The sequence below is a fragment of the Phaenicophaeus curvirostris genome, chromosome 2 (assembly GCF_032191515.1).
Source record: "Phaenicophaeus curvirostris isolate KB17595 chromosome 2, BPBGC_Pcur_1.0, whole genome shotgun sequence".
NCBI classification, from domain to species: domain Eukaryota; kingdom Metazoa; phylum Chordata; class Aves; order Cuculiformes; family Cuculidae; genus Phaenicophaeus; species Phaenicophaeus curvirostris.
Genome location: NC_091393.1, coordinates 113,794,520 through 113,938,698, shown reverse-complemented (window position 1 = coordinate 113,938,698; position 144,179 = coordinate 113,794,520). Strand labels below are relative to the sequence as shown.

At 37.2% G+C, this 144,179-nt stretch overlaps 1 protein-coding gene across 2 annotated transcripts; it reads left to right on the top strand.

Annotated features, from left to right (window-relative positions):
• The first annotated feature begins 46,592 nt into the window (after positions 1-46,592).
• Positions 46,593-129,868, top strand: LRATD1 (LRAT domain containing 1). 2 transcript variants are annotated; one of them, XM_069850480.1, is made up of 2 exons: positions 46,593-46,598; positions 128,398-129,868. In XM_069850480.1, exon 2 carries the CDS (start codon positions 128,435-128,437, stop codon positions 129,287-129,289), a length of 855 nt encoding a protein of 284 aa, XP_069706581.1. In that variant the 5' UTR covers positions 46,593-46,598; positions 128,398-128,434; the 3' UTR covers positions 129,290-129,868. The 2 variants fall into 2 exon arrangements, with proteins under 2 accessions (XP_069706581.1, XP_069706582.1); XM_069850481.1 differs by lacking the exon at positions 46,593-46,598 and adding an exon at positions 127,845-127,960.
• The last annotated feature ends 14,311 nt before the right edge of the window (positions 129,869-144,179 follow it).

Here is a 144,179-nt window from a genome sequence, read left to right as displayed (position 1 = left end):
ACTACTGTTGTTCAGCAGCTGACAGCATTATAAAGAAAATAAGGGAAATAGGAGAAGAAAGAAAAAAATGTATTTATTAGAGGCAATTATGCTCCCAGGTATATCATGTGATTGCCACAGTTTATTTGTCTTGCTCTAGTTACTAACCTTCTGTCAAATTAGTCGCCTCACGTATGACTTTGAGTAGTCAAATACACAGCGTTTCATGGATGCAAAATGCTGCCTTATTGGATGCAGTAATATAATTAACAATGATTTTGCAAAACTATAAACAATTCTACAAAGTAGTAGTTGTAAAGTAAAGTTCCTACTATTCATTTTTCCTTATCTTGAAAGTCTGTAACACCTAAGCATACTGCATAATGCTTAGCTTATCCTTTAAGGGGGCTCTAGGAGACCGGGAATGCCATAGTTGACGAACATGTATCTGAATACATATCCAAAAAAAATTTGAATTACTGTTTAATTCATAGGGGAAGAAGATGAATTTTTCAAATAAGAGTAGATTTGAAGGAAATTTTTCATTTTTTCTGTTGAATTTTAGAGTTTGATATAGTCATGTAGGAATCTTCTAAGTTGTAAATATACCTAAATAAATTCATATTTTTTAATGCACAAAACTTTCCTAAACTGAATCAAAATATATCATAAGAGGCAGATTTTCCACTCAAATGGAAATATTGTTACTCATTGTTTTTAATTTGGAACAAGTACTCATAGAGGAGAAAGAAGTAGCATACGATAAGTATAATCAGAAAGGGAAATCTTAATCCAAAATCAGATCAGATTGCTCCTGATAACTGACGATGTATATTCAGAATTTCAGTACCACCTAACTTGTGTAACTTGTTTGTGCCTAGATTGCAACTGATGAAGAACTGACAAATCTGTTCTTCAAATTCATCTCTTCCCATATAATCAAAGATAAAAACTTTTTTATTACGGTAAATATGAATATTATGCTGAGAGCTGTCAGTCCAGATGTAATCAAAGACAATTATGTCTATTGCTAAAACAGGCATCCAAACAAGGAGGGATTTTCAAAGTGTAAAACTATTGATTTCTGACTGTAATATGTTTGATCAATACCATTCCTCCCTTTCGCGGCAAGGAGAAGATGTTTGCCTCCTAAGTTGCTTCCAGTACGGATGCTGTCAGCTGAGGGAAGACTGAAAGACTGAGGAGACGCATATCATTTCACAGTGGTAACAGGTACTTTGGGTTGCCCTCTTAGGTTTTGCAAATAAGCAACAACATAAACCAATGTGATTAGAGATTAGATCCTCAAACTCTGGGAGGGCAGAAATAAAATAACACATAAACACATATACCCACTTCTTTCTCCTCTTTTTTTTTTTTCTGGGTTGGATAGTTCTGAAACAATGGGAAGAACTGGGAAGTGCACAGGCAAGGTTAGAAAACTAAAATACTTTTCTATATGTCTGTGATTATTTGGTACACAACTGGAGTTAATGGGCTGCTTTTCATGCTCATTTTGCAGTATTAGTGCAATGTAGCAGCTGTGAAATGCGAAGTGGTCTGAGACTGCATCTGCCAATCTGCAGTGGGCCAAGAGACAAGCATTGTCAAAGCTAACTGCGGCATTGGAGAGCAGTGACCCAGATACATGAGGGCTTTTGCTTATAATACAGAAAGATATGGCATGTTATAAAGTATTATGCTTTCTTAAGAATTACAATTTGAGACATAAGACTATACTGACTTTGGATGATGATGATGAAAACTGAAAGGAAAGGTTAGCCAAACAGGTGAAAGAGGGAAGTAAGGCAGAACAAAATGGAAGTCAGTAGACACGTCCAGAATCAGTTCTTTGCCTCATAACTCCCTGTCCTCCCCTTTTCCAGCCAAACAACAGAATCCAAATTCCTAGATCTGATTAATGGACCTGAAAAGAGGGATAACCCATCTGGAGAGACAGCACTTCAAGAGTGCCAGAAAAAAATCCTGATATTAGCTTGAGCAGCCTGAAGAGCCACTCAACCCAACCAACGACAGCTGGGATAAAGCAGGTCACTAGCTCTGCAGTGCTGTGTGCTGCATGACGCCTCATAGAACTATACCACAACCTTTAAAGAAAGAGCAGGAGATAATCCATCAAAAGAGCAGGAGAACGAGAAATATTTCTTGCCTCTGGAGACTCTTAATGCTGGAAAAGCAATTTGGCTTGTTATGCTGGACAGCAAAACACCAGCTCAATGCTAACAACCAGGGACATAGACACACCTGCAGAGCTGGGCCTGGGAGGGAGGTTGGACCATATGACCACCAGACATGCTTTCCAACCTATACATGATTTGATAACAAAAGTGTATGGGCAGATGCTAAGGCTGTCCAAACTGAAAGCAATCCAAAAGGAAGTGGTGCTGCTCTTTTGTGAGTCAGAATTACTATGCACAAAGCAATGGAATTTTCTGGAGTAAAGGTTAAAGGATGATCAAAGTCAATTCTATTTGTGGAGGGAAATTAGATAAAATTATGAAAAAATCAGTTCTATTTGGACATCTAATGAAGATGCTATCAAAAATTAATAGTAGAGAAGTAAACACAACCTGAAGGATGATGGCTCATTAAGGAAAGAGAATAATCGCATGTTGAGGTAGAAGATACTGAAGAACAGTGATGACCACCACATCTTTGAGACACACGGGTGGCTCAGAAACAGTGTGGTAATAATTTTGTCCTGTGCTCATATTTTTAAGACTGATCAACTTCGGAGGATATAGAAATCACACTTTTAAATTGACAGCTAATTTAAAAAAAAAACAACAAAAAAACAGAAAAAGAAAAAAGTAGTTCTCCAACAGCTACTGGAAGAACTCACAGTGTGAAAGCAGGCCAGATGGAAAGCCATGATAACCCATGGATGAACTAGCTCCAGACATACAATGTGTAGCCTTCTAGATAAAGAACTGAAGTGGTAGCAAGCAGCTGGAGGTGTATGGTTTCTATGCAAAGCATAGACTTACTGATCAGTTATTCCCCAAGGCTGATGAACAGAAAGAAGATACAGAGAGACCACAGATGGAGAAGCAGATTGTTTGGGGTTGACAAAAGACATTATACTCTTGCAAAATATAGATAATCTGCATGCAGATGGGCAAGGCCCTGGAGAAAAAGTATGTTAAACTACACCTTTGATGGAGTTCACAGTTCATTAATCTGTGACTTGGTTGCTTCTTAGTTGAGATCATGAGAGGAAAACATATGAGCAGAAGCTCACTGTGTTGGGGGATATGGAGTACTGTTATTGCAGAAATGCTACAAATTTAGATTGAAGACACTGTGGCTAGCAAGAGACAGACAGAGACTTTTAGGGAAAACAGATTCTAAAAAAGGAGAGCCTTTATCAAGAAAGTAACAATAACTTTGAAAATCAGTACTTTGGTTAATAACAATTAGTGTAAGACACGTGTTTATTGTTTCAGAATTAATAAATTCATATAAGAAAATTTACCAAGAAAATTGATTACAAAAATGGAATTAGTCCCACAGATCTGAATGAAACTCAGTAGATTACTTTACCGCTATTTGTCATTATTAAGATTGTTAAGATGAGCCATTTTCACCTCATTTTACATTCCATGTATTAAACTTCACTTGCATTAAAATAAACCTTAAAAGCTGAAATTTTACCTGGACCAGATTTTTTAGATTTTGATCTGGATATGTTTTTAAAAGATGGCCTAAATGGGTTTCTAATACATAAAAATATGCATTGGTATTCCAGGTTTCCAAGAGCCTAATAAAACAACTTTTACTCTTAAAAGGTCTGAATAGGAGACTGAGTTTGACCATATTGAAAAATAACATTTTCCAAGTAAAAATATTATTTTATAGGTTCTTTGAAATCATTAGAGAAGCCAGAAGTGTTCTACACTGGTCAGCAAAAAAAAAAGAGAAAAACTTTCATTTGTAAGGAGCTAGAAAAAGTAGTTCAGATATTTCCCAAACCCTAAAACAAAGATATGTGCCCTAAAATAAAGAAATAAAGATGTATCGTTAAAACTCATCCGGTTTCTTTGGACTTTTTTTTTTTCAGAGCAACGTTGCAACATATGAAGTTTGAGTCAATGAGCTATCTATATGCCTTTTTAAAATGTTAATAGTCTTCCGACCTTTGAAATTTTTCCATTGTTTCAAGATTTAATAAAAATGAGCATTAGTAGGCCAGAAAACTCCACAGTTAGCTTCTTTAGTAATACTGTTTGCAATTCAGCCAAACCTGTCAATTTAAAAAATGGTTGTACTTAGTAGATGTTGTTTAACATCTTCCACTGCTACGAATGGTCTTGAAAGTGTTTCATCATGCTTGTGTGTTACAATCAATCATCCTGTTATTTCTTAAATACAAAAAAAATTCTCATTGAACATTTCTGGCTCTTCTACTTTATTTGTAGCAATCTACTTCTACTGTTTACTAATAAACTGATAATAAAAATATCAATAATCAAGAATTCTTCTTATTGTCCTTACCTCCGATAGTCATGGATTTCCCTCTTTGTTTACTTATCGTCTATTATCAACATATTAAACTCCTTAACTTTAAATCTTGAACACATCTTCTTCTCTTCCATCACATAATGCTATGATTTCTTATTGCTGCTTTTGCATAATGAAATTTTCCAAATGTCATCCTCTCTCTCAATGATAGAATTTTAGCTGTTAAGACATTCAGTAAGCTCTTCTGAAAGAACCAAAAATTCTAATTGATAGTTGTTCTTTCTTCTTTGGCCGAATCATCTCAAGCCTTAGGAAATTTTCCATTTACAAGCAGTAAGCATATATTGACCGTTGATTAGGATGTTTCTTTGTTTGCCCATTTTAAACACAAGCAGGTCGGGATCACTGGTTCCTATGCAACATTGAACTGACCTGTCAAGCCATTGACCTCTCACAATGAGATCCTAAGGAGATGTCTGGTGGCAGAACTAACTTAGGCATACATCAGCTCCCAATCAGTCCAGAATATTCAGTGTTAAATCAAACCTGTAACTAATTTACCTTTCTCTGTATGTATGTGTACTTTCTGGGAAGAGGAAAGTAATGGATTGCAACAGGGAAGTTAATTCTTTGCATTTTTATCTTTTATTTTTCCCCTCAAAAAAATGTGAATCATATTCTATAGTGAGTGGTTATGAAATTTTATTATTAATATTTACACATGTAATCCTACAAACACATCTGCTCTGATAACAAAGTCAAAAGTTCCAGCTTTTACTGTAATAAAATATGATACTTCATAAAGTCATAGTGCTGATGATTTGAAGTATATAGTCTTGAGATAACTCCATCATGGGCTGCCTGATAGCTCCTGACAGACTGTTAGGGTTATTAAAATGTATTCAGATTAGAATGCATTAAAGATTACATAATGTTACATCAAATGGGTATTTCATATATATATTTAGTATAGGTAGATGTGGTGCATACCTCCAAAAATTTCCTAGCACCGTGAGCAAATGATGCAATCTCTCTGCATTTAATTTCCTCCAGGGCAATGATTTCCTTTGTTGTACTTTGAATTGTCTATTTAGACGGAAGCCTCTTCAGGGCAGAGTCTGACTCCTGTGTACATGAAGTCTCAAGCATAATTGACCCTGATTTCCTGTCCCTCTAGGCTCTGCGATACCACCAATAATTAACTGATTTGCTAGATTTACAACAGAGGTGCTTTCAGGGTACATAACATGGATGCTGTTTTAACCAGTTTTGTACTGAAGTCATGATTAGAACAGCTTTCTTCTTTCCAGGTCCCTCCTGTGTGCCAACATTTGGGATAGTTACATGCCAAGTTTTCAGCAAAACTAGGATCTGTTTGTTAGAATAGACTAATTGCAGGGATACAATGTATCAGAAGAGTTCTGATCTAGGTCTTATTTTACAAAAAAGCCCACAGCATTTCTTAAGGCTTTTTAAGGGGAGCTCTTACATTTTACTTATATCAGTAAATCATTGCCAAGTATTTGTGTACACGTGCTGTCTTTTAAATTCCACTTAATTACTAGGATATCCAATATAATGTTTATATTTGAAGTCCAAGGGATTATTCTATTTTCCAGTCTATTAGTCATTGTTCTCCTTTAGTATAGGATATGCAGACTTTTCAGAAATGAATCTGGACCCTGATTTATGACTTTAGAATAATAGAATCATGGAATCATAGAATAATCAGGTTGGAAGAGACCCATTGGATCATTGACTCCAACCATTCCTATCAAACACTAAACCATGTCCCTTAGCACCTCGTCCACCCATGCCTTAAACACCTCCAGGGAAGGTGATAACCACCTCCCTGGGCAGCCTGTTCCAGTGCCCAATGACCCTTTCTGTGAAAAATTTTTTCCTGATGTTCAGCTTGAACCTCCTCTGGTGGAGCTTGAGGCCATTTCCTCTCGTCCTCTCCCCTGTCACTTGGGAGAAGAGGCCAGCTTCCTCCTCTTGCAGATCTGAGAACAGTTCTCAAAAGAAGTGCTATCTTTCAACAGTGTAATGATGTACTCCCTTGTCCTACACATATGTCTTCTTAACTTAGGTTCTGAACCCTAATAGAGTCCTACTTTGTTACTCTGTTGGGCATATATTCCGCCAGACATAATAAATAACTTAAATTGTGAATAAAGTTCAGAATATGAAAAAAATGTTCTTGATGATATTTACTTATGTCTATGAATATATGCATTAACAGCAACAGAACTGTTTGACAGAGGAAGGCCTGATCAGCATATGGAATTGTTCAACTGTTCACTCAGAAGAACTAGACTGCAAGTTGGTGAGGCCAAAAATTTTTAACTGTTGAACCGCAAATAACTAAAAAAATATTAATTTTTTTCAGGTCATCTGGCTATATCACTTTGTCCACCTGTAAAGTTCCAGAAAAGATTTTTGGCCAGATTATGTCTTTAACAGACAATGAATTCTGACAAGCTTTGCTGTAAAGTCCAGTCAGAGATAATACAGAACTGTAAAAACCATTTCAGACACCTGATTGACAGAACCTTTTGTGGTGCTGCTGATTTCAGAGGGTGAAAGGAAAGATACTATGTGGATGATACCGTCTGTCTCTGCTTCTTCCTGCTGAATATTATTAAAGGAGACATAAAGATTTCTTTTAATATTAGTTTCCCAGTTAAGTAATTGTTGTAATTTCCTTTAGGCAATGATAAGAACAAGAGAGAGTAGATGAGTTCAGGGAACAATCTCACTTTTAAAATATGGCCATCCCTATTGATAGACTGCCGTTGCAGTACAGATGGAGAAATAAACAGTCTGAAATATTTTACAGGAGACTATCCATCCATGTGGCTTGTACAATTTCAAGTATATTATTGTAAATAGTCACCTTATCGCAAGCTTAATTACTTCGACGGAAATCATTTCTGTTTTGTGCTTTTCAAGAGGCATACTACTCCTTACTCCTGCAACATCTGCACACACAACAATGTATTTAGAAAGTGCTCATGCATTTTGAGCAAGGCTTGATTAAAGCTGCTGGAACAATAGATGCCTCTATATAAAAATTCAGTCTAAATTCTAGCTTATAAAGTCCTCCTGTGTCAGTATAATAGCTGTCAGTACAGAGAATGCCACAGTTGGGGGTGAATCATCAGCAGCCTGCGGCATGTGTACAGGCCTTCCAATTGCTCAAAGAGACAAGACAAAACACTAAAGAAAAAACCAAAAACAAATAAAAAACCCAGGATGTTACAAGGGAAGATAATGTGACATTCATACTTTACAAATGAGGTCTTGCTTAAGGATCTTAAAAATGATAAATACCATCCTGACAGAAATCCTTGAGGTAATGCAGTATGTTTTTACAAACAGACTAACAACAAAATGAGAACCAAGGAGAACCTCCATACTTTATTGGAGGCAGGGGGGAACATTGCCGCCAAGGATGAGGAAAAGGCTGAGGTACTTAATGCCTTCTTTGTGTCAGTCTCTAATGTTCAGACCAGTTATCTGCAGGGTATCCAGCCCCTTGAGCTGGAAGACAGGGACAGAGAGCAGAATAACCCTCCCATAATCCAGGTGGAAGCAGTTAATGACCTGCTATACCACCTGGACACTCAAGTCTATGGAGCCAGATGGGATCTACCCAAGAGTTGAGGGAGGCGGTGGGGAGCTGGCCAAGCCACTCTCCATCATTTATCAGCAGTCCTGGCTAACAGTCCTGGCTAACTCAGATGCCTGGAGGCTTACCAATGTGACACCCATCTACAAGAAGGGCTGGAAGGAGGAACCAGGGAACAACAGACCTGTCAGCCTGACCTTGGTACCAGGAAAGACAATGGAGTGGTTCATCTTGAATAAACTCACCAGACATGTGCAGGATGGCCAAGGTATCAGGCCTAGCCAGCATGTGCTCATGAAAGTTAGGTCATGCTTGATCAACCTGATCTCCTTTTACGACCAGGTGACCCACCTAGCGGATGAAGGAAAGGCTGTGGATGTTATTTACCTGGACTTTAGTAAACCCTCTGACACTGTCACCCATAGCATTCTCCTAGAGAAGCTGTTGGCTCATAGCTTAGACAGATGTACTCTTTGCTGGGTAAAAAACTGCCTGGATGGCTGAACTGTGGTGAACAGAAGTAAATCCAGTTGGCAGCCAGTCACAAGTGGTTTTCCTCAGGACTCAGTTATTGGGCCAGTCTTGTTTAATACTTTTATCAATGATCTAGATGAAGAGACTGAGTGCTCCTTCAGTAAGTCCACAGATGACACAAAATTGGGTAGAAATGTCAATCAACTTGAGGGCAGGAAGGCTTTACAGAAGGATCTAGACAGACTGGATCAATGGGTAGAAGTAAATTGTGTGACATTTAACAAGGTCAAGTGCCAGGACCAGAATTTCAATCACAACAACCTCATGCAAAGCTACAGGCTTGGGGGAAAATGGCTGGAAAGTTGACCAGGGGAAAAAGACCTGGGGGATGCTGTTGACAGCCTTTTGAACATCAACTAGCAGTGTGCCCAGGTGGCCAAGAAGGTCAGTAACACCCTGGATTGTAATATAAATGATGTGAACTGCAGGACTAGGGAAGTGATCATGTCTCTACTCTTGGCACTGGTGAGGCCACACTTCAAATTCTCTTCCCAGTTTTGGGCTCCTCAGTACAATCAAGACATTGAGGTGCTGGAGTGTGTCCATTGAGGTGCTGGGGGTTGTCCAGAGAAAGGCAACAAAACTGATGAAGGGGCTGGAGAGCAAGTCTAATGAGGAGTGGCTGAGGGAGCTGAGGTTGTTTAGTCTGCAGAAGAGGAGGCTGAGGGGAGACCGTATTGCACTTTATGACCACCTGAATGGAGATTGTAGTGAGTGTTTGCCTCCTCTCCTAGGTAACTAATGATCTCTCCGGACCTCTAAAAATCTGAGTTTTAAGAAGCAGACATCTGTGAAAGTTTAGAAGGTGTGGAAGGGTTGAAAAAGCAGCATGTTATACTTCTAAGAAGATTACAAAATCTTTATGTGAGATGCGGCACAAACATGTCACTCCCATTCAATGCACCTAGCCTCACAACAGTACATGTGAGGTTAGTATGGGAGTGTATGTTTCTTGATACAGTCTGGCTTAAAGTAATTTATCAAAAGACCAATACAGAACAGTACAAGCAAAGTGCTTTATACTCTCCTGCTGTCCTTTCGTTTGGTGCCAGGATACTACTCTGAGCACTACACACTGGCAAATTGTGTACCTTATCCAGAGACCAATTAGGTCATTAAAAGCTTTAGCATTGGCCTCAGACACCTCTGGACACTCATTGTAAATGCAGATGGGGTCTAGACCTTTTTGATTAATAGACTTGACACGTATGCATACCTTCCAGGAATATTTCAGATCAGTAGACAAGATTCTCCCTTTCTTTATTTATTTTTGACCATATTTCTAGATGCAGCCCTGCACTCTTTCCCTCTATGTACTGCACAGTTTAATTTTGTCTAGTTATGAAGTTCCTTATTAACATCCAGATCTGCACTCAACTAACTGGTGCATTTTATTAGCTATGTTTTTTCAGAGTTACTCAGTAGGAGAATAATAATATAAGATTTAATGCTCTTAATAGTCAAATTCAGTCACAGCTTTTCTTGGGACAATTTTGTCCTCTTTACCCCCCCCCCCCCATTATTTTCTGCCTTATACCTCTTTGCACTCTCACTGACCAAATGATCTTATTTTAGACTCCTACCAGCTGTGGGGATTTCAATAAGCAATTTTGTCTAAGTGCTTTCTCCCATGGCTCCTACACCTTTCCCATAAAGCTTTCAATCTCTCACATTGAAACATTTTTTGAAATCATTTTGGCTAACAAAAGCACAAATTACAAATCAGACCTCATTTAGAAAATGTGCTTGGTGTGGGAGATTCAGGTATTCAGAAGTAACTCTGTACAAGTTGCTACTCCATCCTTACTTGGAAATAACTGCCTGTATAAATTCACAACTGAACTAGGACTTGTGTATATTCAAAATAACTCTCTGCAGTAGAGGACTATGTAAAAGTAGTGTCTCTGTCCAGTGTAAAACTGCTCATCTCCACTGATTGCAGTGTAGCTATGACAACATAGAGTGGCAGAGAAATTAATTCATGGGACGGATTTCCACTCTGGGTTTTGGAATGGTTGTGATGGCAGTATGGTGGTTTTGACCATACTATGCATGAAGACATACATAGACTTGAAGAAATATGAAACCAAATTGCATTGTAAATCTCTTAGAATATTACTAGGAAAAGGCAAAAGCATGCCTTTAAAATATACTGACATTATTACTCACTTTCAACTACAGGAATCTATGTACCTGAAGAATTTTCATTTGCATAATTTCCTTACCATCAGAAATTCCAGTAATGGAACAAGTGTTACGAAGAAAGTTCAATCAAAACATATTGCTTTCAAATATATCATGCTTTCAAATATAGGTATACTTTATGTGGAATTTTAATGTTTGCAAGCACAATTATTTGAAAAATGGTGTATATTTGGAAATTCAGTCCATAAAACGTGGAACCTGCACCTTTTTTTAACATTATAGTTTTTCCACTAAATTTCTCCTTCCTATGCTGCTCTTTCTGCAGTCATCTGCACTATTGAAAAGGCAGCTAATGCAACTCATAGGAATAAGGACATTCTCCATCACATTCTTAACTGATGTTCAGAATCTTCTTCCAATACTGAGGAGGAACGGCCTGGTGTAAATTATTAACTGACTGATGTGAATGACACTGGGATCATTTTTTAAAATTACTATATTATTTTATATTATTTTGTGCAAACTGTAAAGCTGCAACTCTGATGAAAAGCAGAGCAGTAGAACCCAAAGGAATCTCGTTTTATATGTTTAGGTCCTGATCTTCCCAAATGTATATTTCCTCTGAAATAGACACAAGTTATAACATTGGTTGGCTTCATTCATAGTTTTCAAATTGCTTTGAAATTGGGTTTTTTTCTTGAAACTATTTGAACCTAGAAATATTCAAGCTTGTACTTCTACAGATGCAGATTTACTAGAGGTAGGGGAGGAAGAGATGCACAGGACAGGGGAATTTACCTACCCTACCAATACCAGCTTGTTCAAATTATGTTGCCATGTTTCCATGCATTGAATTTCAATCCATAGTATTCTGAAGGCTGTTATTAGTTGGCCACTGGACAGGCAAACAAATCAAAAGAGTTCATGCTATTACACGCTCACATGATCTGCTGAATCAGGAACTTCAGCAACAAACTAAGCAAAATAAGCTTGTGGAAATGTGGGAAGCCAGAAATCAATGAACCTTGTGCATGGGGCATAAATGTTTTTGTAGTTAATGTAGTTGTGCCTAGCAATAAAGCTCTAGGCTGTGGTATTTTTTTATTCTGCCATCATGTGTTGCCACCTGTCAGATGTTGCCACGTTTATCCTAACCAGCCAGATACTTCCAAAGCTGGTGAATGCAGACCTACTTTTCAAGGCAAGAGCTGTTTCCTTTTCCAGATGCACTGACAACATTTAGAAACCTCAGAGGATGCAGAAAGATTTTTTTGGATGTTACTGCTCTTTGAAGGGCACAACACAGACTGTTTCCTCAAGTATGCTTAAGAGGTTAGTGTCAAGTCAGAAACTGAGTGCAGTTGCACTGTTTTTATGTACTGATGCATTTACAGTCTTAATTTCACATAACTTATCTTTGAATCTAGGAAGGCAGTCTTTATGGTGAAAAGCTGTGTTTGTGGGTATCGTTGTTTGTCTTACTGTGAGTTTTCTTCCATTTGCTGTCTTCCACTCTTCATCAATGAAGGAAAAGCAGAAAACCCAACAACTTGCAAACAGAGAAAGGGACAGTTACATTCAAATATGTGCAGTCCAATATTTGCAGACACTGATTTGCCTTCTGAGAAAACCTTGTGACAGCTATGAAGCAAAACTCCTAGTCACCATTCATTTTTCATCCCCTTTCTGACTTGTGTTTTGTGAGAAGAAAGAAGAGAAATGGGAAGTCTTGTGCAAGATTCTGTAATGTGCTGAATTCCAATGAGGTGGCATTTATGTCCAGCCTCAGGCACTTTTCTAAAATGTTGCCTTCAAACAGTAAACCCCTCACATATTCTTGCTTATTTGTGGACTGGAATCCTGGAATATCCAGAAAGATCTCTTGCTTGTTATGCTAGACAAGGATTTTTATTTTTTTTTTTCAGGAGCCTTGAAAATTCTAAAACCTTATAAAATTTTACTACAAAATAACAACAAAGTAAGAACAACGTCCACAGGGAAGCAGAGCACTGCCCGTGCTGGAGGTGCTTACACAGCACACTCTTAGTGCTTTGCAGTTGCTGGTAATTCCACATCCTTCCAGGCTCTTTCAGAAGCAGAAAGCGGATTCTTATTTTCATGTAGAGATCTCTTGGAAGTTTTCAGCCCTGACACTGTAGGAATGCGTTCCAGACTTGGCAGAAGCAGCCGAGCACTGATGAGACCGCACCTTGAATCCTGGGGTCAGTTCTGGGCCCCTCACCACAAGAAGGATGTTGAGGCTCTGGAGCGAGTCCAGAGAAGAGCAACAAAGCTGGGGAAGGGGCTGGAGAAGAAGAGGAGCGGCTGAGAGAGCTGGAGGTGTTTAGCCTGGAGAAGAGCAGGCTGAGGGGAGACCTCATTGCTCTCTGCAACTACCTGAAAGGAGGTTGTGGAGAGGAGGGAGCTGGGCTCTTCTCCCAAGGGACAGGGGACAGGACGAGAGGGAATGGCCTCAAGCTCCACCAGGGGAGGTTCAGGCTGAACATTAGGAAAAAGTTTTTCCCAGAAAGGGTCATTGGGCAGTGGCAGAGGCTGCCCAGGGAGGTGGTTGAGTCACCTTCCCTGGAGGGGTTTAAGGGACGGGTGGACGAGGCGCTGAGGGACATGGGTTAGTGATTGATGGGAATAGTTGGACTCGATGATCCGGTGTGTCTCTTCCAACGTGGTGATTCTATGATTCTATGATAGGTCCAGTGTTCGGCATTCAAATAATTGGTTATTTTCCTTTCTGTGGCTTAAATTTTGTAGCCCAAGCCCAGTTTATTCTATTTAAATGCAGAGCAAGTTTTATGCACTGTTTAAGGCTTGTGCTGTCTGGACCAACATTTCTTGCTAAGAGTATCTTAAATACGAAACTTGTGGCTGTGCTGGGCCAAAGTACTCCCAGCCTTAGCGATTAAGCTAAACCACTGCAATTCACTAGGTCAGAAAGAACATGGCATTATCTGCCATTTACTGCCTAGGCCATTGAAAGCCTTCACATGCAGTCATTGCTGCCAGGATTAGCTTTTTTATTTTACCAGTTGGTTAGATAGGGTGGAATAGAGATGCAATGTGAGGACCAGGGGCCACAGTTCTGATTACTGCATATTGGAGCCTCTTTCAGGGCAGCACAGATACCTATTTGCAGCCTCATACTTTATGCATGTGTATTCATCTTTCTTTTAAAAGTTTTCCTGACAAGTTAAGGAGTACCTTGATTTTGTTCTAGCAAAACATTAAGCATTTCTTTCTTTTCTGACATGGAAATAGAGCTAGAGATGTCTCCACAGTGCTTCTCACATACTCAGATACTACACATGGGCCTAGTGATTTGCAGAACAGAAATCTCAGCAGAGAATTATTTGTATTGAACAATCATGGGTTTGATGGATCGTTCTATGTGCCCATTGACTTGAGAAAAAGATGTACTTTGTTATGTTCTGTCACACAGTACAAAAGTGCAAAGTTGTTGAACTGAATTTTTAACCATGCATCCTTGCTTGATTTGGTTTGCATTGCACATGAGCTATAGTTTGAATGCAACCCAGCAGAATTTACCACTAAAACTGCTCAACTATTTACCTGTACCTTAGTGACAAAAGAAAATGCTTGTCTTACATTCTAGCACTATGCTCCAGTACTTCTGGTGCAGTCATTGTAATCTGCACCACTCACTCGTATCTTAAGTCGGCAAACTCATAGCAAGCCAGTTCAGAAGAACAGGACAAGCTGAAGACTTTGTTGTTTATCCCTGAAGCTACTATGGATTTCAGGAGAGTTTGCTGACATCTGTGAAACCAGAGGGAGTCTTTTCCAACTTCAGCTGACCCAGTGCCCTAATAGCACATAATAGCCATCTGTAGTATCCATACTGAAATATGCCTTTTAGGGAGAAAATTACAACTGCAAAATTGCTCACAATTTACAGACCTTTAAGTGAAACACCAACTCACACAAGGCTGAATTTCACTCTTTGGAGCATTTCTGTCTTTCAACATGTACAGAGCATTATCAGATACAATGCTCAGTGTCTTTTACTGGAACAGTGTCTTTTCCTTGAGGAAGCTCATTTATTACTTTGGCTGAACCTGCTCTAATTTTTATAAAATTTTATTTACTTAATGTGAACCAATAAAGAGAACCACAGCTTAGATGATATTAAATGGTGGGAATCATAAAGGAATTAATTCTAACAAAATGCTTTAATGAAAGGTAAAACATTCCTCTTAGAGACCATGCCTGAGCTGTTCATCTCAGGGAGCGTATTGTGGAATGATATACGTTCTTCACACTTGCAACAGAAAAGCAGTTTTCTGAACTTCCTCTGAAGCTTGAAAAAACATTATTTATGTTCAAGAAAGGTAAAAATTGAAGCATTATGAAAGTATGATCTCTTTAACTGTGACTAAATGGCTGGTTCCATTTGCTGTCAAATTCATAAGAAGTCATGAGTCAGACCCACCCATCTGGCTTGCATCGCTTTCATGACATAAAACATCTGCAAAACTGGCTTAACTGGTACTATTCCATGAATTATTGTTGGTTGATTCAACCAGTGCTACCAAAGGTCACTCTAGGGAAAAAGAGAACTATTTTCCCCCAACACTGATTAGTAAAAGAAGTATTTAAGTTGTTTAGCCCTTTATATTTTTTTTTTAAAGTACCTCCTTCTGTTTCTGCAACTTGCCTTACAGAGGCACTTATAAAAAAGAAAATAACATACACTTCTGATGAATTCCAGTACCAAGCTGCATTCATGTTGTCCTAATCGGCATAACAATGCTATCATTACATTTGATTGTTAATTATTTTCTTCTCTTATATTTAAGACTATTCTCCTTTCTTTGCATCTGATTAAAAGAAGAATATCTTTTATTATATTGTATTCTCCCTTTAAAGACTTCCATGAGGAGAATGGCAATATTATCATAATTTAAATGAATTGTTCAAGCTGAGCTGTCTTCTTCCGGATTTTTGAGTGGAGCTGTGTAGAGATAGTTGCTTTAATTGAACTAATGAATTCAGCCTTCAGTACCCCATGCAGATAGTCTTTTACTTTAGCAGCTATATTAAAGATTTTCTATTAAAAATCACATTAAATTGGGAAATTTATTTGTCTGCATCTTCTGAAATGTCCATATTGATTTCTCCAATTATGTGTCTGATTTTTTATTATGCTTTCTAACACATTCAGGAGCATGCACAAAGCATTGGAAATCATAAGGTTTTCTACTCTCTGGTTAGAAAAGTAACTATTATTTGCACTAAATTTTATTGAGATTTTTGTCTTCTTTGCATGTTCTCTACTGGTACTGCATTGAACACCACTTTGCTGGTAAGGTTCACAGAATAGCCAAGGCTGAGAACAGATTCAGCTGCTATTAAAGCTGACATGATTTGGACTGTGGCTGAGATGAGCTTTTTCTTTTAGAGTTTGATATAACTAATTTTTAGTCAGCCTTTCCCTTAAGGTTCAATCCAATTATGAAGACCATCAGAAGACAGACATTGTCTTCCACTGAGTTGTATTGGGCCTTCAAGGACACATTAAGCATGGTTACAACATGAGCAACAGCAGTAGTATTTTTTTTCTTAGAAGAAATAGAGGACTTCAAACGTCAGGAGTGCCAACTAAGACTGACATTCAATACTACCATATGAACCAAAAATAACAAAAAGCATTTTATAAAAATTGTGGCAAATCAGATTTTTATCCTTTTTTTCTTTTGTTAAAAAGAAGCTAATTTAATCAATACTCTTGTTTTCCACAGGAAACCTGGCTCCCTTTGTAATCTGAAATATTATTCCCTGTGAATAAAGTTGGAATCTCCTTGTATAGTTTTTTTTTCTGATAAACTACTTATATAGTTATCCACAACATTTATATTTAAAAATAAGTTCATTTATTGAAGGAAAGGAACAGCACAAATCTTTTGAAGCACTAAACCTGTGAGTTTGTAACTTTTTTTTAATGTTGGTAGTAAATGCCCTTTAATTTAGAGGAAAGTGAATTCATTACAGTATAACATATCTAGCTCACAAAATGCTACACAGGGATTTTATTTTATTTTATTTTTTACTTTATTCTGTATTCTGTGCTGCCTGAGGCTACAAATAATGTAAAAATTATAATTTTTCCAGGAACAATAAAACAAACAGCAGGAACCACAAGGCAACAGAAAATCCTTAAATTAAGGATCATCCAGGTTTAATGAAAGAAATTTTTTTTCTTTCTTTTTCAGGTTTGTGGAGTTAGCAAATTTCTGCTGTGATGTATGGGAATTAACTGCACCAAAATTACTGTAATTCAAATTCTAAAAATAGCATTATAGAAATGCCTTGTTGCACTCTTTCAGTGTTGTGTAGAATTACATCCCTCCTCTGCAGGGCTACCTGATTCTCACTATGCATGTCTTGTATACTGGGTTAAGTATCTGAAGAAGGTATTCTAAACTTGTTCACACAGAAAACATTTTTTTTAATTCAATGTGTCTCACAATATAATTTGGATATTTTATTCTAAAATGTATTTGTAGAAGAACCGTGAAATTAAAAAAAAAAAAATGAACAAAATTAAAGCTCTAAGTAAACACTTAGAAATTAAAAAGGAAAAGCAAAAATTAAATTATTCATTATTATTATAGCATTCATTACATGTTCCTGAAATATTTTTCATCAGTCTTACGGAATAAGGTTTTCTCACTTTGTGATAAGTGGACTTAACGTTTAACTACTTTTATTGATAGTATTCTTTTTTGTCCCATTCCTCCTATGTGCCCCCAGATCTGTTTGTTTCACTTTAAGCTGTGAATTTATTTCCATAAGACCTCATAAGATGAACAGAGTATTATTTCCATTAAACTAACTAATGTTTGTTGCCTTTGATTGGTTAAATTCAAGAGTATCTAGAATTTCTAAGTGTCTAGTATAAGAAATGCAAGATCTGATTTTGCAGTGTTTACATTGCATTTTATACATTCAAAGCACAAACTCTATTGACTGCATTTGCACTTCTATAAATCAGACCCTACAGGCTCAAGTTAGACACTTAGAAAATGAGAAATGTGTAGCTGGTACTCTCCTCTGAAAATCAGAATCAGTGACTTAACTACAATCAGAAAATTATATTCCCATGCAAGTACTCTGCTATCTGGGTCACCAAGTAACTGCTTTAACAAGAAGAATCTTCTTCCTTCTGATGCAGTCTGTCAAAGGTGGAAAAAACAGATCCACTCTGTGGATCATATCAAGCAATATAGAATAACTAGTGGCACTTGTGAATTGTCATTGCTTGTGAAACTCAGTACACCAGATGGGTGGGAAACACTTGCTTAATGGGTTTCACAGTATTTGCTTGCAGGGGAAGACATTCTCTGTGCTAAAGATGGGCAAAGCCATTAAACAGAAATCTAAGGGGGATTCTGTACAAATCAAATAATTTAAAATTTGAGCAGTTTTTCATGGGTACTTACAGAGTTTTCATCACTTCAATTTCTCTATCAAAACAAGTCTTGTTTAAAAGGAAGAATCAACCTTGTTTTGCATGTTAGTAAAATGGTGCATTTGTTTCATGACCGTATTCTTTGAAAAAGACAAACTGCTTAGGCTATCTATTTGGGGAGGAGGTAGCTTTGTTGGTTTTAATAAACTGAGATACCGTACACTGAAAATGTCAATCAGATTTTTTTTTTTTGTTAAACTATAAACAACTGCAAATATCTAGAGTCCTAAGTTTTTGTTGCACCAAAATGACAAGGTAGTGTTAATATGCCCCTGCCATGTTATAAAGTTGGGTGACCCTCTGCATTAAATTAGGAGGGATAATTGATGGTGCACAGCTTTCAGACCCCACAGTAGGCAGTTTTCAGCTCATTTTTGAAGTTATTAGGGATAGCTTGAATTCAGCTACAGGTGGCAGCTTATAAAGTTTCTGCTTCTGACATTTCTAGTGTTTTCCTGGCTAGTATATATGGAGTGGAGAAAGGAACTTCAAAGGTAAACTCGTTCTTTCCTAAAAGTTATAAGAAGCTGTAGGAGCAAACCTAGGGCAGTGGAATGAGGCCAGATGCATACTGATTTTAGTTTAGTTTAGAATTTCCTGCCAGTCTAGGTACCCAGTGAAAGGAACCAAATCTCAGTATGGGATCTTATCCTGCATTCTTTGTCAAGTTTAGGGGAAACAGTACTTCTGACAGAGCCCTTCATATTTTAATTAATAATAGAATGTGACAGCTTACCTGAGAGATTTCAAGTCTGAAAATAAGAAATGACAGAGATTCAGCTACTGAAAACATCTGGGAAATAATTTGCTGCAAACTTAAAACATCAGGTGTCTCCCAGCTTTTGTTTAGTTAAGTACCATCAGGAAATATAAACAGCATTACCATTTTATCTTTCATTTCTTCAGCTTTATTCCACTTCATGCACTGCACAAACAAGTATTCTGCATTTTATATGCATTTTGTCAGCATACAATGGTGTCCGAGAGTCTAAAAAGACAATGCTCTTCTAGGACAGAAATCAAATAAGATGTTATGGTTAGTTTCAATCCATTGCCATTTCATTGTCCAACTAACGTCATCTTATCTGAAGGAAAACACCAAAAACAGTCAATATCAAACTGTAGTTTTCTGGGCTAGAGATGGTTTTTGTTACGTAGTTTCTTAAAATACCAGGATCCTTAGCTTGATTTAATCATTCTGGTGTGGTCTGGTATAAACATTTCATAACAATCACCACTACACACTGACATGAAATCTGGTGGAATACTCCTTCTCCTGTGGCTTCTGAGAAGAATCAGGAAGTAACTCTTCAGGTCTGAAAACAGAATAAATAGAAATACTGCAGGAGAGCTGTGATAAAATTATTGCAATGGTCTTTCATAAAATAGATGTCCTTACTTGCCAATGTCTTCACAATTAGACAATTAGATTTTTAATTTTAAAAGATATCTCCTTTTCAATATTGTTGAAGCAGTTAAGATCATCATCTCTGCTAAATAGTTTGACTCTAATTGGATGCAGAACAAAAATCTTTGTCAATTCTGCTCACATTTATATTAAATTTCTTTTCTGGTTTTGAATGTGCTTTCAGGTATAAATCAGAATATTAATGATTTTTACAGCCTTGCATAGTCTGAGATTTGAGGTTCTAAGAGGTCATAGTCATTATTTTTGCTATCAAAAACTAAGCTGGAAGGTTTGAACTAGTGTGCATTGAATACATTTGTATATATAGCTTTAATATATTAAAATTATATTTTGAATTATATTAAATTATATTAATCATGTGTCAAGTATGGCTATATGTATGTATAGTGTCTCTGTGCCATTCAAACAGTAGCCACAATAACAAAGACAAGCAAATGTAACAATACTGGAAAAAAAACAAAGCCAGTTTTTCATATAGCACTTCTCACTAGGGACAGCAGTATAAAGTGTTGTTTCAAGAGCTGTTATCCTGCCATAAACTCTCTCCATTTAGATGCTTTGTTGGTGTAGTCACTGTGGCAATCCATTCCTCACCTACACAGACTTTCTTAGCTCTGGAATCTGACAATATGGGTAAATTATGTGTTAATAAGTCATTAGATTCACTTATCCTCATCTTGGCTCTTAATATTCAGAGGCTCTTAATATTGAGAGCTCTCAATATAATAAGATATAATAATAAGATATAATATAATAATAAGATATAATAATAAGAGCTCTTGGCTCTTAATATTCAGGCTCTTAATATGCCAGAAACCTAGCCAAGCTCATAAATCGAGCTTTAAACTAGATGCGAAGGGGGAGGGGGTTGAGCCCAGGCTAGACAGGAATGAGCCTGGATGTGGGGAATTGGTGATTGGGAGAGGGTGCGCGGGCGAGGACCACCAGTACCTCACCGCACAAAAAGTGGGGGAGAACACACCTCGGGGTGTTAAGGGAGATGCAGGCACTCTGGTGTCAACTACTCCAGTTACCAGGCAGTTGGGAACGAACCCTGTTCCCTCTAGGAGGGCTGAAGGCTCGGCAGCTCAGCTGAAGTGCATTTACACCAATGCACGCAGCATGGGAAATAAGAAGGAAGAGCTGGAAGCTGTCGTAGGGCAAGGGGCCTATGATGTCGTTGCCATCACGGAAACGTGGTGGGACGACTCATATAACTGGAGTACGGCTATGGTGGGGTATAAGCTTTTCAGACGGGACAGGAAGGGTAGGAGAGGAGGTGGGGTAGCCCTCTTTGTAAGGGAGGACTTGGACATCACTGAGATGGATTGTGGAGATGAGGAGGTTGAGTGCCTGTGGGTCAAAATCAGAGGAGCCCACCAGAAGGTAGATTTTGTGATGGGAGTCTGTTACAGACCACCCAACCAAGGAGAAGCAGCTGATGAGCTCTTCTATAAACAGCTGCGGTCAATCTCTAGATCGATGCCTCTCGTTCTGGTGGGAGACTTCAATCTGCCTGATATCTGCTGGGTGTACAACACAGCAGAAAGGAAGCAGTCTAGGAGGTTCCTGGAGTGCGTGGGAGATAACTTCCTTGCACAGTTGGTGAATGAACCAACCAGGGAAGGTGCCCTCCTGGACCTCCTGTTGGTGAACAGAGAAGGCCTTGTAGGGGATGTGGCGGTAGGTGGACGCCTAGGACTAAGCGACCATGAGATTATAAAATTTTCTGTTCTAGGTGAAGTGAAGAGGGTGGTTAGCAAGACCGTAACATTAAATTTCCAGAGGGCAGACTTTGATCTCTTCAGCAGGCTGGTTGGTGAAGTCTCATGGGAGACAGTACTCAAGGGCAAGGGAGCCCAGGAGGGCTGGGAGCTCTTCAAAGGGGTGGTCCTAGCAGCTCAGGAGAAAGCCATCCCTGTGGTCCGGAAAAAAAGCCGGCAGGGGAGAAAGCCAGCTTGGTTGAATAGAGAGATCTTGAGGGACATCAAGAAGAAAAGAAATGTTTATGGCCTCTGGAAGAAGGGACAGGCCTCTTGGGTGGACTACAGGAGGGAAGTGAGATTGTGTAGGGAAAAAATCAGAAGGGCTAAGGCTCAGCTAGAAATTGGATTGGCCAAGTCAGTGAAAGATAACAAAAAATCTTTCTACAAATATATAAATAATAAAAGGCGGACTAGGGAGACCGTACAGTCCCTATTGGACACAGAAGGAACAACAGTAACAGGGGATGAGGAAAAGGCTGAGGTACTTAATGCCTTCTTTGCCTCAGTCTTTAGTCGTAAGGAGGGTCGTTCCGTCTGTGTACAAACCCAGGAGCTAGAGGAGCATAATGAGGCTCCCGTGATCCAAGAGGAGGTGGTCAGAGCCTTGCTAGCCCGACTGGACAGTCACAAGTCTATGGGGCCGGACGGGATTCACCCTAGGGTACTGAAGGAGCTGGCGGATGTGCTGGCCAAACCCCTTTCCATCATCTTCCAACAGTCCTGGAAGACTGGGGAAGTCCCACTGGACTGGAGGCTGGCTGATGTTGTGCCCATCTACAAAAAGGGCCGCAGGGAGGACCCAGGAAACTACAGGCCTGTCAGTCTGACCTCAGTGCCAGGGAAAGTCATGGAACAGGTGATCTTGAGTGCTATCATGAAGCACATGCAAGAGAACCGGGTGATCAGGCCCAGTCAACATGGGTTCACAAAAGGCAGGTCTTGCCAGACTAACCTGATCGCCTTCTATGACAAAGTGACCCGGCTACTGGATGAGGGAAAGGCTGTGGATGTGGTCTTCCTGGACTTCAGCAAAGCCTTTGACACAGTTTCTCACAGCGTTCTGCTTGAGAAACTGTCAGCCTCTGGGCTGGACAGGCACACACTCTCCTGGGTGGAAAACTGGTTGGATGGCCGGGCCCAGAGAGTGGTGGTAAATGGTGTGAAATCCAGCTGGAGGCCAGTGACAAGTGGGGTTCCCCAGGGCTCAGTGCTGGGTCCAGCCCTGTTCAATGTCTTCATCAATGATCTGGATGAAGGCATCGAGTGCACCCTGAGCAAGTTTGCGGACGACACTAAGCTGGGTGGAAGTGTCGATCTGCTGGAGGGTCGGGAGGCTCTGCAAAGGGATCTGAACAGGCTGGACCGCTGGGCAGAGTCCAACGGCATGAGGTTTAACAAGGCCAAATGCCGGGTCCTGCACTTGGGGCACAACAACCCTATGCAGTGCTACAGACTGGGAGAAGTCTGTCTAGAAAGCTGCCTGGAGGAGAGGGACCTGGGGGTGTTGGTTGACAGCGACTGACCATGAGCCAGCAGTGTGCCCAGGTGGCCAAGAAGGCCAATGGCATCTTGGCTTGTATCAGAAACGGCGTGACCAGCAGGTCCAGGGAGGTTATCCTCCCTCTGTACTCGGCACTGGTGAGACCGCTCCTCGAATCCTGTGTTCAGTTCTGGGCCCCTCACCACAAGAAGGATGTTGAGGCTCTGGAGCGAGTCCAGAGAAGAGCAACAAAGCTGGTGAAAGGGCTGGAGAACAGGCCTTATGAGGAGCGGCTGAGAGAGCTGGGGTTGTTTAGCCTGGAGAAGAGGAGGCTGAGGGGTGACCTCATTGCTCTCTACAACTACCTGAAAGGACGTTGTAGAGAGGAGGGTGCTGGCCTCTTCTCCCAAGTGACAGGGGACAGGACAAGAGGGAATGGCTTCAAGCTCCGCCAGGGGAGGTTTAGGCTAGACGTCAGGAAAAAATTCTTTACAGAAAGGGTCATTGGGCACTGGAACAGGCTGCCCAGGGAGGTGGTTGAGTCACCTTCCCTGGAGGCGTTTAAGGCACGGGTGGACGAGGTGCTGAGGGATATGGTTTAGTGTTTGGTAGGAACGGTTGGACTCGGTGATCCGGTGGGTCTCTTCCAACCTGGTTATTCTGTGATTCTGTGATTCTGTGATTCAATGGTGAGGGCTCCTAGAGACAGCCCCATGACGTAAGGATTCACTTGCATTGTCAGACTTTGAATGATGCACTACAGCTCAGGTGTTCAGTGGTTTGTTTCTTTTATTTTTCACTATGACCCCAATATTGCTCTGTTCTGAGTCATAATTAGCCTATTAAGATCTTTGGATTATACATTTTAGGATTTTACCAACAGCTACGCATGGCAACATTTCTTAAAATTTGTTGCAGTGCATTTCTAGAATTGACAGCTTCCTTTGAACAATATATAACAATACTGCTACTTAATATAAAGTTGCTTGAGCAAACAAGCAAGTACCCTGTTAATGGAGCACATGCACTGCCATCAGAAGTGGAATGGAGTGTGCTTTAGTTCAGATAGAATTTTGTGTAATGCTGACTGGCCCATACTTTTGCACAGATAACAGTGGAAAGACTACTCTACTATTTTGGCAAAGGGCTATATTAAACTAATTAGAAATGTTCAATCACACAAAGGCACAAAAATGTAGCTGTAAACAGCTATTTAAATATTCATTTCTACCCCTAGAAAAAGGCAAATAAAAACATCTGATTTTGTAAAAGTCTTCATATATAGGGACAAAGGTTGAGCATAAAATTATTAATTAGTCATCCATGATTACTTCTCCATATCCTTAAAGTTAACCTCAGCATGGAATTCATACTCAATATTTTGCTATAGGCTGAGTTTAACTTTGTGAATTGCATGTAACATAACCAATACTTACATTATAAATTTATCCTCATTTTAAATACTGTAAAAGTTATTTTTCCTTCTGCATAATACTGACTTTGATATACAAAAATGGCTATCCATAAATTGATTGTCTTAACTTAAATTATTTCTTACAGGTGTTGAAATAATGCTGTCAAGTTTTCCTTTTCCTTTTTTCAGCTTCTCTTTTGTGATGCAGACTGAACTGAGAAACTGGAAAACAAAGTGCTTTTCTAATCCTTTTCTATTATTTGCTAATAATAATTTTTCTGGTGATACTGAAAAAATAATATAGAATACCATGTTATTTGATACTGAATGTCATTAGGTAGAATTGACTAGCAGCTGTCAGATTTATCTCTTTTTGTACTTATAATCACACAGTGTAATTCAGTTGCTAGAGCTAAAAAACTCAGCTAGCAATAATCTTGCTTTTGATTTAATACTTCTATGAGTATGTTCTCAGCATTTTATGCAACACAGTATTAATTCATTCTGAACCATATGCCTGTTTTACCCACTTCTTTCTTTTCCTTCCAGGGTATTTATTCTTTCTGTAACGACTTAAAAATAAAAGATGATATGTTTCACCATTTGTCTTTCTTGAATAATCCCAAAACAGTTTGAACCCATGTTTTAGCTTATCTGTCTCTTAACTCTCAATTCAAATTTGGCCTCAGGCTTCACGCAGCTCACATAACTGTAGGAACAATGGCCATAGGATGCAAACAGTTTTTAATGATATTGCTCCTAGTCCTGGTACCATCATGGGCACCATCCTTGGACTGCAGTAATGCAAATGTTATTGTTCAATGCTACATTTTTCATAGGTTGTAAAAGGAGTAAAATGAATATCATTTTTTTGGACATCATTTTACTGCTATATGCCACAAACCAGAAGACAGACAGATCTTGTTTGTTTGCATTTTTTTTCTTGTATGCATTATAGTTATTTCCTCTCGGTGCTGGCTTTACCTACTTGACCACTGCAGGGGACTGAGAAGCTTTTTACAGAATGAAGTTTTATTATTATTATTATTTTCTTCATCATCATCACCAACTGTGGTCCACAGATGTTAGATAACTCTTTTGTCAAAACCTGTGCTATTAGAGGGGTCTTTCTTTCCTATAACTATAGGCATTGATTTTCATTTGGATTGACCAGGTTTAGAAAAGATTAGGCATGTTTCCAGTTTGTGCATAGCAACAACATTTCAGAATTTGTTAAAATTGCTTACTGACATTGTCCTTTGCACTTCTGATCCAGTTACTTGTTGAATTAAAAGTACAGGATTACACGCCTTTAAATCACAGTACACATTAAATTGTTGTGGGTATTTTAAGAATGGTTTCTTTTGAATTAAGTACTTTCTTCCAAGTGGATTCTCTCCTTCCATGGAGACCTTTAAGTTACCTCTAAGACTAACAGACTTTCCTGCAGACTTTTGTTTATGGCACTTTCCCTGGGCCATTGCAGAAATATTCCTAAGAAGGAGCAAGCTACAAACTCACTGGTAGCCTCAGCAATGTCACAGCACAGGGATGAGTACAGGAACTGGGCTGTATATAAGCCTTTACTATGATTTTGGCTTAGGTCAGCCAGCACTTTAGCTAATAGTTCCATACAGTTGTTACAAGTTCAGACAAGTCAGGTAATTTTTCCAGCTTGTGATTTAAATGAACTTACTTTCAGAGACTTAAATACCTTTTGAATTAGCCATAACTCCAGGCACCTTTCAGTTTACCAGTACAGATATAGCCCTTCTTTATCAGAAACACAAATGCCTGGAAGATAATTTCTTCAACTCTTTCAGGCACAGGAAGTGGGTACAGATTTACTTGAAATTTACTAATATCAGCAGGTCATCATATAATGACTCTAAAATGACTCCACTCCATCAACTGTCCTCTGAAAACACAGCTGTCAATTTTCTGCTCTGATGTCCATGTTTGTCATGTTTGTTTTTAAGAAGGCCGAGTCATTCTGTTACATTACAGATAAGCCTGAACTCCCTACTCCCTGAGTGGCTCTGCTCAGGGTCTAAGGGCATCCACTCTGTTGTACATTGCGAATTGCAGTATGGACCAGAACACATCCTCCTCTGCCTGATTGATTAAACCAGCAAAGGAACTTGGTATAATCACAGGAAAGAACTTTAGCTTGAAGAATATTATAAAGGACAATTACAGGTGTACGTAGATGTACTGAAATCAATATTTTTAGTAAACGATCTAAAAAGATTTAAGCAACTAAAAAATTCTAGATTCCATTTTTTCCCCCTCTCTCTGCTCTCCATAGTGAATTCACAATGTCAATGTTCAGTATAAAAATAGAGGAATGATTAGTGCTGCTAGCAATGAGCATAATGAGAACAAGGTATTGAACACAGCAGAGAGTGTACAGCACCTTAGCTAACCCAGCCATAAAACAGGGCTCTGATTACTGTAGCAACTATTTGAAGAAAGAAGTTTCCCTGCTGAATTTCTCTTTTGGCTTGAAACATAATACTAACCTTGCACATTCAGCAGAATTTGCCTTTCAAAGCCACAGCCATGCTTTCTGCTTCCAGAAAATAATGTACTGAAGTGTTTTCATGGCCTTGGCAATCAATTAGAAGAACTCATTCTCACGGAATATACATATTCATATATAAAAGATACCAAGCTACTCCTTTCCTGCTTCTGTAGAAGGTTGTTTCAGCAGTTACACTGGGCTTCAGATACCATGACAGGTTGCTCTTTCATGTTTTTCAGTGGATCTACTTTTTTATGTACTTCACTTTCTTGTGGTGCCCAAGCAGAATGCCATTGTAAAAGAGTACTTCCTCAAATAAAGAACTTTGATCACTAAATTTTACAGAGAATCTCACACCACAGAACTTCAGTGTAATGAAAACCACTTTACTGCAGACACTGGAGGTAATATTCATAGCCAGAGATGGACAGCAAATTAGGCCTGCTGTGTTACATGCATTGTCCTGCTAGTGTGAGGCATATTAACTGAATTCAGCTCCACAGTCAATAGATTTCTTTCCTCCTCTTAAATGTATAACTCACTGGTGGGCAAAAAGAGACAGCAGGCTGTAGAAGGACAAATGGAGAAAGAATCTAATAATTATACATAATAAATTTTGAATGCTTGTTATCTATCTTCATGTGATCATTTTGAATTTTAAAACTCCACAGCAAATTTTGCAGTTTTATAGAACACAAAAAAGATTACAATTGGGTTATATTTAAAAGATACACATATTGATTGTGATGCTCAAAAAAATTTAAATAGTTACGTCTATTTAAAAATAATTGCCACTAAACAACTAAAAAACTAAACAACTGCATTAAAATAACATTAAAGCAGCAAAACCTTCCACTACATAGCAGTACATTGTTTGATTTTCATAATTAGCTTTGACTAGAAATAACTATTTTCCTATTCAATTACATTTACCATCAAATGAAATTACATCTCAGGAGTTTCCAACAGAATGCCTGAATCGTGTATTTTCAAAATAAAGAATTTTAGGTGTTTATAACCTTTGTTCGTTTTGAGTAATATTTCATGGCAGAGGAAAACTCACATTCCTTATATCAAAATGACAGTCTGCCTTGTATTTCAAAAGTTCTGTCCTTTCACCAAGAATAGAGGTATCGTGGCTTCTCATTTCTGCTACCAGTTTCAAGTTAGCTGTTTTTAATGGCAGTGTTTTAATGGCACTAAGGGCTCTTCAGTTGCTAAGACCATAGGCAGGAATAGTGTCACGTTGTAATGTTGCTATCCGTTTCCCATGCAACTGTTCTCCTAAATCAGGTTTCCTCTTTCCCAAGTGAGTTTTTTGCCCTTCTGTCAATATGTTTCCTGTTGCAAGACCCATAGTCTACTCTCCTTCACAGACGAGAATGAGTAACTGACAAAAACTTTAACATTATTTAAAATTATTTTCAGTCACTGCATATATTTAGTTGATTTTCAATGAACAAATAAATACAGATAACTTTCAAGCCTGGCCAATTGTACTATAAAACTATATTTTAAAGCACTATAATTTATATAACATAATCACAATGCTATAAGTTCACCTTAAAATAATATCCTGATATAGGCATACCTTTAAAAGGAAAATATTTTCCATCTATCAGATTCTATAGAGATGTTTAAAGACAGATAAAAAAAAGCAAGCACTCTGTGTTTCTAATTGCTTTCATATGTGTTATTTTATGGCATTTACTTATTTAAGCACTGAAAAATCCCTTCACCAATTTGTTAACAGGATGGATGGTCATTTCAGAAAGAAGCAGGGAGAAGACAAAGCATGAGTCTATTTGGATCTGCCAGTTTACTGTAAAGACTGAACAAAACTTAATTGTCTTTCAACAGAAATAGTATAATATCACTGATCGGTGAGGTAAATGTCACTAAATTAAGTATATTGTTAATCAGTGAACTTGAGATATTAAGTATAAAGCTGCAATTTCCTGTTTAGTTATAGAGTCTTTAAAAATGTTGGCTTATCCAGAATACATGGTCATTGGCATGGTCACTTTTGTTTGTGAAAAGTTTTGAGCTTTCCTTTATGGAAGTTAATATGTTGCACCTCCACATGCAGTGGGAACCTTGTGGTGTTCTGTGTACAAACGGAGGAGGGAGAATCACCTTGGTGATTTAAGATGCATTAAAATACAGGGTATTTTCTAGTATCATTTTCATCTTCGCTTCATCTGTTGCGAAATGTAGACACTTCTATCTGAGTTCTCACATTAATATAAACCTACTTCATAAATATACTTGAAATACAGATCCATTAAAGCAATATATTACTTCAGCTCTCATGGTGTGATCCATAAATAGTATGGAATTTCAGTGTATAAAACACAAGATTACATGAAGACTATTAATATTGACATTAAATCTTACTCTTCATTTGTTTGAGTTTTCCTAAGGTATGATTTTGAAGTTCTTGTTGTTGCTGATAGTCTGATGATTTAACTGCAATTGTGAAGACAAATATACTTTTAAGCTACAAACCTTGTTTCCAGCTTGGAATGGCAGTGTTATTTTCCTTCCAAAGCCCAGGTGTGGTTGCATATCTTCAGTTCTGTTGAGGTACTAGAGAAAATCATACTGAATGAAAATACACAAATGTGCTCAGTCCACCTTCAGAAGTGACTGTAGTGGGAAAATCAAGCAGATGAGGCACTGAGGTATTTTGGACATAGCACTAATAGTAATTATGCGACTGAGCCAATTATTTTATCAGCTCAATGTGAGCAATTTTCTCTCATCTTGATGTCACATTACTCCATGACAGGAAAACTCAGCTCAGCTGAAATCCCATCTGTGTTCAGAGCATTATGCACTTCCTCTAGGTTGGTTACTTCCAGCTGAGTGTGATGAATGGCTTCAAAGTATGCAGAAATTAAGAAAGTTAGGTAAGTCTTAAACCTGGAAATAAGTGTCTTTTTCGTTGCATCCAGGTTACGCAGATTTCTATTTAAAGAAGGTGTTGATTTTCTAAGATGAAACTAAAAAATATTCAATTTCCCTTCTTATTTAAAATCAGTCAGACAACCTATGCAACAGAGCATTTTAAATCATCCAGCTGTGATCTAAATCCTAGCATTTCTCAAGTGCAATGAAAAAAAAATAATTTACACTACTGTTTATGATTTAAACAACATGCATTGAAAAAGGAAGTCTTATCCCCCTTACTTCCTATTCCATTTATCAGTGAGAAACTGGAATAGAGGAAATATGCCTATACGAAGAACAGGAATCCAGCTTTATCAGCATGTCTACACAGATAAATTAGTCTAGAAAGAGTACCACACAAATGTCAATAAATTGCTTGTGGGCACTTGAACTAGCAACCCTGTGCTGTATGCATGTCCTAGCAAATTAAGCAGTGCAAAGGACTAGCCACTGTCAGAACAATCTTTAACTGTTTCTGTCTCAGATCAAATCTCCCAAACATTTCATGGGCAGTGAGCCAGGCTATAATGGTTAGCTTCAGAGACAGAAAATGTACTTTGGCACTGTGGGGTTTTTTTACTATTATAGTATATTTTCAGAATTTGCAGAAGCCTGTTTAATAATATAATGAGTATCCATGAGAAAGGAGTCTTTTCTGCTTCTGGGAGTACTTCTTTAACCATAAAACTGGTCAAGCCTCATTTCTTCACCGCAGCCATTCTCTGCTGCCAAAAAAAAAAAAAAAAAAAAAAAAAAAGAGAGTTCTGATTGCATACCTGCAATCACAGATATTGCTGTAGTTGCAAATTCTTTTCTGTTGGTTATAAAATCTGCCTTTTTAGAAGTTCTTTGAAGAAATTTGTATTATTGAAAATGACCTTACCTGCAGCAGCAGCGTCAGAGCTTGACACTGGATGTGTCAAAATAGATCAGAAAGTCAGAACTCAATTCACTTAACTATAGGCAAATTCATTTCAACCACTTTGACATCATGAGTAGGTCTAGAAGTTCATCTGCTATTGAAAGCTTTTCAACCTGTGCATTTTGATGCTTTATACATGCAGTCAGACTTGCTAGAGAATTAAGTGACTTTTACCTTCTTTGTAAAGGGGACACAGAAGGCCACATCATCAAGGGCTGACAAATGACACAACAGTTACTGAAAGTCCCAATAGTTATCCTTCTATTCCAACTTATGTGAATCCTGGCTAAAGAAGTTGCAAATTCAAGCATTTCATCTCTACCTCAGGGCTTGTCCTTGATAATTCTTAGATCTATGAAAGCTCCTATGGCACCTTTCTCTCTGGTTTCGTTCCAGCATTTACTTGTGACTACCCTGCTTTGGTAATAGCTCCTGTTAAAAGTGATTGGAGATGTAAAGGAAGGATATACTTTTTATCACAAAGAAAGGATAGAAAAGGTAGTTACACGTCACAGTAGAAATGTACATAAAGCTGTAGGAATAATAAGTGAAAAAGCACATTCAAAGACTTTTTTTACCCATTTAGAATTGAAATTAAAGTAAATTGATAGGAACAGATTTAAAACTGATGACAAGACGTCTGTTTTTCACAGTGGAAAATCTGTTTAACTGGTAGAACTCATTGCCATAATACGATACTGAGTCCAAAGCCTTAGTAAGCTTTAAAACAACTAAACATTTACATGGATAGTCGGAATGCCCACTGTTATATTAGATAGAAAATAATGATTTTGTTCAGAATGGGAATAAATCTTCATGATATATACAGAAACGCAACATTATATAACAAGTATTAAGAAACAAATCCCATACAGACCAGTTATTTTAGAAGAAATGTATTTATAACCGGGATTTTGGTGTGCTGGTGCATTTAAAAAAAAAAATAAGATAAAAAACCCTATTATCCTAAAAAACCCTCTATGTATATCTGCAATGAGTCAAACTTGGAAAATAATTGAGTGATAGGTTAAATGAAAAGAAAAAGTAGTGTGTGTCAAAAAGAACATCTAGTTTTATCTGCAATAATGTTTAAAATTAAATGGATTGTTTGAGAATATTTAATATAAAATAATACCATTGAAAAGATTACAAGCATCAAATTTTAAAAATCTGTCTCTGAGATTGACTGCTGAGGATGCCTCTAGGGCAGGTTGTTGGTTTTCTTCCTGAGACCCAAGGCTGCCTATTGACTTGTGTGTTCCCCAGCAGAACACAGGATCTCCAGGAGTGATGCATATACAGGACAATCCAGGATACAGTGAGTTGAGGAACAAGTGATGGGATCAATTCTGACTACCTGCAGAAACTACCAAGCAGAGCAGGCTGTTAAACATGACAGCTGCTGGGTAGTACACCTATGCAGATGTTTTTGCAGGAAGAGTTGGGATGAGGTATTTTAATAAATTTTTAATACTTCTTTCTTTCCATGTGGATTATCCAATTATTTTTTTTTAGCCTTTCCCAGTTAAATAATTCTTCTGTGTATAGAATAATTAAATACAGAATCACAGAATCACAGAATAACCAGGTTGGAAGAGACCCACCGGATCATCGAGTCCAACCGTTCCTATCAAACACTAAACCATATCCCTCAGCACCTCGTCCACCCATGCCTTAAACACCTCCAGGGAAGGTGACTCAACCACCTCCCTGGGCAGCCTCTGCCAGTGCCCAATGACCCTTTCTGTAAAGATTTTTTTCCTAACGCCTAGCCTAAACCTCCCCTGGCAGAGCTTGAGGCCATTCCCTCTTGTCCTGTCCCCTGTCACTTGGAAGAAGAGGCCAGCACCCTCCTCTCTACAACCTCCTTTCAGGTAGTTGTAGAGAGCAATGAGGTCACCCCTCAGCCTCCTCTTCTCCAGGCTAAACAACCCCAGCTCTCTTAGCTCATAAGGCCTGTTCTCCAGCCCTTTCACCAGCTTTGTTGCTCTTCTCTGGACTCTCTCCAGAGCCTCAACATCCTTCTTGTGGTGAGGGGCCCAGAACTGAACACAGTATTCGAGGAGTGGTCTTACCAGTTCAGGCCAGAGGCAAATAAATTATTGGAAGCTTGATGCTTCTCAAGATAAGCATATTTTGTTGTAAAATCTCAATTAGGAAAAGTAAATTCTACTGCTAAAACTTTCACCAATACCATTCATACTTATTTCGCTGTCTTCTCTACCAATAATATTTTATTCATGTCAGGCATGAATCAAAACACATTTGCAGAGGTAAAATGCAGAAAAAAAATGTATTGCTCTAAAAGTCTCCAGAGATGAACACTTTCCCAAGTCACATGCCAGTAACCCAGGAATTCATGTTCTAGGCCATGTTTCATGTCATTGCCAATTAAACACCTTATTATACCTTAAAAGTCCCTGTTCATCTGTGTCATTTATAGAACTTAATTATATTTAATTCAGAGCATAGAAAGTAATGTCTGATTTACAGATATCTATGGCATCATTATGTGGCAGTGAAGCTACACATTCCCTTTGTAGTCTTTAATGTTTGTTGTTCTCACTGCTAAGTAACCATCAATTATTCCAGAATTAGTCTAGTTTCATTTTATCAAGGTATCTTCAGCCTCTACCTTTAATTATTCACAGCTTTGCATTGGAAGACTGAGATGTATTCCACTATTTTAATACAACTAGAGTATCTTTCTTGTGTGTGTAGGTCATGGAACAATAAACAAACTTCAGTCAGTTCAGCTGATAGAATTTTTAGAGGTGATACTCTGCCTGACTGTAGTCTGACTGGTCACCTCTCACAACTGTCCATCAGCACAAAGGTATTTCCTGAGTCCTTCTGCGCTTGCTCTGGAAGATCATAGTACAAGATCAGGACCAGGCTTTACACCATTGAATGAAATAATTGCCCTTACAAACCCAGAGTTCAGTAAGGAATAGCATCACGCTGTTGCTACAGATTATGGACTAAAAGCAACCTCCTCTGCCTTTACTGAAAATGTACAATAACTTCTCCGGATGTTCATATATTTTTGTACAAATCTTTTTTTAATTGTTTTTTTTTTCCCCCTTTCTCTTTCATCATCATAGAAGTTGTGTGATTCAAGAAAAGGGTATCAATTAAACTCTCTTTAGGAGCATAAAGCTGCAAAAAACCAAGCTTGCTCTTCTGCCATCTCTCTGAACCTTCTCAAGTTTGACATTCACATTTAATCATAGCCATCAAATTAATTAAATGCTATTGTGTTGCTTCTTATTGTGTTTTTTAAGTTATTTTTAAAATAACAGGCAAAGCAGATTCTGCATTGTTTGCTCTAGCATTTTTAGAGAAACTATACTGAATTTGAAAGTATGAGAAATATATGTCAATCTCTTTATTAGATTGTTCCTCAAGAAGCAGCTCAATTTTCTTTAAAAAGGTGAACAAACCCAGCTCATTAGCATTTTTATGAAATTACAAGGAAAGGTCTAAGAACCCAATTGTATTCTGATGTAAAATAATAATAGCCAAGAAGCAAAAACAGTGTTAGAAGGAGAATTAGAGCAGATTCAAAAACTCTGAGGTTGCATTGAGAAGGATCTCCACATCATTGTGTGTGATGAGACAAACATCTTTTTAATGTTTATCTATCTGCTTTATAATTGTTTTTTATACTTAGAGTCAGAATAATTTTAAAAAAACAAAACAAACAATAAACAACCCCACCCCTAGACACAGTCATTAAGTAGCTCACTTTTGAAAAGAAGTGCTTGCAGTACATTTTTTTTAATCAAAAATACTTCAGATAGATGTCAGTTCAGCCATTCACATATCTATAGTTCAAATCATGTATTCAGGAAATTGCATTGCAAGAAATGCTTAATTTTTTTCTATTTAAAGATAAACAACAGTGTGCATGAGGTTTGTTGACTTTTAAGGGTAGTTTAGTTTCAAATGAAACAAAACATTATACGTCATTCTGAGCTTTTCTTTTTTAAAATATTTTTGCAGATTTTTTTCCAAACAGAAAAAATGAGGAAAGTTCTAGGTGTGCATGACCACTTCAAAAATTAGAAATTATTTCTTTTGGTAAAATTATAAGTTCTGCCCACTGGTTAAAAATTCCTCAGGGATGTTCAGAAGCAAGCAACATTTTCCTTAGCTTTTACAAATCGTGCCTCATCTGCTCATAGTTCTAGCCTGTGTTGGCTCATTTTCACATTTCCAAACACTTTTCTTTCTTCTGACTTAACTTTGATTTGATAGTAGCTTCAGGTAACCCAAAGAAACATTTGTTTTAGAAAACAGACATTGTAAAATATTTGTTCAGACACAATACTTAGCCCTCAGGGTTCACAGAGAGTTGAAGACAATGCAAGAAATGCAGACAACATTAGTAAATCACTTTTGACATATCATAGAAACATTAAAATATATATTAACATTTACTATATAGATCTATTCTAAATGATATGACTGACCTGATATAATTTAGGCCTGCCTTTATTCTTATTAAAGGAAACAAAAACTTTGTAATCAGCTCTTTTCCAAGTGGTATTTTAGAAAACCTCTTTTAAAAATGAAACTCTAAAGCTTTATGCCAACTGACATGTCTTAGCTGACACAAAGATATATGTGGCACTGAGAGAGCAGAGCTACTTGAATAGTTGGCTTCAGATTCAAAACTTTCTTTTTCCTTCTGCACTGAATCGTGTTGCTCTGTCTCTAAATGGCAACTGCTAGAGAACACTGGCAGATTGGGCAGTCAGAAATTCAGATTTATTTCAGACCGTTTCTTTTAACAGTGGCATTTGTTTAGAAATAATTCCTCTCAATTTTTTAAAAATATTTTAAGTAGAGACTGCCAGTTTTCATATTCAAAGAAATCTGATCTGTGTGAAAATTTATATACTGATATCAAGAAACATGCGTTCACGAACTTACGTGTTCTGCAGTAATTTTAAACATAGCTAAATAAACAATCTGGACATGACTGACTCAGATTCCTCCAGAAAAAAAATAATTTGCAAGATTTAGTTTGTTCAGAATTCATATGTACAGAAGAATACTTATAATAAAAATAGGAAGAATAATGGTCACTCTTTCAGGGTAACAAAAGTAAAATCCAGAGAATGAAATAAAAAGAAGAAAAAAATAGCTACTGAAGGTGTGTAATGAAATGTTACAAACAGGGGATTACAATAAAAAGCTAATGGAAATAAATCTAGGAGGAATCAATTGTCCTTTCCAATCATATTCAGCCTTAATAACAGAGTTTTAAAAGGCTCATATCTTTCTGCCAGTTTCAGGAAAGACTGCTTCTGATCGATAGCATTTATTTTGAAGAAGAAAGTTAAGCAAGGGAGAGCCACTGGTGACTGGAGAGACTCTTTTTCTCAAAAAGTGATTGAATAATGATATAATTCTGTGCAGCACAGAGAGGCAATATACCAGATAATCATCAGTTCTGTTCATCACTCATAAAGCTTGCCTTTGCAATTATTTACTGTTTTGTTCATTTTATTATTTAATACCTTAAAGAACATAGGTTACTTCCACCTCTTTGGAAGGGCAAATTTCCTTGATTTTTTAGTAACTGAGATTTCCTACAGAATTTGCTTAATAGAAGAAATATTCTGTAGTACGTGAGATATGGAGACAGGATCTTGGATGTAGTACAATCCAGAGTATATTCCCTACTGTGAGAAGCCTTTTTGTCTTGAATCCAGGCAACAGACTGAGCCCCTGCAGGTCCTGTTTTTATTCTTGGCTTTCAGAAGTGTCCTTACACTGCTTCAGGTTCTGCTGCTCCAGTTCTTCAGATCTCTGTTTACACGGAAAATCCTCTGCCTTTAAAACAGTTTTTCTTTATTTCTTTTTGAAAAGGCTCTCCTTTAAAATATTCATTATAATTATTTATTTTTAGGATCATACTTCAAAACCTTTGTAGTCTAAACAGAGAAACAATTTTACGAGCTACATTTGCTACTCTCCAGTCAGTTCCCATGGATTTCAGTTTAGTTTTCTTTTTTCGTCATCCAATATTTTCTTTTGCTTCTCTTCCCAGCAGAAAATTGCACCATTCCCCATTATTAGCTCACTGAATTCACAGCTGTGACTATAAATAAGAGGGCTGGGAGCATTCCCTTGGAGAGGTGACAGTTCCATGCCATAGAAAGCCCTTACCTCCATAACAAGGTGGCCATACTCAGGCTGTTTACTAAAAGCGATTGCTGGCCTAGGAGACTGGGAGAGTGCTACGCGAGACTGGGACAAAATGAGGTAAGGGACCTTCGTGAGTGATCTAGTTCTGGGACCCGGGCCTCGACACTGTTCAACTTAGAGCTGCCTATTCATATCAGAATAGTGGTAGGGTTTAGAATTTGAGATTGGGCTTTTGTTTGGGGGTTTCGTTTTGGATGTGGATAGGTTTTCTGGTTTTAATACTACTTTGTTTCTCTTATCAGTCTTAATGTTTTTAGGAAAGGTGTAAGATCCAGGCTCTCTAGCGAGTCTTCCAAGTGATTCAGGGAGGCACATCTCAAAATGAAGCTTATAAATGCCTTAATTTAGAATGGTTTATGTGTCTGGGACTAGGACTCCCTCGGTGATTTTCTATGATGGATTGCCTAATACCTGGGCATTGTCATGTATATATAGGATTTTACATTGTCTACAGACTGCAAAATGGGCAGTTGCAAGCCCATGTGCTGCGTCCAGGGCTAGCGAACCACAGCCCAGCTTAGACTCAAGATGACCTGGCAGACACTGATTTGAAGCTCATATCCCCTTTTTTTTAAAAACTGCATGAGTCTGAGATGATAATGCTAATACTGATATAGGTATCCTGATTTGGAGCTGCCTCACATCCTGAGTACCTGAAAGCCACAGGAGCTCAGATTTACCTGCACTTGTTCATGTTGTCACATATTTTCAAGCAGTTAGCCCCAGAATGCTCCCAGCCAGCAGCTGGCTCCAAGAGGTGTGAGTTAATGGCATGTGCACCCAAAACAATGCTTGGAAGCAGTCAGTGCTTTGGATTGAAAACCTGCAAAATTCTGATACGCAACAGTGGCCATAAAAAATATGCTATAATGCTAAACACAAAGCTATGGCTGAACTAACTCCCACTTACAAGAACATCACCTGTTTGAGTACACCTCACTATATGCCTGACTCACACAGGTGTAAAGTACGTGTTCAAAGTTCTTCTGCTGGTAGATGCCTATTCTTTCTAAGTCTTCTTTTAGTATAAGGACAGTTTTGCTGCCTCTGTCTGTACAGTACTTCTATATTTGCAGCATGATGGTTTGATTACTGTTAAATGGTGGTTTAGTAAAGAACACATTTTAGAGATTGGGAGAGAAAACAAAAAATAAAGGAAAAAATTATTCTAAAAGCATTTGATTGTGCTAAAATGTGCAGTGAGAAGCAGATTGTGTGACTCACAGAGGAGAGTGACATGGGACAAAATAGCGGTCTGATCAGTCAGGTGTTTTTTTTAAAAAGTATTTGGAGAAGGAATGAGAAAACAGTATCCAAAAAACCTAGTAAAGAATCTTTCAATGTTGAGACTGAAGAGGTTGAAAGTGTGGACAAGTGTTTCTTTTTTTCTGACACTGCTATTCATTACAAGTAACATAACCATTTGGTATGTGTGCCAGGTGCAACACACAGAAAGCATTTTCTTTTAAAACATAAGGCAAATTCAAATAAAGCTAAACTAAAATATGTGGATGAGTGGATATTCAAAAATGTCCCATTATTTTGAAGGCAGTTGCATGCAAATGCACTGGAACTATCTTATTTTAAAATATCTAACCATTTTCATTGATTTCACTTCTCAGTAAACCAACTTTCATATCTTTATGCATTATTTATCTTTCAAACTTCAGAGTAGTCTAAATGTGTACCTTTAACACTCTCATTGACCCGTTCAATCTGGATAAGTGGATGACCAGATGCATAAAATACTGGTCAGATGTTGGGGCTTCAAAAGTAGTGTTTAATGGAGTCATATACTGTCTGAAGGCTGGTAACTTGTGGGGAAACAAAGAAGCGTATCCTGGACTTGACCTGCTTAAGCAATGCTTTAGTGCAGCTATAATGGCTTTGCAGGTGACATCAAGTTAGAGGAATGACTTGATGCACTGGAGAGTGGGGCTGCCTTACTGAGGGACCTACGCAGGATAGAAAAATGGGCTGATAGGAACTTCATAAAACTCAGCAAGGACAGATATGAAGTCCTTCACCTGGGCAAGAAGCAGCCTTTGCAAAACACAGGCTAGGGGCTGACTGGTTGGGGAGAAACTAGTAAAAACCTTTTATAACAAGCTTTGCAAAAGCCACCAGTGCAACCTGGCAAGCAAGAAGATTATCAGCATCCTATGCTGTATGAGGAATAGCACCATCAGGAGAGTGAAGGAATCTAAATTTATCCTGAAAAAGAATTAAATCCAAGCACAGAAACTATTAGCATAATACTGGATTTTCATATTGAGTAGAGCTCTCATTAATCTCCAGGCCTAAATATTATTTTTAAAATTTTCCAGACATAATCATTGTTTAAAATGATGTGTCTGGGTTTATGCTCTTGAAGACATCTCGAGCTGTATCAAATACACTTTGTTACACAAGGTAGAAAGACTGAAGGATATGGGAATGTCAGTGACAGCTAGACTGAGTAAATGGATCTGGCATATTTTTCCACCTATGCTTCTATTTTGAAAGCAGTGTATTGGGAATCTATGTTACTTGAAGGGGCACAGGAGTCTGAAGAACACTGTCATGTAAATTATCTGAATCTCAGAAAGTATTTCAAAAGAGATTCAGCATTTGAACATGATTCACTGTGATAAGTTTGGAAGAGACACCTGATTCATAAAGCACGTGGCTCTTCAGAGAAATCTATAAAAAAATATTTCTTTCCCTTAAGACTGAAGAAAGAAGCTTTAATATGAGGGACCTGTATTCTTTCTTAAGGCAACACGACTGCCTGCCACTCTCTATATTACTGTGAACGCCAAGTCAAGAGTATTTACCTATGTGCATGACACTGCAACTTATTGCTTAGGTGATCTAGTGATGTGTTTATATTCCGTCTTTGTCTCATTTAATAGGCACAAGAACATTTAGTAATTATTGTTTTTTAAAGATTAGTAACTGATGGATGATGATGATATTTTAGTAAATTGCTTCTTCACAGTAGACCAATGATGTTGATTTTTTTTTTTATTATTTCTTGGCAATATAGGGCTTCTTTATGCTAGAAACGTGGACTGCATTAGCTGTTCTGAAAAGACTGTGTAGCTGCCCTAGTATGGGTATGGATGCAGTTATATTTATCAGAAGATGATTAATGCAGGCACAGCTTTTTCCATAAAGGATACACTATTTATAAGCCATTTCTGTATCAGTGGAACTGTACCCATGCTACTTTTGCATCAAAATTATTCTTGTTAATGCTGGGGTTCCTTCCTTCCTTCCTTCCTTCCTTCCTTCCTTCCTTCCTTCCTTCCTTCCTTCCTTCCTTCCTTCCCTCCCTCCCTCCCTCCCTCCCTCCCTCCCTCCTGCCCTCCTTCCTGCCCTCCTTCCTGCCCTCCTTCCTTCCTTTCTCTTCTTTCTCACTAGGAGTCCCCTGCTTATCATCTCTTTTCATGGTACTTACTCACCCCTCCCACTGCTTTTCCCCAAGTTTCTTAATAATTACTGTTTCCTGGTAATCTGTCACTCCTACATCCTCATCAATGTTTCTTTGTATACAATGATACCAACACAGCCATACTTCCTTTATCCATCAGACATATTATGCATTTTGACTTTCAAATTATTACATTCATTTAAAAATCTGTCACTTCTGCGAATATTTGAAGACATAGCGTCGTGAAAACTTCTCAACACTGAAATTATTCCTTCCTGCTTTTCTGCATAGGTTTCTGAGATTTTATTCTCTGTGGCCAAATCTTTATAGACAGTACCTGAAATACTACCAATTCCCTAACCATATATGGGATGCACTCAACCTGCATTCCCATTTTAAAAAGTTTAAATAAGGAAAGCAGCTCCACTTCACAGCTGTAGCCAACTCAGGGTCCTCTTATACTCGTAATCAAGTTCACCGCATTATCCTGAACTTCTAATTTTCTTCTAGCCACTGTGACCGGCCAAACTGCAGTAAATTAAATATATCATTAGATTATTCTTTCTAAAGTACCCTTTTTTTTTTTTTTTTTTACAGATCTTTTACAGCTAACTTTCTTTTATTGTCTTTGCAGAGATCTTTCAGGTGAAATGGTAGGATAAACACATTTCTGGACATATCACAAGCAAGTATGTATTGGGTTTGCATGGCAAGGTTTGGGCTGGGGAGGGGTGGGTGTACAGGAGAAACTTGTGTGAGAAGATGCCAGAAGTTTCTCCTATGTCTGACAGAGCCAGTGCCAGCTGGCTCCAAGACAGACCGGCTGCTGGCTAAGGCTGAGCCCATCAGCAATGGTGATAGCACCTTTGTGATAACATACATTAAAAGGTGAAACTCAAAACCTACCTGTGCAACTGCAGACAAAGAAAGGAGTGAGAATAGGTGAGAGGAACAACTCTGCAGACAAGCTCAGAAAATAATGAGAGGGAGCTGCTACTCCAGGTGTTGGAGCAGAGACTACTGTGCCATGTGCGCTCGCAGCCCAGAAGGCCAATCATATCCTGGGCTGCATCAAAAGAAGTACGGCCAGCAGGACAAGGGAGGTGATTCTGCCCTTCTATTCCTGTCTTGTGAGATCTCATCTGGAGTATTGTGTCCAGTTCTGGAATACTGAACATAAGAAGGATATGGAGCTGTTGGAACGGGTCTAGACAAGGGCTACGAGGATGATCAGAGGGCTGGAGCACCTCCCATACAAGGACAGGCTGAGAGAGTTGGGGTTGTTCAGCCTGAAGAAGAGAAGTTCAAGGAGAACTCTTAGTGACCTTCCAGTACCTGACAGGGGCTACAGGAAAGCCAGGGAGGGACTGTTTACAAAGGCTTGTAGTGACAGGACTAGGGGCAATGGGTATAAACTGGAGAGGGGTAGAGTTAGACTAGACATTAGGAAGCTCTGCACCGTGAGAGTGATGAGGCATTGGCACAGGTTGCCCAAGGAAACTGTGGCTGCCCCATCCCTGGAGGTGTTCAAGGCCAGGTTGGATGGGGCCTTGGCTAACCTGATCTGGTGGGATGCTCCTGCCCATGGCAGGGGCGTTAGAACTAGATGATCTTTAAGGTCCTTTCCAACCCAAAGTATTCTATTATTCTGTGATTCTGTGACTCTATGAGTCTGTGATTCTGTGAGTCTATGGGTCTATGATTCAGCTAAGGTCAAACCACCACAAAAGTGATTAATTTTCAACTGGTATTTTGAAAGTGGCCATCTTGCTTTAGAGGGTAAGAGCATCTAGTATTATGGGCATGACCAGACTGCATGCTGTCTTCAAACTCAAAGAAATAACCCAGAAACTGCTCGATGTATCTACATCACTATGTCGGACAGAACTTCAAGTTATCACAAGGGAGAACAAGATATTTTTCTCCCATCTTCATTATAGTAAAGAAGACCCATGAAGAATAATGCTTCTGATTGGTGGTTTCCTCATGTTCTGTCATCTCTGGTGCATATGCCATTCACATTAATGTGGACTATGTGCATGCAGTGAGTACATCTTTATTCTTGATTCTTATTTTAATCTCGTGCTCAACTCCTTTTGTTTCTTTTTTTTTCACAAAATAATATTTTTTAAAGAATATTTTGGTTTTAAATCCCTAATCTATAAAACACACAGTTAATTGCAAAATTATTTTTTTTTTTACATTTTCAGTAGTACCGATAGCTCTGTACCTGTTTCACTAGGGTTTTGATTTGTTTCCAAAGAAGTTTCTAATCTTTCTTTTTCTTAGTGCAAAAATGTACTAATTTGCTTAAAAATATTTTCTGTTATGGCCTCCAAAAAGCAAGAGCTCTAAAATATAAGCTTGGGTTAACAATAATGTTTAAATTCCCATAATTTCTTCTTCCATGAAGACCTAGTCATATTACTATTCAAGCAAGATAAAATTTCATTAGAATGGTATGATAGAATGAGGTTTCTGTATATATAATTTTATTCAGTACTGACATGTGTATGTGTATGTGTGGTGCAAGTGCACACATAACAGCCTGCACACAGATATACACATGCAATGCATGGAGACAGATCAAATTCCCTCCTTTGAAGCAGCAAAGAGTTTTTGATATCCTGATTAAATCTGTCTAAGGACCTAAATATATCTGTGGAAGCATCTTGTTCAGAAATTGCTAATAAACCAAAGTCTGTGCTGGCTGAAGTTGGAAAACACCCCTAATTCCAAACTCAAAATGTTACCCCAGTGTAAACTAGCAGGGACTGTGCCCCACATTCACATTTCAAGGTGATTTCTATTTGACATTCCTGTCTTGCCAGGTAATATTTCAGGTCCAACTCATTTAGTCAGGTCTTTCGTAAGAACTATCAATACATTATGTTGCCCTAGACACGTTTTATATTAACGAGCAATATGCTTTTCTTATTTTAATGCAGCACGTAGGCACTCTTCTCCTACACCCATGAGTAAGTAACGCCTGTTACATTCAGTAGAAGTTTTTTATCTTCTGGAAGTGGAAAATAAGATCCTCTTTATCTGTTTCAGCCCTCATAACCAAGTTCAAAGTTGTTATTGGTAGCAAAGGTGAATAAGGGATGTGTCAGAGGACACAAAGGACTTGCACTTTCCTAACTTGGAACATAGAAATTACCACAGAAGTAAAATTCATTAGTGCCACCTGTTTGTGAGACTGTAAAACTACAGAAAATCCCTGCAGAACTGCAGCAAATTAATAAGAAAATACATTGTGTCTACCTCTGCCTACTCAGGAGAAGGAGAGTAAGACACACAGGACAGCTCTCAACAACTCAATGGAATTTCCTTCAGTTCACTGTTTATATAGTTCCAATGTCTGAATATGTTGTTGAAAATACAACATACAGGTATAAAATATACACAGATTAAGTGGAAATCTTTTCACATAGAAAATTCAAGGATTTCCAAGAGAAGTTATATACTAAAAAATGAATTAGAAAATGTTTGAAAAGAAATAAAATTTCCTATACTTAATCAGTTATCCAATACTATATTAGATTAGGAAGGAAAAGGCAAAAAAAAAAAAAAGAAAAACTCTTGAAATGTTTTTAATGCCCTTCCCTCACCCCACTATTGAAGCAGTGTATTATGCTGATACTGATGGATGTTTTCCATTTCGTTGGTTCAAGTAAAACAGTCTGGAGAGGTTTGTGTTTAAGTCACCTTCATTTCATTCTGAAATTAGACACCATATTCTTCAGATCTTTATAGAGAGAGTGTTGAATGACGGGGTGGTTTATTGTTAATACACATTAAATTTATGTTGTCATATGGCTTTAAACTTCAGAGGGACATCAGTAGCCTGAGGTATAGGAGCTAGAAGTATACTTGTTATATAACTCTTTGTATCTAAGACAATTTTCTAAACATGTTTGCCTGGCAGTAAAAAGACACAGATTTTCAGAAAACAGATAAATGAAGGATAGATTATCAAAATATTGTTAATGATCAGTTAATTTCTTTGCTGCCATTGACTTCTTTATAAGAATGACAGTTTAATTAAAAAACCTGTACAGGCATGTGTTATACAAGTCACTCTTCTGGCTCACAATATGCATGCATTGGCACAAGCAATGAATAAATAAATAACTATGTAAAATGAGATAATGTTTTTGGAGAAAAAAAAAGACAACAGAAAAAAGTTAACCATCACTTCAAGCATCTTTCCTTTCAGTCAAATGTTTCTTGCAACACATATCTTGAACAAAGTAGCAGAGATTTTCACTCCACATGAAAAATTGTTTACAGTTTGCATGTTGTTTCTAAGACAATGAAAATGTGATGTACAGGCAAAATGAAACAGATTTTTAAAAAAATTTAAGAACTTTGAAAATCTTTTTTGTCAGAAGTTGCCCTAAATCTACTGTAATAATATTAAATTGATACTGAATAAACTCAGTGGTATTTTAAAAGTATTCGAAATTGAGACATGTAAACAAAGCAAATAAAATTAATTCCCACTATTTAAGATACACCAATTTGTTTTGATTTTCTGTGATAAATATTGTGCTAACTATAAACTTGAACAAACAGATCTCAATAGAGAAATTAAAAATCAATCGTGCTTCATTTGTTCAGGTATCTGTAAATGCATTGAATCTCTCAAACGTGCTCTTATTTAGTCATTTTGCTGTCTTTATACATATATTTGGCTCAGGGTTTTTTTTATTTGTCATATTTATTTTTTATTTATAAGTCATGTTCTTTAGTTTAGTTGGCTGCAATCGTCTTATTTTAGCTTCCTGACTGGTTGAACATTATATCTGTTCTAAGGCTCAAAATGCTGACTGAGAAACAGGGTAAGGCCTTTTTAACGGAGTCTATGAACTTTTAAAACTCATTTTCTTTTTTTTAATAACCTTGTAACTAAGCTCAGCCAGATGACTGTCTGAGGAAAGTAAATAGAAAATGGTGGTAAATGTAACAGAATAGATTAATTTTAAAAATCCTATGATGATCCAAAAAATGTTCCTTAAACTTAATATTCATCAGTTCAACACACAATGAGACAGCAAACATGATGGTCCCATGAGACTGTCTAGAAGCAGAATGTTGCAGGTGGCTCTGTGTATGCTAGAAATAAAGCCAAAGTATTTGAAAAGATTAATCACAGCAGTATACTCTAAAACTTATCTAGGATGTGAGTTGCTGGAGATGACAAGTCAAAGTTAGAAGTTAGAAAATAAGTAAAATTATTTAGTTTCTCTTATGTGTAATCTTTTTTTTTAACGAGACCACTGACTTATTCAGTGTGCAGGTTTGAGGATGCTCATTTAGGAACAGCTGTTCAAGATTTTGTTTCTTTTCATCACTATCTTTGTGGTTCCATGTTTTCTTATAGATACTAATCAAGCCCTCTTTTGAAGACAAGATGTTTATCCATGGCTTTAAAAAATTTCCTAGTTGTTAAGGTCATTTACCACCGCTAAATCTCATCAGAAATGACTCGTAATTCTCTCATCCACTATCTTCAGCACCCATTAAAAAACAGCTAATAATTCATACCTTCTAACATGGATTTGGTTATATAATTTATGTCTTAGCATGATTTCAACCCCTAATGAGATGTACTCAGTAGGAATGCTAGATTTTTTGTTTTTCTGTTTTCCTGGCTTTAGCTGATTGGCTGTGTTACAAAAACTTGTTGACAGGGTTATTCTTTTTTAGAAACCATAGTATTTTATGTTTTTTTCTCAGATAAAAGGTAATCACAAGGAAGTTGCTGAAAAGTTATCGTGCCTAAGACAACACTTTAAGCAACACATTGAAGTGTCCAAAAAAAATACAGTCCACATCAAGATATGGATTGCAGCATTATACCCAAATGACCAAACTCTTAACCTACTATCAGTGGTAAAGAAATAACAACAATGTGTACCTGTGGTTACCATTTTAGTTAAGAATCCAACGCCTGGTATGGGATAAGAATTTGTCTGTTCCAGCACAGAAGCGAGGCTGCTTATGTACAAGATCCTTTTGAATTCTCTCATAATAATCTTCTTTCTTAGAATTTTTTTCACTCATAGAGTATAATCCTATTAGAAATTTCAAAGATCATTAGAATAAGCTCACTACTACCTCTTAGTATTTTGTCACAGTAATGAACAGAGAGCCTGAAAACAAGAGAAATCAAGCAACAGGCGAATACGTTGTTTAAGTTGTTTCCAAATGTGATGTGATTCAATTAGATATCATGATTCAAGCTGATCCATTCCTGAATTGCCTCTAAAGACTAAAATGTACAGTGTGGCTGTGGCATACCTCCATCTGAATTAGCACTAATCTACCACTCCAAACTGAAATAATCATTGCCTTCAGTATTTTCCAGTTATTTGTATGTCTTGCACAACTTTAGTTGCATTTTTTCATAAAGAATAAAAAGCTGCATAACTCTGATGTTCCAATGATTTCCTACATCTGATGTAAATTCAGAAAAAGTATTATATTTTCATTTTTGAGACTTAATATGCACGGATATTTTTTTTTTTAATTTGCTTATTTAGGTAACTTTACGTACAGCTGCAGTCTGACAATCTACCCGTTTTCCTTGCAACTCTATTTGAAAGTGGCAGTTGTTTATTGATTTTTTTTTTGTACTTTTAAGACACTATTCAACTTCAGACAAGAATGCAATTGGCTTTCATAGTTTCTTTCTAAGTTGATTAAATAGTGGTTAGAGTTCTGGTCTGCTCTGGGAACCCCTGAGAATAAAAGTGCCATATAACTGTCAGTTATTGTTTTTGTCAAATTAATTGATACAGTATTTGTCTTGTACTTAAAACTGAATATTTTTTTATTTTATTACTCTACCCTAGGAAACAAAGCATAGCATGGACCAAAAGCAATATAATCGAGTCAATTAAATGTATTACTTTAAGACTCAGAAGTGCTATAATCAGACTGTAGATATAAAGAAAAAGTCACAGAAGGGGCCATTATACAGTTATGCTTCCTGCTACATCTATTACAGAGAAGTTCAAGATTTGCTGAAACAAACTAAATACATACTTTCTTTGCAAGAGTAAAGCTCTTCCACAGCCAAACCCACAATTCTTTTGAGAACTGGAATGTTTTGCAGAAACCAGAAATCCCCTGTAGAGGAAAGATTTCTTTGTCCCATATTGCTTGTCTTTTTATCTGTATATTTTGCTAAACGCACAGCCAAAGTTTCAGACTGAACACTAAGAATACTAAGGTACAGCAGGATGATATCACAGTGACTGTGAACTCTGTGATGTATCTGTTGTATGAATATGCCACTATAATCTTTAACTTCAGGCAAACCTGTAAGAAAATGATAGCAGTACATATACTGTTATTTTGTAAGCAGATTTTTGTGATTCATTGCAGTCTGGTATGTTCTGCTAAGCGTTTTCTCAATAAATAGTTGGTCACCACAGAAGCTGTTTAGGTGACACATGATATAAAAATCGACCTATCTATCTCTTACCTGTTAGACATTCCCAAACAACTCACCTATTCTACAAACTTCAAAGAAAGCAGCTGTCTAATCTGTGATTTAATCTACTGCCAATCTTACAGAAAAATCTTCGCAATGTCACACACTAAAGAAGAAGCTTCAAAGAAATGTTAATTGCCAGGAACTGCAAAAGAGGATTTTTCTTCCTGTGTCTTGAAAAATAGTTTTAAAAATAAGTAAGGTTTTTTCTTTGAATACAGTCAGGATTCCAGTATCTAAACACAAAGCTTCTGCATTCAGCTGTAGGAATAGTGCAGAAATATGTAGCAAACCCACTACCCAAGCGTAGGAGAAGTCTGCTATGTTCTTCTCAGAGGTGACTAGAAAAAGAGTACGATGTAAAATGACATTTTGGGCACCAAAGTAGTCTGGGATATTGGAAAGAAGGACACTGCAACAAACACAGTAGAAGGGTTAGTTAGAGTAGTTGCATTCTGCTTTATTGAACCATAGAGCTTCAAGATGACCTTAGTTATCTTAAAGAAAAACATTATAAAAATTATGTGGATATTGGAGGCACAGCGCTTCTTTAAAGCTGCTGAGGATGGTCACAATTTTAAAAAGTCCCATGCAGATATGGAACAAAGTTTTCATTTGGCTGCTAGTTGCCTCCAGACAAAATTTTTCACATGATTCTTGCTACAGGCCTTCAGTCACAGCACAGTAGAAGTTGAAAAACATTTGACTTCTATATTTGTTAATACAAATAATCTGGGGAATTCAGCTGGATTTAAAAAACATTGGGTGACAAATGCAAAATCTGCCTGGTTCTGTTAGGATCCCCTTTTCCAATTTGGAATCCAAATGACAAACACTAACCAAAAGGTCATCTCTTAGTTTACAGTAACCATGAAAGAAAGCATATTTGATTGAAGCATAGTACATTTTTTGCTGCTCGCAAGAAATTTGAAATAGATGATCCTTTGTGTCAACTGGGAATGCATATAGGCTGTAATCAAGAGGATTGTATCACAGAATACTTGAAAAGTCTGAAATACAGAACAAAAATGTAGTGTAGCTGGTTATGAAGTTTCTATTATGCCTAGGAACAAACATGATTTGAATTGCTACTTGAGCAGGACTCTGAGAGAGCATGTAGCAGCGGCAAAAGCACATCTAAATCACTTCAAGGTAAGTCTTTCATTCGGTGAGAGGTTTGCACAAGTGAGAATTGCCAACTCAGTCTCTTCAAGACAGTGAGCTTAGTTATAAGTTGCTTTTGGCCTAGATGTAGGAAAATGTAGAGCATATTTAGAATGAAGGACAGTATGGAACATATCTGTGATAAGAAGTTGAGACCTGAGGCACAGAATAAGTTTATCTGATGTCCTAAGTGAAATGCTGCCCAGCACAACCGGGTTTTACGTGAAGTTCACTGAAATTGTCAAGAAGTTCATCCCTAAGCTAGAGTTCAGATTTTACCAGTGATGTTTCTTTCTCATTTGCAATAAAAATCAGGGGCCATTATTTTTTTCAGGATGAGAAAAGCACCATTTCCTTTCTACCTCAGGTTGGAAGGATCCTCTTCAAACTGACTAGAAAAAAAAGATAATTGTTTCCATGACTTATGATAGGGAATTGTGAAAATATCAGAAAATATGTAACTGATTTTACTTTTTGCTGCTAGTGCATAAGAAGAGCTATTTAGGAAGAAATAAAAAAATAAAACAGTTATACACTGAATTACATTTTGTGACTCCGTGTTGAAGTTCCTGTGACATTAACTGGACAAAAAAATCTATCATTCCATAATAACAGTTATGTTAACACTCAAACTACCTCTGTAGTGTGACTTCACATTTTGATCCTGCACTCATTGTAAGAAAAATGAAAAATTTTGTTGATGAAAAAAATGTGCACAGCATTTTTATCACTAAAACTTATCAAAACATTATTTGAATTTGTGACTCCTTTTCCAGCATGTTGGAAGTAAATACTGCATCTCCCTCTACAGAGCAAATATTTTTGGAGTTTAATCTCTCTGATCTTTTGAAATCTTGCGTAAAGGGGTTTGGAATTTGGAGCTAATACTGAACTTATTGAAGATTCTCTCTAGAAAGCTCACGCTGTTCATGCTAAAAAGTTGAAGCTTTGACATTCCAAAGGTATTTCCACAAAGCAGTAATATTTCTGAATTAAAGATAAGCATGAAATATATGATCCTTTTTACAATGCTGACCAAATCTGCACAAAGCTACATGTTATCAGAGAGGAAAAAAGGATTTGGAGAACTTAACAGTTAGCTGTCTTTTTGGGGTTTGTTTTTTTTTTTATATATATGTAACTATGAAGACCACTACTTTAAGCAACACTATAGTTCTTTTTCAGTTATTAAGTCTTCAGAGCCCATAGAAGTTTGGAGCTAACAAAACTCATTTAAAAAAAAAGAAACACCACACTGCTTTTGTGTAGATAATGGAGTAAGTATTTGAAATGCAAACAGATTTACACTGAAGCCCTTCATGCATTTCCAATATGAAAATAGTGAGTAAAGAGAACTGTTTGAAGAATATAATTGCAGTTAGAGCAGCCTGCACGGCTCTCATTGACATTCCTGTCTACATCTACATCTTTGATGCAGCCTTAGTATAGTATGTATGTATGCAGGCTGACTTCAGTAGGCTGCCCATTTCTCTCTGCATATCTTCAAGGCATCTTTAATCTTTGACCTCAGAGACAGACAGTTGGTCAAGACAGGATCTTGGCTGAATTTTTATTTTATGAAACAGACTAAAACATGTCAGGGTGCAGCACAGGCTGGTAGCTCCCTGGGGCCAGGAGCAGCAGGGGCTCCCCGGAGATGTCAGGGCAGATTTTGGCAGCCAAGACCTATCTGACTTCCCCAGACAGTTGCAGAACAGCTGGGAGGCAGCTGGAGGCAACCGCAGCCCTAAGAATTGGGTACCTCCCGGGGGGATGGAGACAGACCAAGGCCAGGCAAGTTGTCACCCCTGTGGTTAGTAAATAATACTTTATCATATCAGAGATATCTAGCAAATATCTTTAGACAGGTTACAAGCAGAGCCGAGAGCTGACAGCGTATCTTGAATACTCTTTTTCAGATTGATACAGACATAGCCATGGTATTCACCGGTTCTGCTGATATCCAACTGTGCCTTCAATGGCATTAGTCATTCAATGCCTTTCTGTCAATTTACATTGGTTTAAGGAAGTATGTGGGCAAAGAGAAGAGAGGAAATTGAGAGTATTTTAAAACTGTGCATGAAAGAATTGGAAAAAATGAATGCCTCTAAAACTGCTGATCGCAAACTCTTAGATTAAAACCCAAAGTATCTCATGTTATCATGGTGGTACCTTCTCTCCTAAAGAGTGCAGTCCCCACAATTATCATGTCAAAGGTGTTCAGGAAAGGGCTAGACATTTTCTATCTTCACATTTGTAACTTGGAATAAGGGGGGGATGCCTGATAATGGTAACTTAAACAAAGTTGAAACCTATGAAATCAAAATGTGAATGCATGGACAGTTTCCATGGGTATTGGTCAGAATCAGCTTAGAAGATACATAAATGTATACTATCAACGGTTTGGGTTGACAGCAGCTTCCGTGGAATAAGGGTACTTTGCAAACTGCTGGTTAAATGCAATGAGCAGTAGTATCCTTAAATACATGAATTATTCTCTTCCAGAAGATTGTAGGTTCTCTTTGAGAGCCTGAGCACCAGTGTTGGCAAAAACTAATTTAAACTGGACTATTTTTTTGTCATGCCAAGTGTCACAAGTCATGGAGTTTGGGGTTTCTCAGGCAGAGGCCCTAGGTTTAAGAGCGATTAGAGCCTCTAGGTAAGGAATACAGTGATTCATTTAAGGGTGGGCAAGAATATGTTGTGTTTTCAGATATGGAATAATCGAAAAGCAATTAATATTAGAGGAATGCTTCCCTTTCCGTCGCTCAAAGAGGAAATGAAGCCTATTTACCAGTCAAAGTCAGTAGCGGATATCATCATAAATAAATAAGTTTATAGCCAAAGGAAAAACTTAAACTAAGAACTGCCTGACAGCATTTAAACTCATGTTTTCCTTCAAGTTGCAATGGGGGACATTCAGATTAGACATCAAGAAAAATTTTTTCACCAGAAGGATTATTGGACACTGGAACTGGCTCCCCAGGGAGGTGGTTGAGTCACCATCCCTGAAGGTATTTAAAAGAAGGGCAGATGAGATCTTCAAGGATATGGTTTAGTAGTGGACAGGTACGGTTGGACTGATGATCTCAAAGATCTTTTCCAACCAAATGATTCTGTGATTCTCGCATCATAGTCATAATCTTTAGTTATATTATTATACTCAGCTTGTTTCTTGTGACTGAGAACTTTTATATTTATTTATGACTGGTAATCAGTCTTAATCTTATTATTATACATATTCTGAAGAAAATCTACATTAAAAATAAAAACTTGTCACAAAACACTTATAAAATAGCAGTTCCAGGTTTTGTTCCCATATATCTTGTGGACTTTGCTGCTTATTTCTTGTTGGATTGTTTTTTTGTTGTTTTGTGGGGTTTTTTTCCAGAACACTTCTTACAAACTGAAATCAGAAATTTCCTGTCAGATCGATTTAGTATCAAACTATCCTGAAAGTCTCACCCTTTCCTCTCCAACAGGAGCAAAGGAATTTTTAAATCTGATTATAAAGTTTGAATTCAATTTCCTTTGATACTATCTAAGAATCATGACCACAGAACATCAGAGGGCTGGAACACCTCCCATATGAGGACAGGCTAAGAGAGTTTGATTTTGTTAAGCCTGGAGCAGAGACAGCTTTGGGAAAACTTCATAGCAGCATTCCATTACCTAAGGAGAGGCGTCCAAGAAAGATGGAGAGCCACTTTTTACAAGAGTATATAGTAATAGGACAAAGGGAAATGGCTTTAAATGGAAAGAGGGTAGATTTAGATTAGGCATTTCAAGGTATTTTGTGCAAGGCCAACATAAATTGCATGAGATTGCATGGGTTTAGCCTATGTAGAGAAATACATACTTTCATCTACAAATTCAAGTACCCTTAAGATGATTGTAGAATAATTGAATTGACTTCCACAGGTGCTCCGATCTGCCCATTGCTAGTAAGGAAGCCAAGAGTATATAACTTGAAAATAGATGTCCAACTTGTAGATGATTAAAATTAGATGAGATGAAAATCACCTCTAGAACCAGCAAGAAACATGAGAACATTCCTAAAGAAAGCCGAGATTGTTATATAAGTTTTTTAAAAATAAGTTAGTGCCATGTAAACTTTTCAATGGGCCTCACTTTCCATTTTTAATCGGTCTTTTGTTGGGCTGAACTCCAACTCATCTGTTTCTAGACCATAAATTGATCCCCTTGCAACATTTGATTAACTCCGTAGACAAAATAATTACTCTGAATCTTGCATTACTATCTCAGGTGTTGAGTGTGTAGACAGTGGAAGTGGTTGATCGTTAGTATAAATTGGTCAGCGTATTTACAGGACTGGGCACAGGATCCTACTTAACAGTAAATAGAATAGCAGGCATAAAAGTATATATTTTTCACTTCATGTCTTTGCTATTCTATGCATTTCCTGAAAATATTTAAGTTGTGCCAGGGGTGATTTAGATTACACATCAGGAAAAATTTCTTCACTGAAAGTGTTATCAGGCACTGGAACAACCTGCCCAAGGAGGTGGTTGAGGCACCATCCATGGAGGTATTTAAAAGATGGGTGGATTAATTGATTAGGGTCATGATTTAGTGGTGGACAGGTACAATTGGGCTTGATGATCTCAAAGGTCTTTTCCAATCTAGCAATTCTGTGATTCTATGGTTCTAAGAAAATGGTCTGTCACACAGTAAAATTTATAGTAATGAGCCATTTTGCAACTACGTAGAACTCAATATATCAATAACTTTATTTTTTGGTCTACACTAAGTACAATTCAGTTGTGAAAAGAATCTTCATTCACTTGTGACATATCTGATAGGAGACAGCATTGGCATCCCATAGTATGTATAATAATGAGTAACTGATCTGCTCAGTCTCCAGAATAACCTCATTTGACACTTCTAAAATATTAGATGAAAGTCAGTATGGAAGCCTTTGAGGTCAGCTAGCACAGACCTCAGCAGAAAAAAAACTCCACTAGGATTTCCCATTATAATCCTCTCTGATATTCCCTCACACACAGCTCTTTAAAAATATCTTTGATGAAAGTGAATTTCATATATTAACTACTTCCTTGGTTTGCTCATACTATTGCCTGAAGGGCTCTATCTTAATTTTTCATTCAAGTCACTTTATAAATCTCCAAAGATATTAATGGTGGAAGATGAAGCACTAACAGCATTACTCTTTAAAGCTATTTCCTAAAATATAATCTAAATATTCCTGTACAGTGTCTTCAGTTTCTAGGGTTTTTATTCTGAAATGTCTCTATGTAGTAGGCCTTATTGTGCTCAATTTATATTCCTTAGAATTAATAGTCTATGTTGATGGTAGAAGAGACACTATAGTAAATAAAATTTTAACAACCCCTGTAACCCTCATGCTTTACCTCTGAGGTATTTGTACATAGTCTTCACTTCAAGCAGCAGCATAGTATATTAACTTGTTTCAATCTCTTCTCACATGTCACAGCCTCTAATCCTCCTCTATGGATTAATATTCTAAAGTTTATAAAATGTTCTTTCTGTATTGAGCGTATTCAAGAAGATTTAACGTTCAGTAACAAGAGCATGCTTCAGTTTACTAGCACCTACAGTTGTTCATCTGTTCATTTTCATTTAAATTCACTGAAGAAAGACAGTAACATTTTGTTGGAGCAACACAGTAGGAGGTCTTACCTGCCTGCCACAAGTGTCCATGATCCTTTTCTGCACTTCCTGTACAAAGAGTTCTCTTATAGGACAGAGGTACAAAATTAGGCAATCATTCTCCCTGGCATCCACCCACTTGGTTTTTAAATAAGATTAATCTAAATTCAGTCTTGTGCACTGAGATTTTTTTTTCTCCTCAAAATTATTATCTTTGCCCCAAAATGCATAAAAAGCACTTGCAAATGTGTTCCACATATCTACAAACTTTTTTCCCCCTTTTTCTAGTTTCTTGAATACACTTAGGAGGCCAAAACTTGATTTCTGGCACTATTACGTGCCTGTCCAAAACTAATGCTAATAACAAGAAAGGCATGATAATCCCTACAAAATCTGTCCTTCTGTTTACAGTATTACTGTGAGGCTAGAGTTGTTTAGAATTTGGCAGATACCAAAGGTAATACTGCACTTGAAAAGAACTGAGGGACACAAATAATCCCCAGAGATACTGAGAAAATAGTCTTAAAAAATAAAGTAGTGAAAGGAAGAAATCACAAGCAACTCTCCTCCATGAGGCAACTCTCAAGCAATTGCAAGGTTGTTTAAATTATGCGATCTGCTGACATCACTGTTCAAAATAATACAGCTGTAGTTTTAAGGCTAACCTACATAGTGCTTTGACACCCTGCCAGCTATGAAATTTGCCAGCACTTGCTTGCATCAGTGCTCAGTAACTTCTGATGCCTCAGAAGAGTGTAGGATAGTACTGAGTTCTAACATTATCTCTATAATCATAGTCTTCTCTATAAGCAAACTATCTTTCAGATGCCTAGACACTATAATTTCAATTTATCTATATATTTTCCAGCACAAAGGAATAGAAAGGTTTAAAGGACTTTGTAGATTTCACTTACTAAAATTCGTATGTCAACTAAGAAACTGAATCTTGCTTGGGAAGTATATTTAGTATTTTAATAGAAACTTTGGATGCAGTCAACACCAGAATTAGATTATGAGTCTGTAAAACAGCTGACAAGACAAATTTAGTTTGCTAATGACTCTCAAAATATGTACAGTTTCTTTTTGTACCCATATCACAGCCTTTTTCTTGACTAATTCCTAGTTTAGTTGCCAGTTCCCAGAGTAGCAGGAGAGTATGATTACTTTACAACAGGAATAAGGCATGTAACTGGTCATTGTTAAAAATTAATATTAAGGGTAATTGATGCCATTCTTTATGATAGTGCATGTGTTTGAGTATGACGATTTGTGTGGAATGTGGTAAGAAACCTTCACAACGAGGTAGAAAATAACTAGTGAAATGAAAGCTTTATTCTGAACAAACAAGTTTCTTTTTTTCATGGCTAGTTTGTAAGCACAAAATACTATATATAATCCTACTCCTAAAAGTCACTAGAAAGTGTCACAAATTTTCACAGAATCACAGGATGGTTGGGGTCAGAAGAGACCTCTGGAGGTCATCTAATCCAATGCTCCTGTTAAAGAAAGTTCACCTGGAGCAGGTTGCACAGGAATGCATCCAGTTGGTTTTCGAATATTTCCAGTGAAGGAGATTCCATAACACTTCTTGGTAGACTATTCCAGTGCTCTGAATTTCTTACGCTATTCTGTTTAGTAACTTACCTCTCACTTCAAAGACGAATGCTAGTGGTTCAGAACTGGTGCTCCTCTTACATTATTTGTTTTTACCACATTCATTTAACCATAGATTAATACAGGCTATGTTCTTGGGTTTTTTTCATCAGTCTTGGCATTCCATTTAAATGTATTTTCAACTCTGTTATTCACTGAATTTAGCAGTATAACATCAAGAAAGTATTAAGTCAGTATGAAACTCTGGTTTTCCTAATGCTCTCATTTGCTTCCTATATCTGTAACCACATGCTTTGATTGCTGACTTGATGGATCTCTTCCTTTCCCTATACCCTTCTGTACTATACTGTATATGATAGACTGACATCTTTCTGTTCATTGATTAGCTCCCACTCACACATTCTTCCTCTTTTGTGTATTCTTAGTGGATCACTTTACACTTCTGCCTTCATTGTAATATTGTCTACTCTGAATTTACCTATTTATTCCTTAACATCTCATGGGACCTGGGCCGTTTGTAGTCTAGCATAGTGGAACTGGATATGCAGTTCAATGAAAGTATTATAAACACCACATCACCTACACTTATTGTCTAAAGTTTACCTCATAATGCTTTATGGATTTCAACTCACAGCCTCTCATCCTACACAGTCTCAGTACAGCTACAGAAGTTTTTTCATTTCTAGTCATTTATCTTCTTAAAGGTTTGGTAGAGAGAAGAATAATCAAGAAGCATCTGATCATCCAACCTTCCTGTCTTTCCCAGATTAATCCTGCCCTGTTGTTATCTGCTTTTGCAGAGGGAAAGAGAAAAGGTTATCTTCAAAAGTAAACTGCTCACTGCCTAAAACTTCTTCCTCCAACTACATAACAGATTTTACTGGTCTTTTTTACTGGTGGAGAAGGAAAATTTAAGAAATACATTAGCGTTGAGATTTTGCTTTTCTTTTTGTATTACTGCACATCCATGGCCTACTTCTTGGTGCCTAACTTCTGATTCAGTATACTTATGTCTAGTAATTCAGTATAATCACAATATTCCCAAGAATCTGTACTCTATAGCTCTTTCTTTTACTCATAAATGAATCCAAATCTGTCTCCGCTCATGTTTTTCCATGACTTAAAGCAGAAAATTAGAAATGTTACTACCTGCATCTTGATACATATCTGCTTCTTTTTTTCTTTAAATGCTCCTTTATCATAATATTAAACTCTCCCAGGAACAGTGTCTGATTTTGTGACTTTGAAACATTTCAGGTGTTTTATATATTACCGGTGTTTTGGGATGTATTGAGGAGTTTATGTGGGTTTGGGGGCTTTTCACCCCTTTTTTCTATAACTTGATATCTTGGAGCTTTTAATTTGTCTTAACTTTGTCCAACAAGCTTCAGCATCCAGTGCTGCATTCCTTATACATATCTATATGATTATATATGTGCTATACATTTGGTATAGATGGCAAGCTAGTTCTTTTCAAGCTTCCCTTTTGTATCCATACGAAATATGTAATATTAATGTTTGTGTCACAAAATATAATGTTTCTGTAATACCTATAGAACCATACTTTCTTCTCATAGAAATATTTCTAATGTTCTTTATAGCTGTGGTCCTAGCAGCACTTATATATATTTGTTTTCAGATTTGAAGTATATCTTTACGTTTTAAAATTTACACCAAAACCTAAAATTATTTATTAGCCAAAGCTGTGACTGTATGTCACAAAACATGGTTTTGTAGACCAAGAATCACAAATTACATAAGCTGGAACCATGGACTGAATTTCTTTCTTGGGCATTAATTACTTTTAGTGATCTGTAGTTAGAAAGAAACCTTTTCTACAAGTTCCTAATATCCAGGTTTTAATCAACAGGAAAATTGTATAGGGTGTATGTTCACCTCACACTTTGCTCTGGTTATGGTAGCGCCTAGAGTTCAGTAGTATTTAATGGGATGAGTTTGGGCATGTTTACATCTCAGAAATGGCACACTCTTCTGTAGAAAAAACTACATTGTCTCCAGCACCTAAGGCTTTTAATAAGGACATAAAAGGAAAAAATTCACTTCTTTTTACAAGTAGAATATACAGCTACACTATTCTTTTTGAGAAATCGGATGGAAAGCAAATTGTTTTTCTAATCTCCATTATTTTATTCTTTTTTTTTAATGAAAACTATGTTTTGTGAAATACTGTCCATGCAGATATGCCCAAATAGACCTAATATCAGTTCTCTCCTGCTTTGGGCTGCCCTTATTCATCCTAGACAAAATGTAACTACATGAACCTTTTGGGCTAGGTTAATGGAATTGGTACATTTCTATACTATTTATCTTAAATAATGGAGCATTTACTAGAGAAAATGTTGAGTCTTTAAGATTAAGAGGGTTACAAATTTAGCTTATGACTAAATCCTGTAACAACAGAAGAAACAGTCATAGTCAGCTGTGACTGTGAAGGTTATCTTGATTTAGATTTTTCATCTGGAAAGAAATTATTTTGCATATAGAAGCACTAATTATACAGTTTTTGTAGATGTGATGTCTTCTTCATATATGTGAAAGTTTGAAACAGCTAGTACAAAAAAAGAATGTGGAAATAGAAGGCATTTAAAACAACTTAATACATGCTTATTACAAATTACTGAAAACTATTTATAAAATGAAAGTATCCTAAAATACATGTTTTCTCTTTGATAATACTTGTATCTCTTCTACAGAAATGACCAAACAGGATCATTGACAAGAATGGTCTGGATGTAGCCGTGAATGTTTATGGTTAGGGCAATATTTTAAATTAAACCTAATGAGAAGCCTGTGAAATATGCCTTCACTCTCTCCACCTAGGAAGAAACATCTCCTCTACCCGGGCTGGAAGGTAAAACATGATGTGTATTCCTTATAGTTCACATCAAACACAGGCACAGCTGAAGCTGGACTAAACTTGTCTTGTCATTGCCAGTAAAGGAGGAATTTCATGGTGATGCTCTTCAGATTCTTATTCTCCCTGGCTCTTAGAGAAAGCTCAGATCCCCACTTCTATTGCAGTTCTTCAAAGAAAGCCTCTAAGATAATTCCCTTCTAACACTATCATTTAGATTGAAGGATAGAGATGAAGGTTTTTTTTCCTAAGGTAAGATTTAAAATAATGAAACCCGTCAATCTGGGAAAAAAAAATGTTTGGGTTTTGTTTTTTGTTTTTTGTTGTTTGTTTTTTCAAATAATATTTTTAAGATTGCTACTGGGAAGAATCTGTTTTAAGGGGCTATTTTTTTTTTCCCATGAGCACGTGTTTAGCTGGCAATTTCTGTTGTCTCTTCCAGGCTGTGTAAGTAATTTCAGTTAATCCTAATTATGAAGTAAACTTACACCTTTAAAGGCTTGTAGACTCAGGTTTGCTCCTCATAAACTCAAAGTCAATGTCATTTCCGTGATGAGCTAAAACAGATAAGAAAGCACATATGGAGACAATGAAAGTGTTCATGTTTAGGTAGCATGAAGGTAATTAATCCAAGACGCTGTACAAGCTTTGAAAATTGTTATTCAGGGAAATAAAAGCCCTTAAAGATCATGTGCTGGTATGGTATATGAGACAAAATTAATCTGGATTACAGAACTGCAAGACTTGCAAGAGAATATAGTTCTCTATCAGAAAGCTAGACAAACAAAAATGAATACTCAATTTAATTCTTCAAATCTTAAAATTCTTCTTTAATCATCAGAAAATCATGAGCCACGATTTTCTGTGGCTATCTTAACCTTATTGCATGCTATTGAAAATATTTTTAGAAAAATTGAATAAGAATACTGGATTAATGAACGTACTTTAACATCTTATTTTTCAGAAGAGACTAATAAACAGCTGGATAATCTACATGTGTATTCTCTAGTCACTTTTACAAATTGCCTTTGAAATGATTTATAGCTGGTACATCCTTGTACAGAAGTTCTCACTAAATTGCCTTTGAGTCAAACTGTTATGTCAACTTTGTCTTGTTTTTTTAGTGAGAATATCCACACATTGCAAGATGAAATATAATGAGGAGGAATTCCAGTGTGAGATTTAGTGTGCATCACAATATCCAAACTTTTCCTTGGCATTCAGGAAAGGACTGGAAGATCTCCTCAGATATATATTTATACCCTTTGTAAGTTCACACATATACAAAAAGCACATGTAATTTATACCTACAGTGTTTCAGAAAGATTTTGTATTGTTTTTTGTCTGATAGATAAAATGCAGGCTAATTAAAATTGATGTTTGATCCAAAGCTATTCACTGTAGAAAATCAAAACAGAATCATTGAATATGGGGTTGATAAAAGATTTGGGATGGATAGTATTATTTATTTGTATGACTCAGTGAGAATATTTTGTAACTACTATAGCTCATTTGATTATAGCATTTGTTTGAAGTGTTTTATATATCTATCAATATTGATAGCAATATACAACCTTCTCCACACATACAAATGTGTGTTTATAAATATATAATTTGCATTTATATAAAGTACTCTAACTCTTTAAACAGGAAAATATCTCATTAGTTTAGTTATTTTTAGAACAAAAGTCCTAGCTATTGGAAAGAAATGTCATGTAGAACAGTACAGAAAGCATATTTAAACGCATTAATTTTACAGAAAAGAATGTACATAGGGAAATAAGAGCAGATACCCCCAATCAGACAAATTTATATAGCCTGGAGCATATTTTTGGCATTGGCCAGTATCAGAAGAGAGCAAATATACCCCAACTACCCAATTTCTGATAAATTCCAGTTTAAGTAGAGAATAACATTTTTTGCTCTCTTATTAAATTAATAGCCCTTGAGAACTTCAGCACCACTATTTGGCTCAATCACTTTTTAAAATTCAATTACACTTTTGGCAACTACAGCATTCCAACAATGACTTTGACTATAAAAATATTTAACTTGCAAAAAAGTATTTTTTTTTTGTATTTTAAATCAAAGTCTTTACTTGCTGATGTTCTTGCAAAACCATCTAATCTTTACATGGGTTACTAGCTGTGGAAACAGTAAAGGGACTGGGGACTGATGCAGGTACCCCAGCTTATTTCATTTGATAGCTTAGTTCAGGTATAAAGTCAGAATTAAAGTCAACTAGGGCTACATCTTCGTAAAGACATTTACTGAACTCTTCCTACCTCTTCCTTCTGATGATAAAACCATGTAATTATGATTGGTTTCCACAACCCCTGTAAGTAAGGTATGTAGCAGTCTTAAACTCTGTAGCAAGAAAACAATGAATATCTTAGTTATAAGGGAAAAATATCATGTAAAAATCTGCAGGAACTGAAAAATACAGACTAGGGAAGATGAGAACTCTTTTCACTGAGGTCCACAGGAAGAGGGTAGGCAGACACCTAAGAGGCATTTTTTTGGCACACCTATGTCAGAGCACAGAGATTGCCTCAGTAACCTCATAAGCTCCCTTTCAATTCCATGCATTAATGTCTCTTAATAAACTCAAGTTGTTCTATTTCATGCTTTTTAAAAATCAAGAGTCAAGGACTTTTTATACTGCACTTTTATATTTCAGGAACCCAGTGAGGTGCCTACAGAAATGCAATAGTATTTTGTATTAAAATAATAGAGGTTATCAATAACATTTTTAACAATTGCATTATAAAACCCCTGATGTGTGTTCACTTAGAACTGAATAAACAATACTGATCTCAGATATCTCAGCACAAGACTAGAATTAATATTTAGTACAAAATTAAATGAGGGAAACTGTAAATAAATATGCAGTTTCCAAGTTGTTGCTTTACAGCTACAAAATTGGTGCGTCCTTGCACTTCCATCCTGAATCATATCTTTGAAAGCGAAGATTAATCAGAAAGTGTTGCTCAGTCAGGTTGCACAAGATAAGCATGGCATATATGTATAACAGAAATGCATAAATGAAAAGTATTTGTAAAACATGACATTTCTTTTCAAGTTTTATTCTATTCCATTAATACTTTTGTTGTCCTCCTTTCAGAATCAAATATGAGCAATGGTAAACCACTGGTCACATATATGCTCATAACCAAATTTAAACTATCAGGCAGTATTATTTAATTTCCTCTGCTTTAGCTAACACTCTGCACTTCCTAATAGTTATACAATGGTCATACAGACTTACTGCAAATGCCTCACTGTATTCGTTTGCTGTTCCGTAACTGTTTACCTTGTGCTGTTCCTCCTACTTAAACTGAATAAAGGGTGACATCCTTGGTTCACGAAAGCATCTTTACATATGCTTAGCTTTAAATAAATGGTCAGGCTATTTGTTGTTTTACATTCATTTTTTTTGGCATGATGATTACATAGCCATGTATATGAACCTGAGTGCTCAGACATTTCTGTTTTTAAAAATACACTGGCCCTTGCCAGTTTCTGAGTTAAGAAAATGGCAGGATTTCGTGAATGTATTTCACAAATATGCATCCTCAATTGTCAGTCTTCTACAATCTAAACAGTTCTGTGATTCTTTGATTCTACTCTATGTAGAAAGCAGGAGGCCACAATAGACCAGTTTCTCTTTATTGAGAAGTCATACTTTTGCATCCTCAGTAAGAAATTTTACATGAGGGCAGTTGCTAATGCTCATGCTACAGCTTTCCATAATGCATTGGTTAAAAATTGCCCAACTCTAGCCTTTACCCAGCTCAGGTGAAAGTGAGTAAGAGCCTTCTGGGTGGATTACTTCTGCAGGCATCCAAAGAAAAGAAGGTGAAAAAGACTGCCAATCATATGCTTTTTATACAGACTATATTTTGTGTAATTCATATACTTTTAAACACTAAGGCCTCTCAACTGTTACTATGGTCCTCGAGACTGGCAGTATTATAAAATCTTCTAAAAGTGTTTAACGGATGCAGTCCTTAAATCTGATCAGAAGCTTAAATCGTCTTTGGCAGAGTAAAATTTTCAAAACTGTTAATTTGATTAAAATTATATGAAACATGCAAGTAAAATATACTGTTTAGTTACAAAAGAAAATACCCAATTGACTCTAAGCTATGGTTATGCATGTCAAAAAAAACCCCCCATTTTGAAATTCAAATAGCATTTGTTAAATTAGCACATTAGTAACAGAGAAAACCATTTTCTATATGAAAAAAAGAAGTTAAGTATTGAAAATCACACTAACCTTTAAACAACTAACTGAAAGTACATATTTTAAAATCTTAATTGCAGGGTGGATAACCGACTAAGAAGTAGAAATGTGTTGTAACAGACAAATAAACATAAAAATGAAAGTAAACTAGGGAGGGGAACCCCCCCATCTCTGTATAATAAGTAAGTTTAAAGTTAAATTTATTTGCCTATTTCTGGAATCATAGCTGTTATAAACAGTTCACTGATGAGGCCTAAGTACTGTTGGTCTAAAGGCCACACAGTTCCATTCTGCCTCTAATATTAAACTGTTATTGACATCGCAAATAGCAGGCAAGACAGGATGAAAACTGGCCCTTTTTTCTCTTGCCTCCACACCTGTTTAGTCTTAAAATGGATTTCAAGTACATAGTGGTTTTAAAATCCCTTGAGTCACTTAAGTCACTTGTGAAAGAAAAAAATAAAAGGGAAATCCATACAAATGTTCAACTTGTAGCCTGAAGATTTAAGCATATGCACCTATGTCCCAGCCTTGTGAACTATAGCTGAAGTCATCAATCCCTAATCAATACCACTTCACATGCATAACAGCATAATAGAAAGACTGAGTACAGTGAACATAAGTCTTTTTTTCTCTCTCTCTCCATTTTTTTGTTTGTATGTTTGCTTTGTTTACCCTAGTAGAAAATGTAACTTTTGCTCTGCTGGAAATGTTTTTACTTCTCATTGTAAGGAAGAGGGCTTCCTATCTCATATATTAAAACATAATTCTTAGAAGAAAAGAAAAAAAAAGCACTGAAAAAAACTCATGCTTTCTAGCTTTCGTTGTTCTCTTCAGACCATAGTCTCTTTGTGCCTCTGATTGTTCTTGTGGGACATTGGAGATTTCTTTGATCCCAATGGCCTAATGTTTTACCTTGCGTAGAGCTGCATTTTGGGAAAAAGTCCTTCAGTGCAAATGCCCGCTGGACTGGAAGATGCCTGTTTTCCTTTTACATCAGCTTTGAGAGCCCATGCTATAGAGGAGGGGCTCCTGAAGTATGTGAAGGGTTAAAAAACCTGAGTAACAGCACATAGTAAGGGGATCCAGGCATCCAAAATGGCCTAAGGAATGGACAGTACAATAAAATGGGTGCAGTAAAAATGCTGGCTTTAACTTATTAGTCATTCTTAATGTAATACAGCCACTCTCTTCTTTCCAAACTGAGTCATTCCAGGGGACTGCTCTCCCTTATTTCTTCTTCTCCTCCTCCTCCCCTCTTCTGCCACAGTCAGCTTCATGGAAGCTCTGAGTCCACAAACAACGCAGACATAAAGATCATACAAGAAAAAACAGTCTAAATACGTATCCTCTGATGTAAGTACATAATATTCCACTTATTTCAGAAGAGTAATAGGGAGTACTGGTGCAATCCCTTCCTAACCTCACTGTGTAGAAACCACACCAACTGATACCACCAAGCCAGCAGGTCAATTCAAACTGTAACTAGCTGAACTGTATCATAAACTAAAGCTCAGTGGGATCAATACAAGGACTCTCAGGGCCACTATATATATGTGAGTGTATATATATATCTATGGAATGCAGGACCTCCCTAAAGGCATCTACCAAAATTATGAAACACTGCACCAGAGAACAGCAGAGAAAAACTGGTTGTTAATGAACATTTTTCAGTCTTAGTCAAGGCATAAGGTTTTTCTGGTATCCCATTCTCTAGTCTGCCTCATAGCCTGACTTGCCTGGGCACAAAAAATAAATTAATATTTATTTCTTTCTTTAGTTTAAGCTAATGTAACATATATAGTTAATGATAAATGCAGCAAGATTGTAATAGTATACAAAATGAAGACAAACCAGAACATTAACTAATGTAACTAAACCCTCTAAATAAGTGCTGAATCTAAGAACAACAAAGGAGCCATCTTCTATATTCAGTTTGTGCAAGCTTCACCTTCCCATCTCCTGTGAAGAAAATTAATCCCTGTAAATAATGTCATCCAGGTATATTTAGAAGCAAAAGTTAAGGGTGAAAATAAATGTCTACACCATCAGAATAATGTTGTATTACAGGAAAGCTAAGTATTATATGTCTAGATTGGAAGCTGTTAAGACTATAGAATGTTTTTTAACCTAGAAATTTTATATTCATAAAATACATATTTTAACCTTCATGGTTTAACTGCAAAGCAGAGGTAAGGCTTCAGTTGGTTTAACTGCATTTGTACAGCTTAACATATTAAGATTCTAAACCATGATATTTAAACATTTAAATGTAATTAAAATGCTGTAACATATTCATTTCTATGTACTGCCTACTTTATGTTTCTTGGAACACCACAAAATGCTACAGCTTTGCAGCCAAAGCAGATGGGTTCAAAATTCCTTTGTTTCATTAGAGAAGAACAAGTAATTGAGTAAATATCTTGGATTCGCTTTGCCATTAACTTGACAGAATACATCTATCTCCTGCACCCTTATTTCAATGTAAGCATGTGGACACGTTTATATACTAATTTGTCTCTTCTGTCTGTATTCACAGTTTGTTAGATTTAAACTTTCAGGGAAGTTAATGACTGCCAACAATGTGTAGAAGTGGGGACTATTTAGTCCTTCTAAAATTAAGAGGAGATTTCCTTTTCCCAAAATAATCACCTAAATGGTCAATTTTGGCTTTGTCTCCATTAAGGTTTAGGGAGAACAACTCTTAAAAAATATTTTTAAATGGTGTTTTGCATTATAACGTTGTTCGTCGATATAAAAAGAAATAATATTTTGCATCTGAAGAACAACAGGAATCCCAAAATATCTATTACAGTGTGGCCCAGGACTGTTTCAGCAGTACTATAGCTATAGGTCTACAGCTATATGACCTAAAAGTCTGAATTATTCCATCATTATAATTTATTCCATCATTAAGATCATTAAAAACTTTACCATTTTAACAAGCTTTCATTTTTAAATGGAATAACCTGTGGTGGGTTAGATACATACAACAAGTAACAGAGATCCTGTGATCTAGTTTTAGTGACTGTTATAGCCCAAGCCAGGCTAATCCCTATATCTCTTGAATACCTAAAATATCAACTCTACGCAGTGGGCTTCTGGGTTACCAGTATAGTAAACAGTCACAGGCTATAAACATACTAGTGTAATGAAACATTTTGGCCTGGACCTATTGCTTTCTAAATAAATTTCCAGGCACAGTTCAGAAGTCAGAAGAAACATGCTGGATGCAGGTTAAGATAATTTCATAGTATGGATGTATGAAAATTCTGCCAGCTGGACTCAGAACTGGAGAAAATCGCTGGCACTACTCAGTTTCATATAAATATAGCTGTGAAGAAATATTAATAGTCCTTTTTTCCCCTGCACTTTTCGGAACTGAGAGAAGAAAAGAAAATATTTAAAGTGTATTCCTGGTACTTTGGTACCTCGATTTTAAGGTCAATTCTCGGGTAATGTCTGAAAATGCTGAGAACTGAATTGGTATCAATTGCAGGCAATCAGAAATGAACCTTCTTCAAAAATATACCCAGTATGATATGAGATGACAAAGGGGACATTTCTCTGAAAAGAATTTAACTATTATCCTATGACATGCATGTTGCATCTTTGTTATAGGGGCTGTTGGGGCAATTATTTTGTGGTACTACATCAAAAAACATAGACTGCTTAGTTGGTCTCTCCTGGTGTCCTTTCCAGTTTTTGTAATACTTCGAGACTTCTAAAATTCTAAAACCATTCTCCTCACATAGGCTTATTTAAGCAACATAATTTTATTGTACAGAAATTAATGGTGGACTTGAAGAAATAGATAGGGGTTTTTCTTAATCTTCCTCCTTCCCCCCGCCTCCCAGTTCCCAGATAGTTTTTTATCAGCTGTGCAGCAGCATAGCAATGTAGCTTCCACTGGGGAAAAAAACAGCATATAATCATGAGTGATTACTAGAGGGACCTGACACTTTACATCTCATAGTATTTTACTTCTGTAAAGATACCATGCCCAGTCCATAGCCAAAGCCACAAATCTGTTTTGACCCCTCATTGAGGTTAATTAGATGCTCTGAGAGAAAAAGAACTGGAAAAAAATGAAACTTTGTGATAGAACATGACAAGGACAGGTTTGCTGTCCCTATTTTAAGACCGAGGAACAGAGTAAAGGACATGCCAGTCTTTGACAAAACAAGAGAAATAGAGGAATATGTGGTTAAGTAAGATAAAGTGTAACAGCCAAACCACTTGATGTGCAAATCAACACCTTGGGCTACTTAAAACTGCTTTTGCTTTTTGTTTTCAGTTATGCTATCAGCAGTATATAGAGAAATCCTTGGAATGACTCTGTGGGACGCCACCAACCATTTAGGCTGGTAGTAAACTGTGCACAGTGTTTTCAGTCAATATGCTTCCACACAGGAGCAACTGCCCATTGTGGGAGGCAGAGAACTGTTGTCTGGCTCTGTGGACTAACCTCAGTTTTGGGTTCCCCAGAGCATAAATAATACACAATCACAGTAAAATGCTTACACAGAAATCTTGCTCCACTTGATTCTTCTGCAGGGGAGAAGATTTCACAGCATTATTTGAAATGGAGAAGATTAGAAATAGCCACATAACAAAAGCCTTTTTCTTCCCAAATCTTTAATCATAATAACTGGCAGATTAGTGACATTTAACCTTGAATGTGTTATTTTCCTAATACTGATCTGAATCAGGGCTTTTTTCCCCTTCTGTTACCATGTCCTATTAAACTCTTATTATGTAAACTAATGACTTCAAAAGAAAAGAAAGTAATGACTTTTTGAAAGACATCTTTCAAAATGGTTTCACTCCCACTGAATTCAGAAAACGTTTTTATCCCAGAAGATCTGAACAGTGCTGTAGGCTGACGCAATTTGTTTTAAAGTCACTAAGTATCCAAAACAGTTTCCTGACAAGAAGGATATGATTTACCCTCCCCTCTTCCTTCACTCTGTATGTACAATAGAGCCCTTTTCCCTTCACCCTTGATCCAGTCTTTTGAGAGAATTTTTAATTATTTAATTTTTAATTTTTTTTCCTGCTGTCTGACACCTCCCTTTTTGCTCTCCTCACACAACATACAATGCCAATACTGACAAGCCAGCACTGTTTAAATTATTCACACTTCAGCGTACGTGAGATGCAGTGCAACAATCAGCCAAACAATCATTCCATTCATTGGTCTCTTCTGAACTTACTGCTGAAAAATTGCAAGAAGAGGAAAAATTAGAATCCTGTGTTGCTAATCAGTCTGAGCAAAATAAGTTCCATGTAAGCAAGCAAACAGACAAAAAAAGCTTTAGCAAGAACTAGAATTAATGTATCAACATATAAATAAACTATGTGGAACTGTGGAATGCTTATTTTGACATGTTTTGCACAGTTGATACTATAGCATAGGGTCACATGGAAATCTCAAAAATCTCTTATTTATTTTTTTAACAAATTGCAACACTGTCATAGCAAGATCCTTTAATTGACTTCTATTTTACATGTCAGAGGTAAAAATAAGCTAACAGAGACTGTAAATGAGGCCAGGAAACATTTCCCTCTACTAAAACAGGTTGTCTGACATAAAGCATGACATTGAAAGTCAAGTTTATGAATGACAACATTTAGTATTATGGGTCAATATAACAAACGGGATATTTTGTGATACCAAAAAGAAGCACAGATTTTACAGTTGAAATTTGTAGAAATCACAAGCATCATTAAAATTCATCTTCCTCTAAGATGAAATCCTTTTACTTTTTATTTTTGTTTGAGCAAATGGAGAGAAACTTCTATAGGACATATAGTAGCACTGACAGGCCAGAGGAGGATAGCAGAGTAACATTTCTTCAGAAGAAAATGGTTTGGAAAAAACCAATTTATTCAAAAAAGAGCTTTCTCTTTTGGCTCTGATCCATATGACTGATTCCGATCCAGTGATCGTCAGCTCATAGTAATAGGAATTGTGTAGCTTATGGTGTGTAGTTATGCCAGTATATAAGCCAAGTCCTGGGCACAGGCTCAAGCACGACTTTCTGCAGTTGTCTGTGCTACTGCAGTACATGCAGATATTCCATTACGGTTTATGTTGTGCTGATTAGGATTCTATATCATATATACTCCTCTTATAATGTCCCAGAAGTCTTTGCATCCTGAGGCACTCTCATTTACTCTCAGACACAATTTCTACCTTTGCTTATAGAAAAACTGTCCTGAGCTATGCTGCAACAGTATTCTCAATTTTTCTGACATTCTGAACTCATCAGACAGAGAAGCAGCAGGCAGTGTAGACTACAGCCACTCCAACAGAGACCATGAGTGTTCTTATCTCCTGAAGACAAATGTACAAAGCTGTATGCAAAAATAAGAATTGATAATGGACAGCAGTGGCTGTAACACAGAAATATTTGCAATATTGCTACTTCAGAAATCCCTGGTTCACTGGGCTCATAGCTTATCAGCTGAAGGTAATTAGAATGTAAGCCAAGGGCAACACTCCAACTTATTTCAGGAGGCAACAAAACCTAAATCTAGTGAATATGGGGGACAACATGGCGAAGCTAATGAGCTGACATCCATACACCTACAGATGAATAAAGATGGGTGCTCACTCAGCCTTCTGTAGTTATTTAGGGGTACGGTGAAAGGAGTGATTTGTAACAAGTTATACAAGTCATTTGGTTACTTAGGTGATGAAGGTAGCTGATAGAACTAAGAGACGTTACTAGAATGGTCAAACAATGGCACTGAATAGTAAAAACAGTGCTTAAAACTGAATTAAACTATCATTTTAGCCATTAAGAAATGTTTTCTTTATGGAATTTATGTTTTTCAAATAAACAAAATTCAAGTTCATTGTCAAAAATTGAACTGTAAAGATATTTTTCAATTAGAAATTGTCAGAATGAATGTTTAGGTTCTGGTATTTTTCTCTGGGTTATTGCATTATTTTCTTTTCTTACATATCAGAATACAATGAATGCAACTCCAGGTAACAGATGGTTTTAGTCAAATGGAACCTGTGCTGGGGGGTTAAAGAAATCTTGCTGTTGAAATTTTTTGCTCAAACCTTTCTATAATATAAAAGACTGTAAATGAAGGCAAGCAATTTTGCCTGACAGCCCAGGCAACACAAAAGAAAAAAAAACAAAGTCACAAAACAGTAGGCAGATCTCTTAACTGAATAAACTATTTATTGCAATGCTAGGACCTATAGTCACCCTAATCTTGTACAAAGAAGCTCTATTTTGTGATTTCAGGAAGTGTACCTGAAAAGTGATGTCTGGCAGGCAAGATTTGCACAGGGAATCCTCTAGAATATTCAGTTGCTCAGTGCAACCTTTTGGTAGTTTAATAAGTCTGTGTATGTGCTATTACCACTTTTCATTATTAGTTTTCTATATTTCATATCACATAATTGCAGAATCACAAAACGGTAGGAGTTGGAAGGGACCTCTGGATATTATCTAGTCCAACACCTCTGCTAAAGCAAGTTCACCTGCAGCAGGTTGCACGGGAATGTGTCCAGGTGGGTTTTGAATATCTCCAGAGAAGAAGAGTTTGCAACCTCCCTGGGCAGCCTGTTACAGTTCTCCATCACCCTCACAGTAAAGAAGTTCTTTCAAACATTCAGGTGGAACTTCCTGTGTCCCAGTTTGTGCCTGTTGCCCCTAGTCCTGTCACTGGGCACAGTTGAAAAGAGTGACCCCATACTCTTGAGACTCGCCCTTTAGATATTTGTAAGCACTGATAAGATCTCCTCTCACCCTTCTCTTCTCCAGGCTAAACAGACCCACGTCTCTCAGCCTCTCCTTATAAGAGAGGTGCTCCAGTCCCCTAATCATCTTTGTGGTCCTCCACTGGACTGTCTCCTGTATTTTTCTCATCTTGTTTTACCCCTTTTTCATAGCAGAAACAGAGATTTCCTCTCTTTCTCCCTTTTCTCTCCCATTTCTCCCCAATTATAGCATTGTTTCAAAAAATCCATTGGCAAGACAAACTCTGTTAATGGCTTTAGGGTTATCACTTGAAGCTAAAGATGTCGCAGCTAATCATAGACAGTTATATGGGTCTAAATCCCTCAGTCATTTCTAAAGGTAGTCTTTTACAAAAGATGTACAGTTTTAGTAGCTCCTTTCTGTGCTTCAGGATTACAAGGAATTGACAGCTGCTGATTGCCCTACCTACCACTTCAAAGAGTAAAATGCTACACTGAGCACCTGGTAGGATTCTTCTTTAAGCACCACAAATTCTTATATCCTACGGAGTACTCAGCCCAGACAGACAGCAAAGGATATTGTACTGTTAACAATTCACTTCTCTCCTTTCTAACTCTACATTAGATCACTGTCAGGCGTCCTTGACAGCCTTTTAGAAGTAGAAGAGATCAAACCCACATAAGTGTATACAAAGTATTTTAAAGTACCAAGCTATTCAAAAATTATCATGCAACATTGTCAGAAAATAGTTACTCAGTTGGAGTGAAATTATACTGCTTTAAAGAACTTTCATTCACTACTCAATTATTTCTGGAATCAAAAGGGAAGGATAGGTGATGAGGAGGTTATTTTCAAGCAGTTTGACCTGCTGTCTTTAAGAGAGACAAAGGCATTTGCTATGTGACTGGCTTTTATGTGAATAAAGCAAAATTTGGAAATGTTCCTATTCAAGAGTAGACTCCATACTAAATTGTATACTAGCTGGAATGCTAGCAGGCTAATCTGAGTACTGCCCCAGTTTTCCCTGAAGACTACATATCAAGCACCAGACACAGGCCTGAATAGTCTTTTATGTAGGGACACAAGACGCATGAATCACATTTTCCAGAGCCTGAGAGCAAAAGCTAAGCTGCAATGGTGACACAGTCAAAGGGTTTTGTGTTTTCCCAGTAGATGTAAGCACTTCTGACTGAAAGCACCATTTGGCAACAGAAGGAAATACTTCTGTTCCATATGTTTGCAGTTAACAAATATGTCACTGGAGTCTCTCGCTTGGCCACAGATCAGTTCTCCCAGGAAATTCTCTCATGAGAACAAAGCTTACTTCAAAGGAACCAGGTCAGGTATTGGAAGGAACCTGGCCTTGGCAATATGGGGTTTCTCTTAGCTTGGAAAATCTCTGCTGCAAAGAGCAAAGTTAGTGTATTTAAACTTATCTCTATACTACTGTATGGAAACCATGTTACTTCCAGCTGTGCTAGATGTCAGCAGTAGTTATTCTAAGATGGCTCTGATGTATTTCCCTGGACCTAACTCTTTCCATTTCAGAGGAAATAGGTGCTATAAACTATCTGTTGTGACAGTCTGATATTGATTTAAATTCTTTTTGATACTAGTTTAAATTCTGCTTTTAGGCACCCACGAATGTTACTATGTTGAGGTGCTCTGGGTTTATAAAAGCAAATCCATGTTTCTATGAAACTTTTGTAAATGCAACAGATTGTTGTAAAATTATCATTTATTATTTATTGGTTATGTTACCATCCACATTGTTGCAGGCTCTTTCCAAGCTGCTCCTGTCTGAACAGTATTATTCCTTTATAACAAAACCAGGGGCAGTGAGGTCAATGGTGCTCACCAAAGTATTCAGCTAAAAATGAAGTTTCTTGTCTAAATAACGATGTAAGTTATCTCTTTCTAAACTTTGCATATCAAGAACTTAAAAGATTATTGAGACCATATTAGACTGAGCTCGAGACTTCATTTCCCCCTACTCACCTTAGACAACACCTTAGCTCTCCACCCATCTATTCTATACATCATCTTAAGAATTATCCTCAGGGATAACTGGACTAGGATTTTCTGTTTCCCATATGGAAAACAGAGGCAATATATGAGATTTTTCTCCTCTTGGATACTGAAAGTTAATAGTGCTCACTCTCCCTCATGCACACACCTCAAACATATGCAAATGTTCACTATTTTCCTATATATTTATCTGGTAATTTATGATTGGATCCGGCTCAATTTGAATTTATGTTTACAGATGTGGTTACTAAAAGCTATAAGTCTACTTCAAAGGTAACAACTTTTATGCAGTTATAAAGTGCTTCATAACAATTTGATTTGATTTCTATAACTACTTATAAAACAGTCCTTATTATTATGTGATTAATAATGGCAAAAATAATTTAAACAATGTAAACATCTTTTTCCTCAAAACATGCCCTTGATAACTATTTTTCTTTTTTTTTACATTAGAAACTGGTATCCTTCATTGCATTTCTATGTATACACTTATATGTATATTTTTGTGTGGTCACACATGTGTCTGGCAGAAAAATGCGACCCAGACAAGGTCAACTTTCATTCTAACTGCAACATGACATCTCAAAAACACTAACTATTTGATATTCATGAGAAAATTCTATCTTTGTATCATTTGTGGGATACATTCTACTTGTGATGGAAGGTATTGTGTTATTCCTTGTAAAGCTTCTGTATATTGTGTTCAGCTTTTGTGAGTTTATCTATCTGTATTGACTTATTCCCGGTCACTACCAAGAACTCTAATAAAAAAAAAAAAATCCTGATAGATTAACACAAATAATTCACAATTCCCAGAGTAAAATCTCAAACGCTGTAGGCACCTGAAGAAACAGCAAGAATGAAGTAGCTGAAAAAGTGCTGTCATATCAAAGGAAAACATCAGAGATAACATTGTGCCCAGACAGATCAACTTTCAATATTCAGAATGTATTAAATTGTGCAATATCTCACATCATTTGTAATTTGGTGAAAAAGCCCACTATTCAGTTTCAGAGAACATATCAGAATTTGTCTTGTGTTTTACAGAAACCTTATAAGAAAATACATTTATGCGTAGCACATATTTCTCTATTGATTAATTTGATAAGCAGTAGAACTGTCACATGGTGTTACTCTTGTATATCAGATTTTAGATCTTCACCTCTTTTTACAATGAAGAAGCTTAAATTGAAGCAATTAGTAGTAACTATCATGAGAAACCACTTAATTGTACTCTTTCCTTCCCAAAACACAAAAAGATGTAATTTTTTAACAATATAATTTATAGACAAAAAGAACAATAAAAGAACAGTATTCAAACCCATGAAACTATGAAAAATAAAAATTAGGGAACTTACTTTGAACCTCTAGGTGTAACAATGAGCACATTAAAGAATGTAGCTAGACCCTTGCCGTGCCTAGATTGTGATTTTTAGTTATGTCACAGTTTAAGCCATACTTTTAATAATCTTGTACTACATGGCTGACTGAAGCATTTATTTGATTTTGGGGGTGGATATTTTTTGATTATTCTGCAATGGCACTGGGTAGAGCAAACTCAAAAGGAATTTTATTATATTAACAGAAAATTAAAATAATTATTCCATCCAGAATTGAAAAATAAATTAATAACTGAAAGAAAAATGGACAAAACATAAACAGCAGAAAAATCATCGTTGAATTTATACCACTAAGCAATTACAAACTTCTTTTAAGAGTTAGATCTCATCAACTAAAATCTTCTCATATTACTGCATATTCAAGTGAAATTTACTGTACATTTGTTTTTCCTTATCTGCTTAACTGTTACAAATAAGCAATATTGTGCTGTAGAAGAATTCCCTTTGATTTCAGTTGGCTTACGTACAAACAAATACCTGTTCATACTAGCACATGTGGTTAAAATGTGAAAGAAATATTGGACATGCATAGAACTTCCACTTGGCTTTTCTGTTTCTGACAATGTGTTTCCATATTGTACTTCTGTCTCTAGTAGCCACAATAGGTGCCTTTCTTTCAGCCAGTTGTCACCTTCTATGGACCCATTCATGTAAGATAATGTCCTCTTTTTTGGTCATCATTAGCCCCCTCCCTAGCAATCTGGATACATTCAAACTATGTACTTCGCCTATGCTAAACCCCTGGGTTACTATGTCTGGGAAACAACTTGGAGTGTTAGCCTGCCAAAGTGAAAAACAGTCCAGAGAGTATTGCAACAATCAAACAGGGAGCATAAGCAACTAAGTTCTAGTGCCTACATTGAAGGAATGGTACCTTAATTCTGCTCTGGATGTGATCTGCAAATAATACTGTTGTAGCCAACAGGGCTAATGACGCTGTTATGATGTAATTATCTGTTGAGCAAGCAAAGAAAGGAAATCAAACTACAGTACAGAGGAAGTAAAGGAGTGAGAAGGGATGGGAGATGTCCCTTATGGAAAGGGCAAATGTTTATTCTGCTAAGCCATCACTGTTGCTTATTTGCTTTCTCCTCTCCCAGTTGGACGTAAGGGAAGAAAAATTCAACCTGTACATGAAGAGTATTCAGTAATAGCTGAGTCAAGGTTAAAAGACTGTAGTGAGAGGGTAGTGTTTTTCTGGGGGGACATGAAGCAGAAGAGCATTTTTGGGAACTGAAGCAAAACAGGAGGTGCTAAGAGGGGAAAGCAATGAAGATGGGACAGACTTTGGAACCAAGGAGCTAAAATCGGTATTTGAGACCAGGATGCCTAAGGGGGCATTGAGACACAGTCAGAAGTCTTGTTTAAGAGAAAAGAGGAAAATGAAGAGTTCAGGATTGTGAGGAAAGATGTTAGTGTACCTATGAGTTCTTCAAATAATTTATGGTATAAAAGAGCTCTGTCACTGACTGGAATGTTTTCTTGTTAGGAGCTCAGATCTGCAGAGTAAATAAAGGAACTCCAGATGCTTTCCTACAAGTAATACTATACATAAATAGACTGACTAGCCTCAATCTCCACACTTTGAACACAGATGAGTGAAGGTTCAGCTAGGAGGCTAGATGATACATTGAGGACAGTTAAATATTTTCGTAATTCTGATCCTCCTTTTCTGCTTTGGGGGATTTGGAGCTGATTTTTAAAACAAAATAATACAAACACATTATATTTTATGTCCAGGAGAAAAACAATAAATAGGATTATTTTCATTACTGGTGAATGTTAGTATATAAAAAAGGGGGAATAGTGAAACAGCCAAATCATTTTGAAATGCTTGGCTGAAAAAGTTATTTTCAAACTGGATATACAAGAAGCCAATCCCTAATCTCCTGACAAGCTCTCTCCTGACATGGGCAAGAATATTCTTTCATCAATATAGAAAGCTTCCACTGAAATATTTGACAGAAAGATCTGGATCCAAACAGTAAAGGAAATTTATAATGTATAACTTGAATTAAAGGGGCTCCCACATGTCCTCATATGCAGTCAAATAAAGGCTAATGAGTTTGTACACTCAAATGAAGGCGCTTTTACAATTAGTTCCCAAGCCAGATGTGATCAAATCATACAGCTTTTTCGATACAACTAACTCCATCTGCAATCCAATCCAGGATAGTGCATACCAGTTCTGGTTCCAAAGTAAATGTGTTATAAGTGCAGGAATATGCCTACAGGCTACTAAGCCACTTGAGAGGCAGAACGCATTAACACCCTGCACAGTCACATCTTATCAGTGCATGTGAATATATCTAAATGGTATCAGCATTGGAGTTCTCTTATGTCCCAGTGTTTTGGGACACAGGGGAACTGACCTATGACTATCAGCACTTACCAGCCTAAACAAACTACATAGGATTTATCTCACCTAACTTGGGTGTGTAAAAATTTATTTTAGTCAGTGGAGAGAAATAGGTAATTCCCAAGGATGATTCAACAAACATATTTAGGAGACCAAGGTAATTAGTTTGAATTGTGACAGCTAATACTTAGATGCCTAAATTAGATTTAGCTGTGTACATAACTGCAAGTATTTTTTAAACCTAAATTAGTTTCTTGCCCTTATAATGGCTATACTCACACCTGAAAAGTCAGTGCTAGTTCTTCCTGAAAGAATATCTCTCAACGTTGTAAAGAATAAATTGGAGGGGAGAATGAAGGAGAGCTCTAGAAGCATCCCATAGTACATGATATTATTTTCTAGAGTAGTTCTTTTCAGGGTGAAAATGTGACTCAGGTCAGATAGTGTTTAGACTCTTTAAAGAATACTGCCAATATACCATGGTGTCAATTCTGATGATTTTTACGAAGCATATTCTTTGAGAACTGCACCTAATATCCTGGGAAATGAAGTAAGGCTGGAAAATCATTTTATTTCTCCATCAGATTGAAAGAACTTTCTGTTAGGAACAGCCAAAGCTATCTTTAAACTGGTGACTTACTGGCAAAATTACAGAGAAAGGATGTTGTGCAAATGGAAGAGCTGCAAATAAAGAATTCTATGTGGAAAAGCTGCAAATCAGTGGATCTCTGAAAACCTGAAGCCAGGAATCTCTTGCTCCTATAAAGCTGTCTATTTGCTTTTCAGGTGCCCTCAAAACTTCATGTTTAAACCAGCTACAAGAGGATTCCCCAGGGTAGAATAAGGACAGACATTACTGAAAATACACATTAACCTACGGTGTTTGATCCCATCTGTTTAAGAGAAAATGTGCTTCTGGTTTTACATCCTTCACAGGCAAACATTGGCTTTGATTCCCCATCTCTCTTGTATAAATAGTGTGTTCAAGTAATAGTTATAAATGTAACTATATATACCAACGACATGTATTAGGTAGAGAAATGTCAATGACTGCTGCTTGTAATGAAAAAAGTAAAATTGTGTACCAACTCATTGTGACAAGCAATATCACAAATTGCACTTCTTGAAAAAAAGATTTACTGAAGAAACTTTTTAGGGCTGTGCATGGTAGATTAGACATGCAGTTCCCCTTAACATTAACAGAAATTACATGCTTAAGCTACCACAAATGCTGTAGAGAATCCTTTCTGTGTAATAAAGCAAAACCTATTAATTTCCACCAGAAAATAAAGCTTCAGTCAAAGGAGTAGATGTTGAATATATTCCTGTGTTGTCAACAGTCACAGATTGTGAGCACCAAAACAGTCACAGCCAAACAGAAAGGAAAAATGAGCTTTTTCAAGCATGACTGTAACACCTTTATCCTGCAGTTTACTATCATTTACAATTTAGTTAATGATGTAACTCAATTTCCAGCCTTCAAATAATATCTGAGTCCTCATCAGGCTTTTTCAGTTCTTCAGATATAGATATGTGAGTAAATAGTAGAAATTAATAATATACAGGAGCTAGATTATAAAGCCTTCTTTATTAATAACCAGCTTCTCAAATGAAGGTTGATGATTGAACTATCCTAAAAAATGCAGTGCAACTAGAAATCATGTATTAAAGCAGTAGTGCATACGATGCTTATCTTACATTTCCCTTTTCAAATGGATTTTGTATTGACTTTCATCACAGAGAACTCTCAGGACATAACAAAATTCTGAAGTATATCTATCTAGGTGCAGATACCTTCGGTTTGCAGTGACTGGGGAGGGAGCACATTTTTGTTGAGATGAGAACAAAAGGGATTTGTTTGGTTTATTTTTCTTTTCATACTGGAGAAAAAACTCCATCACAGACTTTAATTGTGACATTTCCCACCACTATAATAACTATGCACTTAATAATCTGCTAAAAACTTCTTACTTCAGCAGCACTTTTATCGCTATTTTTTGTTGAGGAGAATCTGAGCTAAAACTGCTTTCTTTGGGAAACATAGGAAGTCTGTCAGAAATACCCATGAGCATGGATCAAGGTCTCCCACTTCAGCCTGGTGGCCTTTAGTCATTTTAGTTTCTCCCCCAGCAGTTTTCCAGATTTATGATCTTAGAAACCTTTATTAATCCTTCCGCTTAAAAATTACACAATATTTTTCAGGTACCCTTGCTGTGTGGTGTCATTATTTAGTTGTTAGCTGTTCTTTTGTCCTATAAATCAACTATACAAAGTACAGTATAGAAGGTGCAGTCCGTCAATTCTCACCCCAGGTGAATAAACACTTTTAAAATCTGAGGAAAAGAACAATTAGAAGGCAAAGATTGCAGTGCCATGCAAAACACTGTTTCTTCTATGCTTCAGCTGTTACTTTTCTTTATTTGATAATTAGTTTATACCAATTGTATGGTTACAATGCTGACATAACTAGAGTGAGAAATACTGTAGACTTGAGGATTTCTAGTTGCTTCTAATCTCTTCCTTTCTGCTTTTAAACCTAGTCAGGTTCATACCATTAATAAAAGGGTCACCTGAGTTGTTCTGATATATTATCTTCTGGATTTATAAGCAAAATGAGAAAAAAGTTAGGATTGTTCAGTCTTTGCCTCTGACATACGCAAACCAAAGTAGTGATCTCAATGAATATAATCTTCACATTGTATAGTATGACAACAGCGACAACAGAAAATACCTTAGAAGGTAGACAATGTTATTTAACAGTAACTAATTAATGAAAGATTTTTTTTTCACTCGATATTTTTTGTGGTTTTCTAGTAATTCAGGCAGTGGTCTCTCCTAATCTGGAAATGTGTCTGTGCAAAATACAATCTAAAGGCACAATAAGCATAATAAATTTACCATAAAAGATAGCTAACTCCTGATTCAGTGATGATATATATTAGCAGCAACTACTTCAACACCTTCCAGTCAAGTATCCTATCATCCAGCCTCGATGCTTCTAAGTTCATACTGTCACAACATGACAGAGTAAACCTGAGCAACAGGAATAAACCTTTATTTATAACTGTCTGGGCATCATTCTTCTGCCCTGTCCCCTTTATTCTGTTTAAATGTGGCAGGAGAAAAAACTGTGGGCATTTTAGGAAATGATATGTTCCATTTTATCTCCATTCCTAGTAAAATTCCCATTACACAGGTCTAAGCCATTTGTTGGTCATGCCTTGAATAGCTCAGTTCAATTAAATTATATTTTTTCACATTTTTTCAAATCTGCGTTAAAGATCTTGTTACTCCAAGATGATAAATTGCCATTGTTTAGATAGCATAACCTCAGCAACTCAGCTCCAGTCACACTATGTCTAACAATAAAGCTCTGGACTCCCCATATAACTCAAAAACCTGCCGATTTCACACTTGATTTTTCACCTGCTCTACTCTAGATTTCACGCTTCTTGTTCATCTTTATACTTTTTGCAGAATAATTTTGGATCAAACTGTTAATAATCACAGTATTAAAAAAGTCTCTTGATGTGAACAGCATGATCCTCAAATCAGATTCTAATGTTTTTGAGTTGGCCTTCCCCTAGTTCAGTGATTTCCAGTTTTTTCCATGTTATAGCTTAGAGAAGTTTGAAAATGGTCTTGTTTAGCTGTAAAGAAAGGAACTTTGTTTCTGACATCACACTGTACCCACCAAGGGACACAGAACATGCCTGAAAATACATGTTCTAGAATTTCTTTTTATGTTGAAAAGTTTAGAGCACTGCACTAGGCCTCCTTGTTGCCTCCTCTTCAGCCTCCTCTGTCAGTAAACCTGGTAGAGAATATCTCAGATAACGAAAAGAAAAAGAGTTGTTTTCCAGTTAAAAGTACATTTACACTGTCGATGAACATAGTTCCATGGCTTCTTCTCAGAAACTTATTCACTTAATTGTTTATCCACTCTCAGACTCTCTTCTAGAGTCAACAAATTAGTCCTTCCTGAGATAAAACAAAGGTGAATTTCAGAAGATGATTTATGCCAGAGTCATTCCCAATTAGTAATTTTATTACCTTTTTCCTATTACTATTTCAGTGACTTTTTCATCTTCAAATGGGCAGGCATGCCTTTGAGCCCCACTAGAGCATGCATCAGCTGATCTTAGTTTCAAAATATAAAAACAGCTTTCACAAAATTTCAAGTATTTTGAAACGAAGAAAATACATAATTGTTTCTCACACACCAACATATGGCCTAAAAGAGACTTTGACCTTCAATGTTAAGATGATTGTCTCCACCAGTGAGGGAAGTTCAGTGGATGCTGTTTATTTTGACTGCAGCCGTGCTTTTGACACAGCCACAGCATCCATGAGCATATTTTTGACTACAGTATATCCTTGTAGTCAAACTGAAGGGAGCTGGGCTAGAGGGGAATGACGAAATGGAATGAAAACTGGCTGATCACAAGGCATGAAGTATTGTGGTCTTCAGGAAGAAGTCTACCAGCGGGATTCCTTAAAGGCAAGGCTATGCCCAGTGTTGTTCAGTGGCTTCACAAATTACCTAGTTTGCAGAGGACATAAAACTGATGTAAGTGATAAACACACTGGTGTATAGGGTCCCATTTAGAGACTTTGACAGACTGAAAAAATGGATGGTCAATGACCTCATGAAGCTCAGCAAGGGAACATGCAGAGTCCTGCACCTGAATAAACCCATGAAACAGTAGAGACTGATGATCAGCAGGCCAAAAAGCTGGCTCAGTGTTGCAGAAAAGGACCTGAGAGTGTTGCTAAAGAAGATGAACTAGAACCAACAGTGTGTTCTTGCAGCAAAGGTGGCAAATTGCATATAGGACCATGTTAGCACATGTGCAACCAGCAGACTGAGGTTGATTCTTCCCTCTGATTCACATTTGTGGGACAGCATTTGGATCCTGTGTCCAGTTATATCCCAATACAATAAAGAAAAATCACAGAACTGGGTCCAGGAGAAGGCCACCAAGATTGTCAGGGAATTCAAGCACATGATGTACAAGGAGAAGACAAGAGAAGTAGTTTTGCTCAGCCTTAAGAAGAAATAGCTGAGGGGAGATAATATACCTGTTGGAAGGTTTAGGCTGAAAATTAGGGAAAAAAAATTCACAGAAAAGGTCATTGGGCACTGGAACAGGATGCCCAGGGAAGGGGTTGAGTCACCGTCCCTGGAGGTGTTTAAGGCACAGGTGGACGAGGTGCTAAGGGGCATGGTTTAGTGATTGATAGGAATGGTTGGACTTGATGATCCGGTGGGTCTCTTCCAACCTGTTGATTCTATGATTCTATGATTCTACGATTCTATGATTCTAATGGGAAGATGCTTAAAAGATGGAGCTAGGCTTTTCTTGGAGGAGGATAGAGAAAGAATGAGTAGCATCAGTCAAAAGAGCAACAAGAGAAATACTAATTATTAATTAGGATTTATTTTTAACCACAAGGATGGAGTAACACTGCAACAGATTGTCCAGGGAGGCTGTGAACTCTTCACTCTTTGGTACTATTGAAAGTCAAGTGGGCAAGCCCTGTGTAATCTAATCTCAGCTGGCATTACTTTGAGGAGGGATAAGAACAACAGATCTCCAGAGGTGACTTCCTGCCTAAACTATTCTATGAATCTAAATGCTACAAATGATCCAGACAAAGTGATCCACTTCACCAGGCAATCAGCTTTAGCAGTATATATGTAAAGTACTCTGGAACAGATCTGGCATGCATGAATTAATCCTGAAGGTGAAAACACCTTCCAGAAAAAAAGTAGTCTAAGACTCTACGCAGGATTTGGATTACAAGAAGACAATTTGGTTAACAGGGAGACAAGACAGTCTGTGGAGTTGATGAGGGAAGGAGTGATGGAGATCACACAAACACAACTGAGTTGACAAGGGAAAAAGTGTGGGAACTGCTGGGCCTTTGTAGTTATCAGGGAAGCTGACATGAGGAGGAAACTGGAGCTTTTTAAAGTCAATAATTTAGCTTGTATTTTCTTCCAGAGTAAATATGCAAAACTCCTTTGCAAAATATCCTTATTAAAGTCATGATTCAAACTCACACTATAAAGGCTTGTAGAGGAGAGAAAATAATGTTTAAGACAGAATGATGATAATAGTTATGTACTGGAATTAAGCTATGTTTCTAATTCTTTGTATACTTATAGAGATGTTTGGAAGATTTAAATATTTATTTCAGAAAACAGAAACATGACCCAAATAGGTCCCTTAGGTGCTTCCAATTTAGATTTCATGCAATCTAAAAATATAGTCATGAATGGTTCAATGAATACAGTCAGACATCCAGGGTCTCTGAAAGGTACATGAAGAAAGTGACATTCTATAAACACCACAAAATAGTCCACTGGCATACAGATTACATAAATTAGGTGTTTATGCTAGATAAACACAGGAGATCCACAGCAGGAGTTCCCTTCTGATCACATGGCATGACTCATTAGTTGAAAAATAGTAAAGGAAAGAACTCCTAAGGGAGATGGTGGCCACTTATAAAAGCATTGCAGAAGAGTATGATATTTTTTCAGGAAGAAGATAGCTTGGATTGTTGTCTAGTTTTTATCTAACATTACCCCTAATGGGATTTGCAACTGCTCAAGCAGGAGTCTTCAGGATTGCTTTTTTCAAAAGAAATGCCAGAATTCCATTATAATTAAGTTAAATAAAGTTAGAGATACATTTTATATTATGCCTTATTTTTACTATTGTATTTTAAGAAATTTTTAATTGGCAGTAGAAGGAATTGCTGTGATTATTGTACTGTCCTTTATGACACACAGAATTTCAGCTACTAATACTTATATCAATAATTCCTGAACTATGTCATCTCCTTAGAGAAAGAAAAAAAAGCAACATTTAAAATTTCTCAGCACACGCTTAGCATGAAACATTCCCACTGTAACATACAGATTTGGGTTTCCCAATTTGTATTTTCAGATATTATACATTCTTGAACTTTGATAGAGTTTGTTGGCTGGGGAATTGGGTCTAAGATTATTCTTCATTAGTAAAAATTTTATTAATGTACTTCATCTTTTAACACATATATTTGAAGTCACAGGAATGTACTGGGAATGGTTGTGCCTTTGCATTCTTTCCCACTCTGCAGCTTTGGGATTATACTAGCGAATTCCAGGTCACCGTAACTTAGCTGTCTACTGTTAAAATGTTAGAGTGTCTCCTCATAAGTTTTTGGCCTGAGCCACCTAGCATTCTTCCAGACAAGTCCTTAGAATAATTTGAAATTTATCGTGGGTCAGGGACATTTTCCAATTTGTGTGACTACAAGCAAGCACATATATTGAATGCTACCATCCTATATTCTTGACCTCAAGAGTGTTTAGTAGCATTTATTCAACAATTGCCTAATAGACAGAAAATTAGTACCTCAAAATGTATCCTTTGTCAATGTTTTACCACCATGCCCTCAGTTTGGTCAGCAGTGGAATGTGGGACAGCTGCAGTGCCAGTTTCCTCCCAAACAGGGAGAGGGGAAATGAAAATGAGAGAGAATTGTGGCTTGAAAACTAAAAATAAAACAGCTTTAATGAAACAATAATAATAAAAAGTAAAACAATAGTATTAATACCAAAATAATAAAATGTGTACAAATATACCAAATCAAAGTCCTTGATGACTATACTTCACTACTGACAATGCAGGGCAGGCATGGGGAAAGTTCTGGACTGGGCTCAGCGTCAGAGGGGAGCTGAATTCAGGAATGCACAGATCGGGATCAGGAGCGGATGGATGGGGTCCTCACTGAACACCAACCATCAAAGAAGAAGTCTTTACCCTCATTATCCATCACCTTTATACTGAATATGACATACATGGAATGGAATAATCTGTTGGTCATTTTGGGGTCTCCTGTCCTGTTTGCTCCTCCCTGCAGGTGTGACTCTTCACCCTTTTGACTTACAGCATTTCACCAACTCAAGGATGACCTTGGTTTCTATAGGAATACACATAAGCTATGGCCTTTCTGCATACCAGTGCCCTGTTACTTTGGTGATAACTATGAATAATAAATGTTATTGCTTCTAGAAACAGTAACTGTCAGAAAAATATGATTTAAGTTTCAGAAAATTAAGTTACTTAGAAAAGGCTTCACTGAAAAATTAGAAAATTGGTTCCCTGAACTCAAACCAGAACATCCCTGTATGTAGTCAGCTGGTTGGAATAAAAAAAACTAGCAACAAATAGAAATCATGTCACAAAGCAAAATTAATCAAACAAAAACCCCTCCAAAGTTTTTATAGATAGTTTATAATAGTTGTCTTCCTTGTCTAAACAATGATGATGAGCTAAATTGCAGACCTACCCCCACATAAATGCATGATGTATGGATTAACAAGGTGGCATAGGATAAAGTCAGAATTACACCATCTGCATTGTCACAGTTAAAAAGACTGACTTACTGTTTTGTCTCCATGAAAACCCTGGACTTAAGTAGCCCCTCATGCATCAGCTGTATTATATTTTAAGCTGCTGAATTGCCAGCCTTGCAAATGACACATATTTCAAATAAATTATTGCCACGGGCTCTTGATAGTGCATCTAGGAGTTCAAGAGGCCCTCAGACTCTTTTTAGGCTTCACTTAAATAGCACCAAGATCAAACCTCCCATGGCTACATGGCACAATCTAGCTGGTGTGAATTTTGTGTACTAGTCACTCAATAAATATGTTGGATCTGCAATTAACCTGTGACTAGTTTCAGTTCAGGAAGCAAAGCCTTCTGTAGTATCCAAGGTCTTCATATTACTATAACTCGGACATGAAAGTTTGAGAAAGCAGAGAATTGCTTTTAATCAGTAAGCTTTCAAAAGATTTTGAATGCATGACAACAATGTCTGACCCCAAATGTACTGAAAGGGTTAGAGTATGACAAATGTTAAAACTTTTTATATATTCAAATGCTTAATTCACAAATGAGCCATATTGATTGAGAGCGCTTCTTTAATGACAATGCCAGGCAGTGGGGTAGAGGTGACATGTAAATTGTCTTTTCTTCACTTGATCTGAAAATGGATTTTGCTATTATGAGGCATTCTTTTTGTTCAATAGTCAGTTCACAGCTGAATGCATTAAGAACTGAGTTATCGCAGAATAATGGTGACATCAACAAGTTTCACCTTTATAAGATTGTACATTTAAGCTTTTTCCTGAATAAATGGTATTGATTTTATATATTTCACAAATGGTCCAACTTTGAAAGATTTATATAGTCAGTAGTTTTAAGATGCAGGTTAACTGAAAGCTCGTTGCTGTCAAAATTACAAGATATGACCTTTGCTTTCAGAGACCGCAACTTTTGAGTGCTTAATGTAAGGTAAGTCAGGTATCTGACTGGTAGAATTTAATTTCATTTTCTGGAAATTGGTTTGGTTTGGTTTAATGCAAGGTTGAGGACTATACTATTTCATTTCTTGTACACAGTTAATTTTCATGTTAGAAACAAAATTACAGATCAATTAACTCATAATCATAAGTTCTAAGTGCGAGCAAATACTGCCTCTAATAGGTAGAACACCACTTATTAATACTTAAGTTTCTCTCTTTGCCTATATTTGGAAGATATTCTTAGTGAAAGACCTAACTTGCTGTAATGACAGCCTGCTGGCAAAATGGTTTGCACCTCTTCTCAAAATGTACTAAAAATACTGAATCATGTACTGCATAAGCCATGTGAAAACTTAGATACCTTTCTCTTCGGTTACTTTACAGGGCCAAAAATTTCATTTGTAATATCTGATCAAAATCTAAAAACTAAGGTAATATTTTTGTGTGAGTTAAATAAAATTCAAAACAAATTAAAGGAAAAGAATGTTGCCTTGTCAGATGTTGCCCCTTTCTGAAGACCTAAGATGTATCAACAAAGAGAATTTTGAATTATCTTTAAACTTGCCATATTTTGCCTACTCTTACAGTTACAGAGTTAGGTCACTGGTAATTATATCATGTTAATCTCAATACATGTTAGTTTTACTATGTGTAAATTAAGCACTAATTTTGTCACATCTTTGCAGGGGGCAACTGTGTTTTTGGGAAACATATCACAGCATCAATTTAGAAAACATGACCAGTTTCACAATTTGTTACAATCTAATTCTCCTAAGTGATGAATTAGTCCACACAGTGATGAACACTAAGTGTAATAAACTTCCCAGACATTTAGCCCTGTGCCATCACTAAGATTCTAAGGTCAAATGGAATAACAAAGTAACTGGGCTTTTCTCTACTCACTTAATTTCATAATGAATAAAAAGACAAAACCTTACATATATATTACACTAATCCTGTATCGTTTGTACCAAAGAGAAAACAAGAGACCCAGGTATCTGATGTCACGTTGCCTAAGTCTTTCCTGGCAAAGTGTATTCTCATCCATGCCAGACTGAAGTGATCAGACACTGAAACAGGCTGCCCAGGAAGTGAGAACATCAGTCCTTGGAGATATTTAAAACAAGGCTTTAAGAAACCTATTACAACTTTTAAGTTGGTCCTACTTGGAATAAGGGTTTGGATCAATCTGCATTACATCTCAGAATCACAGAATCACCAAATTATTTAGGTTGGAAAAGACCTCCAAGATCATAGAGTCTAACCGTAACACTGACCTAACATTGACAAGTCCATCACTAAACCATGTCCCTTACTGCCACATCTACACATCTTTTAAATACCTCCATGGACGATGACTCAATCATTTGCCTGGGCAACCCACTTCAGTTCTTCACAATCCTTTCAGTGAAGTAATATTCCTTAGTATCTAGCTTAAACCTCCCCAGCACAACTTGAGGCCATTTCCCCTTGTCCTATCACTTGTTACTCTGGAGAAGAGACCAACACCAACCTCTATACAGCCTCCTTTCAGGTACTCGTAAAGAGAAATAAGGTCTCCCCTCAGCCTCCTTTTTGTTCTGGCCAAACAGCCCCAGTTCCCTCAGCCACTTCTCATAAGATTTGTTCTCCAGACCCTTCATCAGCTTTGTTGCCCTTCTCCAGACGTGCTCCAAGTGCTTAATTCACTGAGAGGCCCAAAACTGAACACAGTATTCAAGGTGTGTCCTCACCAGTGCCGAGTACAGGGGGACAATCATCTCCTTAGTCCTGCTGGACACACTGTTTCTGATACAAGCTTGGCTGCTATTGGTCTTCTTGGCCACCTGGGCACACTGCTGGCTCATATTTAGCCTGCTGCTGACAAACAATTCCAGGTTCTCATCCACTAGACAGCTTTGCTGTCACTCTTCCTCAAGCCTGCAGCATTGCTCAAGGTTATTGTGACCCTAGTGCAGGACTTGGAACTCAGTCTTTTTGAACATCATACAACTGACCTTGGCACATTGATCCAGCCTGTCCAGATCCCTCTGTAGAGCCTTCTTTCCCCCAAGCAGACCAACACTCCTGCCCAGCTTGGTGGCATCTGCAAACATACTAAGGGAGCACTCAATGCCCTCATCCAGATCATTGATATAGATATTGAACAGAACTGGTCCCATTACTGAGCCCTGGGGAACACCACTTGTGATCGGCCACCAACTGGATTTAATTCCACTCCCCACAACTCTCTGGGCCCAGTCATCAAGCCAGTTTCTTACCCAGCAAAGAGGACACTCATTCAAGCCATAAGTAGACAGTTTTTCCAGGAGAAAGCTGTGGGAAATGGTGTCAAAGGCTTAACTGAGCTCCAGGTAGGCAACATCTACATATTCTCACTTATCCACAAAGTGGGTCACCTTGTCATAAAAGGAGATCAGGTTAGAAAAGCAGGACCTGCCTTTCCTAAACCCTTGATGACTGGGTCTGATCACCTGGTTGTCCTGTAAGTGTCCCCTGTGATGGCACTCAAGATGATCTGCTCCAGAACCTTCCCTGGCACCAAGGTCAGGCTGACAGGCCTGTAATTCCCAAGATCCTCTTTCCAGCCCTTCTTGTCGAAGGGCATTACATTTGCTAGCCTCCAGTCAAATGAGACCTCCTCCATTAGCCAGGACTGCTGATAAATGTCTGAAAGTGCCTTGGTGAGCACTTGCACCAGTTCCCTCAGTACTCTCAGAAGGATCTCATCTGGCCCCACAGACTTGTGCATGTCTAGGTGGAGTACCAGGTCACCAAACATTTCTTCTTGTATTATGGGGGCTCCATTCTTCTTTCTCAGAATATCAGGCTTCCAGAAACAATTCCTTTCTGATTCCTTCAGAGAAACCCAGGTTAGCAGTGGTAAGGGCTAAGCTCATGATGGGAAGCAGAGAGCAAAAGTTCCTTTAAAAATGAAGCCTGTAGACAGGAACAGTCAAAAATTCCAGGTGAATTTTCCTTACTTTCAAAATACTTGTCCTCAAAGTTATAGTTATATCCATAATGTACACCAAACTGACAAGAACAAACAAGAGAACTGAGAGTCGGTTTACAAGAAATGAAAGAATAGAATGCTCCAGAAGAAAGAGGAAATATGATAAAAAGTGAAGATGCAAGCTGAAAAGGTTAAAAAAGGAGGAGTGTGAGAGTGTGGGGAGTGTGGGATTTGACAGGTAGAAAGGGAAAGCAATGTGAAACTGCAAACAGATGATAAATAATAGTGCCCTGCTAGAAAAAAAGAATATAAAGCACCGAAGGGAAACTGCTTACTGCTATCAACTTTACATTCCAATCTTTGTGGCTGCAGAATTCAGAATTGCAGTACATTTTCCTACTGTCTCTATTTTTATCACTTTTTTAATCCACTCTCTACCTGCCTATCTTGTAACCCTTTCATTCAAAAAATTTGGCCTCTAACTGGCTGATTTGGCTTTGTCTCAGTTAATGTAACCCTATACCTTCTTCACTTTTTCCCATTGATCAGATATGTCTGTTAATATCATTGAACATAACAAAGTATATTTAGTTACTGAGTTTTACCACTACCTGCCCATTCTAAATTTCATATGCATATTTCAGAGTCTGAACTATCAGAGACACTATTATCAGTACTGTCTGGATCCTTAACAGTATTCACAGAATATACATGAGATAAGATTTAGGATTTTACTGTTCGAATAGCTGAACTATTAAGAATTCTGACATGCACTACACTCATTTTCTTTACCTTGATCTCTTTTTTTTTTTGGTATATCTCCACTTACTCGAGACTTAATCACATGAGAGGGAGATTTACTTTCCTGGTGCACTTACTGCTAATCTCAGATTGTCAAATGCATGGAAATAGAAGAAATAGAAATAAGATATGAAACTATCTGAGTAATATCTGCCACACAGGAAGCTATATATTTGTCTTACTGATGACATCCTAATCTCACAGATATTCACTTAGGATGCCTAACCATAAACATTTATTCTGAAGAGCAGAGCTCAGTACAAATATGCTTAAAGACTCAAATCCTACTTAAGAAGATAAAGATAGTATGACTCCTAATAGAAGATAAATACTAAAATTTTATTATAACTTTAACAATTCAGTACTGTGCATTTGTTATTACCCTGCTCTTCCAAAGGCTGTAGATGAATATCTGCTCCACCATGGATCTCCATAGGCTGCAGAGGAACCTGTCTTCACCATGGGCTGCAGGGTATTTTCTCCTCTGGCACCTGGACTACTTCCCTCCCCTCTTTCTTCACTGACCTTGGTGTCAGTGGAGTTGTTTCTCTTACGTATTCTCACTCCTTTCTTCAGCTGCAGTTTTATTTTTTCTGCTTTTTATATATGTTATCCCAGAGGCGCTACCACTGTCACTGATGGGCTCAGCCTTGGCCAACAGTGGGTTCATCTTGGAGCCAGCTGGCATTGGTTTGATTGGACATAGAGGAAGCTTCTAGCAGCTTCCCACAGAAGCCACTCCTATAACCCCTTGCTACCAAAACTTTGCCACACAAACCCAGTACTCCATTTCCCATGCAGATTATGAGTTCAATTTACTAATAGCTGTAAAATACAGATTATATTAGAGCATCCATATCTATTGATTTAACATCACATTGGGACATTATGACCAAATGTGCATTTTTCTGTCTGAATTAGTTGTCTAGATTCCCTGAGTTACTCATAGTGAAACAAGGACGAAGCATTTCTAGGTGTTGTCTATCTCATCTGGAAATAGGCATCCTAATGCGCTAGATAGATTGCGTTCTAAAATTGCTCTCATTGACTATGAAGGGCGATGAAGTTGGTTGTCGAAGAATTCAATGTATACACAGCAGATTTCTAAACAATAAAATTAATTTCATTTTGGCTACTTATAAGTGAAACCACACACATTTCAGTTTATTCAGAGTTGGAAAGAAATTGGATGAGATCATGAACATTTGTTGCTAATAGTGGGAAGTTTGAGGCAAAAGCTTTGCATATTTACATTGTTTAATACCTTGCAGAATTTAGATAAGCTGTCTGTTGGGAATGAATCAATGTGAAAGGTATCATTTTATCCTATCACATGTGACAGAATGAAAGAAAATGGCAACAACTTAGGAAAAAGTGTTGTGGTATTGTAAGAGGTGATTATTAGTGACTTGTAAAGTGCTTTGCTTCTATTCCTATTGACTGAGGTATGCCACATTTGCAACAGCATGTCACTGTCAAAAGGAGTTTATGGCCTCGCCTCTCATTTCTGTGAGAACAGTTCTGTAGACTATAATTGTTGTAACTATACCAACAAACTGTTTCTATAGAGATTTGTTGATTATCTTCACAAATGCTACATCAACAGCACTTAAATAAACTTCAGAGTGAAAAACAGAATTATATTTGGTGTGCATAGGTATATTCACTAAGATGTCCATATTGTATAATGGCAGTCACAGAGTCGCAGAGCCTTCTTCCTCAAATTCTGTTTTGATTTCAGGAAAGAGGTAGCTAGGAAGCCTGCACTGGATTGCACAAGTAAAATTAGGATCAGAGGAAATTAAATCTCTCTCTCATATTAAATGGATTATGAAAAAAATGGGTGTAGGACTTGTTGAATCAGAAATAGATTTTGTCCACATTTTGCTCATATCACTATTCCATGTTAAACAAAGCAGTCCAGAGACCAGGTAAACATTATATAAGTAATTTCAAATGTTATTTTCCAGCTGTTTATGAAGAAATAAAATTCAGCCAAGTAGTCATAGCAGTTATTGTATTACAGATTTTTAACACAGAAAGAGGAAGAGCACAGACTGAAGCAGTTAGAAATAAATGAATGTCATTACAGTTTCCAAAACAAATAGTGCCTTTTTTGTATTTGGAATTTGATGCAGTATTTAATTACAGGTTCACACAGTATTTTTTTCTTTACTGTTGCTGTCAGTGCAGAGAACGACAACTGTCTATGTAATGAGCAACTATTCAATAGCTGTTTTCTCACTTACGCTCAATGAGTAGTTCAACGCATTACTTATTGCACATTATTTAAAACCTGCTCTGAATACAGAGTTATTCATTTCCTGTAGTTTTTCTTCTGGTACTCATCAGTGTAGTATCTGAGTGCTCTGCTTAGACTAATGACTTTACTTCCACAACCATCTGATGAAATTATCAACTTCATTTTATAGATTGAGAACTGAGGCACACAGATACAAACAACTAAAGTGCCCACTAATTTTCTTATTCAATCAGAGATACACAGAACCTGATTTTATGGAGTACTAAGAATTACACAGCAGATTAGATGTTCAAAACAGCGTCCCACAGACAGCAGTGGCAGCTGTGAGTGTAGACAATTTCTGCAAATCAGACCCCAGAGCCTCAATGCAGGCAGTTAGAAAATAAGGATCACACAATTATGTGTGTCTACATGGTACATAGCAGATCTGTGAGAGGTATCTGGGCCAGGAATGAATGATTTGGATGCAAAGCAGCATAGTGGTGCTAATACAACATCCTGTCTTAACTATTTAGCTCTGAGAAGCAGCATATTTCAGAACTGCTGGAGCTTTTCTATGCTTTCCTCCCCAGGACTTTCTCACCCCAACTCATGCCCTTTTGCCTCACTCACTGTACACCTCACGTCTTCTGCAGCAAATGACTCTGGAGGGCTTTTCATAACTGCACAGTTCCAAACTATTCCCTGAGGTGTATCCTGCCTCTACCTTGGATGAAGCAACTCTCACTGGAAAAAAATAGCATGTAATTATCTAACTATATCAAAAAGCCTAGGCACTAGGGAGACAAATTAAGATAGCACTGCTATTTCTTTGAGTGCTTCATGGGCAGCTCTCCTCAACAAACTACTCTGTTTGAAAAAAAAAAAAAGGGGAAGAAAAAAAGAAAAAAGAAAAGAAAAAAATACATTGCCTTTCTTTTTCTAGTGAAACAAAACCAGGCTGCCACAAACACCTGTGGATGACTTTAGCTCAAGTGATTCAAGCTTGGCAAAGTTATCAGCAACTGGAGTCCTACATTTAGCAAACTTGAAATTCAATTTAATTTAATTTAATTTCTAAGTGTTAGAACAGCATTTATTATTTTGGCATATAGATGTGGCCATTTGGTATGGAGTGATACTTACTGAGACAGAGTAATCATCATTACAAACTAAGGATATGAACAGCAGTTCCTTTGCATTTGGTTAAAACAAACACATCTAATTGGTTGGTTAATGGTGATCTAAATGATAAGTGTAATTAAACATTGTACCTTGTAAAGTAAATTTGGATGAAATTATTCTAAACAGTGCGTATTTTTATAATGAAAGAAATGAAATTACTGGGTTTGGGGTTTTTTATTATTTTCCACAAAAAATTTGGATTACAGAATTACAGAAATCAGTAGAAGACACATTCTTCCATGCTTTAGTTTTTATTCTCATTTATCTTAGAGTCTTATGACATATGAACACGGAGTTTTCAATCTTACTTCTTTTTTTCCCTTGATCTTAAATCTGGAAGCTGGCAAACGTGCAAAGCAAATTCATGAATTTTAAACATGAGATAGACCAGGAGCTCAGCTAAGGTGTTGGCCTTTTCATTGTTTGAAATTCATCAGGTATCTGTTCCAGGGCACTTTTAGGCAGACGGATCATAGGGATTATCTAACTCTAGAGAACATTAATAAAACAGAGGAATTTTCAGCACTTAACAGCACCGTTGGTCTAAGAGTTTAGGACCCATAAGGAAAAATATTTCAAATAAATTTTAAAATACTGTTGATTGTCACAGCAAATGAAAACAATAGCAAATAACACATTTTTAAGTAAGAAAGAAATAAAAGGCGATACCCCAGGTAATAGAAAACTATTTATATTAAAATCTGCTGCACTGAAAAGCAGATTTAACCTTGGGTATAATAAAGCCCAGGTAATTCAAACACCTCAACCAACATGCAGCTTTACCAAATTCCTAAGTGTTTGCCTTGAAGATGAATTGTGTTTGATTATCCAGTCTTCCTATCATATTTTTAATGGAAGGGAAAAGAAGCAGCTCAAAATAATCAGGAGGGAGATCTCCCACACCATTTTGTGTTCTTTCCTACCTATATCAGGCATTTCTGTACATATTTAAATATACATCCACTTCTCGTGGAGAGTAATGGGAACCCAAAGAAAATACTAGTTGATAAGGAGTTTTAAGCTAAGTAAAAGCCACCCAATTAATGAAGGTGCCCACAAGTTTTAGCAGTGATGCGCAGCAGATAGATTACATTATTGTCTGAGCCTTGAATGGGTTTCATAACAATTTGGTCAATGTTCAGGACACACCACATTTATTTGCTACTAGAAATACTAATTAATAGCCAAAATGGAATTTGATAAATGAAGAGCAAGATTATAAAATATAACTGATTTAGCAGATGACTGCACCAGAAAAAGGTCCAATCAACATACTTAAAGAGGTATTTTTATATTTACTGTAGGCTTCCTGTCAGCCTTCTCAGTAATTCTGTTTTGACTTTATCCTAGCTAATGTGGATGTTGTGTAAAATAGCTAGTATTTCATTTCTTATTTCTTGCATCTAGGAGTTAGGGAAGTTAGCAGCCAGAAGCTCAGTTGCAGTTACAAACTGACCTTGACTGGCCTTGACATTCCTCCCCCACAGGTTCAGGAGGGGACACAGAGGAAAGTTATGGAGGAAGTTTTATTAGCTGTGAAGGAAACTGGGAAATTTGAGGTATTCCATAAGAAAAGTTACAAATAAGACGCTAAAGATTATTAGAAGAACCCTTATAATCTGAATTTTAGAATGGTGTACCTGGAAGTGCAGAGTAGCTGTCAAAGAAGAGAAGATGCACTCCTCACCTCCTTACACTCTTGTTTGTGCAATGTTACTGGTGTTCCCCTGTGGCAACCAAAAACAAGGTTCTAAAGAGAAACTGCTAACTGCAAATTCTGCCCCTGGGAGTGATTGCTCTGTAAAGTGGAGCTTCTTTGTGAATTAAAACCTTCCATGCTGTAGAAAATGACTCTCAGATGTCAAGAATCTTCTGGAAACCTGCCTACCACCCACCGTTTATGACACTGTGAAAATGCTGAGGAAGTGCTCATTTAAAACTGATATGTCTGTGTCATGTTGAAGTGCTGGAAAAAAAAAATTCATTCACAGGTATTAAATATACAGATATAAGAGATGTATGAGGTGCATTGTATGCTGTATTAATAAGAAGGAAGAGACACAATTAAAGGAAGAGAGCTGCTTAGATAAGTGATATCAGGTTGACCCACCACTGTAAAAAAGTAGAAAAGGTAAATTAAGGTTTCAGAAAATGCCACACTTAGTACCACTAATCTGGGCAAAATTGAAAGTGTTATAGTCCCAAGTTGTTCATGCACTTTTGGAAATTCTATTTCAGTGTGTCTGTCCACATGTTTACATACAAATAAATAGAACTTTTATCATAGTGAAGGAAAAAAAAAAAAACCAAGAACTTGAACTGAACTCTTTCCTATTCCTGAAGGATTTTTTGAGTTTTGTAGATATCAGCCATAAAATTTATGTAATATAAATCAGTGTGAGTAAACATTATTCTGAATTCCTTGAGCTGTTTCAGCTTCTTTGTGTAGTTCATGTGCTAATGAAAAAAGACCCTGGTCATCTGCAGCTAAAAAATCCCAAGACCACATTGTAAGTTAGAACACAGAATTTAAGTATATGAGGATAAATGCATTTGCATTCTGAAACTATTTAGATGCCATGTACTGGAATTCCATGAGGGTGGTCTTTAGAGCTGACAATGGTGTTGGGATATGAAGTTATGCTCCATGTTTCCTTTCTTTCTTTAATCTGCAGGAGTTTTCCTCCACACAATCTGTGCTGTAGTTTAAAAAAGCAGTACATTCTCCCATGTGATTGTTTGAGTAGACAGTTGTTTATCAAACTGAGTAGTTTTTTTCACTAAAAGAGTCCAAAGCATGAACTGAAATTGTTTACAAAAATATTTCCTTTATTTTTTTCTCTACCCTCCTCCCTCCCCATTACTCTACCTTTTTTAAAGGAAGGGCAACCTTTCTTACAGATCATCGATCCTCTGTGCCAAGATCAGCACTAGGAGATTTGAAGTGAAACACATCAAGCATCTGTTCCTTGGTGCGTTTGGCCAACTACACAGGTCAACAATTCTCCTAGTGTCAGGATGGACTCAGAAAACCATCTCCCTCCAAAACAGAAGAGAGAAATTAATTTTTACAAGAATCGTTTACTTACTGATTCTACTAAAAAATGAGCTCAAAAGCCCTCTTATGTGGCCAGGTTAGCAGGTATCATTTTTTTGTTCATATTTCTGCTTCACTTAGCTGCTGGTATCACTACATTCATCCCAACAGAAAAGCATTGCCAATGAAGTCTCATAGTTATATGGACTTCTAAAGATACCATATTTTCTCCTTCTGACATCTGCTAGGAGAGCCTGGCATCTGTTCTGGTATTAACACCATCATTTGCCATCCCTTAGGCACTGGCTAGATTAGGACAAATATGTTTCATTATATATTACAAACATTCAGTAACTAGCTTGTTTTCCACATTGTTCTACAAGTGTTGTTGCAAAATTTCGCTGTAGGAGGCCTATTGACACAGACTGAACTGTATCAACTACTGAGTCATAAAGTCAGTGGAAGGTCTATTGATAAACTAATAGAAACCACTTGAAGGAAAGATCTATACAGTTTATTTTGAATAGTAATTTCTAAAGCACAATGTGTACTGATTTTAATATATCAGACTGTATTCTCTTAAATGCAAAATGCTTTTGTCGACGTGGGGGTTATAAGATTACAAGAAGGATTTCAGTGAAAATCCTTTTTTTCTGATTGTATAGCTATTCATATTGTGAAAGATTTTATAATTGCTCCATTTCTGTATCTTTATAAAGCATTGCCTTTGTATGCGCTCCTACACATATACCCACACGCACAGCCAACACTGACCCTTGTAGCAACGAATATTTGACATGGAGATGGTTTATGACTGCATGGTTTAATTTTGATAACCTAGAAAGTTATTTTTAGATAAAACTCTCATTTACAAATTTAACATATTTGTTCTTCCTCTCCAGAGAACTTAAATTAATAACTTTAAAATTTGACTTTTTTTTCTTCTATGGAAAAAAAAATGAGATATAACATGAACGCAAAAAAATAAAATTTACAAAACCAAACACTGAGAACAGGAAGAGCTATGTCCAGGTCATGCTTACATCTCCCACTTACTGGGCCTTAACCAGCTGTACAGTCCCCTCAGCAGAAAGTTTATTGCAAATTGGAGACATTGTACCAGTTTTAAGATAAAGATGTTCTCATGACCATAAAAGGAGGGTTGAAAGCATAAACAAGCTAGTTTATTGAAGGAAATTGGCCAGATGACCAAATATATGATATATATTTTGCACAAAATAACATTCCTGATATTTAAAGAAATATCAGATTTGTGAAATAAAGGGGGAAAAAATGTAAGTGGACCTATGCTAGACTTATATATATACAGATAATAATATAAAACTACCGGTATATGTGTATGTATATGTATATACCTACATGTATGCATAATTTTTCATGTACTTATGTATAAATATATATGGACATGTATCTGTATACATCAGTGTTATGTGTGTTTCATTGTTATAAACATAAAGCTACAGTCTGGGGCCTCAGGAATTGTCTGAAGTACACAATTATGAAAAGTAAGAGGCAAGCATTACTGTGTGCTCACCCTATTCTTATAAGCTTTTACTAAGCATCTAGTTCTGGTTGCTCTCAAAGACAGGATACTGGTTGATGCTGACTGCAACAGTTCACTGCTGTTCTTACATACTCATGTAAATCCTTTTTATTTTTAATACCTCAAAATAATATCCTGTCTTACAGAAATAAATTTGTATTACTCGGTGACTCCAAGTGCCAAGTGCCTGGGCTCTCCAAGGGCTGTCTCAGCATGGGACAAATGTTTCATTCCAAGAACATTTCAGGTCACGAAAACCAGACCCTTGCTTACCTAGGCCTTCAAAAAAGGGTGATCTCTCCTCCTTTGAGGCTTTAATCACTATGTGATATTGATTCAGCCATGTATCAGGTATAGTTAAAAGTTATTTTATGCAACTATGGGACCTGCTAGCACTTTCTCATTGATGTCCTTGATGCAGAAACATATCCCCACGTGATCATGATATATTATTATTCTTTCTTACAAAATAGTCTTTCAGCAAGACTTCCTTCATTTTTCACTGACTTCAGATGAATATTGCTTTGACAGTTTGTCCATAAAAGGCTGATCATTTCTCTGGTTTTATGGCTGCTTACAAGATTTCTTTTTACCTTTAGATTGAGATAATTCTTTTTTTTTCTTTTTTTTTTTTTTTTACTTTCTCCATTAATTAAAACTGCTGTGGTGTTCTCTGAGTTGAGTTTCTCCTTGGCTTAAGAATATCCCAAAATTCTCTTAACTTAATACTAATACTTTTAAACACTGTTATCAACTTTTTTTTCAGTTCTTACTGATATAAAGATAGTAAAATTCAAATTACTTTTTAGGGTTCAGTTTTTAGCTTGGGTAACTTAATAATACTGTTTTTTTAAGTTGCCTTTTACATATGAAGATGCATATTTAGCAGCAGTTCTAAACAAGGCTGTGGTCTCCCCATCAGTACCACCCAGCACAGTGTGCAGGTTTTTGATCCTGTGACACATTTCTATAGCTCTGGTTTGCCATAGGAAGCTCAGGCAACACCACCAGTAGGGAAACTGAGGAATTGGAAAAGAGACATAGAATCACAGCATCTTATTTTTACCTCACCTTGTTTTCATTTTAGCAAGTCATCATAGTCCCCCTTTTCTAACGGTAACATCCATAAAATACTTTGAAGAAAGAAAAATATCAGACCTTGCATCCAGCTGGAAACTTCTCAAGAAAAATGTTAGCCATTAAAAAAAATGTGAGAATGTGGAAGCTTCACTGTTTTGTAATTTCTGCTGCTTTTGAGCAATACATTGTTACTTTTTTTTTATATTTGCCATAACATGAAGAAGTTAATTCTTTAAGAAGGTGTTCCTGCTTATTTTCTTATATGAGATCAATATAGAATAAATTAATATAACCAGTCTCACTGATGTCCAAAAATACTCAGTGGTGCTACTGACAGAAAGTCTAATTTTTGTTAGACTGAAGAAATACAAAATCTCCCATCTATGATGACTGGGTCATATCTAGCTTAATTCCTCAGTGATCTTAAGTTATTATCACCTGCCAGATGTCTTCTGACCTACGGGAAATCAGTTTGTTTTCAAACTCCATCTCCTATAAGATGCTAGATTTACAACTTGGATGCAAGTCTTGTCAGCTAAGCAGACAGGTTGAGAATTGAGTGAACATGGACAACAAACAACATATTCGCTCTGTTAGAAATGGCTTCTTCACAGCAGAGATGATACATGGTGATGAAAGCTATGTCTGAAAAGCTTACTGAAAATCTGGACAGCCCTTTTCCTTTGGATAGAGAGGAGAGGCAGGTTTCTAGTGCTGCCATTAAAAATCACACTAAAAATGTCACTGTATGAAGGAATTCAAACTCAGGGCTTGGGGGAGAAGTGAGAGCTAATGGCCTTTCTATTTGTTTTATACTCATTTTGAAAATGTGAGGGAACTGCTTCAGAATTAAATTGCCCCATCCTAAAAAAGCTAATAATCACTAAGTGGTATTGAAGCACTTAATTCTAATTAATTCCTCATTAACTGTCAATTAGGATGCCACTCCACATATACCCAATAGGAAGAAATAAATGAGATTAACAATTGTTATTCTGCTACTGTATAGGCTTTTTTCCATGAAGCTATGTTCAACATCAGAAGTGTCTCATCTGGGCAAGTCAGAAATCACCTCAATGTCCTCTCTGTCTTGATCATGATAATTTTTTCTATGTTTTTGAAGGAAATGTTATCTCAAATCAGTATATTCTCCCTTTATGAATGAATCAGACATTTTAAAATTAATTTTAAACTCTGACATAGCCTTATGAATTTAGAATGATAAAGAATCCTTCTAAATCAGAGAGGTACTGTGCCAATTTCTGTTCATTGTGGTTTGTGTATGGATGGAAAACAAAATGCTTTCAGAGAATAAGCATTGAAGTTACACTGTTAATTTAATGAACTTTCACTTTTGTTACTGTTTGGCTTTGTCTGTATGTGTCTTTAAAGTGTTGCTAGCTCCAGTGATTTTACAGAGAACCTCACAATGTACGGGGTCTTAAAACAAGACACAGACACTGGAATCAAATCAGCTTTTGCTTGTTAAAGTAACTTTCTGTCCTTCACATTGGCAAGCAAGTGTTTGTAAACCAGTGAAATATAAACAACAAGGATTACTGGTGGGTAGAGGGGAGGTAGGAGGAAGAATTATTGTTATTGTAATTTTTAAAATCAGTCCCTTTTTTCAGAAAAGGGGACACTTGTCACAGTACTTTTTTGACTGGTAGTATTTGTCTAACATCTGTACTGAAGTGATATTTATAGATATTTTAGTTTTATTTTTAAATAAAATATTTCTAGTGAACCACGGTTTTGGAAATCTTCACAAACATCACTTGATTCCATTTTACATTAGGTCAAAGAGAAAGATTTTTATTCTGAATTTGGCTTCTCAAAAATCATGAAGCTTAAAGTCCTTGATGTCCATCACTGTGTTATAAGAAACAGGTTATAATGGTGGTACATGATACACATTTGCACATATCCTAAATACAAGATAAGAAATACATAAATACATAGATTATACATGATATATGACACAAATATACAAATTATAGATTTTATATATATGTGTATGAATAAAAATATAAAGGTTTATACATGTATAATCTACATCTACATAACTTGAGAGCTATAGAGATATATGCTCACATCTTATCAATATCATGTCTTATCAAATGCACAATAATTATCAGAACCTGAATGAAAAAATCAATCTCAGGCTCAAGAATATCAGTCTTATTAAAAGTGTTTGATTGGCTTTTTTTTATTTTTTGAAACAGTTATTTAACTCAATGATTACCCAATACATTGGCCCCGTGAGCCAGAGTTAAACTCCGGATTTTTCATGATCCATCATAGAACAATATTATCAAGTATTTTAATTAAATTAGATTAACCACTTTTCTAGCTATGGACATTCTGCAGAGCATACCATCAGACTACCAGAATCAACTGTAGAAACATCTGGCATGGCTAGTTTTAAAATGCAATTCTGACAGAATTCAAACTTATTTCATTCAAAATGTTTGTTTCGTGATATATATTGGATATGGAGCTTCACAGATACAGAGCTTGCAAATAAGGTGGAAACATCCTCTCATTTTCTTCATGGTTTTCCTGTCATTCTCCACCACAACTCTATATATTCCCCATTTTAAATACTCTACTAGAACTTAATAGACATAGAACTTCTTACAATAATTCCTATAACAAGGGCAAATTTTCTAACCAGCTGGACCTCTCCAACAGGCTGGAACCACATTTTACAAGGACTATTAATCAATTGAGTCTGTTGTGATTAGAAAATTAATACAAGGGAAGTACTTGACAAAAAGGGTGAATTTAAATTTTTAAAGATGTACCATGAATTAGCTAGCAGAATTTAATGAGAAGCTCAGCTTCCTACTGTCCATATTTCCGGATGAAAGAATTAACAGTCCAAAGGCTTTCAGTGGCTGTTAGGAGAATCTAAATGTACAATTTCCTTGTCTTAATTTGAAGCATAATAGAATATTTTCATGGGATGTCAAACATAGAAACGCATTAGTTCTCTCCACAGACATGGGCTTATATTTAAAAAAAAAATAAATTTATCAGATGGTACATTTTTCACAGCTGCAGAAATCTTTCAGTGCTATGTTTCATCATAATAATTTGAAACACGTTTACCTATGAATAGCTCCATCTGAATCCATGTGGTTTGAGTTAGCTACACTGCTGAAGACCTGGAAGATGGTGTGAATTGGGCTTTTGTCAGCTTTGCCACTAAACAATTCCCCTGACAGCAGCTTGGACTTGATGGAGTAATTGCCCAACCACAGAGCTGTGACTGAAATACCTGCCCGAAGCCAAGGACAAATGGAAAGGCCTCTGAGACCTCTTAATTCTCAAAGAATTATGAATTTTGCAGTTTGGTGTATTAAGGTGAATACCTACTATGTTTTTGCTCTGTCTGAACTATTTACCTCTTTAGATATTGTAAGACCTTTTTTTTCGTAGATTCATATAAATTTTGGAAGCTATAAAAAATTATTATTTATCCACCATTATACTTTGTAAGTTGTATGCTTATGATGACAAATTGTATCATTTATATTAGCCTACAGTCTGATGCTGTCACTCTTTCAGAATGGACCAGTTGAGGCAACTATCAGGATTAGATACTTCTTCTGAAATCTTACATGATGTGCAGACTAGACTCTAGGGGCATTTTGGAATGTCAGGAGTGCTCAGGAAGCACAACGTGCATGTCTTGTATGTGTCCTTCCTAAACTGCAATGTTGTCTCTATGTTTGTTTAGTTTATTCCTGAATGTTACAGCTCAGCTTTCAGTGTAGCTTATCGACCTGTGTGAATTAATGAGTAAGTAGGTACAGAAGACATGCACACACAGGAATGAAAAGGCATACAGTCTCTGCAAGGTCTTTAAATGTTTTCAGGAACAGCCACATAACTGATTCTTTTCTCTGTGGTACATTGGAACTGCAGTCTTAATTAAGTACACAACTTAATTGACATTATAGTATGGCAATAATATTGTGTATACATTTCTATATGTATATGACAAAAATTAACAATGTGATCAAATTCATCATGTCAGATTGCTCATCCCTTCCCGAACAGACAGTAAAAACATACTATAATGCAATATGAGACTGTCACTGATGTCAGCATAAGATGGTCAGATAGATGCCAAACACAGAGAAAGAAAAACAGTGAAAAAAAAAAAGCTTCTGCAAACTGCCACCTACTTACGACTGCTCATGGAGAGGCACATGTAAAAGTTCAGGCTCCTGTTCTCCCTTCTGCTCTAAACACTGTTTCTGGCAGCATAAAGTTACTGTTATAGTTCATTTCCACAGGAGGAGTGATAGGAAATACCTGAAACCCAACAAAGTAAAAATAATCAAATCCACTGTACCAGCCTTCCTTCTCAAAAGCAGCCCTGTAGTGGGCACCCAGCAGCTGCTTTGCAGGGGTCCATCAGTGGACAAAGTACTTTTGGGAATCAACTTGTGGGTTTCGTGAGAAAATGTAGTCCATTTCTAGTTATCACCTTTCTAAAGACCCTCTTCTTTGCACAACATGCTCATTTTGTAGGCACTGCACAGCTGATCTGAACTTGCAGGGCAGCAGAAGGGCCTCCTTCCCCACTAAAATCAGGAAATGCTGCTTACCTAGTTTTATCACTGATCCTAATCACTCAGAAGTTGTATGGTTTAGACCTATTAAGTATATGTGGTACAAGATCATAATTTACTCTCCCCTGACACTCAGCTTGAGGAGTTGTGGGGGACCTGACAGATCCCTTCTGGGGCTTTCACAGCCAGTGGAGCTCACAGGGATTCACAGCTCTTTGCCTGTGAACCATGTATTTCTGCTGAACTTCATTGCTTCCACAGTGTTCCAAACATTGCAGTGAACGTGTTGCCTTTCCTCTGAGTCAGAAGCACATTCCTGTTGGGGCTTGCACTACATAAATACTGTCTGTGCCAATGTATGTTCTCAGTTGTTTGGGAGTCTATAATGTCTGCAACCACCGTTTTGGCCTATCATCTTCATTCAACAATCAAGTGAAGTGTCCAGATTGCAGGTACTATAAGAAATCTTAGAAGGCCATGTTCTAAAATATACTCCGTCCAAACAAATACCAACAAATAACTATATAAACAAAAATTTAATGTAATAACTTTGCTCAGCATGCCAGAGACAGGTAAAATTTCTATGCTAATTTCTTGGTCTTCACCCAAGACAGGTAGGTATCACAGCAGCTGCTACTTTTCTTGTTAATACTATTGTGGACCTAATACTCAAAATACTTTCAGCTCTCATAAACCTCAGGAGAAATCTGTGATTTAGGTGAGCTTACTTTGAAATTCATCTAACAGAATAAAATCCTAATGTGGGGATTTTGGGAGTGGTGTTTTTTTTCTTATAAATGCCATTTGTTTTTAAATAAGATTTAAATAACAAAACTTGGAAGACAATCATTTTGGAGACAGTAAGAATGTCTCAGGTCACTTAGGTGTAGGGAAAATCTGGATTAATTTTCATCTGCAGTTTTATTTTGTTACTTAAAATGACTAGATATACAGTAAAATCAAGTTAGTAGGGAACTTGGACTCCATTCAATTTCAGTGAAAACAACAAAACTCAAACGTATTGATTGAAGTGGAACTGTTTTGGTTTTTTTTATATTTAAAATTGTTGATTGACGGTAACCTACACTATCACTACCAAACGCATTCATATCTTTTCAAAATGAAAGCTGAGCTATGTGTCTTAACAGGAATCTTGACAAATGACATACAGTTAGCTGTTGCTTAACATAGAGTAACCATGCCCTTGTCCATCACTTATCTGCCTTTGCAATGTTGCATAAGTGAGCCTGAGAAACAAAAGAGCAGAAGGCATGCCCAAGCAAGAAATGAAAACCTAATGAGAGAATTAGCTTCTGCTAATCATTGGGTGAGAACAAATTTAGAAAGCAAAATTATTTAAACTTATTAAAGAAAGTCTCTGAAACTCACTTCTCTTTGTGGGGAGAGGGAGATGAAGAAAAAACATGGGGGAAAAATAGTAAAACTTAGAAGCCTACTTGTATACAATTCTTCTACTTGTATACAATAAATAACACTGGGGGACACAACACATACGTGCTATAGACCACCAAGTCTAAACGTGACTGACACAGAAAGAGCTTGATGCATTTCAGAGAAGAGAAACGGTGTAGGTACCTTGAACTTCCCAGGCTGGAAGGACTAGACTGGTGGCAAGCTCATACGGATCAGCTGAGGAGTGGCCCGATCTCCATGCCTCAGGCCCTCTGCACTCAGAAACTGCAGGGTTAGGAACATCCTGGGTGTTTCCTCCACACTGAAAGCTGAGAAGGAGCTGACTTTTTGCTGGTCAGCTCAACTTCTGTCTGCAAGACTGTTGACTGTAGGCTCAGGATTAGAGAAATTTTCAAACAAGGTGTGTATCTCACAGAGATATACTGAAAATACATAGTTTTCTAACTTCTCAGAAAACGTACTGATATGAGGGTAGGAAACATAGCTAAGACAATACACAATGACCATCCATAGTTCCTGATTTAACTCAGCCTCTAAGCTTAAATAAATCTTCACAGAGCTTGGAAGCTACCTTAATATTCTCTAGTTTAGATCCCTATAAATGAAAATCCCACCTAGAAGTGAATCTAAGTGAAATATATCTGAGTAATCACAGACATTTACAGAACAGGAGCTGACATCTGAACTATTGGCTAGACTCCTCTGACAGTAAAGAAAAACAGATATTTCTAGGTGCAATTCATTATTTCCTAGTGTAGATTTATAAAACAGTCCTGATAAACTGTGTATTTTTAGTATCTTTTTCTCCCCATGGACTACACTATGTGGCTAAGGCTACTACCTGAAATATAGGTATTTCCGTAAACATCTAACATCAGATAATATTGACATGCACCGTCTGGCACTGCTACTACAAATTTTATAGGATATTTTAAAAGTTGTTGGAAATTACTTCATTATTTCATTCTTTTCCTTTTTAGGTCTTTGAGACGAGTTATTGTCAGACATATTAACATTTCCTTTGTTCATATATGAGTGCTGAATTATCTTTAATCGCCATGTACTTCTGCCTTGATGAAAGAATTAATAAACCACTACTGTCAACTTTTGCATGCCTGTACTCGCTTACAGATGAGATATCAGAGAATGAAAAGGAAAAAAATACTATAAGTAAATTAATATAAATGGACCCAGGATCCTTTTAGAATATTGAATGTAAGTTAAGAAAAATCATTTTCCCCTGGGGCTTTTCAGAATTTTCATCCTCTTTCATCACATGTCTAAGGAAAACAAACAAATTTAAACCTTCCACTCACTGGACAAAATCATACATTATACTTGATACTTTTCTGGGACAGAAACTGTTTTACAAGCTGGATACTGGGGAAAAAAATCATCTTACAAATCATCTAACTGTTATCATAAACAAAATATTTTAAAACATTGATCAACCATAAAATAGTTTTTACTTGTTTATAAAACTAGCGAATAATCATGTTATTCAAATGCTAGTGATTAACTGGTAATACATGTTGCAGATCCAATCACATCATCTGAGTTGGTCAACACATCAAAGTTGGCTGAAAATATAAAATACAGAATCGATTACAGGACAGCCTGACTGTGCTGACCTGTTTGGATTGCCTGCCAGGAATAACACTATTTTCACACACTGACGGAAACAACAAATTTTAGTCTTTGTGAGTCTGAACTCAAACTCAGTCCTTACATCAAGACACAGCAGAAAAAAAAACTGTATGCAGCCACTCTTCTGCATCTGCGTGTAGAAGGGTTCAGTAGGCACACATTGAACAGGGTAGAAAGTGGAATGATATTTGAAATGTGTAAAACAGTCTATTGTTCCTGTTCTTACACAAGTCATCAGGAATTGTAATTTGAAGAGAAATGAAAGTATTTATCAATTTAGTTAATTTAGAGCAAATAATTTCACCTGAGAAATTTAGAATTTCAGCATGAAAAGTCATTCTTTAGTAAGAGTTTTGCTAAAAGCTTTTTATGCTGAATTTTTTTTTCATTCTCAGATGATGTTGATTCTGACACAATTAATGAAGAGCAAAATCTCTCTTAATAAACATTAAACAATAGTTAACACTAAACTATTTCTCTGAACAATATTTCAGTTAAATTACTAAAAAAACCCACCTCAAAACTATTCATACATATAAGTTGAAAGTACAATAGCATTGTGTAAAGTAAAGCTACATATTTTCTCCTGCTGGAATTACATCCATGCCTCCGAAAGTGTTTGATTACCACTTCTCCCTTCTTCCTCCCTTTTCTGTCCTCCTCGTGCCGTCCTAAGGGCACACATAGTCTCCATGACCTGCTTAAACTGTGGTACCGGTGCTGCAGAGTAGAGACTGTACCCAAAGCTGCCATTATCTTTCACTTGATGAAAGTCTAGCTGGCAGGTGTGACAGTGTACTGGAACATGGCCTTCCACAACGTCTTCAAGATGTCTCTTTAAATTGCTCTAGGATATGCTTCACTGCCCCCTGATAAGCCACTAGACAGAAAGCTGACTGAGGGATGTCTTGAACATTCTCTCAGATCTTCCTCGGCTGTTTAGTCCCCTTTTCTGAGGCAGTTACTGTCTTTTCTGTACAGTGCAGTCTTCTAGCATGCTGGTTAGCAAGTGGGAAAATATCTCTGACTCACCACTTCCCTGACTACACTTACATGACTGGATAAAACAGAGGAAGGACAGAGACGGGTTGTGTATTCTCATAATCCATATTGATTGCTATCCCTAGTAAAGCTTTGGTCCCAGCCACCTAGCATGCCCCTAGGCAGCCACAAACACAGTTAGTAGGGGTGGTAGCACAGTCAAACGACGACTTCTGTCAGGCAAAAGCCTGCTTAGACAGTCAGATGGTATCATCATACAGTTATATATATAGACACACACACACACACGTACATACATATATATGTATGTCTGTAAATATATTTATACATATACATATATACATTTTGCATACACATCTGTGCTATGCTATTTTTCCTCTGAGACCAACAGAGGCTCTAGCCTGTCTAGTTTAATAACACAGGCTGAGAGGTTAAGTACTTTCTATCTGACAAAAAAAAATGCATCTTTAGACTCATTCATGGTCAAACCCAATGTAAGTTCCAGTCTTAGGAGTGTTTTTAAGGAGGAAAGGGAAAAAAAAATTGTAACAAACACAAAATAAATTGGTTTTCTTTTGGTCCATTTTTTTTCTCTTCTTACACTCCCCTTTCCCATTGTAGATGAATAAGTGCCAAAAATATTAAATCTTGAATGATATTCATTTTACCATTATTTAATACTTTTTTCCAAGTCTCAATCCCATACCAAGATTTTCTGTTTAAGAATTTTATCCATGATGGTAATAGGAGCAGAAGAGGGACCTAGGCAGAAAAACAATGGATATATCCATCCAGATCAAAATGAAACCTGGTAATTTTACATATTTTAAATAACTAGAATGAAAACATCGTCACTTCTGAGAGAGGAAGACAAGGAAATACAAAATACTACCACTGCAGTCTGGAAATTCTGTAGTTATGTTTTGCTTGTCTGTGCTTTCATGTTTCACTTAATTTTGCGTTATTACTTAGTTTTCATTTCACTGCATCCCTCATCTTCACTGACTTTCCAGTTCTCTTCTGAACACAAGCATTGGTAGAACTTCTCAATTTTTTTGAATCATTGTTATATTAAACACCGTAATTGATTGGTTAGTTCTCCAAAATATTTTGTCGTGTGATAGGGATGAAAAATACAGGAAGAGACTGAAAAAAAACCCCAAACTCAAAAATACCCCCAAAAGTAGAATACCCATAGCCAATCATTAGTTTATAGGAGTTACAATACTCTACACAATAGCTCAATAAATTCTAGTCATTATTAAGGATACAATTTTTGTTTCCAGTTTTGAACTGTTATTAAACTCAAAGGGTATGATCCACTAGGGATAGGAAAATAGGGTCTCTGAAACACACTATTTTCTTCATAAGGCATATGTTGCTGTGTACTGATTAACTTTTTACTGTGATATATGTCATGTTAACGGTTACTTATGACAATTTCAGCACTGATAAGGTGCTGATGTATAGGTCACCATTAGTTAATTATGCATTATCATATCTAGGATTAATTGCTGCATAGTGAAACAAAGACTTCACAGCAGATGCACAGGTGTCTTTGAGCTTATAGTAAATATAGACGCTTGGGAAAGACTAGGTATGGTGATTTTGGAAGATATCCACCCTGGTCTAGGGACCATAGCAAACACCTTCATAGTTCTGTGTTTTTAAAGAAGTTATTATATTTATGCTTTATTTAGGTTCTTTGACCATCTTCCATATTGCAGACAAACTGATCTTGCTGTGAATTTCATTAATGCAGCTATTACAAATAAATTCCAGCAAAGCCCAGTTTTTAAATTCTTCTTCTGGAGGTATTCCAAGATAAATCGTGTCTTAAATTGGTTGCAATGCTATTAGGTTCCTAAGACACATGCACATGGACACGCATAATCATGCATGCAACATAAACACAATCAGTCATCCAAAAAGACCCACTATCAATTAAAAAAACCAACAAAGTTCTTGAACACTTGTTTTGTTTGCTTCATGCCAGTTTTCTTTTTTTTCTTAATTCTTTAGCTCTTGCAAACTCAGAAAATTACATTTGTTTATATATCTGGGTTGCCTGCCAAAAGAGGTCAGTATATTAAGTGTGCCTTTCTGTAAAAGCACCTAGCAGCCAGGTGAGTCAGCAGCAGAGTTCTGCAGCTGTGGATGATAAACTCAGACCTGATGTGATATAACACTGCTGGTCTACTGAGTATTGCACCTCCAAGTGGAATAGAAAAAAAAAGAACCTTCTTTCTTTCACATACTGAAGCTAAAGACCAAAGAAGATAATAATAAAACAAAAAGCTTCAGTCTAAGCACTGTAAAGAGTAAAAAATGAGAACAAATACTGAGAGGAAGTACTCTAAACATGAAATGAAATGTACATTTATGTTATTTTTGGCTCTGCTAGCACAAACCATTCCCAGAAGTAGACATCAACTCTGGTGCAGCCTGTAATACCAGTTATACAATCCTGGATCACCACTGATTCTGCATAAAGTGCACGGAGCTTACTACAACATCTTGCTTTGTCTTTGTGTGCTGTGCTCCAAGTGTTCTAGTAGCACCATTATCATTATTAGTTCTAGCATTCCCTAAACATTTTCACTGCCTCATCTGTTTTATGACTCTTGCAGTGAATATATTCCATTATGATTAGTAAAACAAGGGTATTTAGATAAGTATTTATGGGTTAAATTCTATTAAAATTTTAAGAAGAGGATATTTCTTACAGTGCTTGTTTATTGTATGAGAAATACTAGCCACAACAAGAGAAGAATGCATCAGCTCCATATTTCTTATTAAAACTCTGATAATAGCTGTGCTGAATTCCAGTCTAAATACACATAAAAAAGGCTGAATGCATGTACACACATTGAAAACAATGGAGCTAGAGATATTTACACTATTTCAGGATTTGTCTCACATTATGTTAACACTTTTCCTAGTATTTTTCAGTTCCGACTTGGAACAGCAGGTGATGTTCCACGTATCATGAATTACACCCAATTACATTTGTTTTCTATGGTGAAATATTTTTCACTGAGGATTACAATGAGAGTAAGTCCAAATGAAACCTTAATAGGCAATAATCTCATCTCAGGTAGAACAGCTTGAGTCAGAAACAGCTTCACTGAAACCAGCAGCACTAATCTCCCTTGCCTTGTAACGTAAGTTATATCTTTGCAAAGCAGAACATGGACATTTTATGCTCATTTAGTACTGTTTCATGAAACAAGCTCATAACAAGTTAGGTCTGCCACAGTCTTTCTGTACTGCCTGTTGTGAATTAACCCTGGTGGGCAGGTAAGCACTACACAGCTACTTGCTCACTTCCCCAGCTCCTGGTGCGATGGAAGATGAGGAAAGGAAGATAAAAAACAAGAAAACATGAGTGTCAAGATAAAACATAAAACAAACAAAAAGAATTTCGTAAGTTGAAAAAGTGAGAAGAAAAAAAAAGTGTTGCAAAGTCCTCCCCACCTCCCATGGGAAGACCAATGCCCAATCAGATCCTGAGTAAAAGGTGGGTCATCTCCCTAAACCCCTCTAATTTCCCTTTTATTGCTGAGCATGACCTTATTTGGTAAAGAGTTGAGGTTGTCTCCCTAGTTGTGTCCCCTCCCAGCCTATTACACATGCCCTATTTGTTCTCTGGGACAGGACAGAGTGAGAACCAGAGGAAGGGCCTGATGCTGTGCAAACATTGTTCAGCAAAAGCTATAAGACATCAGAACTATTTTGCCTACAAATCTAAAACATAGCTCCATATGAGCTCCTATGGAGAAAATTAACTCTATCCTAGACAGACCCAGTACAACTGTGTTATTAAAAATTGGAATAATTCTTCTGATTTCATTGAATTTAACCTGGAATTATAATAAATGGTGACTGACATAACAATCTAGTTTACACACCTCAATGCTTACCTTTTTGTTGTTTAAAACTGTGTTGCTTAATCTATGTTAATTGCAACTAATTACTATTTATTCTCTCTTCTCAATTTTAACTACTCTTAGCCAGTTTCTAATCAAGCTGTGGCAGAATTACCTCTTTCATCAGTGTTCCAAATCATCCTAGCACTTTTTCTGTAAAAGAAACAGTTAAATATCTGTGGTAATGTATTGCATGTATATAGTAAATGAAATATATTGCACACTTTAATTTCTGTATGCCTTAGCTAAAGAAAACTCAGCAATTCTTGTGGCTTTAGATGAATGCACGTGTTCACTAAGAGTATAATTTAAGTTAGGGTTTGTGGTATTTTTGGAACATGGAACATACTTCAGAGTTATGTGCTGTGCTCTGAAGCACACAACACTTTGGAGAACAATCTGGGCACATGGACCCACCCCAAATGACTTCACAGACCTTAGGACATATGCCACACTGGGAAGAGAGGGACTACACTTCTAATATATAATTTCTAGCTTTGAACACAAATAGGAGAGAGATCCGAATTGAATGCTGATAACCAGAAAAATGGACCCAGAACCTTCAAGGGGCTGTCATTGTTTGCATAGGCACAGGGCTTTGAGGACTCAGCAATTCTGCTTCCAGATCCTAATTGGATTGTGTGGAAAGGGATTGTTCCAGCTTCAGGGCTGACTCACAGGAGCAGCTGTATTGCTTTTACAGATGCAGCAGTATCACATCTTTTTCTCTGTGGAAGGCCAGTGGGCAAAGTCCGGCAGCACTGCTGCAAATGAGACTTAGATTTCAAATTCCTTATAGGTTTTAGGAAACACTAAGCCTTGCAATGATCATTGTTCTAATAGAAGAAAAGAGGTCAGCTACAAAGATGCTACATCACCTTACACAGAAACGCAGTACCTTTAGCCAACTGATGCTTGGGGCCCAAAATACTCTTTCAGTGTTAATTTTCTGGTTAAGTGGATTATTGGTTGCTCCCTGGCTTGAATGGAAGCCTGATGTCGATTGGATGACTTTGCTAACTGTGATCAGCACTGTAGAAGCCCTATCGTTCCCTTTTTATTGTAATTGTGTAGAAATACTATGGCCAGACTTTCACTAATGCAGGCTGCTTCTTTTTCTTTGACCAATTTATTCACTGTGCAGCTGTAATACTGCCTAGAGAACAAATACAACCATGAAAAGGATACGGTAGACATTTTAACTAAAAGTGGAATAGTATTTGTAATCAGCTTCCCCTTTATCCAACAAGCAAAAAAAAAACCCAGCTCCTGAGCTAGCACTCTTTCCAGTAGCCATTCACAATCCCTTATTCCCCTGTTTCTCCCTCTCAGTCACAGAAATTGTAACTGTACCAGTCACATTTGAGACCACATTCTCTAATTGGTCCCATTAACCATCATCAGTGAGACATTTAATTGCCTCTTCTGCAGTTCATCAACATGTTGGAATTGTGTTTCATGTAATCTATTCCAAATCCCTACATAAAGTCCAGTCACTATACTTTCATTTCTCTGTTTATTTTCCAGTGCAGTATGTGTTATGTGCTGCATGCTGAGAATTCTCAGGTAATAAAGTACACGACCAAAATCATTGCTTAAAAGCTTTTGGTGATTGCTCATGCCTCTCAGTCCTAATGCATTAGTGAAATCTTTGCAAGAAAATTACAGTGCTTGGAAATTTTAGAAAATCCACATTGTTTATTTGTTTATTTGCATATTAAATGTAGAAAATAATCTCACACGTTATTATGTCTATTGAAGCCAGAAATCTCTCATACTGTGCAGAGAAAGGGAAGGCAGTGTTACAGGGATTAATAATGCATCTAATATGAATCTCTTGGTAAAATTAAAGATGAAAGAAACAACATAAAAATGACATGAAAGCTGAGACATCAAAACACAAAAGCATGGGCATTCTGAATTCAGACTGCCATTTCACTTTTATTACAGATCTTTTGTGCTTAGGTGTTGTAACAAAGAACTACACAAATCCAAAGTATTTTTAAATCAAATTCTTTACCCATTTATGAAACAGGAAAAAAAGAAACTATAATTCAAGAAGTTTATTAAGTACCCAGTCTCATACCAGTAACTTACTGGTGCAGGAAAGTAGCAGCATAATGTACCACTGAGACTTCCTGACACTTCATATTACAAATCCCTGTTTTCATAGCTTATAATTGTGCAAAATATTAATGATTTGGGCTGAAATTTTCTACAACAGATGCCTGCCTGAGGCTGTTTCTTTGGTTGGCAACATTCAATCAAACACCTCAACCATTTGGGGGAATTGAATTAGGGAAAAATTAACATAAGAAGTGTTAGTAACCTCATTTTATAAAGCTGAACTATGCTTTGAAGCCCAGGCATCACAATTACCATCAGGTTTCTTTTAAACACCTATCAAAAAGTAAATAGAAATTTGACCATTTATAAACACTTTAAATGAAAATTTGAAAGTCATGCCTGCATATTCTGGAAAAAAAAGCTCGTTAGGACTTGTTTTGACCTAACAGAACTGCACATGTTCAGCCTCAGAGTGACTAAGGATGCTGCACATTGCTCGAATATGTATGTGTCATCCCAGCTCTGTGCTCATCCAGCACGGTTTGGAAACAAGAATGATTGGGTAGCAACAAGCAAGAGATTACTTAGAAAAACTGGACTATTCAATCTACAAAGCCTGAGAAGATAACTAAGGCTGTAGAAGTGTTTTCTGATGTAATTATAGAGCTGTTTACTAACTATTAAAATTCATGGCAATGATTAGCCTCATATTAAAGAAAGGTAAGAAGAACAACCCTTCTTGTTGTGGACACACTAAGCCCTGGTGGGATGGAGTTTATGTATCCTCCTAGTATCCATTTATGAGCATGCAAAGGACAAGAAAACAACCAAGAAAAGTCAGTACAGATTTGCAAAGGCAAATCACACCTGACCAACCTGAATGCCTTCTATGACAACATGATTGACTGTGAAGATAAGGGGTAACAGTTCCTGTAACTTTCACTCGACTAAGGCATTTGGCAATGCCTTCCACCATGTACTTGTCTGGAGGCTGAAAAAGTGTGGTGGGTTACATAGTCTTTGAACTGAACTGAAAACTGGCTGCACCACTGGGCTCCGAGGAAGTATTCAATAGCTTGAGGTCTGAAGGCTAATAATGAAACAAGTACTCCGGGGTTTGAAAGCAGTGACAATGCAGTTCAGCATCTTCCCCTGGATAATGAGGCAGAATGTTTCCTCAGGAAACTTTTTGAAGACGTGTTTGGTGCACCAAATGATACAGATTCAGCTCTAGGGGCCTTGAGAAACCTGAAAACTGGGCCAAGAGAAGCTTTGCGGAGATCAAGATGGAGAAGTGCTAAGTTCTGCACACGGAGCAGAATAACCTCATGCAGCAGTACTGGCTGAGTGGCAGCCCCCTAAAAGGCTCGAGACTCCTGAAAATCTTGTTTGTTCTATGATGGAAAAAGATTCAACTAATTCTAACCATTGGATATCAGATATAGCAAGCAAATTGTTACTCTACAGAAGACCATCTACTACTCAAATCTTTATTAAACTGTCTCCATGCAATTTGACTTCTCTTCAGGGTCCTTAAGATATACAGATGGACTGTTCTGTCAACAAGAGATTTATTGGTACAGAGTTCTGCCAGGGTTGAAGACTTTGTGAAAATAATAAGTAAGTTGTAGCAATTTACAAAACTCGCAGATGACAAAATTTTAATGTCAGAAACAGGGATGTACAAAATAACCTGACAAAGTAATGGTTTCACAGAAAAAGGTGCAGTTGGATAGCAATCTAAATGTGAATCAACAATGCCACTATGTTGCAAAAAAAGCATAGAACATACCAAAAGGTATAAACAGACAGACAGCCTGTGAACAGTTCTTTTGTTCTGCTCTGCTCTGTTAAAGCCTCAGCTGGGTTTCTTTTTCCAATTTCGGGCACCACAGTTTGCGAAAGATGTAAAATTGAACTGAGCTCAGTAGAATAATATGAACAACTGGGATTCTATAAAAAAAAATAACTGGAGAGAAAAAAACCTGAATGAATTATGATTCTTTAATCTAAAAAAATGAGAAAAAAAAGGAGAGAAAATTAAAAAGGGAATTACTTCAAGGAGGAGAAGAGGAATAAAGCATTCTCCATGACCTAAGAGGCAGAACAAAATGTGATGGGTTTAAATGGCAACAAAATTTGAAATCAGGATCAGAATATTAGAAAACAGTAATACAATGGTAAGAATAGTGAGGTGCTGAAACAGATCTTCTGTGAGGATGTGGGCTCTTGAACTGCAGAGATCTTCAAACCAATGTCCATGACCTACCAGTACCCACAGAGATATTGCTGAGGAAGGGGGCAGATTAGATAATCAATCAGTGCAAGTAATTCTTTTTATATTTCCTTTGACTATATGGAAACCAATACTTTATTTGACTGTTCCATAAAATGCACTCAGTTTTTAATATCAAATATTAGAAGCATTGCATTACTCTCTGTATTTTTATTTTCTAAGGGTTACTAATTTTCTTTTAATAACCATAATGTTTTATTTCTCCTTTGGATTTGTTTGGGTTTGTACTTCTTCTAGTTATTTTGTACTGATGGGACTTTACCCAGCAATACTGGAAATTCCCACTTTCATTTACACAGAGGACTTGAGAAAGGAATTTAAATTTCCACACCATACTTTCATTCCACAAGATTTTTTTACAAGATTCTGCTTATAAGCAAAATGGATAATAAGGAAATTTAATATGAAAGCAAGAAGCAACTTCCATTCATGGAAATTATTCAACCAAAGAATTTTGCTCAATCAATACATTTGTCAATACTTATTCATAAGCTATTTTCAAATAGAAGGGCGAAAAAAGGCAAAAAAAAAGGGAAAAGAAGAAGAAACAATGTGTCAAATAAATGATTCACCAAGAATAAGGAGGCCAGTTAAAGCTGACACGAACATAAGTGATTTACACCATTTTCAGCTTAATTTATTACAGTAGGTTCTATGTAGACTCTTTTGACTTTATTAGCTTCATTTACTTCTGTAATCCTCAACTAGCCACATACTAACGCATGATTGTATGTGGTGATGGTAGGTTATCAAAGGCCAGTTCTCCTGTACAGGTGTCTCAGGGGTTGCAAGGAATTACCTGTTTCTGGTCCTAAAGAAACATTTCATGAGCCGATATCACATGTGACTGTAGCCACAAGCCCAGCTCACGTGCTGCTGTCAGGATGGCTTATCAGAACAGCTACATTTTTTTTTCTTTTGGCAAATACTCTGTGTAACAAGAAACATATTAGTCATCAAAAATATTTTGTAAGTCCAAGTTAAATTCAGCAGATCTTTCAGCCTCAAAATATCCAGTATTTTTGAAGATTCTAAATATTTTTGTTTGACATTAGCATTTAGTCTTTCTAATTAAAACGGAAAAGGACCCTCACTTTTCAAATGGAAATTTCACCTTACACCTACTTGTGTTTCATATTTAATTATCTACCTCTTTTTTCAAGTAATAAAGTGCATGCTTAAAAAATCACACTCTTCAGGTCAGAACTGTTTAATTTAATAAAAAATTACTATTTTTCATAGGTTAAATTTGTGTGTGTGTGTTTTTTTCAACATTTGATAAAGCTTTTTTTTTTTTTACTTACTAAAAGAATCACTGGCCATATCAGGACTCCATAATTATGAATTTCATCATATCCTGAACATGGATTTACCATCTAAGCCTCAGGTGAATATCTTTCTATGAAATGGTCACAGAACAACAATCTCTACAAGTTTATCCCAGGGATTAGAGTCTTCAAAGGCCTTTTCTCATTAGCAATTCTCTCATAGTGTGCAAACACAACACAGGGGCTGTATGTGTCGTGCTTTCAAACCCAGAATTTCATCCATATTATGAGTTATTACCCTCCAAACTTTATGATATCCAAAATAATTTTTTTCTTAAAGCATTGTATGTGAAATGTTAGTGATCATCTAGGGAACAGGTAAGTGAAATGAAATGAACATAGAGTTATATTATTTAAATTAATTTCTGTTTGACAGTATTCCGTATCCCATGTTTGTTACATTTCACTTACATATTCCCTGGAGAGATGTAGTAACACCATTTCTTTCATTAACAGTGTTATATTGTCTCCCCAGACCAGCTCTATCCTCTTTCAAGTCCTAAATTACCATCTCACACTGCCACAGATTTTTATTCTTTTTTTCCTCGTAAGGAACAGCTATGTTCACTATATTATTTAGCACCTAACTCTTCTAGTACAAATTCGTTTCCCAGCAAAGGTCTGAACAGTCCCCAAGAGAAACAGACTTGTGAGAATTGCTGTGAACAAATAGATAGCCCTTGCCCTACGTAACTGTTAGGAGTCAACTCAGAAGATAAAGGAAGGTGGAAGAAGCATGAATATTGCCATTTACATAAACAAAGGTAAGCAGAACAGAGACTAAGAGGTAGAGCAAATAACAGATTTAAACATCTAAAGAATGATATGGAGAAAATGGAGATGTTTAGGTAGAAAACTATAATCTGAGAAGCAAAGCAACAGCTGCTGCCTGAACTCGGAGGCACTTAAACGCAAGAGAGATTGTAGATTTGAGTTTACAAGAGGTTAGCATTTCTCATTATAGGCATGCCTGAAGTTTCCTGAGTGTTAGCAGCACAGCACCTATCAACCTCTGTGAACTTGTACTGAATCCCCAGGGGTCCTCCCTGGGGCTCAGCGCTGTGCTCTGCAACATCGAGCATCCACAGCAGCCTAAGCACAACACAAAATTGTGCTCTTTTAAGACTGCCTGCCACAAACGGTGATGTACTTGACTGCCCATTTTGTAATTAGCAGTCAAATCAGAAATGCTTTATCAGGAAAATAGGATCCCGTCACTTGTAAGAAAGAATGAAAAAAATTTTATTTTTTTTTTTCAGGAACATTCTCATCTCAAGGCTATTTCCCTTTTTACATTAAATAGTCTTTGAACTATGGGAACAGAAATAGGAACCCATGTTTCCTTGCCTTCAGGTGAATACTCTAATCACTTAGTTAAAAGTTTTGTTCAAGTTTCCTTTAATTATTTCATAACAAGGGCAAGATTACAACATGATGACTGGAGAATAGCCAGATAGCCTGTAGTGTGCCTAACTAGTAGATAGATTTAAACTGAATGACAGAGATTTAAACCACTGGGGCTACATAGAGAACTGAGCCCAGATTTTTCGCACCTAACATGAGCAAAATGTCCATGTTTTAAAACAGAAAAGTGCTTCCAGTTCTTTCATTTCGAATCATACTTGACGGCACCAGCCTAGCTCTCAGTGACATGACCAAGGACATGACTTTCTAGCACAGCTGAGAATAAGACAAACAGGTACAAACCTGCTCTTGACTGAAATCAGATTTTTTTTCTTTCCTTTTAAGTAAATGTTTTTCTCTAAGAAAATCACATGAATTTCTGGTGGGTTTTTTTAGGTAGAAGGGGGAAGTACTTATGCAATTTATCTTGAGTATATTCAAGTCATGCTGCATCTTTTAAACTTAGTAAACATAAATCTTGCATGGTTTTATAATTCTGTTATTACTGAGGGAACAACACAGCTAAGTAAAATGAGCTGTAGTCTACACTCATTTATGCATTATACATAAAGTAGTTGGTTAAAGTTTACTACGCTACATCACTAAAAAAACTTTTGTGAACAATATGTTTGTATCGAGACGATTACAAAAAAAAAATACTAATATAACTGGATTTACCTGTGAGTCTAATGAGGTCACCCAGACTTTTAGCTGGAAGAATAATATAAATTAATAGACATTACCGGTATGAGGGACCCAAAGTTGAGTTTAGAGGCTGGGAAAATGTTGTTTAGAAATTTATACTGGAAATAGTGTTGAATCTACATATTTGGATGACTAAAATTAATTCTTGTTGAGCAGAAACTCATTTTTAAAAGCATCACAGTGCAGATTCAATTATTTTATTCAATACTTATACACCTTAGCAAAATGAACGAAACCTAATTATATACATTTGTCATTTCTAAGCATCTAAGGCTGCATCCTTTCTTTGAATGCACACAGAGATCTCACTGGCTTCAAAGGAAATTGTGTGCTTGTAACTGATGACAGCCTTTTCTGTATTATAGGAAGGATGATGCTGGCCTGGCTGTAAAATTAATATGAATTTTGAATGACTCAGGTTTCCAGGATCGGGTTCTGTATTTGAAAAAGGAAAATAGAAGCTAACTCCAGAAGTTATTTATATATAGCAAGGTATGATTCCCCTACTGAATCTAGTTCTGTAACTCAGTCAAAAGGGTTCAGCTAACATCATAAACCATGAGAGTAAAGACTGAACTGCTTATGAATATCAACTGTCATACAGACTGAATTTCTTCCTTTCTATTCAGTCAAGGAGTATTTGTTATTGCTTATAATATTTAGAAAGTCATTTTGGAGTTGAGGTATTGAAAGCCTCACAGATAAAAATATTTTATAAAATATTAACTAGCCTAATAGAAAGAAGCATTGGGTGTTCATTTTATTTAAACATTTAATTTTCATGGGAGTCCTTCAGGGCAGCAGAAATACCATACGTATTATTAAAACTGAGCAGAATTATAATAGAATGCAGTTACAGAACAATGACTTAATAAAGGATCCCATGTGAAAAATGAAAGGGCCAAGCAAATAACCCTGTTATAATACATGCAAGCAAATTTTAGGTTGCAAATACCTTTTAAATTGAAAAAAAAAAAAAAAAAAAAAAAGCCAGTGCTATAATGGACAAACTCTTGTGTTAAAAGGGAAATGCAGGAAAACTTCATGCCTTTTACTGGAGAAACTACTTTGTCTTTTTCTTTGAGCTTGGAAAACAGCTTAATAAGATAATAAGAATATAACCGCTGAGCACTTAGATAAATATTTATTATGGATTTCTCATCAGGTCATTTAGGGACAGACTTAACACATCATTAGTGGAGAGTCATACACTGAAAATGTCTTTTTTTGTGAAGTACCAGTACTTTACTCCTTATGGTCAGACATTTTCTAAAAGCGCTTCCAATCTACAAAACTGATTACAAAAATGTTGCCTGCAGTTGTAAAATGTCAGTTGACGAAAGACATCAAAAAGTTGATTTGCCATGTGACAGTAGTCCACCTAATAAAATTGGATTAGAAGACAGTTATACATATTTTTCTTGCCTTTTTTTTCTTTTTTTCTGTCAACTTCTTTTCTGAAGCTGCACTAGTTTCTGGAGATATTTTTTCCTATACAAAAGCTATGATGTCTTTTTTTATTTTAGAATTATTTGTAGCTAAAGCTGGAAGAGACAACAGGAATTTTCCTACCTGCTACCATTGCCTACCTCCTATTAGAGAAGGAAGAATGTAAAAGTAAAGCTGTATCAAAACCATATATTCAGAAGGGACCGATGCTCATGACTGTTTTAGTTTCAGAGTACCAGCTATGGAAAACACTTTAAAACAAGGTGGTTTTCACCTGACACATATTCAACATCTTGTTACAGCAGTGTCATAAATTTAAACTCACTCTGTAACTACATGATCACAAGATCATCTCTAAGAGACGTTGAAGGAGAAGGTAGATGGAGTTAAAAGTTCACTGTCAACTGGAACACTCTTGTTCATGATTAAATAAAATGTGAAACTAAATCATTATTGGAAAATAAAATAAAAAAACAACAACAACAAAAAACCCGAGTTAAACTTCTCTTACTATATTGAACCGACTTGGACAAATATGTGATTGAATAAGTACATTTAAGATGAAGATTACTTTAACAAAATCTTTCAAACACATAGACACTGAAAAAAAACCCCAGATTCTGTGGGTACAATCTTTTGGTTAGACCCACCACAACTCTAGGCTATATTTTATCTTATTTTCTAACACATATAAAAAGTAAAATGAAATTTACATAAGTAGTACAAACTTTTAGGCTATGATTCCTGACCCAAACAACAGCCTGTATGACTGTAAATATTCTACTGTGAATAAGCAAATTTTCCCTATTTGATTGTGATCATGCCTGCTAGAGGGTGTTGTTGGTTTTGTTATTATTGTTGCTTTGTTTCTATATAAAAATGATGGCATGTCAGAGCATTTTGGAATATTCAAAATAACACTGAGAAGGAGATAATGCAGGAAATAAAAGCATCTTGATTCTATGATCAAGAAATAAGATTAACTGTTAATTGATCTGACTTGATGCTCATCAACATCCAATTCTTCAAAAGTTCAAAAACATATTGTTGCCGTCCTGGGGAAGGCTTCTTTGCATACAAAAGTAGGTGAGTTAAGATTAACACCTTCCCCACCTCCCCACCAAAAAGCCTATGCTTCCAATTTCAATTTACTGTGGAGAGACAGATATCTAAATGAAAATCTAGACCCTCAGATATTTTTCTTTTGTACTCCAGTGAATGAATATGATGCTACTGTCAGGGCTCTGAGTGAACTAGCAAGATCTAAACAGTCTTCCTCGATTTGCTCAGGGTTTGCTGCTTGTGTTCAAGATCAGCTCTGATAAGATGAACCTCGGATAAGATATCCAGAACAAAACCAAAGTTAATGATGAGGAGCTTTGAGGGGCCTTAAATGAGGCTTCAGTCCCTGACTTTAGAGCTGCATTGAAGCTCTGGTCCACGCCTAGGTTAGGCTGCCTGTCCCCCACCCCTGCTCTGGTCCCTTCACCTTCACTGAAGGTCTGGGCTAAGGGGTGATGACACCCTTGGCACCCATGCCCTGCCCCTGACCAGCACCATGACCTGCTGCTCCTTGACAGCTGAAAAGGGATGAAGTTTCCCCACTTGGGATCCTACCTATGTAACAGTCTTTAAAAGATAAATTTTAATTTAATGTTTAAATTTGATGTTTCAAAGGAAGGTAGTTTTTTCCCATCCCTTCTCAAAATCTTTCCTACTACAATATATTATTGGTTGTGTTGCTTGATCAGGAAGAAGTCTCAATCACGGAGCCTTTACAAGTATTATCTGACAAAAAATACACTTTGTCGTGCTTCACCTCCTCTTCAGGAGCTGAGTTAAGTCTAAATAGTTGGCTACACAGGGCCAGGTCACAGGTCCAAGGACTGGCACGGTATTATTCACAATATTAAATTGGTAGCATGGCCTTTTGAGAAGTTTTGGCACAGGCCAGCTACTATTCCATACAGGCTAGGGATTAAAATGCATTAGGAATAAACAATTCTATCATTACACCATACCTAAGGGCCAGAGAACAGCCCCTCACCAACTTTACTTAGTGACCCTGTGAATGCAAGAATCGTGAAGCCATCAGAAAACAGGAGAAGAGCAGAAAAGAGGCTGGTAGGGCACACATTTACCCAGAATATCCCAGATCTGGGCATTTTGACCTTGATTTGGTATGTGGACAATACTTATGAAAAGCTGTTCATGGAACCTGAGCCATTCTATCGTCTATGCCTGTTGTGGTCCAGATTGCATGTTTCTCAAAGGGCTAATGTTTTCTGTCTTTGAGGTCTTAGTCACACTAAGACTGTAATAAAGATATAGGCACAGAGGAATTACACATGGAGTATGCCACATTAGAGAATTTCAGGTGAGAAGATCCTTCCTGGTATCCTTTATGTCTAGGTCCCTCTGCGCAAATCCCATTGCAATCTGAAATAGAGGTGAGTTTCTGGGCATCTGAGATTCAACGTTAACAGAACTGCAATGGACAGATTTCTACAATCTAGACAAAGCTTATAATACATAAGAAAGTTTTCCCACCCTTATCACCTTTTTTTATCTCTAGTTATTTATTGAAACATGCATTCTTAAATTTTTCTGCACAAACTTTCTCCACTCATTCAAACCAACAGAGGCTTCAGACCCACTTTAGCAACAGGGGTCCAAGGCTCCAAAGCTCAGCTCAAGGCAAGATAAGAACATTTAAAAAATAAGTTTTAAAAAATAAGCCACTGGGTATCTATTTTGTTACATATTTTACGAGTTTTCACTGGTATTAAATTAAACATAAATGCAACAGTGACAAAATGCCAAGGACGCTAAAAGACACAGAAGGAAAAAAATAGCAATGGAAATATCTAAGTGAACTGACTCGGAGTAGACCAGGACAGAACCAGAGATGATGACGTTAAAAGGTTACTTTCCTGTGAGTTAAAATTTGCTAGGTTTAGTGGCAATGGACTTGGGTTAGTAACATGGCAAATTCCCGTTCCGGTAAAAGGAGAGATTATAACCCTGGTTAACGAGGCTGAATCTGGTCAACGGGAGTGTGAACAAAGTAACGCTGCACTCCCGGTGCCATGGTCTGAGAACAGCCAAGCCTGCACTCACTACCTTGCTAAATAAACCTCCATGAGCTTCCAGAAGTAAAACATCAAAAGGAGATGATAAACATCTTAATCAGAAAAAAAGCAGGCAAAAAAGCATCTCCAGTAGGCTACAGCAATACACTTCTGTGGATACTGTGTACCGCTTTTGTTACATCCTCTAACATCTAACATCTACCAACAGAGAGATTTATTACAAGCAGTTGATTCACATAATGTCTATAATTTTTGCTGCAGTGTTCCTTAATTACAGTTATATATAAGTATGCTTATAAGTTTGGGGAGGTTAGGGTTTGTTTGTTGGAGTTTTTTAAGGCAACTTCTTGACACTCCATCATTTAAAATGGAGATTGAGGAGAAACTGAGTGGAAATGTCCTTCTTGAGGAATGGAGGTAGAGCATGAAGCACTGATGAGACAGAGCATGTAACCAAGAAAAATGAAATGAGAAAATGTCTGTTAGAGGTATGTTGAGAAGAGGTCATGGAGAGATATGGATTGCAAAGGACTGTAAGGGTTTCAACAAGAGATGGAGCACCCTCACTGAGCAGACTTGCAAAAGCATGGAAGACACAAAGAAAATGGTTAAAAATTGGCAAGATATACTCCACCTAGTTAGAAGTGCAGAGTTTTCCTTAGCTACAGGCTCCTTTCTTCCACACCTGTAGTTTACCGAAGCAGTCTGTTCTCCACTATTTTGCATGGATAAGATGAAATAATGTTTTGTTTGTTTAGAACTATCTAAAAACTGCTCCACGTAGCCTTGATGATTGGCAAATGTGGGAGGTGAGAACTGTGCAAGTGCAACCTAAAAAGATGCAGACTTTAAATGGGAAAATGCAAAGTGTTTAGAAAACAGAAACTGTTGACGAAGGCCTACGGAAAATGGCCTTCAACTTGGACTAGCTTTAACAATGAAGTACATGAACAGTTATAAAAGAATCAAAATATTTTTACACTGTTTACAGTGTTCACTCAAAATCTATTAGACTGCTTTCATAATTTAATTCCAAATGTTGCAGTTAGTGAAGGTCATACCATAAAAGAATATATAATTTCTGACAATCATTAGAAAAGCATTACTCAATTTCAGAGATTAATAACATCCATCTGTTATGCTTAGTCCTCTGAAATGCAGATATTCAAATAGAATCCCTTTCTTATGTTTTTGGGGTTTTTTCCAAACCTACTTTCTAATTGTACAGATCCTGGATGCTACATCCTTAACTGCTGTAAATCATCTTAATTCCTGTGAGTCTCAGGCTGTAGCCCCTGAGTTTATAAGACATGGGAAGTCTGTAATCATCAACAGATTAGTATAACTGCCATGCTGAAAAATAACCGATGTCAGTCTTTGAATGCCATATCACTAAACACATTCTTTTTTCTTTTCCGTTTATGATGTGATGCCCTTGCATGCGTTAAAAAAATAATATGAACAAAAAAAATGCTGTTCTAGAAAGATAGTCATATTAATATTTGAACGGAAAAAGAATAGGGTCATTCTGAGTAAACACATCTATCTAAGAAACCCAGTATTTGCCCCATGTGAACATAGGCATAAAACTTGTACCCCAAGAAAATGAGATTCACTGTTTATTTAAGGATGTATGTCTCTCTGTCAGGGCAATAAAGTAATGGCATTATTGTTCTCAGTTAATTAAAGCTGAAGACTGGAAAAAGGCCAGCAGAGAAGATAGATATTATCAACAAACACTGAAAGCAGAAGTACTTATGTCTAAATGACAAAACTATTTCCACTGTGAAGAAAGTAGTAAAAATATTTCTAGATAAAAATGGTACTTTAATATGATTCACATACAAACCAAAGAATGTCATTAGATTTTTTCATGAAGTGTTTTAAAATATTTAAATTCTCACTTCTCAGAAGTTTGCATGATTAGAGAACAACACTAGGAACTCAGAAGAACTAGGTTAAAATCCCATAACTGACAATGCCTCACAGGGAAATCATGGTCAGATGAACTAATAAATTCTGAGTTTCATTTCCATAATGTGCAAAATTATGTGTAAAGTGTGTATTGGTATTAGCACTATAGACAACCAATTTTACATTTTCTACGTTTTAGGAAGGAATGGACTGTTACTGTCAGGCAGTCATATTTCTTACTTAAGGCAAGTCATAGCATGTCTTCTAGTCACATCTGAGGACAGCTCAGGACTGCTGCTTCAGCTACACATGGAGACAAACTCAGGGAGTCATCTCACCTAACTTCAACCTTCTTACACCCCTGTCTCATCTAGGCCACAGCAAGAGAGGCACCTCCTTAGGGGAGCTCATTAATCCCTTCCTAACACTGCTCATACAACAGGGGCAAGTTGGTTTTGTGCGTGTGTGTGTGTGTGTGTCTGACCGGTTCTAATTGTTCTTACTCATTTGCTTGCTAGCTGTAAAACTGCGAATTGGAATATTTGAGGAAATGATGTTTTGCTCTTCCCCCTCTCTGTAAGATCAAAAGGCTGAAGATCAATAGACTGAGTGCAAACCTTATCACTGTCTACCACTGCCTGAAAGGAGCTTGTACCGAGGTGACTGTTGGTTGCTTCTCCCAAGTGACAGGCAATAGGATGAGAGGAAATTGCCTCGAGTTGCACCAGGGGAAGTTCACATTAGACATCAGGAAAAATTTCTTCACCAAAAGAGTTGTCAGGCACTGGAACAGGCTGCCCAGGAAAGTGATTGAGCTGGCATCCCTGGAGGTATTTAAAAGACGGGCAGATGAAGTGCTTATGGGTATGATTTAGTAGTGGTCAGATTGGACTCGATCTCAAAGGTCTTTCCCAGCCTAGTGATTCAATGACTCTATGGAAATGCCCATCTCTCCTGATTGCAGGAAAACTCAGAGGATCAGAGAATCATACAATCACCAGGTTGGAAAAGACCTCTTGGATCATCAAGTCCGACCATTCCTATCTCTCACTAATCCATGTCCTTGAGCACCTCATCCATCCGTCTTTTAAACACCTCCAGGGAAGGTGACTCAACCACCTCCCTGGGCAGCTTCTGCCAGTGCCCGATGACCCTTTCTGTGATTTTTTTTCCTGATATCCAGTCTGAACTTCCCCTGGCGCAGCTTGAGATCATTGCCCCTTGTCCTGTCCCCTGTCACTTGGGAGAAAAGGCCAGCTCCCTGCTCTCTACAACCTCCTTTCAGGTAGTTGTAGAGAGCAATGAGGTCTCCCCTCAGCCTCCTTTTCTCCAGGCTAAACAATCCCAGCTCCCTCAGCTGCTCCTCTAAGACTTGTTCTCCAGCCCCTCCACCAGCTTCGTTGCTCTTCTCTGGACTCGCTCCAGAGCCTCAACATCCTTCTTGTAGCTTGGATTGCCCCGGTCCAACCTGCGAAAGTTAAACTCGGGTGGGAGGCGCCCGGCCTCGAGGGACGCAGCAGCTCTGGGACACGCGCAGGCGAGGGCAGCTGAAGGAGGAGTGTTTTTGACGGCAGCCACTTCTGCCCTTCCCTCCCAGCGCCGGCCCCGCTCCGCGGCGCCTCAGGGCAGCCCCCAGCCCCGGGGGTGCCGCTCCGGGCCCCGCCGTGCGGCCCGGCCGGGCGGTGCCGCGGCGGAGCCCCCGCATGGCGCCGCGGCCAATGAGCGGGGCCGGGGCGGGCTCGGCGCCGCCGCCGCCGCTACTTAGGCTCGCCGGAGGGGCCGGGCGGCGCACAGCCGAGCGGGCGGAGGAGGACGGAGCTCACCTCCTCTGCGGCGCCCATGGGGACAGGACGACTTTAAAGGAGTTTGGAGGGAGGGGTGTTTCTGGAGCTGGGTGAATACGGGTACGGAGAGGGGTCCCTTGTGGGGGGTGGGTGTAGCGGGAGGGGGATGCTCGTCGCCTGCTCTTTGCCGGCTCCTTGCGGGGTCCCGGGCGAGCTCCGGCGCCGTGTGCTTCTCCAGCCGCTTTCCCGGCTCGGTCCCTCCGGGTCAGCCGCTCCTCGGGAGCCTTTTTCCCCGTGCGGAGAGGGGAAGGGATGCTCCCGGGATAACTCCGCTCCCCGGCGGTGGGAGCCCCGCAGCCTGTGCGCTGCCCCGCGCCCGAGGGCAGGGGAAGGGGCTGCGCTGGGAGTTTCTCCCTTGCACGGAGGGGAGGGAGAGCGGAATCGCTGAAAATCTTTTGTATGTGCCTTGATTGTTTTTTTTTTTCCTTCTCTTTCTTTCCTCCGCTTGCGCTCTCCTCTTCTTCTCTCCGTCCCTGCCTACCCCTCCCTCCCCTTAGATCCGGCGATTCCTGCCCTCGCCTCGCCCTGTCATTGATGGGAAATCAACTGGATCGCATCACCCACCTGAATTACAGCGAGCTGCCGACCGGGGACCCCTCGGGGATCGAGAAGGACGAGCTGCGCGTCGGTGTGGCTTACTTCTTTTCGGATGAGGAGGAGGACCTGGACGAGCGAGGCCAGCCCGACAAGTACAGCGTGAAGGGCTCCGGCAGCCCTGGCCAGGAGACGCCCACCCACCACCTCCACCACCAGCTGGTGCTAAACGAGACCCAGTTCTCCGCTTTCCGCGGCCAGGAATGCATCTTCTCCAAGGTCAGCAGCGGCCCCCAGGCTGGAGACCTCAGCGTCTACTCGGTGTCAGCCCTGCCTGCGCTCTGCAAGCCGGGGGACCTGCTGGAGCTGCTCTACCTGGGGCCGTCGGAGCCGCCGCCGCCGCACTGGGCGGTGTATGTGGGCGGCGGGCAGATCATCCACCTGCACCAGGGGCAGATCCGCCAGGACAGCTTGTACGAAGCTCCCGGGGGCAACGTGGGCCGGGTGGTGAATAGCTGGTACCGCTTTCGCCCGCTGGTGGCCGAGCTGGTGGTGCAAAACGCCTGCGGGCACCTGGGCTTAAAAAGCGACGAGATCTGCTGGACTAACTCCGAGAGCTTCGCCGCCTGGTGCCGCTTCGGGAAAAGGGAGTTCAAAGCCGGCGGGGAGCTGCAGGCTGCGGCGGGCACCCAGCACCAGCAGCAGTACCATCTCAAGGTGCACTTGGCCGAGAACAAGGTGCACACGGTGAGGTTCCACAGCCTGGAGGATCTAATACGCGAGAGGCGCAGGATCGACGCCAGCGGCAAACTGAGGGTGATCAAAGACTTGGCCATAGTGGATGGGAAAGAGTAGGGGAGCAGCAGGGGGACGCGGCTACCTTCCTTCTGCCCTGCCTGGGGAGAGCAGCCTGGCCACAGAGACAGGAGGCTGCACCCTTTTCCCGTGGGACGCGTCTGGAAGCGGGATCCATGGCAACGTTCCAAAAAAAACCAGCATTCTTGACACCCATAGCCAGTATTTTGTTTGGCTTTTAATAGCATTAATGCTGAAAGAGTGCGAGAGAGAGAAAGAAAAGAGGGGGGAGGTGCAGGAAGGCTGTTCTAAGTATGTGGACAAAGTCTCTCCTGTTGATCGATGTTGACCATTCTAGCAACACGCCAATAAAATTTCAAATTGAAATTTATTTTTTTTAATTTTTATTTCATGGCTTTAATCCATGATAAGTTTTAAACATCTGGGGCCATGGTTGTGTATCTAGCTAAATGAGTTTCTAGCTAATGTTTGCCTTACAGTCAACCAAAAGCATCAGTTGTACTTTGCTAGCTGGGAGGGAAAGGAGGGGTTGGAGGGGGCAGGGGTAAATGCCTGTTTGTTCTGTTTCTCAGCGCTGTTGCTTCAACTGGTAGCTGCAACCGAAATTTTGTCCTAGCCAACTCTAGCAAGATATTAACCTGGGAAATGCTTCTGCATTTCTGGTTGAAATTGTGTCGCACTTAAAATATTTTGTCTTCTTTGCTTTCTGTTTGCAGCTCTCTGTTAAATCTGATCATAATGCGTAAGCTCTTTCCACCTCCTCCCATCCTCCCTGCCTTTCTTTTCTTTTTTTTTTTTTGGGGGGGGGGGTAAAGTTGCTGAGCAGCTGTTTCTTGAAACTATATTCATTGGTTAAAGGAAGTGGTGTATTTTGTAGAGAAGTATACTCAGTGTTGCTCCTTGGAGATCCAGCCTTTAGGATCTTGTGCTTGAGCTGTGGATTTGTACTGCTGTAGTGATTCTCACCGCACCACTGCTTCAATACCCCTTCATGCACAGGTCAACAGAATCCTGCAAGAAACAATTAGGTTTGAACTCTGCATGTTGCCTCTTTGAAACAGCAGTTTATTGTGTGTTTACAATTCCACTTAAAGAAAATAAATGTAATGTGGCCAAGTTCATCTTGCATTTAAAATTCCAAGCAACTAGAAATTTTGTTCAGTCTAACTTTGGAAATCCACAGCTGTTAAAAGATGCCTTTTAATGTGATGTAAGCAATGCCTTGTCTGTATTTCAGATCCTATTCACTCATTGCTTAATTTGAAATTTTGAAGTGGAAGATCAGATTATTTAAATACATATTTAAAAAGAAAGTTAAACAAATTAAGTATACTGGGGCGTTTCTAGAGCTGTTTATTTTAATTATTATTCAGAGCTGCACACAACTTGTAATAAGCAATTTGTCTTTGCATGTTTCAGTACTGGAAAGAAAATGCATTTTTGTCCCCTCTTCCCACATCAATGTCAGATGGCAGAACAGAAGTAATACTCCTCTTCTGTATATATAATACACTCCACCCCCGTATCAATGTACCATGTCCTGGCTCCTTTTTGTATTAAACAATGTCACAAGCAGCCTTGTTGCAACAGCAATTTCATTTCTGTAAAGTGTTTGCCTTCTGTAGCTGAAGCTGTGAGGGTGGAGTGTACATTATAATGAAAGTGTCAGCGTAAATATCTTAAACCAAAACAAATAAAATAACCTCCCCTTCCCCCCTCAACTGCACCCCTTCAGTGAAGGTCATCTAGCTGGCTTTGTGTTTGCTGATGCACTTGGCAAAGTTATCTGCTAACAGGCAGTGTCACTTTTATCTGCTCCCATGAAGTACCTTGAATAGTGCAATATAGGGTAAACATTTGAAAAATGTGAATTGTCGTTACAGTCAAACTACTGCTGAAATATCCTTGAATGGCAACATACTTTTTAATAAATGTGTACTATTTTAGCTTTATATTTACAAAGTTGCTGTCTGATAATGATAGCTTTTTTCACAACACAGAGTCTTCTACATAGTATTTGTGTCTTAATAATTATGCTGTATTAAATCTCCCCAGTTGTCTGTTAGAACTGCTATCCCTATGTCAATTGGTGGGAGCACTGTGAAATTGCAGAAAGGCATGGGCTTTACATGCACAACAATTACAAAAAAACCCTAAAACAACCTTAAATGGTAGGAGAAGGAAGGAGGAGGGCAAAAGAAATTTATTTTAATATTTCCTTATAAAAATATGTATTGGGGAGCAGAGGTAGGAAGATGCAGGGAAAAGTACATGAAGAGGGGAATAAATAACAGTGTTTATCAAGACAGGAAGAATAAAGTAGCGTCAAATTGATATTTTTGATTTCTGGAATGTCTTTTCGTCAAATTGCTCTTACATCAGTAATACAGGATTAGAAAGGGTCCTTGCAAGAACAGCATGGCATGTCCTCACTAGTGAGAATTTAAAAGATACTGGCTTTAAACTTTTCTCTGTGCTTTCCAAATGCTTCACTCCATCGCTCTTGTCTAAACAGCCATTTTAACTGTTGGGGTTTTATTTTGTAATTACTTGCTAACTTGGTTCATAAACACAATCTTCCTTGTTTCACCTAGCTGGATTTAGAACACTATTTAATAGTGTATAAAAGAATTGATAAGAACTAGCCTAAGCTAATTTATTCAAGCCCCATCAGAAGGTTTTGGCATCGCTCCAAGTTTGTACAGGTAAAGGTAACAACAGAATTAAGGCCTTAGTCTTTTGCATGGTGTGGAGAAAAGGGACTGGAAATATTCACAGATAGTATTAGCATAGGAAATATTATTGCCACGACTATGTTCAAGTAGCAGTCGGTTACTAAGAACAAAGATACCCATACAGACACTTCGGGTTTTTTCTCTTTCACTAGATTTCAGTCCAGAGTTGCTGACAGCAATCTGGTCCTGATTCATAGTACGTTGAAGTTAATGGAAAGGCTCTCACTGACTCCAGTGAGCATTGGATCAGGTTTTATTGTTTAGGAGGTGGGTAAAATTTGTGGACCTAGAGAAGTAGTGAGATTTAAGATGGCATTTCAGACACCAGAAGGGCCACCTTTCTGAGATGGGGGACAGTAGAAACAGACATTACTGTGAAAATAAGGGAAGAAAGCAGACTGGTTCTGAAGGAAGTAGTGTTAATCTGAGATGGCAGTAGGAAAATGGTGAAAAAGACCAAGTGAAACGTGAGTATAGAAAGTTGTTCAGTGCCTTGAAATAAAAAATGTAAGACGGGAGCAGTCAGCTGCAAGAATGGCAATGATGTGCATGACTGACAAGTAAAAAATGTAATTGATTATAATCGTCTTTCAGGATCAGTGACCTGCCTGAGTTAACATTTCCATTTCCAGCAGTAAAGATATTGACAAACTGCATTATACCCATGGATTCTGTTTACATTCTTCAGTCTAGCTACCCAGGACAAATATTTATCTCTCATTCATTGCTCTTGAAGTAGTGACTTGTAATGTGGCTGCAATGTTAGGTTACTTTACACATCTTTCTTTTGTGTCACGTTTCAACCTTTCTGTTAGCTATTTGGGTAGCGATTTTACAGAATCTCTTTTGCTTGTATTCTTTTCAAAATGCAATCTTTTGAATTGCTTTGAGCCTAACATTTTATTAAAAATTCAGTTCATGTCCTGTTGAAACATGGAGAGCTTTTGTGAAATGTTTTACTGTCATGACCAAAATGTTTACTGATTATTGGCTGTGCATATAGGTAGAGGACTGTAAGGATAGCAAAATAGATTTTGTCAGTGTTTGTCAATTTTGTCTCCATCTTACGTTTCTAGGTTAATTTGTTTTCGGTTTTCCCCTCTCAAGTCATAAAATGAGAAAAAAATCAAACCCTCACAGTATGCTTTTTAGGGCAATATGCTATTGATCTATATCTGGATTTCAGATTAAAAGAAAAGTGTAACAATACACAGCCTTCAGGGTGTGACAAAAAATGGCCTTTGGTCTATGCTAGAGCGTGCACAGTCTTAATTGTCCTGTCTTATTTCGTTTTAGTGTCTTTCATATTCAGGTAAGTGATGTGCAAAAATCTGGCAGAGTTTATAGACGTGTTTATGCGATGTCTTGAACCAATGGTGGCTGGAGTTGAGAGAACGCTGGATCTCACTTGAGACATGTAGCATCTTCTGGGATTAGGTGCTACAAAATGCCCAGTTCTCAATCCTCTGTCTGCAGCTATGGAAGAAGTAGGGGACTGGGACAGCTACTGTTAGTGTTAAGATTTAGTTATTTTCTATGGAAGATTTCTACTAGGGTAGCCAACAGTTTTCTGTCAATGATTATACTTGACTGGGACTAAAAAGTTGTGTTGCTGATTATGCAGTGCAAACTGTGTTTTCTACTGTATAGCACAGCACGGGGATGAAAGTCTTGGTCCAAAGAATTAATCCAGACATACGTAAGGAAGTATGATTGGGCTACCATGCTGAGGGCAGTTTCAGTGCAGGATTAGGGTCTAAAGGACAGTGATGTATGGGTAGAATGAGTGTCAATGTTTCCATTTTTACTTGCTTATTTTGTTACTATGAAATATTTAACTTCTCTGTACTTTGAGTTCAAATTTGACATGGAAAACTGCCCTATGCTCATGGATCATTTGACACAATGTTAGTTTAATCTGTTCAGATTTTTTGCAGTTTTATTGTAAAGAATATTAATGAATACTAGGATCAGTTACTTTATTGAACTGCTTGTAAATCAAAAAAGGAAGGTACAGTAGATGTTAGGTTGGAAAAAGGTAATAAACTAAGAAATTTCTATTACTTGTCATATCAGTGGATTTACTCCAGATTATATAGATAAAATCTCTACAGATATAAAATCCAAGTGTTGAATTTGTGTATTAAAATTCCACCATGCCATTGAAATTAACAGTTAATTTAAATGTATTTACTTTTGAGAAGTAATCTAGAATTTGTCTTATAGGGTTTATAATTGACTCATAATATGCATTTTCATTTCTTTATTTTAAATATTTTGCAGGAAGCACAGATGTGTTTAGATGGATATGTCTGAAGGAATTGCAGAACTTCCATTAGCAGAGGCCATTCACATTGAGATTATTTGAGATATAGTGACATTTTTTCCTCTTTTTTTCATGTTTTCATTTTGGGACTTTGGGGCATTTCTGATTCTGCAGATAATCCATGTAGGTAAAACTGCTTGCCTTTTCAAGTGTTTGCAGGATCAGGATCTTTAAAATAAAAGAAAGTCTATCTACTTCATTTGGTATTTACTTTGGGATAAAAACAAGGATTAGGACGGCCAGGATCAAGACCTCAGCATCAACCTCCTATAGAATTCAAGTGAAGGCTCATCTGTGTGATGTCTACCAGAAGGACCTTAATTGTGTATTCTTACTTGTACATATAATAATCATCTATGCAAATTGGCATTTTCCTAGTGAAAGTGGGTTAATGCTTTTCAAACATCTTTTGACCTGTGTGGCTGTGTGGGTACGAGTGCTAGACACAAATAAAAAACTGGACTTTTGTTTATGGGCTCTAGTCTCTGAAGTGCTGTAGAGCCAATATCTTCCAGCTATCTTGACAGGAGGTCAGGTGGAATCTGGAACCAATGTAGATAAAGGCAGAAGAGCTTGAAGTTAAACTTCAGTCTGTTCAAGGAATATGTTCAGAGCTATGCCTGAAATTCTTTCTCTTCTCCAGGGTGCATGAGGTTGATTAACTGTGCACACCTCATATATAGAACCATTCACACTTTGGAAATGCATGCTACTCCCTAGGCAACTTGGGGTGAGTAAACTATTCAGTGTCTCATCAGCCTTAAGTAGAAAAAAATTTTCATGGTTTAAACACTATTTGGATACAGTGGCTTTGGTGGTCTATTTTGAAAAAATCCTAGTTTAAAGCTCATAAACTGATCAGAATTAGGCTTATAAACATGAGACCTCAATATTTTTTGGTAATTCCTATATGGTACAGCTAAGAGCTTGTTCCCAGTTTATGTAAATAAACCCTGATCCAGCAGAATTATCATGGGGTAGAACTTGCAAATGAATGAAACAATCAAATCCCAGATATAGTTCTGACTTGACCTTACCTGCTGCAGCTAAATAATCAGCATATATCTTAACAGCATGAGTAAATACAAAGTGCTGTATTGTGATGCTTCTTCACAGCACAATACTTTACACCACAGAAGGAATATTCCTTGTATGTTATTCAACATGAATAAATATATCACAATCTAGTCTTAAACCAGATTTTTTTCCATATGTTCCTATTGTTTCCATATGCCTTTCAGTCAGCTGAAAGCAATATAAAAACTGAGCCTGAAAAATATACTAATTGTTTATAAATATTTAAGCAAAAATTTATATGTATATTGAAATATAACTAATAGATACACTTGTATATACATGTATATATATGCATATTGTATATATATTATGCATACACACATATACCAAAAGTCTTTGACTATTTTGTTGGCGTTGGTAATAAATGGCAGTCATTTCAGTATGTGTATTATAGGTGCAACAGATGGATATCCAAGACTTCACTGGCATTATTTTAACACTATTCAACTATCTGTTCTTTAGGGTACACCATGGTCTTCTGACTTCAAGAGAAGTGAGTTAAGTATGTAGGGGTTGGCATATTGCTACTTACTAGAGGAAAAATATCAAGGAGCACTATACTTTGCAATAATGAAATACCCTTTTAGAATGAACTATGCTGCTACTGACTTGTGTATTTATAAATAAAAGAATGCTCCAGTGAAGTATGCATCCATCTTTCTCTTCGGCATATTTTAATGGATAGTGCCACAAGGGCTTTTTCATAATTTGAATATTTTTCCCCTCACTGTAATATTTTGCAAGCATAACACTGAAATTAGCTGTGTTGTTGTTCAGACATGCTCAGCTGTTGTTGTATAGATGTTCCTAAGTAAGGATGTGGCTGGCATTGCTATTTCTTGACTTTTCTCATCTAACCTTTCTTTGAACTTATATATTTATTTCAAAAGCTAAGTGGTGGGACTTTGGAAAGCACTTATTATTGATTTGACTCTTCCCCATTGAATTTTTTGGTGAACTTTCACCAAAGTTATTTGGGGCACAGTTAGGCTAACATTGACTGCTTTTTGAAGCCTTATGTAATGGATACAGGGTGAAAATGAGCTCAAGACCTGTGAGTGCTTTGTGTGGACTGGATTGCTGAGAGTTATACTTCTGAGTCCTTGACAGATGAAATTTCATTTCAAGAACTACAATAGCCAAATTATCCCATGTCCTCACCCATGAGGTTTTTGTTTCACCTGATAAAAGATTATGGATCTTTTTGCCTATCCAAAAGTCTTCCTCCTTATCAAATCACCTGTGGGGGATATAAAGCCCTTTTCCATGAACAAGCCCATCACTAGAAATCACTGTTAGAGAGACTGTCAGAACTGAATCCTTGCCTAGAGAATACTGTCATTTTCAGAGTCTGTGAAAGAAAAAGTATTCACTCACCTTTCCTGCCAAAGTCCTTTAATAAACCAATTTTATTGAAATAATTAAATAAATGTATTCCTACTGAAAGCAGATCCAGTGTAACAAATCATGGACCACTATAACTTTGCTGTTAATTAAAATATTTGACTGAGCATCAGCAAGTTACTTTTAAGAAACTTAGGTTGGATGTGGAGCTAGAACTTCATTGAACAGAAATACCTTCGATGAAAGCAAGGACCTGTTAATGTTTATCAGAGAATTGTACAATATAACTCTGTTTATTTGCTAATATGTCATAGCCCCACATTAGCTTTAAATTCAAACCTTGGCAGGCTTTCTGGATTAGTATTTCCAGCCTGTGCTGACTTTATTCCATTGATTCTTCAGTTAGGTGTAATCAAAGGCCATTAATATTGAAAAGTTCACTTTAATTGACCCATTGACTCATTTTAATTATGGCTATATAAAAGAGTGTCAGGTGCTAGACCCCTGCACAAAGGGTCAGTTAATGTGCAGATTCATCCTGGCACTAGTATTGGCTGGGTCCCATTAGCTCTAGCTAGGGACTGTAAAAGAGTTTCCTTGTTCTTTATCTCCCTTTGAAGTTGAAGAAATAGGGGGGAAAAGATTGGCAAAAGAAAAAGGTTCTAAAAGGAGTTGTACTCATCAGAAAACTTGGGCTGTTCTTTTATATTTATGCTTTGTATACAGATAAACTCCGAATCATGCAGATAATACTTTCACTGTGTTATGAGCACCAATTATAGAAGTGATACCCTTTAAATATGGGCATGCTAGAAAGTTGCATACTTAACGCTGAATAAAGAAGATATTTTGCTTTTCCATTTCACAGTGTGCTAGTAACTTTCTTTAATCCATAGGAACTTAAAGTTGAGTTCACTGATTGCTGATAATGCACCCCAAGACCAACAGAAATGTCAAATGTTTGCATACTGCAAGTGATATCAGTACTGAAAACCTATCTTCGATTTCATTCTCCTGAAATCCTTAATCTCATACATACCTTTGAGCTTTTAATGACTTTCCTCAGAATAATGTCGAAGGGATTGTGAATGGAAATAAGCTAGGAACATAAAATGTCAGAGGAAGAATTTGTTACATGTTCAGCTATCTACTGTGATGTATTTTTTATTTCTTTGAAACAGGAATAAAATTTGTATCAATATTTATGGAACACTTTGATTTATAAGTTCCATACACCTTTTTTTCCAAATTTCAGGTGTACTTTACTGAAACAAACAGTGCTAAAGAAAAGGAAAATTAGTTTAATAGAGTTGTCATATTGGCAGGAATACTCAAGTGATATTCTTTAGCCTTTCCAAATCTTATTTGAACTAGTTTCAGGCTGAATAACTCAAAACCATGAAACACGTTGTTTTGTATGTTCATAATGGTCAGTGTGTTACATGTACAACTGAAGACCTCCCAAACTGGTTATTTTTCCAAATGTTGTCAGACTTCTGCCACCTGAAAATTAAGCCCTCAAGCAAACTCTAGTCTGAACTGAACACTGAAGACAGCTCGAGTGGAGCTTGGAAAATATTACTCACATATTTTAAAAAGCTTTCATAGCTGTGAAGTAAATCTTACAAAACATAGAATTCAATATCCTATCGTGCTAAGCATTAAATATATTAGGATTTCTATACATACAGGTTAGCACTAGTGTATTAAATGGTAAAAAGGGTAGCTGCTAAACAGTTTATCTTAAAAATGACACCCCTGTATATTGAATGCAAGATGTAGAGATGGAAAAGGTATTCCTTAAATCTGATTTATGCATTAATCTACTTTTTATTGGTGAGGTTTCCATTAGCGTTCAAATAAGTATGTCTATGTACATGCATGCTTGTGGGTTCTCTATTATTATTTTTGTTTGTGTGTATTTGTGTGTGAGAATGGCTCTGTGTGATCACAGCTAACCGCTACAAGGATACTGGCATCTCTATTATCTGTACATTGAGTGTGATCATTAACTGTTAGCCAGAAAGAAGGCAGTAGAAAAATCAATGAAACTTTGGTCAGAGGAAAAATAAACTAAGGGAGGTAGTAGTGGGAATGAGCCTTCTGGAAATTGCATTTCATCCAGCGTATGAGTAGAGGGGAACGCATAACTGAATGATGCAAATGCCACAGAGAATGGAGATTAAAAACATCAATTCTAGGAGTTACCAGACATACAAAATAGCATGTTTGAGATGGTACAGTGAAGCACATAATAACACTCCCACTAGGGCCTGTAGTATCATATGACCCTAAGAAATTGTAGCCAATGTATTGATGTATAGAAATGTCCTTGGAATTCCCATGGTGTCAGTGCCATCACGTAATGTAAGTATAAAATGTGCAATATAGCAAATCAGCCTTGCTTCTTATCTCTTTTGGTTAGCTAAGAAACATCTCTTTTACTCTGAGATTTTGGCAAAATGCAAACTTTTGTTAAGTAGAGATCTGATGCATCAGATTTCAATTATCACTATAGAAATCAGCTTTTTCCATTCTCAGTAGGAATGGGATGTCCAATAATGTCCATAATTCTCTGAAGATGCCTGTATCTCCATTGGCTATAGAAGGTGTCTAGCATACCAATGCTTTTAATTTACATACTGTAATTAAGTGGGACAAAACCAAACCGAAAGGCCTTTATTTCTATCGTCCCTCAAATACCTAAATGTTGTATGTATAGTCTAAGCTACTTACCTAAGCAGCAGAAAGAGAGCCATGTTTTCAGAAGAAAATTCATCCTACCTCAACACACATGTGTGATAAAATCACACCCTTCAAATGCCTTTCTTTCTCTGTGTTTGGTGCTTACACAACTAGGATTAACCTGCTGGAGTAGCTAACAAAGTTGAGATTGTCTGAGAAAAAGTGTCCTGAAATTATATGATTTCTTCTCCCCTAAGAAGAGCTTCACTGCTTTGTCAAACCTCGGACTCACAAGGCTTGATTTACTAAGTTGGAGAATGCTGTGTGATCCCACAACAATTACAGTCTTAGATAAACTGTAGTTACTAAACTCTAATATTTCACAAATAGGCAATTGTGGAGAAATTATGTCATAACAATAAGCAATGTATTAATGTTAAAAAATAATAATTTTGAAAAGGTCTCCTGGATCATTTGCCCAGTTCTAATCACATACAGAGGAAAACCTACTGACCTGTAGTAAGTTTGCAGAACTCAATCAATTATTTTAAGGATTTCCTGGGCACTGACTGCCAGAGCATCTGGACATCTTAAAATAAATTAAAAACAAATATTAATTACACAACTATCCATTCAGATGGCTCAATGCACTTTAGCTGCCTTTTATTTGTGTCACAAAGGACCAACATACTGACATGTTAGTTAATTGAATGCTTGATTGAACAAGTAAACCTTACACTACACTATAGCCTGCCAAATTTAAATTCTGGTCGCCTGCCAGAGGAATAGATTTCCAGTGTGAGAATCCAACACTGATATGTTAGAAAATGTTAATCTGATGGCTCTTTTTAGATCTGCAACTGGTTTTAGTGTGTATGAGATGAAATAGCATGAGAGTTATTCTAACATAAAGCTGATTTCAAAACCACTCAATTTTAAATACTGTTAATGATATCTTAAGAGTTGTCTGAACAAAACCAAATTATCAGCACTTATTTAAGTATTCATATTTTATGATAATTATAGCAGATTCTGTTAAAAAAAAAGAAAGAACAGATACATTCGGGTTTTGTTGAAAATTCTCAGAAGATTTTTGATGTTAGTCTTACCTTAGTCTTAGGTAGCATACCTGCAGACAGGCAGAAAAGACAAAAATAACATACAGATTAAATTTAAAAGGATGCCTTGTGTTAGTGAGAAAAATAAGCACTATTAAACTATGAATTCTTATATAGTATAATAATAGATCCTCTAGGATATCAGCTGGGTAACCATACTAAAAAAGTCTTTAACACCTATTATACTCTGCATTTCTATGGATGACAGAATGTCTTGTCAGCCAGAGATATATTCACTTGTCTTCTTCAAAATTTATTTAGTTACTGTTAGTGATGGTCAGTACAGCAGCAAAACAGCAGACTGTATATCAAGAAAATGAAAGGTAAGAAGTAGATGTAACCATCTGTGATCGAGTTAAAATATTTTAATATAAACAGTGATGTTTAGCTTTTATTCTAAACGATATAGATATAAAAAGAGTTGAAAGTGATGCAAGAAATTTTAACAGAAAAATTTCAGATAAGTTCTAAAGTTGATGCCCTTATGCTAAGCCAATGTAAGATGAAGAAAGTTGAAGACAGAAGTAAAGGCAGGCAGAAGACTGAAGTTTGATACCCATAATAGCACTGTAATTTCTCAAGTGCTTAATTGCTGTATTTTGTTCATTTGTTCAATAACTTCATCATTAACTAGATTCTTGTTTAGTTTTTTGCAAGCAGAGGAGTTTGCTGTTCTTTAGCATATAGTGTGGTCCACTTTCTGAGATCAATCTGTGAACTTTTATTTAGCAGAATGCCTGCAATTGCCACAATCTCCTCTGCTTTATTCCTGTGACACGTGGATTATTGGAACGTAGTCTGTGGCTCATGAGGATATAGTTGCACATAGAGTAAATGTTCTGTGAAATCTATTTATGTATAGCAGAAACATTTGCTTTTTTTGAGTATTGGACATGGTTATTCAAGTGATTCCATTCTTATGGTCCAAAATCAGCTCACTAGCTGGGGACTTGTCATTTAAATGTGTTATAAGAAGCCAGTCTTTCAGGGTTTGAAACTGCCAGTTTCTATTAGTGACAACATTGAATTCATTTCCCTTTTTTTGTCTAGTACTCCTGAACTAATTGCGTTCCTGTCCTCAAACTTCAAAGTTAGCGTAGTTGTTGCTTTTCTTCAAAGGAAAATAATATTATATGTTTTGATGGTAACGCCATTTCATATGCCATCAACGCAAATCTCTTTGACAAAACTGGTGACCTGCGGGTGAGTACTCAATTCAGGCAGCAGGTGGTAGATCATTTGTCCCCCTTGTGATGTTCTTAGATCAGCACTCTCAGAAGCAGAGATAAAGGCCGCAAACTTTGAAAGACTTAGTCTCACTTTCTGAAATCTCAGAAGCACTTCATCTCATCTCTTCCTTTTCTAAAGAAGAAAAGCAGTTATTTTCCCAGTACCTTCCTCTGACCATTCCTTATAATGCTTGCAGTCCTGCCTTTTCCCACAGTCAGGCAGCTTTGGAATACAGTGAAATGCAACAAAAGTTTTTTCTGCAATTTTGGCCCAACCCTGAATGCTTACAGAAGTATTTTTGATGCGGATAGTAATTCCTTCCTTTTTTTTGCCCATGAGCAATACATCTTACCTCAACTGCTGTTAGGGTCCATTCCCAACACCAGTAGTGTTTGGGCTCACCCTGACCTAAACAGTGGAAGAGGAAGGGTCTTGATATCTGCATGACAAATTGGAGACTGACAAATCTCCCAGGATAAATTCAAATCAGTATTCAGTTTGGACATAGACAAAATAACAAACCAGATACTCGGGTGCACTTGGAGTTGCAACCTCTCGAAGTTGCAAAAAAAGGATCCCCATCTCTTCAGATCATAGTCTGTTACCCTGAACACAGCCAAGGTTGCTAAACTAATTACAACACAACCCTTATTCAATCCAATACACCATAGTGCCAAGAAAAAAAAAAAAAAAGAGTTACAGTAAGATAAGCCAGAGATAGAATCAGTGGGGAAAAAAGAACAATAGTTACCACTCCAATGGGGCACAGCAGTTCCTCTGGAAAACTTGGGCCATCAGGCAGCAACTCTTCCAACAGCAATTCCTCAGGAGTGTGAGGGTTGGTAGTTCTTCAGCAGCACTTCTCCAGGCCAGTTTCATGGGGTGGTGGGCATGTGCCCCATGCCTTCTTGGCAGGTTCTATTTAAAGGACAAATCTGTGCTCCCACTAGCATGTAAGGGGTGGTCTTGCTGTGAAAGTTCTCAAATCAAGGCATGCACAGAATCTCCTTTGGGAAGGTTCTGGAATTGGGCTGGGGGTCTCCAGGGTCACTGGCAGTTCAACAGACCCTTGGCAGAATAACCTGAACCTTTTGGGCACGCATGCATAGTTGGGGGGCAGAGCAGAGGGGGCAGTGCTTGCTACTGCACTTCCTTCAACCACAGAAAAGCCCCTCAGGTGAATGCAGCCCTGGTCTCAAACAATGTTTAAGACACAACACAAGTAAAGAAGTTGGTCTTTACACCTGTCCAGTCACCCCAGCCTAATTCTGGAGTGACAGAAAACATTCTCAATACAAAATCTGTGTCACTGCGCAGAAAATCACAGAAACTTCAGGAAAAAAAAAGAATTATTTTCTCTCATTATCTTGTAAAGCATCATCCTGGAAGGGAAAAGTCTTGTATTCCTGGGCCTATTCCAAGTGCTGGTCAATACATATAAGTAAGCAGCAACTGGACAAAATACAGGAACATCATCTGAAGCCATGATTAGAACCCAAGACTGCCTGCAGAAGTTCAAGCCAAAGGCCATCAAAGTCAATGGACATCCTTTCATCCATTTTAAAGGGGTTTAAATGAGGGCCAGACTTGCTTCTGAAGTTCTCTCTAGACTCAATTTGTCCATGGCTATAGTCTGTCTGTAGGTGCCATGACACAGAATATGAAAAAACTACTTAAAATGTGCAAGACATTGAAGTGCAGTGTTGCATGGTTCTCTAGCATCAAAGGTGAATTTATGTAATAAAAAATTCTCACTACCTTTCTGCAGGTTGTCTTCTTGACCTCTTGATTTCCCAGTATTGAATTTTAGCTCCTAGCTGACAGGTTTACAATGCAAGACAATGACAGGAAATACTTGTATATCCTTATTTCACTGCTCATCTCTATTTTTCCAAGTTTGCTGTGATGGTATAAACTCTGATTGATCAGACTCCATAAATCACTCTATCAAATGCCATCAAATAATGACTTTTCCTATCTAGAAAGACAGATGAATAAATGACTTCCAGATGAAAAAATAAGATACACAAATCTTTAATCATCCCTTGGTGAATTTCACTCTTGACTGAAAATTATGTAATGAAAAACGCTGCCTAAGAAATTCCAGCACCATTCTGTGGTTCCTGCTTAAGTCATTCTTTATGAAATTTAAAAAGTAGATCAGAGATAAAGCAAGGAATGAAATTGAAGTATCGTTTACAGTAATATAATTGGCATAAATTCTTTATTTAAAGCTTGACCTTTACTCATTTCATTTCATTACTGAAAGAATTTACAAATACACTAAAATAATCCCTTCTTGAAATAAAAAGTGGTAAAAAGTGGAAAGATGTTAACATTGGGGTTTTTTTTTATTTATTTTCTTAAATTGAACTAGTTATTCATTCATTCACTTATAATGAATACATTTCAGA

What these genes read in the sequence shown, in the direction of transcription:
- LRATD1 (XM_069850480.1), top strand. Translation starts at nt 128,435, where the DNA reads ATGGGAAATCAACTGGATCGCATCACCCACCTGAATTACAGCGAGCTG.